Raw genomic sequence first — 144179 nt, 5'->3', positions numbered from 1 at the left:
TTAATTATACAGCAACAGTAGCCACCAGAAGCTACTGGCCACGCCAGAGCAAGAAATTTTGTATGTATGTAAAAGTAGCATAAGTTGAGAACAGTCAACGAGAGTCATCGAGTCACAAGTCATCAAATCACTCAGTAATGTCAGTTACACAGCACCATTTATGTATCTAAGTCTATACTAATGTTAGCTAACATTAGCCAACATAAGCTACTGGTCATACCAGATCAAGAAAAGTTGTTTTGGCAAAACCTTTGAGAATATTGAACCAGTTTGAATCAGTTATAGAGAAATCAGATAAAACTACAATTTCATGCTGCTTAATCTTCAGTTCTGGTTTTGAAGTAGACATGATGATGATGACTGATCAGACTTTCTGTATCTGACAGGAATGGTTTCATAAACTGGGTGGTTGTCCTCTTTTAAGTTTTGTAAGTGCCTGGTAGCTTCATAAGTCTGTGTTCTCTCAACTGGTGTTGCCTTGCATATGTTTTCCAATTTTTTATTACAGATGTTGATATATTTAAGGTGGAGTATTTTTCTTACATTATGACTGAAATTTCAAAGTAACAAACATCTCTCAGAACCAGGGACAGGAAAGGTCAGTGTGAAGAATGTTGTATTAATAGGTGAGTGGAAGTGAACTGAGTTTGAGGATAATTTGTCATTTGATATTGTTACAATACTCTGGAATATACACTGTTAAATGCTGTTCATTCTTGATGCCTTTCTCATAACTATTCAGCTTAAAACTATCACAAAACTGAGAGAAGAGCACATATGTTTGTGCCCAGAAATTATGATTCGTATGGTGTTATTTTGCCAAAATTGTAACCCCCTTCTCTCCACCTCAAGTCACTGTTACTGTTCCCCATCTTATGTAAATGCTAATGTCACTCAGCTCAACAGCTAAGTGGTTGTGTAGCTTGTTTTTTGGTTGCTTTTGTAGGTGTTGGCAGAGCTTGAACTCTTACTAATCTATCCCTCTTACCAAGCAGCTGCAAGATTCAACCTAATTTGATTGCAGTGAAAGAGAGAGAAATACAAGGGGAAAAACAATGAGACAAGGCTGAGAGAAATGTTAGAGGAAGGAAGAGATAAAGAAAAATGATGCCAGCAAAACAGGAGGTAAGCCCTCATTTGAATTTGAGAAGGTTTCAGTAGCAGGGATGATGGGAAGTTTTCTGGTGAAGGGAGATGTCATATGAATGGAAGGTGGCTGTGGCACTGCAAGAAATGTTCATGTTAAGTCCATGCTGATGTAATGAGTCTTACTAGCTTAGTTTAGTTACAGCGCATAGAAAATTGGTCTGTTGTGACAAATGCAGATTTGGTTGTTTCAGAGGAAAGTGATTCTTTCTTGAAAAGGGAAGATTTACCACAACTGTCAAGACAATGTCACTTATCATTTTTAATCAAGTTAACTTGCATCAGAAGAAAAAGAAATCACCTCAGAATTATCTCATATTTTATGACTTCTTTAAATGAACATTTTATAGGGGTACTCAGGCACGTTAGTATTGCACATCCATAAAGTTGGGGGACTTGGGAGAAACAGCTTTTAAAAAAGAATGGTCAAAATTGATGCAGCAGAAGCCAAGGTATGCCAATTTTTAGTTCCTACTACTTAACCCATTAGGGGGCCCCAGGGCAAAAAAAACGAATCTGTTTAAGAAAATGCACCACTTCAGCATAATTTCAACTGAAATATTAGTGACCTGAATGAACGCAGTATTTCTGTAAATATTAGAACAGCTTTGGTAATTTCACGAGAGATTTCTGTTTTTGTGTTTCTGTTCTTGCTTTTATCTATTTTAAGTGGCCAGGGCTCAGATGGATGAAGATGATGTCACATATTTCCATGCTCCAAGTGGAGTTTAGCAACATTTGAATCTAAATGTGATCATAGATTAGGAGTTGTTAACTTCTATTGTTGCTTATTTAGTCATGGATATCAAACTTCATAAACAAAAAAATTAAGAATTGAAAGCCAGTTTCAGAGGCTGTAAAGGTACAGGCACCCTCTATACGATACAACCTCAAGTGGTTAAAAATGGAGCAGCCATTTAAGTGGATTTTTTTTTCTGTGAAAACAAACCCTGAGAGGCAACTTTTTTTTTTTTTTTTTTACCAGGAAAGTGTTCGTTTTTGTAATACTCATTTCAGTCACACCCCAGTCCAAATAGGACTAAAAGCATTGTTGTGTTGTTCATGTTCTCTTCCAGGTGATTTTAATCTCTCTATGTATTCTAAACACAAGGTACATACAGTATATTGTGTGTTATCAAGTTAAGTAACATTACTTTCATGTCTTTCTTATGGCTAGAAATGTAGGATAGGCTTTAGGAAGTCAGGTGAAATGGGTCAATTACAGGACTTTCACCGAGTAGACTGGGGTTTGAATCATGTTACATTCATTGACTTAGTTAACTTATTATTAATTTATTATTAACAGTTATTTTTATTTTAAACCTTTTGGCCAGAAAGCCTTGAAGGCAAACTTTTCCAATGTGTAGGAGCTGAACATTGTCATGTACACCCAAAATGACACACAAAGGCACACAGAGAGGGCCAGCAAAGAGACAGGGAAGTTAAAAATTTTATGGATTTTTTTTGACAGGCCATGGGCTCAGCAATGTGGGGCCCACCGGGATTTCACCCAGTGCTCTCAATGGCCAGTCTGACTATGTTTCACAATAATCACTCAAAATCTGCAGGAGATGCATAAAAAAAGCTTTTTATGAATTGCAGCTCTCTGTCTCTCTCTCTCGCTCTCTCTGCACACACCCACACACACACAATTTATTGATGTTTTATCAATAAATTAAAAAAAACAACCCTTATGAGTGGTACATTTGGATATTTGCTAGGGAAATAGGATAATTTTACACATTTAATGACAGCTATACACAACAGAATAAGCACTTTGGATACATTTTGATTTTGGCAATTTAAATTAAAATGGTTTATTATCCATATTTATAATAAAGAATTGGATGCTGTTTATTGAATATTGCAACTATAGTGTAATGCTTATTCTTATTTAGTCCTTCAGTTGACAGTTGAACCACTGGTACTTAGATATCTGTTTGTCAAAACTTTTCAGGAGCCCCAAATTGATATGTAAAAAGCCGTGTAAAAAGATTTTTGTCCCAGGGACCCCTATCTGGGAAGATAGTTGTTAGATATGATTTTGTATAGAATTCCATAACTTTCTATACTGTAGGTGGGGAAATAATTGTGGAGAGAGTGAAACCTCCTATCAGAATAGTCATTCTTATACATTGTGCTAACTTCTACTGAAGAGAATATTAGTAAAATTGAACTACGTAAGGTCAATAAGCTTTGTTTATTTATTTAATTAATAAAATACTTAAGTAACAGCAGCTATGACTCTGAATGACACAATCCCTCTCTGTGTGCCTGTCATTTGGGGTGTACGTGACAGTGTGCGGCTCCTGCACATATGGGAGAAGTTTGCCTTTAAGGCTTTCTGGCCAAAAAGTTTAAAATAAAAATGAAGAAAAAAATGAAAATAAGTTAACTATGTCAATTAATATAACAGGATTCAAACCCCAGTCTCCTGGGTAAAAGTCCTGTTCGACCCATTCATCCACCACAACCTGCTCATTCTTTACACTATCTCACTTGGCTTCCCTAAAGCCTATTTGACAGTAAGCCTTTGCCAATTAAAATAAATTTCTAGTCAAAAGGAAGACATGACAATAATGTTACATAACTTGCTAACACAGACAGGTGACAAATAAAGGAAAAACCAACATAAAGCATCTTAGTAAGATGTGTCAAGAGATATTCCCTTATTTCATGTTTCGTGGATGGTGGTGGAGTGTGCTGCGTAACACGGTCCAAAATCTCTCATAGTTGTTCAATTGGACTGAGATCTAGTGACTATGAAGGTCTTTGCATTTGATTCGCATAATTTTCATACTCATCAAACCATTCAGTGACCCCTTGTGCCCTATGGTCAGTGGCTTTGCCATCCTGGTAGAGACCACTCCCATCAGAATGGAAATATTCATCATAGGATAAAGTTGATCACTTAGAACAACTTTGTATTGATTTGCAGTGACCCTTCCCTCTAAGGGGACAAGTGGACCCAAACCATGCCAGCAAAATGCCCACCCAGAGTATAACAGAGCCATGGGATCCCCTCACTGTAGGGGTCAAACATTCAGGCGTGTACTGTTATCTTGGTGTACACCACATATGTACTTGCCCACTTGTCGAGTATATGGTGAAGGTTGACTCATCTTGACCACATCACTTTTTTCCACATATCTGTAGACCACTGCCTATGGTTTTTGATCACTAAATTCTTAAATGTCTAATGTCTTTGTAATGAGGAGTTTATGCACTACACTACTATAATATCCCTCTCTATGTAATTGTCGATGGACTGTTCTTGCTGACACAGTTTGATTACGTCCTGCATAGACATTCTCAGTTACCTGAGGAAGAGTTGCTCTTCTGTTTTCCTTACATATCGTACCAATGCTCAAGCATCACGGTTATTAAATGTACGCTGTCGACCAGTTTCCGACCCCATTTCCTGATGTCTTTCCAATAGATCTAAATGCATATGTCACTTTAGTCACCGTTCCTATTGAAACACTAGCCAGTTGAGCAGTATTTGTGACTGTAGCTCATGCCATCTGTGCTCCAACAATGCACCCTCTTTCTAAGTTACTTAGATCTTTTCCTCTTTCCATCCTGATACAAAATCAGAATCAACCAGGCCAGCTTATACGTGCCACAGAGCATGACTGGATGTTAATAGCATAATTGTACCATGCAGTGCTCCTGTCCGCATTCGTTATGTTTCTCCATTAATTGGTTCGGGTTTTTCTTTTAATTTGTCACCCATCTGTATGTACCATGTGTTTACAGTGCATGGAGAAATTAAAATTACCTAGAAGAAAACATGAATGCTCTTAGTCATATTTAGACTGGGGTAGTGGTGCACTTCAGCCTCTTGTGGCCAAATAAGTATTACAAAAACAAACATTTAGAAAAATCCTGACAAAAAAAGAATTTCACCTACCTCTCAGGGCTTGTTTTCACAAATGAAAAATGAAAAAAAGCTTACAAAAATTATCCTGGCAAATAATGTTTTTTACTTGCCTCTCAGGGCTTGTTTTCACAGATGAAAAAAAAAAAACTTTGAAAATTTATCGTAGTAGAAAAAAAATTGCTTCCGTTTAATCCTGATCAAATTATCGGGGTTATTTTTCGACACTTTGAAATGCTCCCGCCACAACTACATCACACAACTGTGTTACACGGTTTAGTAGTGCTCCCTAGGACAAGTTCACTGAACTTGATCTTGCTAGAGTGCCCTTTTAAAGCTCAGTAAATGAGAATTCAGCAGGGGGAACTAGCTTCTAATCTCAGTCCAGCTTTTTTCACAATTTGATATTTATCAGAGCTAATATGTATTATACAGGCTGTAGAGAAAGTAGAAGGACTAGTGTGAGTCTGGACTTTATACTGCATGACAGTGGGAGTTTTACTGTACATGACAACAGACCTGGCAGCAGACATAGCTGCTGTAGTGTTGTGCTCTGTTGCAGCATTATTGCGCCAAGCTGCCTTGGCCAGAGATATTTTTGGCTCCTACATTGTCTTAATCCTCTCATGATTCTCCAATGGATTATTCATGCTTCCTCTCTCCTCTCCTCTCCTCCCCTCCACAGTGCTCCTTTTCCCGCTCTCACCCTACCTTCTCTTTTTCTCACCCTTTCTCCTTCCAAATTTTACACTTCACCATCCTCCCCTCCGGAGCACCTTCCTGTAACACCACCACCAGTCATACAGTATTTCAATATCATCATTATCGTGCCTGCATGGTCCCAGCCTTAAAGTGTGTGCTCCAATGATCACTTCAATATTTCCTTATTAGGTTAGATACTGTATCTGCTGTTCTCCCCTTACCCTCCAAATATATAAATAAATAAATCCTAAATCAATAATCCTGTTAACACCACAACTGACCTATTACTGTGTCCCTCTTCTCTCTCTTCTTGATTTAGATCGCTTTTGCTCATAACCTGTTGAAGTAGTCTGAATTCCCTGCTTTGCTCTTTTTTCTCTCTCTACCTAAAGAAAGACCCCGAAGACTGTTGACAATTAATAGAGTTGAAAAGCATATGAATATAGATTTCACGAGAGACTGGAAGTCTATTAGCCTTGACTTCCAGTCTGAGTGTTTGAGTGTTTCACTGTAAAGACAGTGTAAACATATCTTTTTGATAACAGTTATGTAAACCTGGTTCGTAGCTAGGACTTTTTGATGCCTCTCATATCACTCATCTTTAATCACTGATCATTAATTTTTAATGTCAGTATAACAGATTCTCAGTATAGTTGTTGTGATTAAGTTGTATTCATGCTGATTTTGTCAGAGAACTTTGTAAATTTTAATTTATACATTTAATCCTGTAATCCAGCTAAAGGGGATTTACTCTGTGGCTGATTTATAGGAAGCTTTCCTGGGTGTCCCTAGAAAAAAAAAATATATATTGATGGGGAAAAAAAAGAACAAAAACCATCTGATTAACACTGTGCACAGATTCATAGGAGGAAAAATATTTGGAGGATTTGGCCAGCTGACTTCATTGGAACAATAGCACTTCTGATATGGACCTTTTGTCATGTGTTTATTATAACACTCAATGAAAGTAAGGATTAACAATCTATGTCAGAAAAAAAGAATACTAAAAAAGATGTCCTCCCCTGTATGCTGTACAATATGGAGTTATAATCAGCCACTCAGAGCTGAGTATAATTCAGAAACTGTGCACACTGTGCAAGTCATATTGATGCATTTATATTTTATAAAGTACAGGCCAGAGAATGTGTTTTGAGATATAACTTGTGCTTTAACAATTAAAGAGGAATTGTACAATCCATACTGAACACATTTTCATGCAAATATTTTTTTCTACCATACAACCCCTAAGCTTTATACTTTAATGGCCAAATGGTCTTATTGCTATTTTCTGATCATTCTGTTGTATGACAACAGATACAGAAAAGCCATATACCATTTTCACATTGTTCTGGCATGTTAGTGTGTAAAGAGATCTTTAAAAAAATGGCTTGAAAATGCTAGTGTGGATTGTTAAGTCAAGTCAGTTGTATTTATATAGACTAGTATCACAAATCACAAATTTGCCTCAAGGGGCTTTACAATCTGTACAACACCCTCTGTTGTTAGATCTTCAGTTCGTTGGATTAAAAAAGAAAAACTCCCATCAAAAACCAACTGATCTGGATAAAAATGCAAGAAACCTCAGGAAGAGCAGCTGTAGTGTGAATGCGTCTTGCTTTCACATTTAAATTGTGTTTTTAAAATGTTGGTTGGCTACTAAGCTGCTTCACTGTCCTATAGTCTGTAGAAGTCAAGAGTTTAGAGCTGCAATGATTAGTCAATTAATCATTCTGTTTTTGACAGAAAAAGAATTTTCAACTCTTGATAATTGTTTTATGTTATAAATCAAGCAAAAATGCCAAACTTTTTTCCACTGCCAACTTGTTATTTGTGAAGATTTGCTGCTTTTCTTTGTCTTATGCAATAGTAAATTTAATATCTTTTTTTTGACATAAGTAATTTGATGATATCACCTCGGGCTTTAAGAAATTGTGATGGGTATTTTTTACCAATTTCTGATGCTTATAGACCAAATGATTAATCAAGGAAATAAACAACTGTTTAATTGATCATGAAAATAATAGTTGCAGCCCTAAAAAAGCCTTCTACACTGCCAAATCTCTAAAATAAAGTAACTGAACAGAAACAAGTTAAAATACAAAAAAAGAAGTTATCATACACATCAAATGTCCTTTTAGGCAGTGTAAAATTAAATATAGTGATATTTATCATTACACAGACCAATATTTGAATTGAACCAAAGGCTTCAAATGCTGTCAAAAACTTAAAATTTTGATGAATCATCCACATAAACAAGAGCATACGGTATGCATGAAATAGTTACAACACCAATACTTCAACATGTACTGGCCCTTTGGTAGAACTTAAACAAAGTACTCAATAATGTTCTGAAATAAGCACACATTATCCAATAAGGATTATATGAAAGCAAAGACATCTTGTCAACTTGTGTATATTTTTGTGATGTGTGTGATTTCCGTTGCAGTTGTACAGTCATGAACTCTGCTTTCCTCTCAGATGTCGACATCAGCTATGTGAAATAAAACAAACCTTCACGGCATCAGCAAATGAACAAGCACTGTTACTTAAAAGACATCTTGGACAACCTAGCTTAGTCATCAAAGATAAATGATAGAAAATAGAAACAGCAGAGGAATAAATTTCAGAAGGGTGAGACCTAAATCACCCGGGCTGAAATATTATCCTGGATCCCTTTTCTAAAGCTTTTCACAGTGACTGACTAAGCAGCCAACAGCATCATCTGCCCAATATTTCAATTCTGGCACTTACTGCCAAGTACACGTGGAAGGATTTTGGATAGAATTTGAACCCAGGCTTGTGTACTGTATACATTTCTCTTGTAGTGAGGAGCAGACCAGCCAGAACTAGAATCATAGTGAGTCGATGATATTTGAGAAGGTCTCAGTTTTATTAGAAGACATATGCTTTTGAATGCTCTTAATATTTTAAATGTAAACTCTTTTTCTACTGCCTGCTAAGTTGAAGCTATAGATAGTATGCATATGATCAATCTTTTATACTTGACAGAAAAAAAACATGACTTTCATTAAAAAGAGCTTTTGTCTATGAACTACTTGTGAGTGACTTCTGTTGTTTTTGTTGTCTATTTAATTTTAATTTCAGTAGTAAATATCCATCAGAAAAAAATAAGACATGGCTGTGGTCAGATAGTGAGAGTATAGCTTTCTTTTGCCTGTTGTTATCTTGAGATCAAAACTTAATTATTTCATAATCTCAAGATATCAGACTGTTTTTCTTTTGATCACAATGTAATTATATCATTATTGTTAGTTAATATGTGAAGAGTTGTTTGTCATCATCCCACTTAAAACTGCCAGTGACAGCATTTTTATGGATTCATATTACTATACTTTACAAGCAATAAAAATATATCAACTTTTTTTTTTATGGCCAAAATGGGGGTTACAGTGTGTCAGTAATTGAGAGGCAATTAAACCCCCTTCCTCAGCTATTCTTTCTTTGAAATTCATTTAAATAACACAAGGGGGTTCATTGGTGGTGGTATGTTGCTACAGGTACCAGTGAAAATCCTTCATAGATAGTTTGGTCCCCAGTCCCTTTCTGCCGTAAAGATGCCGATAGACACTTTAGAATTGTTTTCACTCATCACAGAAATGTATTTTCTTCAAGACACATTACTCAAGCAATCAGATACATGTGCAGGTTAAACTAGGCTAGCTACAGTAACTAATTAGCTAACTTTTAGTGCTAAAAGACATACTATAAATGGACTTAAAAATACTCACTAGCCTAGATATTTTAAAGCTACAATCGAGACATAATGCTACACTATCTTAAAGTAATGTAATGCAGGGACAGGTACTCTGTATATTTAAAGAGAACACCTGCTATTGTGAATTACATTAATGTCCAATCCTTTACTCACTTTTTCAAACTTATTGCCTAGGAAAAAAATTACGTCTTATATTCAGGCCAATATGGAAATTACTCTTATGACCTTTGTTAGGTTATTCAGCACAGCTCAATTAGAAGTGCCTTTAAATAACTCCAAATAGGCGATACACCCACACATCACATCTCCTGAATTTAATAGGTGTAAAGCATGTAGACATCATGGTTTAACCTACATTTAGGGGGTGTATACAATCAGCAGCTATTGTTGTCTCATTGACTGCACCCAGCCCTCCAGAAGTCTATCTGACCAGCTGAATGTAGGAAAATCTATAACTAGTTAGCAGCTAAAAATGTAAAAAAAAAAAAAAAAGCTGTCTCCCTACACCTCCAGCTTCTACACCAAGCTGCCATGTCTCTTCATTGAACACACAGATATGAAAGTGAAATCAACCGTCTAATCTAACTCCAGGTTAGTTTTCATAACAATTTTAATTATACTGATACCGATACAGATATTGATCATTTTCAAATGGGTGTCTGATTTTTCAAAATAACGGCCATTTTTGGGGAAAAAAAAAGATCATTATACTTAAAGGCAAATAACATGACATTAAACAAAAGCAAATATGAGTACAATTACAAAAAATAGGTTTGTGCTAATAAGTGTAAAAAATAGCCCAGTACTTTACAGAAATACTATGATTAAATAAAAATTAAATAAATAAATATAACATAAATATGAATAAAATAAATTAAAATAACAACAACATAAAAATGTGCACATTTGCACTTTCTTAAAGATTTCTTAATCTTCCTAAACAGGCCATGATTTTCCTAGAGCAACTTCCACTTTCTACATATTCAACAATTTAGGCTTCGTGACAGCAATGTTCAGAACAAAAATAAACTACCTCATAAATTTTCTTGCATTCTGACATTTCTGCAGAAATCCAACAGAAATGTCTTGGCATTTTATTTACTTAATTTTAATTGCACATGAAGATTTCCTAATCTTCTTAAGTCTACATGAAAAAGAAAGTTATCTTTACACAATGGGTTACACTTTGTAAAGAACATTTAACACTTCATAATAGCAGTGTTTGAAGAAAACAGTAAAATTGTTCTACATTATCACATTCCTTTAGTGATCTCAAGATATGTCTTGGCATTTTACTCAAGTTTTAGATTGGTGTTCAAGAAAAGTAACATGTTAATATATTTAACTTTAAACCAATTTTGCCTCTGATTAATTGCTTCTCCTTCTTTAGAAAACAGACTCTGCAACAGTTCCACCTTGCTGAGCATTGGAAATATGCTCTCAATTTTTTCCACCAAAGCAAATGGTCCTCACTCCTTGGGATCACTTTTTCTTCCATGTATCTGCGTATTTCAATGTAATAATAATATTAATAATAAACTTTATTTATATAGCACTTTTCTTAACAGTGTTACAAAGTGCTTTACAAAAAAGAAATAAAATCAGACAAAGGCAAAAAAGGAAACACGAGCACGGGGGAAGAAAAAACAAGAAAATGGATAAGATCAAATAAAATAGGAATAAAACAGTATACATAAAAACCTATGTCAAACATTTCCAAAAGTTTTCACAAGGAGAAAAGTTTTAAGAGGAGATTTAAAAAAAACAAAAGACTTGGATCTGAGTTTAGTAGGCAGAGAGTTCCATAATGAGGGGGCTCTAATAGCGAAAGCCTGGTCACCCTTTGTCACAAACTGTGAGCTGGGAGTAACCAGCGGGGCTCCATCCATGAATATCGGTGATCAAGAGGGCACATATCAGGTCAATAAATCAGAGAGGTACTTAGGTGATAGGCCATTTAAGGCCTTAAAAGTGGACAATAAATTTTAAAACTAATCGGAAATCTAGCAGGGAACTAATATAGGGGGGCAACGTGATCATATCTCTTTAATGAGTCAATCAGCAGCATTTTGTACCAACTGCAGACAGTGGAGAAAGCCCTGGCTGATACCCAAGTAAAGTACATTGCAATAGTCAAGTCGAGAAGAGATCTGTATATCATAATTTGATAAAAATGCCCAAATTTTAGAAATTATCTTGAGCTGGGAAAAAACAAGACTGAATCATCGAAATTAGCAGCCTGCTTAATATTATTTGAGAGACCATCAAGATTAGCACCAACAAAGCTGATAGACCTCAGACTTATCATCATTAAATTTAAGGAAACTTTGGGAAATCCAGGATTTAATATCAGAGAGGCAAATTGTGAGATTAGCTAGGCTATTAGGATTAGTTGGTTTTAGCGAAATGTATAACAGATTGTAATCTGCATAAAATGAATAAGCTTGTCAAAAGATAGCATGTATATGGAAAACAGAAAAGGGCCAAGAAGAGAGCCCTGAGGGACACCACATCTCAGCTGACCAGTGGGGTAGATAGAGTTACCCAGGGTGCCAGAAAAGGTTCTATTGGAAAGGTATGAACGTAGTAAGTCAAGAGCCATCCCTTGATTCCTACCCAAGTTTCTAAGCGATGAAAGAAGATGCAATGATCAACTGTATCAAAGGCGGCTTAAACCTAAAAGAACTAAAATCGAGCAGTCAACTCTGTCTGCACTTATATAGGTCATTAAGTAACCTTAACAGGTGCTGTCTCAGTACTATGAAGTGCTCTGGAACCAGACTGAAAACTGTTAAAAACGTTATTATTGTCCGCAAAAATATTGATTGAGATGCAATTATTTTCTCCAGAACCTTAGATAAAAAAAAGGCTGTTCAGAGACTGGTCTGTTAGTTAGTTAAGGAAAAGGGGTCCAAATCAGGTTTCTTTAACAAAGGGTGAATGATGACATGTTTATAACTCTCTGGAAAGGAACCAGGGCTAATAGTGGAACGTACCTCCTTGAGCAGCTCAGTGGGGATGATGTCTAGGATGCAGCAGGAGTTCATGTGAGAGACTGTACTCTCTTACAATGAAATTGTAATAGGTTGAAACTGGGTAAAAGCGGCAGAAAAATCCGGAATGGAAAGAACGCAGGGATAAGGCTGAATTTGGGGCTTGATATTCTCCACCTTATCAACAAAATGAGCAAGAAATGAGCTTAACATCAGGCTCAGTTAAAAAGGTGGAGGGACCACTAATAATAGAGTTTTTTTAAGAGCTCGAGTTCAGCCAGGGGAGGTTATTTGATTTAGCACCCCTGTAGTGGAACATTTAAAAAGAATGGCTTTATGGTCAGTTACAAGCAAATCCACCAAGTTAAGGAACTCAGGAGAGAAACCAGATGAAAGCACCAGGTCTAAGGTGTGACCTTTAGAATGTGTGGCCCCTTTAACAGATTGACTGAGGTTAAAAGTATGTATAAGATCTAAAAAAAAAAGAATTTCTGGGATAAGAAGGACAACATACATAAACAGTAAAATCCCTGAGAATAATACTGATTTAGGGGGCCTATAAATTCAGATGCAGAGCAGGACAGGAGGGCCGTGATTAAGAAACTTAAAACTTCAAAGGAAATAAAACTACCAGAAGTAATACAAAGGCACAGCTAGACCACTCCCTCTTCCAGAGGGCCTAAGAATATGAAATTAAGCAAAATCAGGGGGGCCTAGCCTCAATTAGGGGAACAACGTACCCTGCAGACACCCATGTCTATGTAATCATAAAGAGGTCATGATCATTAGAAACATTAAAATCATTAATGATAAAGGACTTATTACCAAGAGATCTTACATTCAAGAGTCCAAAATTGTGGAAATTGTGTCAGAGCAGAGGGAAGAGGCACAGACAAAACAGTGAATACAGCATAAGTTGTTATTGTTTATAACTGTAGATATGCATTTTGGATGGGAAGCTCTGTGCCTGTATGGGGAAAATTCCTGGTAAGAGGTTTAATGACAGGTGAGGCCAGTGGGGGGAGCTAGTGGGGTCCACAGTATTTTGAGGTTCCACTATAGGCAAAGATGAAGGTTCCAGGCAGGATGTGTGGGGAGTAAACTGTCAGTCACAGGAAGCGGACTGCACAGCATCCTATAAGTTAGCTGCTGGCATTCGGCTACCCAGCACGTTGGGATGGAGTCCATCATTCCTGAAAAGGGAGAAATGCCCCCAAAACAGATCCAAATTGTTAACAAAACATATATTGTGACCTCTGCAGCAAGACTGGAGCCAGCTGTGGACTCTGAGGATTCTGCTAAAATGCCCAGCTCCACGGGCCAGTGTGGGGATAAGACCAAAAATAAAAAGTTTCCATGGGTACTTAAAAAGCTAAAAAGGTTGTTAACGTCCTTTTTGGTCAGCTCACACTGCTGACGAGCTGCACAGTTTCTTGCCACATGAACTATCACTCAGTTGGTAGAGGAGTGGAGTGAGCGCAGCACAACCGGAAGCCTATCCAGTATATCGGGGACTATGGCTCCAGGGAGGCAGTGAGTGGCTGCGTTGAAGAACCAGAAGTTCCTGATTATGGAATGCCCTACTATTAATGTGGTGTTCAACTGTTGGTTCTCATAACAGTAGAGTGCATGATCTTTTTCCACAAAGTGTGTGGAGGTTGCTGATAAGGTGTCTGGGCAGGCGGTTGATGTGGCAAGGGAGCAACAGCAGACCTGATAGAAGGATTCCCTGCCAGGCAAGGAAGGCAGGGTCTGAGCACCGCCTCTTTCAGCATACTACGACAAGAGGTGGACGTTGCCTGGGCTGAAGGCTTTTGATTTGGTTTCACAGTGGAGCAGAGAGCCACCTGACCACTGTTAGCCACCAGTGGAGAGGAAACAGCTATGTCAGCAGGCGCTGTTTTCGGAGATGGACCACCAGAGATAGAGATAAACCAGAGTGTTGTCAGACAGGGCTGCGTAGTAGTTGGAGAGGTTTAGGTGAGGGGATGAGGCAGCCTCATCCAAGTCTCTGTTCCTACTGTGGACCCCCACTTCATACCAGGACAACTGATCGTTTGATGTTGAGCATGTACAAGTTGGAAGGGTCCAATAGAACATTGTCCTGGATGGCTGCACTGAGAGAGGCAATCTGTTTTGGACTGCCCAGATGCCACGTTCATGAATCTGGTCAAAAGGGTATCTTTCTTCATAAGTTAATCAGAAAGCTGTAGAATATCCTCCTTAAAGTCAACAATCTTTGTGTTTGCATTCTTGAGTAGCACATAGTCCTCACAGGTCATAGTAGGCATACTAGTTTAGTAGGAGCGACCCACTTGTGTAGTCACCAAGCTAACAACATAGCAGGCTAAGCTAGTTACTAGTGTACTTCCTTTGCAGCATGCACATACACTCTAGATCCAAAGGTCCGAAGACTAAAATCCCGTACCTGGTTCAAATGTGCAGGTAAAAACAACAATGAGGATCTAAAAAGTCTAAGAGCTTTTGGCAGACCAACTGGCAGACATGTAGACTTCATGAGCATGTACCCACGCATGTACCCACGCGTCTGTTTCAAAATCAGAATCAAAATAAACTTTTTTTTTTCTGTGTGATTCCCCTGAAAAGGCCTTACATGTGTGTAAAACTCCTGCCATAATCCTTCCTTGGTTGCTGAACAGTCTGCACCATTCCTTTCAGTATTTGCAGTGGCTGACCCTTGCAGCACTGACAAGGCTGTTCCCACAGAGGCAGTTAATAAAGTAAGAGAGGGTTCACTGGTTGTTGCCTGTCCATCACAACTGCCCATAGCTTGCATCTCACTTTAGGGCCGCAAATTAATGGTCTCCACATTTCCAGTAACACAAAAGAAAATATTTTTGAACCTAATGTCCAAAAAGGCGCTGGCTGCAAGAGTATAATTGTGCTCAGTGTTTTGAAAGTGCTGCTTGCATTGCATTGCAAGCTATGAAACCAGAGTGTTCCCATTCTGCCCAGCAGATTTGGTTGCTCTTTGGAGAAGAGAAACCAGAGGTATGACTTTAGAAATGGTTATATACTGCCCTGCTGAAATTTCCTTAGTGGCCTCTGCAAAGGGCCTGAGGGCTATAATGGCTTGGCTTATACAGGACCATTCTCCCTCATTCAAGCACAAGGTGTTTCTCCAAAGAAGGCAAAGTACTGTTATAACCGCTTGTTGTTGTTCATACAGTCTACTACAGCATTTATAATACCAAATTTCATTTTGTGGCTACTGCTTGGATTAATCTGTGCTCTGGCAATTGCTTTTAGCTCTCCATCTTGGATTACAAACTCGTGTCAGCCTTAATGGAATCCTCCACAACTAATTTGAGGGTGTCTGAAAAACACGGAATGTTTTCCAAGTGGGTTTTCCACACAGCTGAGACCATATTATCTCCATTGTCCGTAATAACAGCCTGGACCTTGCTGGTAATGCCCATCATCAGATATTTCTCACCTTGTGAGTCTGTTTGTGTGTATGTATGTGTGTGTTATCACGGCAAAATGTGGTCCTGGAGACACCTACAGTAGCAGGAACAACAACAGATAGGTTTTGAGTACTCTGGCAGGATGTGTCTGTCTGTCTGTCTGTCTTTGGATAGATGTCGTCACGATAGCGTCACATCCATGCAAGGTAGAGTCATGAACTTTACAGTTGTGTAGTCGGGATCAAAATGAAGGCCGAGTTCAAAGATGGGTGTGGTCCAACCCATGACTACCGAGTACTCATGTAATCACTTAGTAATGACTACTGAGTACTCATCTAATAATATAGTAATGACTACCGAGTACTCATGGGTCAGAACATCAACACATTGACGGGCGTCACGGCTGGTGAAATCCCATCACAAAAGTTTTGGTTTTTTTTTAACTTTATTTGACAGTAATAGTGGAGAGAGACAGGACAGGCAGGGGAGAGAGAAGGGATGACATGCAGCAAAAGGGCCAGGCTGGATTCAAATCTGGGCTGTTTTAGTAAGGGCTTAGCCTTGATACATGGTATGCATTATACTAAGTGAGCTACCTGGGCACCCTGTCAGCAGATATTTTTGAGGAGCTCAGATATATCTGCTGTGCCCTGTGTGCTGTACAGTTACACGAGAGTGTGCAAGAGTGCAAGCTTGCATCTGCCAATTCTGGTCAATAAAATGTCCTGACACAGTCAAATAAGCTTCAGTTGTTCTTGCTGTTCACTTATCACTTGTTAAAACCACACTACTTGCAGATTTGCGGGGTCTGTCAGTGTTGTTTTTGACTTGCTCATATAGCTTTGGAATTTCACTAGACATCAAGGATTTCCTACCAGGGAGTTGATATCAGGGATCAACCACTATCATAAAATGATGGAAACATGCATCCTCAACCATTGAACCAGGTTGTAAGTCAATAAAAATCATCTTGGGTAGACGCCTTGTGATGTCTCAGGATCTTTGGGAGTCATCTGAAAAGGATTAAGGTTTGCCATTACAGTAGGGAAGCTGAATTCTAATTATTATAATATAACCATGTTATAGTAACTATACTACTACTAATAATAATAATGATAATAATAATAATAATAACAATTACAATACAATAATTTCTTCTTCTTCTTCTTCTTCTATGGTAATCCTGCTCCACTCCTGAGCCACTGTCCCCCAATATAATAAAATAATATATATAACTATATTAAAATATAAATATAACTATATTTTACTCTAATTACCCTCATGTAACAACAAAATTAAAAACGAGATTGGGATGATCATGTTTAGTACAGACGCGGCAAAAACATAACCTCCACCCCTTCCTAACTAAACACGGCACTAACAGTACCCGGATATACTTTGCCTCAATGAAAACTCTCCTGCAACATTTTTTGTAAGACAGCGGGTGGTGTAGGAGACTTTGACGTATGGGCATCTTCTTGTTTTTGTTCAGCCTCCTCATAACTTTCATGGTGTGATTTTTTTAAATATTTGAAGAGCTTACTACTTGCTGCTGTCAGGCACTTTCTGGTCACAAATAATGCAACTTGTTGTATTTTTATCTACAGGTGAAAGGTAGTACCAAACCACGCTACTTTTCCTTTCTGCCATTCCCCATCGCTCACAAATATTATGCAGAAGTGTGTTCCTGTGCGTGGCTGTGCACTCAATTCTCACAGTCATGTGACACAGGCCAGCTTAATATATTAGGGCTGTTTTGGCACAAACATCATACAAAGATACTGAAAACATGTGGAAATGATGCAGCCGCCCACGTTTTGTAACAAAAATGTTACAATATTACAATGTAAATTTCAATATTATACGTATTAATTACATTATCAATAGTTTTTTAGGAATCGATACCAAATTAGTAACTTGTGGATATCGAAGTATTGACCCCGCTGTATCAATCTGCCCATTCTCATTTATAATACAATGAGACAGGAGTTTATATCTCTGGAAAGTTGTAATGGCTGTAATCATATCCTCTCTCTCCACAATTGCAAAGCAAAAAGTAGAATGACTTTCTGATTTCAACCTTGAACAGCTTTAGTTAACAGCTTGGCTAAATATATATTTTGTTAACTGGATCCTGCTGTTTTGATTATGTCAAGCTCAAGGTCAACTTCTATGCTCTGTGGCAACTGTATGGTTTCAGTTGAGACTCTGCTGGCTGCGTGTGCAGCTGTGATTCACTATTTTTCACCATTTATGGCAATCCCCAGATTGCCCATATGTGTCTGTGTTTTATGGCTTTTGCCCCACTGCTGACTTCTTGAGAGACAAACCCAGTAAACCTGACAGTGTAGTCAAAGTTGAGACTAACAGGACCTGGAGCAGCAGCAACTGACCCTCACATGTTTTACTAGGGTCACCAAGAGGTAGACACTGCAACCAGTACCATTTACCTAATTAATTTCAAGATCACAAGGCAATAAAGTTTTTTATCTCAAGATAACAGAAGCAAAACAAAAATTAGAATCAACAGCTTCTCATGACTCCCATATTCAACAAATTACATCCATCAAAGTGTTCTTTGGCAAATTAACTAATTACTCCAGTGGTGCTGCTTTTTGGCAAATGGAAGAAAATGGTGGTTTCTTATGGCAGCTTCCCGTGTGAAAGTGTGAAATGATTAAAGTGGAAAGTTGGACAGTGCTGAAACGGGTCGCGTTCACTCGGCAAAGCTTCCCGGCATTAACCAAAGTAAAAGGCAATCACAGTATCAGCCTGGGTAAAGATAAAAACATGCTAATATTCTAACATGGCACACAGCTGAGTAATAAAAGTGAAACCATGTCTGAAATCATGTTTTGATATGTAAATGTAAAATTTTCAATGTGTAAAGTAACAAGCAGCTATAGCTGTCCAATAAAATGAAGGCTAGTAAAAAAAAAGGTAGTATTTCCCTCTGAAAAATATAAAGTATTTTAAAATTGAAATACTTAAGTACCTCAGTATTGTATGAAAGTAAATGTTCAAGTGTTCTCGTAAACAAAGAGACCAATAGGGTCAATATGCTGTGTATGGTATAAAAAAAAAAATACTTTTTTTCACTATGACATTAAACCTGACAGAAATTCCTTTAGTAAATTGACAAATTAAAGGAAAAACCTGAGTAAATGAGTAAAGAAACATAATAAATTCAAATGCTTCAATGGTATACATGCCATATGAGCTCACCGAAAGATTAAACAACATTCTCCACCACCGTCATCAAAATACTTAAATGAGGGAATATCTGTTGGGAGAATGGTGATCATCTCTCTAACAGGTGTTCCACAAACGCAGAGAATCTATGACAAGAAGCTGTTCTGGATGTTAGTGGTAGTCCAACACCTTATTTCTTCCTTTATTTTCCACCTATCTCCATGTGTGTTGGTATTTTTGACCTGTAACAAGGCAGAGAAAGGAATTTTATTCCCATATCTGCTTCTAAAATTATTACAATACAGGAAAGCTCATTGGTAATAATTAAAAAAGCCAATCAAATAATGAAAATAGTCCATCTGGCACTGTGAGTGGAAGGTGAAAAGAGCATAACAGGCAGACGGGGGAAAGAGAGAAGACAGAGATAGCATCTGAATCTCTGAATTCTTCTAAATCTGCCACTTTTGTTCTCCAAACTCATTTTCATCCTCTCCTGCCTGCTTACCTAAATATCTCCAGATATGAAATATTCATTGATGCCCTGGATTTTACCAGACACATGCAGTATGACACATACTGCAGGTGTATTTAAAGACCTCCTCCATATATGCAATGACCATCCTCCAGTTACACTTCTAGCCACCCTCTCTTTCTTTCTTCTTCTCAGCCATACAGAAAGACAAGAAGAAGAACAAAATGGTGAATACATTACAGTATAATGACGGAGAGAGGATGTCTTTCAAGTGACAAGTGAAAAATAACTAGAAAATAAGGAATAGATTAATGGATCTGGGAAGATATAGTGCATTGTGGTGCACTGGGAAGATCACTATTTTTGTACAGTATAGGCCCGAAATCTCCACAGTGGCTCATGATTTTTCCTTGAGAGGAAATATGGAAAATATTCCATATCGCTGGAAGGGAAAAATGCACTAGCTCATTTTCAGAGCATGCAAAATAAATTCACAAATTGGCTATCATTCATGCTTGTGATGCTGAAGGTGCTTTGGGACTTCAAAAGAAAGAGCAATTCCACCACCTAGAGGATTCTCTGCGTTCAACTGTTTGATATTTCATTTTTATTTAGTTCTCAAACTGTTGTCTAGATTTGAGCTTGTAAGTGGCTAAATAAGGACACAAGGAAAAGTGATTATAGTCACAGATGACACTTTGGGGTATTATTTATTGAAAGGAAGTAACTCTGAAAAAGACCTGTGTAACCTATTTAAGTGAATGTTTGAGACAGCTCAAACATTTAAAAAAACGTATTTTTTAAACATGCTTTCACTTAACTTCACATGCACTGATACTTATTCAACACGCTTCTTTCTTTCTATTATTTTACTTTTTTCTGTTTTAACTTTACATTTTCCTTTTTTTTAATTTTTTATTAATTATAATATATGTTTTTCTTTCATTTTAATTTTAACTAAAATATTTTATAATTTCTACGTTTCTTTATTTTATTTATTATATATTTATAGTATGTAAATATGTATATATGTTGCATCACATTTTATTTAATTTACCAATGAAATAAAATAAAATTTTAAAAATGCCAAGCATGCCATACATTTCTTGTAATCTGCTCCTATGTATTCCATCTCTATGTTAGTGCTTGATTCGTTCTATTTAAGTGACACAGTATGTGACAGTCCCTGAGGCTGCACACTGTGGAATTCATCAGCTAAAACACTTCTGCTTGTTAGTCTTCTGCATTGCAGAAGAATAAAGATGCAGCAACTGTTAACTGTGAAGCAGTTAACCTTCATTTAATTTTTATTTTAATAGCACCTTAATTTAACTTCTTAAATTCTATGTAATTTTTAGTATATTATTGTGACCAATTTGATCCTGTTTTATGTTTTTTTGTTACTGGTTTACCTTAACTGCCCTGCAGATAACTTTGTATATGGTCTTTGAAAAGTGCTATAAAAATTAAATTTATTATTCTAATTGCAGCTCAGTATTTACTAGAGACAAACAAATGCATAAGTCAGGATTACCAAGGAGCAGCTCTAACATGAAAGTAAGCACAAAAAGATCACATTCATGGCTTATGCAGTTGTGAAAACTGGTTTATGTTGTTCATATATGTCACCAATAGAGGGCAATGTACACTGTGGAAAAAGGAATCTCAGTCACCAAAGACCATGCATGGTTAAGAATACCATTCAATAATTTAAGGTTTAGTTGTATTCTGCCCATGTCTTTGATGTTTTGTGTCTTTGTAGGCCTATACCTAACAGATGTCTTGTCCTATGATTTTCTGTATTGACACATTCTATATACTTTTTCTGTAATGTAATGCCTACCTTGTTATTTTTTAACATTGTACATTTAGTTTTGAACACATTGACTTACAAGATATGTGGAATAAATTCCATTAATTCTTTAGATGACCTTAACTATTAAACCTAATCATTGTATGTGTAACTCAGATGTATATTTGTATTTTGGTGTTTCTTCGCCTAATTTGAATATAAACACTCAAAAATCTGTAAATTTTTACCCTCCATTTTTCCAGTTTGTGCTAGTTGTGCATGGCGTCTCTAGGGACTCAATTTAGACTGTATGTCCTTGAAGTTGAGACCTCTGTGTTTGAACATAGATCTTGAAAATCTGCAATAAGGTAGATTGGTGTCCCGAATATGTAGCTTTCCCCTCCTTTCTTTGATAGCTGCACTCCAGTACCTGATGCTGATAACTTTTGTAGATTAAGCCCAAAGTTATTACTTCAGGATTTACTGTCTTGCTGAATATTTCCAAAATGATACAATACAGAACAACAGCAGAAAATCCTGTCTAGAGACAGTGACCCATCAAGAGTCTCATCCAGACCCGGCCTCCATACATCACACTGAGCTCCTTCCACCTGATTACAGCTCAGCTGTAAACTAGCCTTTCCATCTCACCCATATCCTCCTCAGACTCTCCTCTAAAAGGTGTATTTAATCAAACCAGGTGTCATCTTTAACTGTGATACAAGTCTGGATTACCAGCTTGGCAACTTCCCCAAGGCACCGGACCACCAGGGGGCCCTAAAGGCCCAGGTTCTCTGTGTTTCATTTATTTTGTGGAAATTTAATTGAATGGAAATTTGTTTGACCACATACATCGCTAAAGCACAACAATAAAATAAATGATGTGCCCTAAGGTCTTGCATTATTACAGTATATATGCTACAGACCCTTTGTTATAGAGTGTCCTTTCCCACAATCTAGTTTTAAGACCTTCAGTATTTTACTTAATATTGTCTTTACATGTTGCATCTCCCAAAATTACTTTGGGGTTAATTAAATTTCTACATGCTAACTGCCACACCACAAACCAGGTAGTATTCTTGTTTCTGGGGCTCTGGGAAAAATATAACAAAAGCCCATAGTCTGCTGTGTACGTTGTACTTAAAGGGTACATACTGCACAGACAGTAGGTAACAAGTTGTCAAAAGGGTCCACAGGTCTTGGGACTTCTAATCCAGCCATGGGAAGGAAAGAACATGCATTCAGAAGCTAAACTGCTGGAGATTTGATAAAGAATTTGGCATTTTGGTTTCAGGCTATCGTCATAAGAAATCATTACCTGGAGAAGAGGATGAAATTTTTAAAGCTGGAAAGAACATGTGGGTTTATAGCTGGTTTTGATCATTCAAAGGGTACGCTTGGATGATTTAGTAAAAAAAATTCCTTGAGAAGCTTAGCAGCAATTCAATATTTTATTCTTTTTGTGCTTTCAAAAAATGTTATTCAAGGCATTGAATCAATATAGCATCTTTAGTTGGTGTATGGGCAGACTGTTGTTTCACTTATGATAGCATCCAAGTTATTCAGCAGTCCAGAAATAAACCCTACCCTCATGAACAATATAATGTTCGATTTGTGTTAAAATTGTTTTTAGTGAGGTGTTTTATGATCAGCACTGTTTTTGAGTGAACAAATGAACAAAATAACAGAACAACAAAATAACAGATTCCCAATATGAATACGGTGCGTGTGTATGTGTGTCTGTGAGTCTCCACAGCACACAAGTGACATCTCATCACGTTGTGATAGTAAACACTATGCAATGTTTAGAGCCAGAAATACACATAAATTAATAGGTGGAAATGAACAAGGTGTATGTGTGTTCATCTTCACAGCACATGAGGGACATGTCATTACAGTGTGCTTTGTGCAAATGAATTTTGCACATTTCACACAGGTCATGCTTGTCTTGACATCATCAGATGGCTTGCAGACCTAGCACCTCTTCCTCTTTCTTTTTCCCCCACAACCTAGAAAAAAGAGGACGATGATTACTATATTTTTTTGCTGATCCCAAGACACAAACAACATGCTCTCACATAGACACACACACACAGACACACACGCACACACACTTACTTACCTCACGCACTGGTGTATAAGTCCTCCCCTGGATCTCCCTCACTGTAGCTGCAGCGGCTGGGGTCCTTGGCATGTGCTGCCTCCGTTGTGTATGCGGTGCCACAAGCGCCTTCCCCAGCTCCTCATGGAAGATGCACCTCTTGTACAGCTTTGACACGTTCCACTTATTATATTTTTTGCAGACAGTTTCCCCAGACGTATATTTTGGGATGAAGACCACTGTATTTCACCATTTTTTGATGTGAATGTCTTGCTTGGAGGAATATGAATAGCATTTTCCTCATTTGGTTCATAATCAGAATCATCAGACTCAGAATTGACCTCAAGATGGTCTTCATCTTCAGACACATCATCCTCTATTTCACTGTCATGATCAAAGATACTCATCTTTGACCCAGAGCCTCCAGGGCTGTCAGCTGTTTACTTCTGCTGCTCATTTGGTAAAGCTCTGACAGAGAGTATATCATATGTAGCTGCAGAGTGTGATGCTGGTAGGACTCCCTTGCAGAGAATCTGTATATGTTTTGGCCCTCCCCTGCTGACTGTCTACTCAATGTGGTTGGTGTTTGCCCACGGGAACAGAAACGGTTCCCATCAAAAGTCATAACAATGCCTGCATTCTCGCACTTTACAGATAAGGTCAAGAGAATAGGGAGAGGGTGTGTGTGTGTGCGTGTGTGCGTGTGTTTGTGTGTGTGTGTGTGTGTGTGTGTGTGTGTGTGTGTGTGTGTGTGTGTGTGTGTGATTGGGGTGAAATATGTCTCACAGTTGCAAAGAAACAAATAGTATTTGACACTTCTGACCCCTTTTAGCCTCCACTTGGACTGTATCTATGTAATATAAACATGCAGGGACGGTTGCAAATATGTGAAATGAATCATTTTCATTGTATATGTTGATTACACTTACTAAGCCAGGCAGAAGAAGATTCATACCAGAAAAATACTTTTAACTATTTTTTTTAATTTTTTTAACTTTTAAATGGGTCAATTTCACCCGCAACATAACAGGAGGGTTAATGCACACATACAAACACACAAAAGAGAGTAACAGAGAGAGAGAGAAGCAGCTCAACTTAGTACACAGCAGCTGCTGCTGTTTAAATGGCTTCTGATTCCATCTGTGGTGGAAGAAGTACTCAGATCCTTTACTTAGGTACATTATTGTGAAAATACTACATTACAATAGTATTTTCAGACATTAAGTTTTGAATGCAGTAAAAGTCCTGCATTTGAAATCCTACTTAGGTAAAAATACAGAAGTATTAATAGCAAAGATATTTAAAGTATCAAAGTACTCTTTTACATTGAAAAAATGGCCTTCACCTGTGATTTACTATTATATACAATACGACATGATCAGATTGTTAATAGTTGTTAACATTTCATAGCATTTTGCTGTTGTAGCTGCTTGAGGTGGAGCTACTTCATATACAATGCAGTGGTTCCAAACCTAGGGGTCAGGCCCAAAAGGTCACCAGATAAATCTGAGGGGTCGTGAGATGATTAATTGGAGAGGAAGTAAGCAAAGTTCTGCTACACAAAGTATTCATGGTTTGGACTTTCTTTTTACCTATTTTGTGAAGTGTTGGATAGTTTTATCTCTTTCTTCTTATTTACATGAAACCATGTGAGACTTTTAGATTGCAAATGTCTCTTGGTGGAAATGCCAACAACTCACAAACATCTGAAACATGACAAAGAACCTCAACCCAAGTCAAACCTGACCCAAGTCAAAAAGGTTTGAAACCCCTGGTTCAGCCTTTTTACAATTTGTAATCAAATAATAAAAGCTTATGTTTTTTAATGTAAAATATTAATCTGATAAGTAACTAGTGACTATATCTGTCAAATAAATGTAGTGCTATAAAAGTAAAATTTAAAATTGAAATGTAGTGAAGTAAAGTAGTGAAGTGAGGCAGAATCTGCTGTAACACCAAATTCACATGCAGCTTGATTAATTTTAGGCAATGTAGGGAAACCCCAAGATTCTTAGTACCAAGTGACAATAAACACTGGCTTATTCTGGTCTGTTTTCTTATTTCACAAAAGCTTACATTCTCTGTTCAGAGTTATAGCAAGATATTTTGAAGCCTGACCTGTGTCCTTTAACAGATTTTTCATTTTTTAAACTGCATGACTTATTGGTATCACATTATGATGGTAATGGGAGAATTACATTTAAATAGCCAACCATTCAGTTCGTTTCATGATGTTTAAAGATTCAGTCTCGAATAACTAGTCAAGGTCTATTGATCATGTATTGCCTGATCAATTAGTCAGCCTGGTTTTAGGAAAATGTATCATTAACTGAGAGGCTTAGTCTGCCGAAAACGTGCCACAATAACTAAAATTTACTAAAAACTAAAGTAAAATGTGGATATTTTTACTTTTAGAGTCAAAGTAACACTGAGTCAAAAGCTCACACATACACATTTAATTAACAACAAATACTGATGTAAGTTTAAACAGAGCTAGTTTAGAACAGTTCATACCCATAACATAATTTAGTTCATGGGTAAATAGCCCAAGTGTAATCTGTAAGTGCCATGCGAAGGCAACTGGACTTGCTAGAAGTTCTTGAAGACATTCAGCCTCTCATCCGAAAGACTTCTTCAGTTCTAACAGACTAGTGGGGAGTTCCAAGTATTTACCCTCTGGTGAGATCCGCAACACTTTTGAGTCGTCAAGGTCACATGAGTCGTTGACCCTCCCGGTCATCATGTGAGTCGTTAGGATCACATCGGTCAAGATTTGGATGGGTGCTAACACCTTGAGGGTCATTAGGGTGACAAATGTGTCATTGACCCACCCTGCCATCATGTGAGTCATTGAGGCCACGAGTTCTGATGTGGATGGGTGTTCAGCTGTCTGGGGAGTGAACTCAGAACTGACAAAGAAGCCATCTCTGTCAGTCTGGAACAATCATCACTAAACTGAGAAGGTGGTCTGAGTAACCACCTGTCAGCCACCTACAATGCAGTTCTAAGTTCACTCCCCAGACGGCTGAGCACCCATCCACCCTCATGTGACCTCAACGACCTCAGAGACTCACAAGTGTTGCTGATCTCACTAGAGGATAAATACCTGGAACTCCCCACTAGTTAGTTAGAACTGAAGAAGCCTTTTGGATGAGAGGAACTTCAAGAACTTCTAGCAAGTTCAGTTACTTTCGCATAGAACTTACAGCATACCGTGACCTGTATGACTGGGAATCCCCAGACATAGCCCAAGAGTAATAAAAAAAAAAATACAATAATACTAGGTAAAAATAACCCATTTTCTTGTGTGGTTTTCTTGGGCATTGGATAAAAATTAACCCTTTGTTCATTTACGGAAACCTAGTGTCTTCCTCCCCCCTTCCCTCCCTCTACCTCTCTTTCTTTTTTGTTAGAAGTGTGCTCCCCTGCAATCTTTTTTCTCTCTCTCCTTCTCTCTGCTTACTTACTTGCTGGCATAAATACTGTGATAACTACTGTCCCCATCACCCCCATCATAACTACCATCAAAACTGTATCACTTGTCAGTTAACTCTTAGGGGAATAGACTAGTATGGGACAGCATGGTGAAAGTCAACTTTTAGGTAAAAAGCTAGACCCAAATTAATATGCCCCCTCCTATAGTGGTGGTGCCTGTTCTAGAGGGGCTCTGACCTGCAATGGGCCAGCAACCTCCCTTGGGTCTGGGAGTGACTCATAGCAGGAGAAGCAAAGAAAGTAAAGACAAAAGAAGAAGGTTAAAAAAACAGGAAAAATAAGCAAACAAATCAAAATAAAATAAGACCAAAATAGATAACTAAATAAAGACAAAGTACAGGAGAATAGATTAAACATGGATAAGTAAATAAATAAATTTAAACTCTGATCTTACCCTGCTGTCTTGACCCATCTCAGTTCCATCCCACTCCCAACTTTGGTTTGATACCAATTAGGTTCAGTTTCAGTGTTCTCACTCCCCAATTGCTCATCCCACATATATCACTTTATCTCTGTTCTGACATTAGGCCTTAATGAGGCGAGATGGAGCTTAGGCTACACGTTGACGTAAACCTCCTGTGTGTCCTTGAACCAGGCAACACAGAATTTGACAGAGGCTTGAATTCGTCAAAGCACTCCCTGTGTCAATCCACACAGAGCTACAGTGTAGGAATTTGGGAAAAACCCTCTTAACTAATTATGAAATACACAATATATTCCCCCCTTGGAAGCTGCAAGGCTTCCACGAGAATAAAAAAGCAATTATAAGTGCATAACATAAGACAACATAAACACCTAACTTAGCCTTAGCTGCTAACAGGTGTTTAGGCTACCAAGAGTGAATATAAGTGATGAATAAATATTGTCGCAATACCCACTAGTTTAAACCTTGCAGTAAGCGACCAATTAATACTAAATATCATCAGTGAACCATTGGTGCAATGTAATAGCTGATTAATACTTAATTAATAAATTCATATAATGCTTAAAAACATGGCCCTCGGCACCAGTTGGAGCAGCATCACTTCCATCATCATTGTTGTCCCTCTGTTTTTCCTCTGGATCGTTACGGTTTTCCGTTTCTCCCTGTGGCTGCTCTCCTTCATCCTGGCTTGGTGGGGGCTCGACGCCTTCTTCCTCGTTGTCTTTCGGCGCCTTGATGCAGTGGTTGACGTGGAACCAGGTAGGTGATCCCCTTATCTGGACCGCGGTTCCGGTGCTGCGGACGACCTTGTACGGCCCCTCTCTTCGAGCGTTAAACCACTTCCGCCGGAACACCTTTACGAACACCTTATCCCCTAGTAGGATAGTGGCACCTGGTTTCACCTTTTGTTCCTCTTTCTTGGTCTGCTCCTGTTTTTGGATGACATAGGCAGAGATACTCCTCTGGAGGTTAGACATATATTTGACATATGCTTTCATATCGTCTTCTAGCAGGGATAGGTTTGGGCCCTTCCCACTGGTGCACAAGCTAGGCGTAGTCATGTCAACGACTTCTTTACCGTTATCTGATGAAATCCTATCTGGTAGTCCCCATCGAGGTATTACCTCTCTGCAGAGAAACTTAGCTACTGAGGAGGCATCTTTTCTTTTAGTGGGGCATGCTTCTACCCATCTGCTAAATCTATCAGCAACAACCAACATGTATCTCTTACCTTCTACTGGGCGAATCATTTCCACAAAATCCATAACTAACTCACGCATAGGACCTTTTGGAGTGGGAATATGACCAGAAGGAACTATTACGCCCCTCCAAACATTATTTTTTCAGACAGATAGTACATCTACCTATGACATTATCAATTTGTTCAAGCAAGTAAGGTGCCCAAAAACCATACTCGTTTGTAATTTTCCTCCTTACTTCCCCCCTCGTCCTGGATCAATAGACCCAATAAGTCTAGAGGTGCAACCACCAGGCCCTCCTGATTTCTCCACAGGCCCGTGGCATCTTCACTTGCACCTCTAGCTTCCCACAACTGTCTGTCCATTGCATTAGCTCCTTCTTGCATCAGCACTATGTCTATGATATTGTCTTCTAAGTCTACTGCATGTGTGACTAAAAGAACCTTCTCTGTGTTATGTGTACCAGCAGCTACCTTTGCGGCTTCATCCGCTGCATTGTTACCTCGTGTGACTCGAGATGAGTCTTATTTGTACGCTGCACATTTAGCTATGGCTATTTCTTTAGGTTTCATCACAACATTTAACAGCTTCATGATTTGTCCGCAATGCTGTATGGGGGAACCATCAGTCTTCTTAAAGCCACGACCCTTCCATACTGCAGCAAAGAGATGGCAAACTGAACGATTATATGCAGAGTCGGTGTATATTGTAACATGCTTACCCTCTGCCATTAGACAAGCTTGCGTTAGCGCAATCAGTTCAGCGAGCTGTGCTGAATATGGCTGTGGAACAGCTTCAGCTTTCTCAGTCACAAAGTCAGAGCCTTCCGCTTTAACAATTGCATATCCCGCACATAATTGGTCTCCTATCCTGTAACAAGACCCATCCGTCCAATATTCTAAATCTGGCTCCCGAAGTGGGAGTGCCTGTAGGTCTGATCGAAGTTTAGAATATTTTTCTGCTTCCACTAAGCAATCGTGTGGCTCTCCATCATCAGGTGTTGGCAGGGTGTCAGTCGGGTTAATCGTGCTGCACCTGGCTAATGTGACATCTTCTTGTTCCAAGATTCTGTGATAGTCTCTAATTCTAGGTATCGTTAGAGTGAATTTGCCATGATTTAGGAGGTAACTTAGACTGTGGTGGGTCACAATGGTCAGCGGGTAGCCCATTGTAAGGGCTGACGCTTTCTCATACATTCGATAAACTCCAGTCAGTGCTCTATAGCATGGGGCGAGGCCCATTTCTACTTCTGAATAAGCAGAAGAGTAATATGCTATAGGCTGGGGGCTAATCCCCGTACCAGTGGGCTGAGCAAGAACCGCACAGGCATATTTGCCCTCAGGAGATGAAGAAACATACATCACAAAATTTTTGGAATAATCAGGTAATGCCAATGCTGGTGCTTCAAACAATTTTTGACAATCTTGACAATACTGTAATTTTTTCTGGGAGACTTTGTGTCCTTTCTCTGATAGTATCTGTAGCAGCTTAATTGAGTCTTTGTGGCATGTTTCCTTATCCGTCGAGCAAATGAGTATGTTATCTACATACTGTATAATTGTGCTGCTCACTTGAGATCCAGTTCCTTCCAGATCCTCCTTTAACACCTTATTGAAGATGTGAGGAGAGTGCTTGAACCCCATTGGGAAACGTGTATACTCATAGGATTGTCCTTTGTACGTAAATCTAAACAGTCCCTGACTCTCTTCGGCCAGCGGAACACTGAAGAAAGCTCCACACAGATCAATGACTCTGAAGCAGGCCGCTTCTGGGGGAATTTGAGCTAGCAGGGTGTGTGGATCTGGCACAATCGCTGGATAGTCTCTGACCAATTCATTTATGGCTCTGAGGTCATGTACATGGTGATATGATTCGTCAGGCTTCTTCGTCGGCAGGAGAGGCATATTGCTTTGGGGGTTATTGGTTATCTTCAAGACTCCTGCTTGCAGCAGGCCCTTTATCTGAGGTTCTATTCCTTGGATGGCTTCTTCTTTCAGAGGATATTGGGGTCTCCAAGGCGGTTTAGTTCCTGGTCTGAGTTCCGCTCTCACTGGTTGAGCAGACTTCACCAGTCCTATGTCTGTGTTATGCTGACACCACAAGCATCCCTGAACCTGCTGTAGCATTTCCTCCATGAGGTTCCTTTCAGGTGTTATGGGCAGCATTGGCTCGTTCGTCATTTGTACAGTCTGTGGCTGACCAACCCCTTGTGCTGAGATCATAATTTTGATGAATTGCCGATCTTTACTTATCCAGACCGCTGGGTTTTCTTTTGTTGTTACAAAGATGGCATCTTCTGATTCTGCCATCATTGCCCCAATGTGCTTCTGTTCGTAATCTTCGGCAATCATTAGAGTCACGTATGGAATACTTCCCTCAATTCGGTGTTCTCGGTTCAAGTAGTAGTCATTATTTATTTTCATTGCTGCACCTTGTGGGCCCAGGTTTATAGATCCTGAGCTAAGTAGGACCTCTTTCGGTTGTGTTTTAAGCCACTCATCTGGGTCTGACTTGGCGGGATCTTTAAAATATTTGGAGTGTGCATCGAGGCATATACTCTGTTAGTCTTTCTCCAGGTAGATTTGCGGAGATGAACTTTTCCCACACTCTCGCTGGTTCAATCCTGACGGAGATTTCCAATCCAGTATACCACGGGTGCTTCAGCTTCTGCTCTTATAGTCATTTGGTGATCATAGTCATGCGGCACTTCCACTACACTGCCATCAGGTGTACATTTTATTGTGCACTTCAATCTGCATAATGCATTTCTTCCAAGAAGTCCAATGGGCGTTTGTTCTGAAACCAGGATAGGTATTGTAGTCTTTTGATGCTTGTAGCGGAGCTCCACGGGTTTTGTGGAAGGTATCAGCTGTTTTATTCCCTAAAATCGATTGTCCGAACATACTTGCCAGACATAGGGAGGTGTGTAGCATCATGAGGTCAAATACAGGTAAAAGTGGCTCCGCAATCCGCCATTAGTTTCAATGGACGATTGTTTACTTTTACCCAAATGGTTGGATCATCTTCCAGTTTAGAGCCAGATGACCCACTTGGCTGCAATTATATCATTGTAGTGGTGGTGGCTGAACGCCTCTATTATTACTTCCTCTTCCGCCTCGTCCGGCACCTCCCCTGTTTAGTGTTCTCCATCCCTGGGGTTTGCCCTGGGACAGGTTGAGGGTATTGAGGCTGAGCAATGACTGGTGTAGTTGATAGGAGGTGTGGTTGCGGTTGAGCTGGTGGCGGCTGATACTGCATAACTGGTGCTTGCTTCTTTTCTTTGTTTTTGTGTCCTGCCAGCTGAACTTGATTGAGCTTTCTGAGTGTCTCTTGATCTTGCTCTTTCTGGGCATGTTCTTTCTTACGATGCAGTTCCACATGATGGGCAATATGGTCTGTGAAGACACTCCTCGTCATGCTATTCAATCCAACAACTTCTGCCATTCTACTTCTCACTGGCAGGAGTAATTCTTGTTGAATCTTGTCTCTCATTATAGATTTCTCCAATTCTTTGAGATCTGGGTCAATTCCATTTCTCCACTGTTGGTGAGCTCTGGCCACGTAGGCTCTCGGGTTTTCTTTTTCTCCCAACGAATCCATGAGAATGTTATCTGGATGTACGTTAGTAGGGTACATATTCTTCAATGCCTTCCACAAGCAGCCTTTGTTGGCTTAAAAGAGTTCTGGAGCATGTATAGATGTAGCCACGTATCTGTGGAGTCTCACTGTCTCTAAAATTTTTTCCATTGCTGGCACTCCCAATAAATTGGCTAGGAGTCTTTTGATATCTCCCATGGTATTCCCATCGTTGCCTCCTCCAATTTTGAAATCCATGGGTGAGCGCCCTCTTGCAATGGAGGTAGCTTGTCTATTATCTCCATCATATCAGTGTTTGGCCATGGCTTGTACGCATTGGACATAGCTTATGGGTTCTCTTTGGTCCCTGAAGCAGCTGATATGACCTGAGCATGCTTCGCCTGCTACGAAGCCGGTCCCTCAGATTCTTTGCAGTCGTAATGTGTTTCTTCATTGCTTTTTCAACCTTTCCTTGGACTTGGGTCTCCGCCAGTTGAAGTTCTCCCATTGACTCTTCCAAATGCACTTGCTTGATTGGGGAGGATGCTGTTTCCATATCCTCCCTCAGCTGATTTTTTGCTCTTCTCATTTCCCTTAGCTCTCTTTCCAGGTTGTTTATTTGGTCATCCACCTGTTCCATCCTGCGAATCTCTTCCTCCAGTACTTCTTCGCTCTCCTGGTTGAATTCGCTATCTGCACTGGATGCAGAGGTGTCGCCATCATCATCACTGTCATTCCTGCTGGAGTCTACTGCTCTGTGCGCGTTACTGGCTCTCTTGCCTCGTCTTTCAGCTCTGGCCAGTATCTTCTTGATCGAAGGGTCATATCCTCCGATGCAGTCTTGTCTGATGCTTTTCAATGTTTTCCTCTTCCCATATTCAGTTTCCTTCTTTGGTGGTGTCTCCACCATGCTGGGGCCTCCACTAGCTGATGAGGAGACAACTCGTTGTTTACTCTTGGTTTTGGGCGTCATTACTATAGTTGTCTTTGCCTTTCCAGTCTCAAGTATCTGGTGGTCCTCATTCTCCATACTGTATCTTCCTTCTGTAGTGAGGAGGGGTAGCTGTGGGTAAAGTGATGTGTTTTCACTCTTCTTCTGGTAAGGTGGAGGCGTTGCCATTAGTGGAGCAGTATGCGAGAAAGGAGCCTTGTATTTTTCGGCTAGTTTTGCAGTTTCCAGAGATCTCTCTATATTTTTGTCCATTCTAACCTTTGCTACTTTCAATAGCTTTTGTCCCTCTTGATTGAACGGTTCCAAAATTGCTAATTTCATCTCCCGCTTTTCCTTTCTTCTCTGTCCTTTTCTGCCTTTCTTCTGTTCTGCTTTGTATGTGTTGACGAGCACTTGCAATGTCTGGATCAGTTCTGGGTCAAAGGACCCCTGCTCGGGCCAAGCGGGATCTATCTCAGACCATCTTTTGTTTAATTTTTTAGATATTTTACCAATACCCTTCACGAGAGGATTCTTTTTCTCGACTATCCCCACCGAGGTAGTTGCCTTTGCAGCACCTGCGCCCATTGCCACACTGGGATTCTTTTTTCTCGGTTTCTTTAGCATTTATATGGGAAATTGGAAAGCGAAAGGTTCAAATCTTTGTTTCACACCGTAAACCCTTGCACTTAGGCTTTTATGCAATCCCCCATTAAAACAGTAGACCACTTTTTCAAAACTTCTTTATTCAAAACACCTCTTGTGACCCAAGAAGGACGGTAAGCCAACAGCCTGCCAAAATTGCTTTATACAAACACACTCCTCTGATCAATCGACCCCCTTTTTTTAAAAATTATTTCTTCGAACCACGCTTTTTGATACTTAAATTGAATGTTGCTTAAATTGCCTACAAATCAGAAACCACCAGTGACGGCTTTTGATAATTAACAATCCTGACTTATTGATGTGTTTTAATACAGGCAGCACTTGTGTGATGCAATTCTGCTGTGTGTAAGGCGTGTATGTCATGTACCAGTGTATATGTGTTTTAACGTTCTTGCAGTTCAGCTGTGTTATAACAAGAACATGAAATTGAATATTGCAGAGGAAAGGCAATGGACACCAGTGTGGGTTTGCTTATTTATCTGATTAAATCAAATTAAGGTGTTAGGTTGGTCTTGAGTTATAATTTGGAGATAAGAGAAATATGGTAAAAATCCCCAATTAACTACTCTTGTCTGACCAATAATCAATTAATCACTGCTAGTTAACTATATCAATCATCTGCCAGCCGATAAACTGATAAGATAACTGTAAGCTAACAAATCAAGGTGCAGTTATGAGTTAATTCACCCTCAATTTGCCCAAAGGCTAATTGCTAGACAAATTTGCCAAATTGAACGAAACAACTACTCAAAAACAGAATCAATCAATCAATCAATCAATCAATCAATCAATCAATCAACCAACCAATCGACCAATCGACCAATAGATCAAACAATCAATAAAACAATTTCAGAAAATAATCAGATAACTGATCAGCCAAAACAATCAATCAATCATATCATTCAAACAGATTCATCAATCAAACACTCAATTGGACACTCGCAGCTGTCACTCCTGTTGAGCCACCACTTAATCACACATTCAACCAGTTATCAGCTACTCAATCAATCCAACAAACAACCACTTCACTCACTCGGATTGCAATCATTCAAAGCAATTAATCTATCCATCAAGTGCCCACTCATACCCATCAATCAATTACATGTCAATCCAGTAACCCAACAATCAGTCCTGTATACATTAATCAATCATAAAATCAGTTACCGCAGCCAAACAATTATCAATCTCTCATCAACTCAAAGGCAATCAATTGATCAATGAATGAAACTGGCATCAATCAATAAAAACAATGAACCCATCAGACAAACAGCTTCTCAGTTAATCAATAAACCATCACTCAGTTATACAGCTAAGCACATATCAATCATTCAAACAATTATATTGATCAAATAGCCAAAGCAATCAAACAACCCATAAAAACAATTTTAGCAGTTTGTAACTCCACTCATCAGCCATCCAATTGAGCAATTGAACAGTTCAACAATTAACAATTATCAGTCAGTCTCATCAATCACTTCAACTTATTTAACAATTCAAACAATCAACCAATCAGTCAGAATAACTATCATTATCTCAAAAAATTCAAAAAGTAAGTCTGTAGTCAAGTCAAAATTATCAGTCACATTAAATAGCACAAAAATCAATTTTAAACCATTTCCACATTACTTGCTTATCAACAAACATCAGCTAATAAGCCAACTATTCGACTTTTTAATTTGTTTAATTTGTTAGGGTAGTCGACTATTACCCCAACCAAGCAACACCAGATTCATGCTCCAACAATAACTCAGCAATTACACAAACAGCATGCCAAATAATCTATAGACAGCAGTTAAACACTATAGCGCTCAGACTAATAATCAAGACAAACCAGCAAGAAGGAAATAATCTGAGCTCTAAAAGCGATCTTCAAAAACCACCTTCATAAACAGGCCAAAAACACAGCAACATAGCAGCAAATTAAGAAGAGGGAAAAAAGGTAGGGAAAGGTAGGGCTCGTGTGTGTGTGTGTGTGCTTGTGCTTATTTGTGAACTATTTTTGTCCCCGGGGCCGGGCTCATAAAAAGTTTCCCTGACTAGTGGGTTTTATGCTAAATCCGTTCACTGGCAGTGAAAAAAAACACACAGCAGCCAGAGAAGGAGCAGAGAAAAGGGAGCAGAGAGGGGATGGGTGGCCGTCCGAAGGCACTTTACAGAAAGTTAGATGACAAAGAATTCCACAATAATTAAAGACACTCCAACCTGTGTCGTCTTCAAATCTCGGCTGCGTACACCTGGAGGGGTCACCTTTGTCTGCAGAATCCTCACGTCACGTCCACAGGAAAGACAAAAATTATAATCCATTAACTTCTCTGACACTCTTTCTCTTTAAACTTCTTTAACTAGGATGTTTTAGTGTTGATCAGACACAAATCCTTAACTTCTTACTTCTTAATTTGGGCGTGTGACTTTACAAAACACAACATATCTTTTTACAATTTGCCTATAGGACTTTTGCCAAACTGCAAACGCTTACAGGACCGAAACATATGTGCGACTTATTAATCACTTTGACATATATGTCACTCTTTTTGGTCCCAAATATGCATACGGCATTACGGCTTAGAGCCAACGACTCCCGGCACAGCTTAAAACGTCCAAATAATTTGGCGTCAGAACTGCGCACATATTTTGCTTATCATTTCACTTTAAACTTCATCATTCATCAGAAAACTGCGCCCACAGACCGGTGAATGAATTAAAACATGTGTCTCACATCATCATCAAAGGACATGGGTTAACCTCTCACATCCTCATCATTGTCTTATCTCTTAACGTCTTTTAATCACACAATTAATTTAGAGTTACCAAACTGGAGATCTCTCTTCACACAACAAAACATACATGACTTAACACACACAGATACTTCGAAGTAGTAGATAGGCCTATAACTTTTTTTTTTCTTTTTTTTCTGGACCTCATAAATGTGCTTTGCATTCTTCTCCACACAGCATGTGGGTTACCTTTTGGTTTAAGCTTCCGGCCTTCCTCACCCCAGAGATTAAGAGAAAGAGGGAACTCACCTCTGGTGCGTGCTGTCTCTCCCTCCTCCTCCCGGGTGCAGAAGTCGGATTCCTCTCAAAGACACAATCCCCTCCTCATCGCCATCAATTTTTCTGTCGTGCATCACGACCTTGCACCTCTTGAGTGGAGAAGAATGATTCACAGCATGTCGATGCTCCTTTTGAGTTTTCTTTATTTATAAAAATCAGGTATACATAGTTTGCAGGGAGAGAATCATTGAGGTCAAATTAAAAACCTTGGAGGGTCCAGTCGAGTCCGATTCTCCAATTCTGATTCTCTAATTCTGACTCTCCAATTCTGATTCTCCAACAATATCAGGGTGTTGTCCCAAATATATAGGCTTATGCAAATTAACCCTTTATAATATTCAGGAAATCCCACTCCCAACTTTGGTTCGTTACCAATTAGTGTCAGTTTCGGTGTTCTCACTCCCCAATTGCTCATCCCACATATATCACTTTATCTCTGTTCTTACATTAGGCCTTAATGAGGCGAGATGGAACTTAGGCTACACGTTGACGTAAACCTCCTGTGTGTCCTTGAACCAGGCAACACAGAATTTGACAGAGGCTGGAATTCGTCAAAGCCCTCCCTGTGTCAATTCACACAGAGCTACAGAATTTTGGAAAAACCCTCTTAACCGATTATGAAATACACAATATGGACATATGAGTATTGAACATATGACTGACACCATAAACATTGATCTGCAAGACCGGACAAAGAAAATACTCACAGAAAAAAAAGGTTAAATTGTATATTAATCAAATACAAAACAGCAAATCCAGCTTCACATTTGAATAAATTGAAACCGTTTATTGTGGTTTTTATGTCAGTGTGTTAATGAATTATGGTAAATTAATTACTTCCTGCTTACATCATAACTGTCAATCAAAACTAATAATCAGAAATGGAGACATTAGATAATACTATACAGACATAATACTGCTGTTGTCTGTGTAGCAGAACATACAGTTCATAGACAGAAACTTGATAGAATCAAACAAAGTATGTACAAAGGTCAAAACAATGTACAACAGTCATGAAAAACTAATTTCATTGTAGTAAATTCTGAAAATAGTATTTATGTGCAAGATATTTTTGGAAAACAAATGTAACCTTATAATGCACATTCCTCATTAACCAACAGACTAGAAACAGACCAAAACAACTAACAACCAATACCTGAGATTCAGTTTGATGCCAAACAAGGACATCATTTTAGTCTCCACCACATACTAACAGGCCAGGTCACCTCAGTTCAGGATTTCTAATATTTATTCTCTGAAACCCCTCAGCCTGTGTTATAATGCTTTTCTTTGTGCATGAACATTAGCTGTATCATTCCTGATTCACAGTACACAGTACACTGTGCTTTCTGGAAAATTTAACATAATCTACGTTGACATTGGACTACGTTGACCTGACTGAAGTCACTTGACATCATTTGACCCACCAAAATAGGAAGCAAGAAATAAAAGATATTTTCATGAATATTATTTTATCACGTTAATAGTTATAGGTAAATCATTGAGATGTAAGCAGCAGATTATGAGGGTCCAAGCGGTATAATGTAGAACGAGACTGTCCTCCCCCAAAACCTTATTATGATCCATAGTTACGTTTTATTGTTAGGCATTTTTTGTATTATATTGTTGTATAAAGAGCAACAAAGTGTGCATAGAGAGGAGGTCAGGGTGGATGGACGGGTCAACAAAGGACAGGACTTTTGCCTGTTGACATGGGAGAGAACTGTTCATTTCCTGTTTGAAACCAATAGTGTATTGTGTATAAGTATTGGGACAATATAGACAGGACAGGACAGAACTAAAGTAAGTGCTGGTGCAAAATGGTTGGTATAGCACTGTTTTACAGGGGGACAAAGGACTGAATTTACTAGGAGACATGCAAAATAGCTCTACTTGAAAGACTTTTCCAGTGTCCAAAACACAAAAACACCTGTACAGTATAATGTAATATAATTCAATACAATAACCCTGCAATAAAGACTTGTTTTTCAATGCCTTTGTGCACTATTGAGTTTAATAATGGATTATAAAATACATCAGATTTTACAACTGTTCGTAATATAGTGTAAAACAGTTTGAGCTGCTGAATTTTGATTTGTTCCTGACAGTTATACTTTTTTCCTCAATTATACTGAACTGACAAAATGGACTATAATTGATGAATCTGTAGTTTTATAGTTACTCTATAAGGATTTTTCTATTGTGGTATTACCTCAGGAAACATTTTTCAAAATCAATCAAGATTGTCCATTTCATGATGTATATGAGGTTTGTTGGAGGTACTGAACTTTACATTCATGAATTATGGCTTGTTTTATATGTGTAACACCCTAAAATTGCTTGTCCTTTGGACCAAATGTGCCAGATTTTGAAAAGATCCGGTTGACTGTTGACTAGCAGTAGTCAGCAAAGTTGATAAGTTCACATGGATATGATGTCTGGACAATACACAGTGAAATAGTTTGTTTTTTTAACTAACAAAACAGACGGAAGCATGTTGATGACCAATGATGACCACAGAAAGTACGCAGTTTCTCTTTTTCTTGGACAATTATTGACACCACGATTCAAGATTATTCAAAACCACTTTTCTCCCACAGAAGTACTGAAGTATCTGTTCTACTGAAGTATCATTGGGTTTGAAATAGAATAACTTGCTGTAACTGCACTGGATGTGACAATAAACCAAATAGATCGAATAAAAACTATAAATTTCACTCAGACATAATTTGGAACTGGTATAGTAAAATCTGAAATAAATTCAGGGTAGGATTTGCACTTTGCTGCTGTAACTATGAGTGATTACTTTAACATTGTCTGATACAGTATTTGAGGTATAGATCCAAATATACTGATGGAAATAGAATAAATTTTGTTTTCTGGTAATAGATTTCACTGCAACATCTACTACTTATATTTGACTGCGGTAGGGAATTTATGTTTGATAGCCCAGACCTTAGAAGTTCAGGAAAAATCAGTCTCTAAAATTAAGCAGATTCATATCTTGAAACCAGGGCACTGTGCACAATAATATATTACTTTGCTCTTCTTTGTCATATTTGTTTACGTTCCACAGTAGGGCTGTGTGATGTGAATAAACTCTTTTATTGTGGTATCTGTATCAAAATATCAATATATAGATATAAGATAAATATATGGTTAATACAATTAATTTACAACCTGGAAAATCAAGGAACTTCATCACATTGATGCAAAAATCTTAGTTCAAGACTGCCGTAGAGGTTTCTTACCCTGGGACTGGCAACATTGTCTGCAATCTGAGATGAACAAAACCAGAGATATTACAGGGAAATCTCTGATGGCTGACAAATCTCTATCATTATATCATCGGTACATATTGTCTAATAATACACAGTGAAATAGTTTGTTTTTTTAACTAACAAAACAGACGGAAGCATGTTGATGACCAATGATGACCACAGAAAGTACGCAGTTTCTCTTTTTCTTGGACAATTATTGACACCACGATTCAAGATTATTCAAAACCACTTTTCTCCCACAGAAGTACTGAAGTATCTGTTCTACTGAAGTATCATTGGGTTTGAAATAGAATAACTTGCTGTAACTGCACTGGATGTGACAATAAACCAAATAGATCGAATAAAAACTATAAATTTCACTCAGACATAATTTGGAACTGGTATAGTAAAATCTGAAATAAATTCAGGGTAGGATTTGCACTTTGCTGCTGTAACTATGAGTGATTACTTTAACATTGTCTGATACAGTATTTGAGGTATAGATCCAAATATACTGATGGAAATAGAATAAATTTTGTTTTCTGGTAATAGATTTCACTGCAACATCTACTACTTATATTTGACTGCGGTAGGGAATTTATGTTTGATAGCCCAGACCTTAGAAGTTCAGGAAAAATCAGTCTCTAAAATTAAGCAGATTCATATCTTGAAACCAGGGCACTGTGCACAATAATATATTACTTTGCTCTTCTTTGTCATATTTGTTTACGTTCCACAGTAGGGCTGTGTGATGTGAATAAACTCTTTTATTGTGGTATCTGTATCAAAATATCAATATATAGATATAAGATAAATATATGGTTAATACAATTAATTTACAACCTGGAAAATCAAGGAACTTCATCACATTGATGCAAAAATCTTAGTTCAAGACTGCCGTAGAGGTTTCTTACCCTGGGACTGGCAACATTGTCTGCAATCTGAGATGAACAAAACCAGAGATATTACAGGGAAATCTCTGATGGCTGACAAATCTCTATCATTATATCATCGGTACATATTGTCTAATCGCCCAACCCTATTTCAAAGTATTACATTTGCTTTACCTATAGTAAAGCGACAACATTCAAGCCCAGTGGCCATACAAATTATGTCCAATACAAGACAATTATGCACTTCAGGATTTACATCCAATGCCAACATTCAGTGCCAATGGAGAAAACAACATGCCCTTTATTTATCAATGGAGACTATAAGGGTGTGGAGGTCTGGGTGGTGGATGGCTGTATTGCACGTCTGACTTTCCAGAGTTTGCCTCCTGTCACAGACATGCATTTAACTTTCACATATTTATTAACCGTAACCATAATCACTTACTAATCTTAGCCAAGTGTTCTAGTTGCCCAAGGGTCAGGTTATGCTGGAATAGACCTAGTTCATACATGTTGTCCAACATACATGTTTGAAGGTAAAAGTGTTTATACCTGTTCCAAATGGCACACTTAAAGAAAGGTTTGAGGGGTGCATTACCCATTAAGCATTGTAATAACAACGTCCATATTCAGACAGTCTCTTTGGAAGATATTCAAAGTGTTGCACTCGGTTGTTCATATGAAAACATAGAGCTAGATTGAGAAGTTCAAAGCCTGGCTCCATTTAATACCTTTGCACAGCTTTCCAATCATGGCATGACATGGGTGGGAATATCAGATTGTCCATTCATGGTAAATCAGTATTGATGTTGGAAAGGGGTAAGAGTTGTCCAAAGCCATTCAACCATCTATCAAGCATTTCTGATGGAGTATGCTGGCACTTTAACCCTAACCACACCTTTACCATAGTTTATTTGCCATAATCATTATCTTTCCCTAACATTAATTATACCATAGATTTCATGTGCAGATATTCTAGAAAGCAGGAATTTTAAAAATCTTGGCATTGGATGCAAAAAACATCAATGCTCACAATCTGAAGTTTTGCAGAATATTCCAGTTGTGATGTTCTTGTGTAGTGATAAGAGTGAATTTCCAGAGCAGCTGATGTTAGTGGCTGATTGTTCATGAACTCGCAGAGTTCTTCATCATTCATTCTTCAGAGAGCTTCATCTAGAATTGAAGAATTCTGATCCTACTAGGTGTGACTGCAGACACTTGTATCACAGAACTTGATATGGAAATATTAATGGCCCCCAGGTCTTAACTTGACATACTGTATGAAGTTCACATGCTGAAAAAACTCAGACATGAATACTACAGACCAACAGTTCTGCAAACAACATAAACATGAACCTGAGCAACTTTGCTTTTGAGAACCTTCGTTAGGCACAACACTGAAGTTAACAAGTACTGCATCTTCATTTATGTTTGCCTCCGCTTCAGATATGTGCGCAGCAACCTTTGATTTAGCCTGATGCTGCAAGCTGGCTGTTTATTTTTGACTTCAAACAGGATTGTTCCCACTCCACCCACTTCATTCCAGACAACCCTGCTGTTTGTGAGCCCACGTGAGCCTCTCTTTTTGTCAACAGAGAATCATTCCCCTTGTTTAACCTCCTCTCTCCCACCCACTGGATGATATTGAAAAGACTGATCAAGTACCTTCAAATTGACAGACATGCATGATCTTCAATAAGCGAAGCCCATTTTTTTGAATATTGCTTATCTTCATTCATGTGTATACATGAACATTAAAAACAAAGTTAAAGAACATTTTCATGAATGAAACCCGAGGTTTGTGGGAAAGCGAAAATGTTAAACCAAGTAAACATTCATTTTAAAGGAGTACTTTGATGTAATGTGATACATCTAATCCGACGATTACTTGTACTGTAGAGGAAGGTGATGCTTATATAACCAGAAAAAGTCCTATATATATACATACATATATATATATGTATGTATATATATATAATTTGATCTGTTAATCTGATTTTGAAAAGCACATTGAAGGATCACTTCAGTACAAAGTACTTTTCACTTCCTGCTTCAGTGATGTATTATCACAAAATTTGCCCTCAAATTCTTTAATGTGTGGGTCCATCGCCCAGTAAAAGGCTTCCACCAGCAGTGTACAGACTTCCTTTTCAATAATCAGTTCCTGTTGAAATGTATCCATTTTGACACTTTTTAAAAAAATAACTCACAAAACAATATCATCAAACTCATAGTCACTGTTTGTTTTTGTTTTTTTTTTGGCTTGTTTGTTTTTGGTAACGTATTAGCTCACAATAGTGGCTAGCCAACTGTAGACATGCTAGCAGTTTAGCTTGCTAATGTTAGTTCTAGCATTCTTGTCTAACGGTCACATGAAACTTGTCTTGCACGTGATAACAGCCCATGTGGAGTCATTACTCTCATGTCTCTCCATAAGTCCTAAATATGGAGCTGGAGCTAGGAGGTGTTTAGCTTAGCACAAAGTCTGGTACCAGGGGGAAACAGTCTGGCTCTTTCCAAAGGTTAAAATTCAGTCCACCAGCACCTCTAAACCTCACTAATAAACACATTGTACATTGTTTGTTTGATCCATACACAAACAGGTAGGAACTGCACTCAGCAACTGGTCACGAAGCGTTAATAATAGTTACAGCACATAACAGCACTGGCTAAGGATAAGCGTAAATATAGTCATGTTATTCACATAAGTGGTAACGACATCTGATTATGCCAGTCGGAGGTCACTAAAATTAATGTTGAGTCGTTCTGTACATATGCAAAGACAATGTCGGACACTAATGTGTACAATGCCTGTAGTTTTTTCTGGGCCCCTGCCAAATCTGACCAGTGATGATATGTATAGCTGCATGCCATCATTCAACCACTGGCTGTTGAGGTGGTGTCCAAGAAATGACATGGGCTTTGTAGATAACTGGCAGACCACTGATTAGGAGAGACAGGATACATCCCAATTTGGATGAAGCAGCTCTCTTCTCTAGAAACCTGAGTTTATTAGTAAACTTAAACCATGACAACCCAAAGTTGAGACCAGGAGGCAGAGTTGCAGACCTACACGCTTCTCTGTGCTTCTATTAGAACAGTTACCCAAACAAAACCGAATAGAGACAGTGTCTGAACCCCGACCAATTAAATTAATTAAATCAAAAGTAAAAAGATTTTTTTAACACCAGCACTGCAAAAATACAACAAAACAGGAGGACTGAACGTGGACTCTTAAATATTATATCTCTGTCATTTAAAGCTGTATTAGTGAACAATCTAATATTAGATTTTCATATTGATTTACTTTGTCTTACTGAAAACTGGCTGTTACATGAAGAATATGTTAGCATAAATGAATCCACTCCCCCCAGACATTAATACTCACGTTCCCTGAAGCACTGGCCGCAGAGGTGGAGTTGCAGCCATTTTTTTATTCAAGCCTATTAATCAACCCTCGACACAAACTCAATGATTACTCATTTGAAAGCCTTGTTATTAGTCTTTCACACCCAATCGGGAAAACAGTGCAGCCTAAGGAACTGAAATTGAAAATTCTTTCCACAGAATGCAAAAATGTCTTCAATAGGTGTCTATCTAGTGAAGACGAGTTAATTGTCCAATTACTTTTGAACCTCTGAAAATGAGGAATTATGTATAAAAATGGCTTTAATTCCTTAATGTGATGTATTGTTGTATGACTTTATACATAACAATTGTGTATTTGAGGATTTTCAGTCAGGATTTAGAGAACATCAAAGCACAGAGACTGTATCAATTGCATCTCTGTACTTTTCTTGTTATATCTTAGTGCTGCATTTGATAGTACTGAAAATCACAGCCTGATACAGAGACTGGAACATTTAATTGGCATTAAAGGAACTGCACTAAGTTGGTTTAGCACAGTTCCTTCAGTTCCACAAGGTTCTGTGCTTCAACCAATTTTATTCGCCTTTATGCAATATTAGTAGGAAACACTCCACAAACTTTCATTGTTATGAATGAATCCCAATTACATTTATCGATGAAGCCAGATGAAACCAATCAGTAAACTTCAAGCATGCCTTAAGGACATAAAGACCTGGACAACCTGCAACTTTCTTTTATAAAATTCAAACAAAACTTAAGTTATTGTACTTGGCTGCAAACACCTCAGAAACATATTATCTAATGATATACTCACTCTAGATGGAATTGACCTGGCCTCCAGCACCACTGTAAGGAATCTGGGAGTTGTCTTTAATCAAGACATTTCCTTTAACTTCCACATAAATCAAAGGATTGCCTTGGAAAAATCAGGCAAATCCTGTCTCAAAAAGATGCAGAAAAACTAGTCCATGCTTTAGTTACTTCTAGGCTGGATTACCTTTTTTATTAGGCTGCCCTAACAAATCTCTAAAGATTCTTCAACTGATCCAGAATGCTGCTGCATGTGTATTGACAAGAACTAGGAAAAGAGATGATACATCTCCCATATTAGCTTCTCTGCAGTGGCTCCCTGTAAAATCCAGAATAGAATTTTAAATCCTTCTCCTCACCTACAAAGCCCTTAATGATCAGGCACCATCAAATCTTAAAGAGCTCATAGTGCCCTATTACCCCACTAGAACACTGCACTCCCAGAATGCAGGCTTATTTGTGGTTCCTTGAGTCTCCAAAAGTAGAATGGGAGGCGGAGCCTTCAGCTGTCAGGCCCTGCTCCCTGTGGAACCATCTTCCAGTTTACCAGCTACCATCCCCTAGTTATGCTGCTATAGGCCTAGACTGCCGGGGCACTTCCCATGATGCACCAAGCTCCTCTCTCTTTCTCTCCCTCTCCACCTGTACTCATTCATATCCCATTAATGCATGTTACTAAATCTGCATCCTCTCTTTCCCGTAGTTTTGTGCTTGTTCGTCTCTCTCCTCTCTCCTCCTGTCATGTTTTGCAGGTATTCCTGCCTCCGGAGCTGTAGAATCCGGATCTGTGATTGCAAGCCGCCTGCTGCCTCCAGGATCGTGCTCAACACCCACTGCTACAATGATTATTATTAGTCCTATTATTATTAGAACAATAATGATAATAATAATAATAATAATTGTTATTATTATTATTATTACATTTCTATGTGCAACTTGCATTGTGGTCTATCATCGTTCCTCATGCTCTCTCTCTTTCTCTCTCTTTCTCCCCTCTCCCCCTTTCCTTCTTTCTCAACAGTCGAGGCAGATGGCCACCCACCCAGAGCCCAGTTCTGCTTTAGGTTTCTTCTTGTTAAAAAGGAGTTTTTCTCTCCCCAATGTCGCCAAGTGCTTGTTCATGGGTGAATGTTGGTTCCCTGTAAATAATATTGTAAAGAGTATGGTCTAAACCTGCTCTATATAAGTGCCCTGAAATAACTTCTGTTAATGTTGTTTAAAACTGACTTGACTTGATGGTCAGCAACAGTATTCAGATGGGCTTTGGCATTCAAACGATGACTGATTGATTAAACGGCCAAAAGTGTGCCAAGAAAACATTCCCTATACCATTTCACCATAACCACCAGCCTGGACTGTTGACACGAGGCAAGTTGGGATCATGAATTCATGCTGTTGACACCAAATTCTGATCCTACCATCCGCGTGACTTAGCAGAAATTGAGATTCATCAGACCAGGTTGCAATTTTCAGTCTTCAACTGTCCAATTTTGGTGAGCTTGTTTCCACTGCAGCCTAAGATTTCTGTGTTTGGCTGACAGGAGTAGAACCTGATGTGGTATTCTACTATTGTAGCCCATCCACCTCAAGGTTCGATGTATTGTGCATTCTGAGACACTTTTCTGCTCCCCACAGTTGTAAAGTGTGTTACCGTAACCTTGCTGCCTGCTTGAACCAGTCTGGCTATTTTCCTATGACCTCTTTCATCAACAAGGCACTTCTGTCTGCAGAACTGCCACTCACTGGATATTTTTTGCAACATTCTGAGTAAACACCAGAGATGGTTGTGAAAATCCCAGGAGATTAGCAGTTTCAGAAAACCCAAACCAACCCATTTAGCACCAACATTCATGGCATGGCCAAATTCACTGAGATCACATTTTTTTCCCTGTTATGATGTTTGAAGTGAGCATTAACTGAAGCTCCTGACCTGTATCTGCATGATTTTATGCATTGCTCTGCTGCCACATGATTTGCTGTTTGAATAATTGTTTGAATAAGCAGGTGTACAGGGGTTCCTAATAAAGTGCTTAATGAGTGTATATCCACAGGTGCAAAAGTCTGTACAAACAGTAAAGATACAACTTTGAGCTTGACGGTTACACCCAAACCCAATTTGACCTGGCTCACATCAGGTTGATTTGTTTTGGTTTTTTTCGTTTTAATTTGCAGTTCAACTTTAGAAACATGTTGAAAATAAATTTAACAATTAAATTTTTCTAGCATATTCAGTCTTTTGCAAGAGTTGGTTGCAAAAGAGTTATAGGTCCAGATGTCTTGTGACTCTGGTTGGATACTCAAGTTTTCAAACCTGAGTTTAGCTGTATTTTGAGAAAAACACTGTAATAAATTGGCCAGTAATGTATGTTGGGTTTTTTTTTTTCAAAGTAGTACAGACACTGGGAACTGCGGGGAGCACACAGAAATCCAGTTTGAGTGGAAAACCAAAAAGTGAGAGTGATGGTGAGTAGTTGATGATGTCATAGCAGATGACAAGGGGCATGTGACTGGTTAAGTGCAGAGCACAGAAGTCAGGGCACAAGGCAAACTGTCCAAAGTATAAGAGGTAAGTGGGTCACACAGTCTAAAGCACTTGTCTCACATCTCGAAGTGAGCTTCTTTGGCTGGTGGTGTGTCCTTTAATGAGCCAGAGATGGTGTAGAACCTGCAGGGAACATGAAAACAGGAGAGAACAGAGGTATCACTAAGAATTTTGTTGTTGTTGTTTTTTAACGAATAAAACCATGAAAATTTTCTTCTTGCCAATTTTTGCAAAAATGGTTAACTAGTATAACAACTTTAAGTAAACCGCAGGAGAAAATACAAAAAAAAAAACATCCACATGTATAATGTCACTGATGTGACATTAGCTGTGTCTGAAATCACTTCCTCGTTCACTCTTTCTCATTCACTACATGATACACTTTCAAAAGGGTACTTGTGCTTTTTAGGGTACTACTTTGCAATTTATTTGCCTGTAATCTCACCTGTAAAAGTTAATTTCTGAGGGCTCTACATTCATGTATATATACATAAAGTGCAAAAACTGAACTCTTAGGATTCAAATACATGAAATGGCAGCAAGGGATCAAGCAATCGAGTGGGACTGGGCTGTAATTCAGTATTGTCATTTTTCAACCCTCAGTGGAAATGTATTGTGAAGATATGATCATATTGAGCTATTGTTTATCAACACTATTTGAGTTAAGAGAATGATTCTGAGCAAAAGTTAATTATAAACTAGGAAAATTTGTTCACTGAGTTACTTTTTACCTTCGCCAAGAAGGTATTGTTTTCCTCCCGTCAGTTTGTTTGTTTGTTTGTTTGTCAGCAGAATTACGCAAAAAGTACTGAAACGATTTGCATGAACTTTGGTTGAGGAATCAGGCATGGGTCAGGGAAGAACCCCTTTAAATTTTGGTGCGGATCCGGTTAAAGGGGCGGACCTAGGAATTATTTTTTGTATCACTTTCTTTAACATTGTTAGATTTTTTGAGAATTTTTGTCAATATTTGGCCAATGATAGAGGTATTGGCTCTACAGACTGCCATTCTAGTTTGAAATGTGAATAGTTTGATGTAATGTGTAACAACTAGGGTTCGATATTTTCCCGTAAATCATGACAAAAACCTGTTACCGTTTCCCGGGAAAAATACCTTCAGCATCCAGAAATTTTTAGCGTGTGTGCTTGTTTGTTTGGATACTGAAGGCATACTCTTACATACTGAAACAAACACACCCAAACCGCATTAATGCTCCCACGCAATTATCGTAGATCACTCCTATCTTGAGTTGAGGATATTACAGTAAAAACAGCTACAACAATGTCTTTCAAATAATTTTCATGCTAAAATGGCAGCTAACAGTTCATCTTTGTGGCAAAAATATTTTGTAGATTAAGTAAATGAAGCATCAAAAATCAGATAGTTCAACACTTGGCTTGATCAGAAATGCAGACCTCCACCACTAACCAGACTGCAAAATGTAAAAGAGTACTCTACAAGTGCTAAGCATCTATAACATTCTCGGAATCATGATGGACAGTTCTAAAAACAAGAGAACCAAATCGATGCAGCAGAACTAGAGATAGTGTCTTGTTTCTTCCAAGCATTCCCCTTCCTTGATAAAACCTTGTGCTGAAATACTCACAATGCAACTCAACCAACGGTTTGGTTGGTGATTGATGTGTGTTATGCTAATAGCAGGTAATATAGACTTGAGTCGCTAGCCTCGAGCAGATGTGAGGATTGAGCTACAGAGGTCTGGTAAGCTCATTTCTTTTTATCACCCACAGATTGTAGAATTCAGACCCAACCAATGCTCCCTCAAGTAACATCATTTGAGGACATTTATCAGACTGTACACAGTTACCTAAAACCAGCAATACAATATGTTTGAATGTTTTTTGAATTGTTTTTTTTTTAATCGAACTTCCATTATTGGTGATATTGGAAACATAATATGTCAATCAAATTCAGTTCAAGTGACTGAAATTGATGAGATCAGAGGATGTGCTTGTAGTAATGACTTAAATCCATATAGTTTTATGGCAAGTTCAAAGTTTAATGAATTTTAATGACCATGCAAATTTAAGATAATAGACAATAGCAAAGCTGTTTGACTCTGTTGACCTCTGAAGGGAGGAGGGTGCACAGTGGAGATACCAATGGTAAAAACTACTGTGACATACCTCACTGTCAGATGCCCTTTGAGAATGAGATTGAAGTGCGGCTTTCGATTAAAAGCTCTGAATGATGTTTCAGTTCACTGCAACAACAGCACAATAGATGGGTAAAGGCCAGCACTGCCCACCTTCATACTGCACATATTGTTGTATTTGTTGTTTGTTTACATCAGGCCAACACTATGTTTAACTTAATCTTTCAAGTGAACTAAAAGCTTTGGTTAAGGAACATAGGCTATGCATGTAATTTAAATTAGGATATTCATACTTTCAGTTACTGAAAGTTGAATTTAAGGTCATTAGGCCTTTTTGCTTTACACCTCAATGCTTTTGGTTTTAACAAAATCCTCGAACCACTGTTAAAATATGTACTGTAGGTGCAGACAAACTCACTGTAAAATTAACAATTGCTACAATAAATACAATAATATACTTTTTAAAGAGCTACAAATGGATACTGAGGGTTGGAAATTTCATTTCAGCAGCAACAGTACATTTGTCATAAGTACCTCTGAAAGCTGCAGTTCATCCTAAATGGGAAAATTAGGAAATTCTTTTCAGTTGTTACTTAATCATTTTATTTCTCTAAAACAACCCTGTTTATGCCATTTTTTTCTTTCCAGTGTCATTTTCACATCTACACAGCAATGCCATAATTTGGCCTGTGAGTGGCACTATATATATACGTGTGTGTTTGTGTGTGTGTGTGTGTGTGTGTGTGTGTGTGTGTGTGTGTGTGTGTGTACAAGTTATGTAAAAACAAAAAAGTTTTACATAATCTGAAACTGTAATGGGACATTATGAGCCTTATTACTGTCAAAAAATGTAATAACAGTGTAAAATGACAACAAGAGAAAAAGGACATTTTTATGGATTTGTCACTGTAATTTCCATTTGAGTACAATGTGTTGTAAGTTTTGTCCCTACAGCTCCCATCATGCTATGGGTGATGGAAAAAGGAAACATGTAAGCCAACAGGAACAACACTGGGGTATAAGACGATTTTGGCCATGGTCAAAATTTCAAGACATGTGACATTTACTGGCACAAAAAAAACTTATTACCATACACAATAATTACAAAAGGATTATTACAATAAACTAGTTGCCATACAAGGAACCTAGGGCCTTTAGGGCTAAGCATGAACTAAACAGCTGGTACCAATCAGCACCTTCAGTGCTTTGTTTGAACTAAAGCTATGCTCCGTCAACAATTAATCAGCAATAAAGTCTAGAAAAATATTATTATTTTACCTTGACTTTCTAAAATGCTTGCGTTTCTTCAGAACCTTCAAACAGGAGGATTTCGCGCAGGAGTTTTTCAGGTCCACGACCTGGTAGATGATGGGGTTGTACATGGCTGAGGACTTGGCCAACAAGGTGGGAATGACAGACACAGGGATGGGCACTGAGTCTGGCTCACCAAACGCAGACACCACTGACACCACTGCATAAGGGATCCAGGCTATCAAGAAGCCTGCACAGATCAGCATTGCCACCTGGGAGAGGATACAAAGCAATGTATCACAGATTTGGCCTTAACATTATTCCTGTACAAGCAGTACTGAAATGTCTTCTTTCCTCTTCTTCCTCTCTCTAGCAGTCTTGCTTTGTTCTGCTCCTTTTCTTTCCCGCACCTTCCCTCCAACATCTCACCCACCTTTGTGAGTTTCATCTCAAGGTTGTGGCTGTTTTTGATGCGGGCGTCAAAGTGCGAGATTTCCTTTGCAGAAGACTTGACCTTGAAGATGATCATGACATAGGAGAAGACGATAATGCCAGTGGGGAGGACGAGACAGAAGAATAGGATGGCCATGACGAAGCTCTGGCCAGACACAGAGGCCTGTGCCAGCCACCAGTCCAGTGTGCAGGAAGTCCCAAAGGGCTCTGGGGCATAGTTTCCCCAGCCAACTAGGGGCATGGTGGCCCAGAAGGCTGCATACACCCACACAAAGGCCAGGCACAGGAAGGCGTGGTGGCGTTTTAGCCATGTGCCTGAGTGAAAGAAAAGAGAGGAATGATGATGGACTAGTGATGAGATTCGTAATAAAAACCCAATTTTTAAACTTTTAAACTCAATACAAACTCCCCATTCCAGCCTTATTTTGTAATTCTAACCTCTGATGCAGTGTGTGGATCATATAATTCATGGTTGTCAAACTGGGTTTTTAAAAACTGCCTTCACACTGTACTGATAATTTCCTATTTGTTAAATCTTGACAACAGAAGCCACACATCACATCACTGTATCAAGCAGTAGTAAATCCTGTCGTTTCCAGTTAAAACAACACATCTGTTCATATACAGTGAATTATATCTGACAAACAGAGCTTCAGTCAGGCTGGTTGACAATGTAGGAGTATTTCTGAAATTTCTGAAAGACATTTTAAAGAGGGAAATTGATCTGAGAGGGCATTCAGATGTGTGCCTGCTTTTTGCTTTACATTTTGTTCCAAGCGTCCCCTGGAGTACGACTGCGTGAGATGTGTGTGATTGAACTACAAATTATTTCAGTGAACCAGTTAGGGGTTGGGGATTACTCCCCTTTAGGCAAGAGATAATTGATTTTGTTAAAGTCAAATTGAAACTAAAATTAATAATCGTTTACTTACTTGGTTAAAACTGTAATTAGCAAAATAAGAAATTGTTATTTTATTTAACAGAGCTCCCTATATTAGTGTCCTCCGGGGGGCATACATTTTTAGTACTGACTGACAGTGTGCTTACAGGTATTTTAACTGGTCCAGCATCTGTTTGGGCAAGTTCTAAAAAAAACATTGATGATATCACTTCAATGCCAGCAGCCAGACAGGCAGTTTCCTCATTAAGGGAGCAAAGTGGTCAGCTGTTGTTAAGTCACATCTATGATTTCAGCACTTCTACGTTACTGTGTTGAATTCTGAATCACACAGTGATGAATGTTGAGGCTACAGTACTATTGTACTACTATTGCTGCTTTGAGTTCTAACATCCTGGTTATTTGCCAGCGCCACAATTGGACCCATGAAAGAGAGATAGCTGACAGTAGCTAGAATCTGTTCTTTTCTTTAATGTAGGAAGACTTACATTTTATTTTTAGGTAATTATGATGGGAGCGAAGGAGGAAGATAGGTAAAGTAGTATACGGAGTGACAAAGCATGCGTTAGGAGGTTGGGATTACCGTGTGAAACCTTTAGCTTCTTTTATACATGCCTGTTCCAAAGCTTTAACGGCATTGTTATTATTTACACCATGACAATGAAGGTCCTCTAACCTTAAGCAAGTACTTATTTTAATCCCAACCATGATCCTTTTCTAAACCTAACCAACTACTTCTTGTGCCTAAATCTAACCAAACAGTTACTGTTCCACAACCTTAACTGCATGTTTATTATTGTTACCATGACAGTCTAGTACGCCTGCAGTCGCTATGCTCCTATGGCTCGTATGTGAGGGTAGGGATAAGCGATCTATATGGTAATTTAAGTTAGTAAGGACTTGTTGAATGTGAAATGAACAAAGCAATGTATAGGACCTTGAATATGGCACTCAGCAGGTGTTGAAGTAGGTCACACAACAAGTAAGTTCTAGTGGGAATCAATGCCAATGTTAGCGAGCTAAACTAACTAGCCTCCACCTTCTGAGTGGAGGCTAGTTAGCCTAGCCTACTAGCTTTCACTTCCAAGTACATACTTCACTTACAAGTACATACAAATTCATTTTTCCCTATTCAACAAAGCATTGTTAACAGTACTACAGTTCAACAGCAGCAACAGAGAAAAGAAAAATACAAAAAATCTGTACCATTAGAAAATATCAGACTCCCCGTGTGTGGGGTAACATAACATTCACACATTTTTTTTAAAGAACAAGCTTGTCATACTGCAGTACGATATAGGAGAGTATCGCAAAGATTTAAAGATCAAGGCAAAAATTAATATAACTAAAATAATATCCACAACTTTGATGGCCATATCCACAGTCACACAATTGAAGGCTTAAGGTTTCAAACACTCACCCACATTATCACATGTTCAGTTATTTTCATTTGCAGAGACTTAGACTAAATAAAACAGTCATAGTTAGTTTGGTTTACAATTTGTTTAATAGCACCTTTTAACACTACACTGTTTTTTAAACTATGCATGCACATTTAGCTTACGTTGTTTTCTCATATCACCAGTTTTTTTAATTGAGGTATATTAATTCATGTCTATTTGTCTTTGAGTTACCTGACTGAACCTCTTGCCTGGTTTGGCAAAACATGTGGATGAGAGAGCTCTGACAGCCTAGGGGTGTGTGGAAGTTCTAATTTAAAGAATTTGTTTATTTCTTTAGACTCTTAGTTTTTGATACTTTTTTTTTGATTAGTTGCCATATTATTTAAACTGATAGATTAATTGTCCTGTTCTTTTGTATTCATAGTGTAGCTTGTAGTGTTTGTCTTGGTGTCACCCTTTTGTTTCAAAGTGTTCTGAACAGCCAGTATATATATTCCCATTTGTATTCTTTTTGTTAAGTCAGTTTGGCTTTCTTCAGCCAATTTGATCTGTTCACTTCACATAGAATATTCATTTTTTGCTAAACTAATATTGCCTGAGTCTACTTCTGTTTAGATGACCTTTTATATGGGCATTCATTGAATATGTAATAAATTGCTATTTTATTCATTTTTGCTAAATAAAAACCTTCTTTTTTTGAAAATCCACCTGTGACTCCTGCCTGTCAGCTTACAGCAAGCCAAAATAAATAAAATGACGACCAACAACATAATTCGTGAATATTCAAAATTTGAAAAAGATCAGAATGTTTACTAATGAATTACTTTATAAATCAAGATGCTAATTCATACTGGTGAGTGTTGACATCTATGGTTAGAATACAAACTTAACTGAATATTTGGTCCTCTTAAATGCTGAATTTAAAGTGACATTCAGCTTCAAATTGCAAATGGTTTGTAGTTAACACTATGTGGATTTGTTCAAAAAGTAGAAAAAACAGCCTGTTTTAACATTCTTAGGATGTACTGTATGCCATTTTCTGGTGAGTAGTGCACCATGAAAGTTGAAAGTGAATCTTCAAGCATTAATGGCACTCAGATGTCAGTGAGCTGCCACAAACACTGATATGTTTGAAACTTACATGATGTTTCTAAAACTACATTTTTGTTTCTTTTGGAAAAATACGCAATATCTTCAGAATAATTATAGTTTATTATATTGCACATCCTTGTGGGTGAGTGAGGAAAATTCAAATTTCAGTTTGACTTTAAATTATCAGCTGTTGGTTCTAAAGTGATGTACAGTATGAGGGGACACTTTGAACAAAAAAGGAAAGTAAGGTGAGTACCTGCAGTGGACAATGCAGATACTCACTGAATACTTTACTCTGAACACCTATACACCAGCCTATTCATGAAAATCCAATCAGCTAATTCTGTGGTAGCAGTGCAATGCATAAAATCAAGCAGTTAATGTTCACATCGAACATCAGAATAGGGAAAAAAAAAAGTTGATGAGAGAACTCAGAGGAAAATGAGCCAGAGCTGTTCGAGCTGACAGAAAGGCTATACTCAGAAAACCACTCTTTACAACTGTGGTAAGCAGAAAAGCATCTCAGAATAAACAACACATCAAACTTTGAGGCGGTTGGGCTACAAAAGCCGAAGACCTCATCGGGTTGCACTATTGTCAGCTAAGAACAGAAATCTGAGGGTGCATTGGGCACAGGCTTACCAAAACTGGACAGTTGAAGACTTGAACAACGCAGCCTGAATATCCATTTATGCTGAAGCACAAACACTGGTGTCAACAGCATGAATCCATGGACTCAGCCTGCGTTATCCACTCCAGGCTGGTGATGTAATGGTTTGGGAAATGTCTTCTTGACGCATTTGGGCTCCCGAATACCAATCAATCAATTTTTGAATGCCACAGCCCATCTGAGTATTTTTGCTGACTATGTGCATCCCTTCATGGCTACAATTTACCCATCTTCTAATGGTTACCTCCAGCATGATAATGCACCATGTCACAAGTAAAAGTTGTCTCAAACTGGTTTCATGAACATGACAATGACTTCAGTGTACTTCAATGGCCTCCCCAGTAACCAGATCTGAATCCAATTGAACACCTTTGGGATGTGGTAGAACAAGAGATTCACAGCATGAATAAGCATCTGACCAATCTGCAGAAGCAATGTCATGCAAACATGTCAACATGGACCAGAATTTATAAGGAATGTTTTTACCATATTGTGGAATCCATGCTATGAAAAACTGAGGCGGTTTTAGAGCAAAAGGAGGCCCTACCCAGTATTTGTATGGTGTTCCTAATAAAGTGCTCTGAGTGTATGTACGGTTAATGTGTGCATGGCAGGCCAAAACACACCCTCTTTAAAATAGGCATAAGATCTCCAACCACTTTAAATCGTGATTACAATTGATTTCATTATGGAATATAAAAATTACACAATAAGTAGAATGAATGTTCCAGTCATGGGTTTGGGCCTACACCTGACAGTTATTTGTTTTTATTCAAATCGAAAAGCCAACCCATCCACATTTTGGGGGGCTGGCAAAAATCTTCTCCAAGATACATATCTATATACAATAGGCGTACATGGGATTTAAATGTTGAGACCCTGTTAAAGGTGATACTGACGTACCATATCTGAGATGGCAGATTTTGAGGTACCGGTCTAGGCTGACCATGGTCATCGTGATGAGGCTCCCACAACCAAAGAAGAAGCCTGCCCAGCCATAGAAACGACAGCCTTTCCAGCCGAACAACCAGCGGTGGGAGAAACTAGATACAATGAAAAAGGGCTTTCCTGTCACTGCAAGGACAGACAAGGGGAAGGACATAGAAAGGAAGTTAAAAGAACAAGAGGCGTGAAACAGAAATACGAAGGAAGAAGAGGATGGGTGGAAAGAGAAGGAGAATGGAGAGTAAGAGAGTGAATAGAAAGGTAAAAAGTGGAAGAAAGAGAAGAAGGGGTAAACAGATAAAGGAGAATGGTGTGAAAATATTATATTAGTATCAATTCTTTAGGTTAAAGTTTCTCAGAAAAGTTCGATTTTAATCATGAAAAACTGTGACAGAAAATACTTGAAATCAGCCACATGCAAGTGACTGTTTATTAACACCAATGAATTATTAAACAGCAACTACAGTAAACAAACTTTTACTTTTCAATGAACAATAATTATTACTTTAAATTAACTAGTAGACTAATGGCTATGTCCAAAGACAAGATAGGTTAAATGCTTTTTCTCCACCTCTCACCATCTCCAGGAACTCCATTTCTCCACCACAAATCACACACAGAATCAGCATATACTTATGAAAGAAATATGCATAGGCCTTTGGTAGCCAGTAAACTGTTACTTATGAATAAATGAATGGAGTTTATATTATTGTGTCATGCAACTACTGTATGCCTAGCCTGCATGGTCTTATAAAACAACACAAATTCATATAATCCACATGCAGAGTGGTGAAATATAAAGAAAACCAATTTGGACAATTTTCATACTCAGATTTTCAGTCCTTCATTTGTACAATAAAGTTCATAAACCGCTGACAAAACATGTACTGTATAATGCTGGGGAAATCAGAGTGAATCTAATTGAATAGTCCATCTTGCCCTGCTTTTTCAGGCTTTTGAGAAAAAGTTAATAAACAAACATATCAAAATTGAACAGCAGCCATTGCAATTTTTGTTCATCTGTATACTAGAACATTTTAGAGGCTGTTCGAGCCACTTCATGAAAAAATTACACTCATAATGATCATAGTGCATTAATAATTGCTGCGACTCCTTTCCATTGTCCCCCAACCACACATCTGTTTTCCTCCTGAATGTTTTCAGATCTGTCAGCTTCAGTAGTCAGGGGTAGAAAACCACTTCTCAAAAGTGCAACTAAAGATCGTTGGCTTATACATTCTGTAAGTGAGATGTACTGTATGATTCAGGCCGTATTTCAGGTCCTATTTATTTAATAGGAAAATCTGTCCTTATTTTGGTTTTGAGAAGATATTATTTTCAAATCCCTTTTTTTTTAAATGTAAGCATTAGAGCCTGACCGGTAAATGGCCTTTATTGGCTCATTGAAGATATACTGGTATTGGCATATACTGTATGTAAGCTGATAAATACAAGAAACTGAAGTACAGAAACGGCAAATATATGTTTTTAAACAGCGTCACCACTCTATAATTTGTCCACCACAGAGTAGTGACAAGTTTATTTTTGATTAAAATGTCCTGCCCAGTATATTTCTTGGTTGTAACTGTTGCAAAAATAAATAAACATCAATAAATGAATAAGGAAACCTTATCAAAAATGTTTTGTTTATTTGTTAGATATTTTATATATAAATAAATATAACACTGTATATACTGTATACACTGTATATACACTGTACCAAAATCTAAAACTACATCTACATTAATACAAACATGAGTGCTGCAAGCTTTGGCCAAAGCCTGTTGAGATTACAAAAGTTAAACTTGCTGGTTTTGCCTTGAGACTCAATAAAATGCAGAAGGCGGAAAACTCCCAGTCAATATCTTGTAGTGTTGATCACAAAAGCCCCTTTATCCTTTCCCAGTATTTCAGATTCAAAGGATAAAAAGCACAAATACATGTGACAGCTCTTGTGACAACTTGTGAAAAGAGTGCCTCATTCCTGAACAGCATAAAGGGGACTAATAATGGAGAGGGTAGGGACTGCTGATTGTTAATATGAATGCAAAGCTGTAGTAGAAATTCTTGCAGTAAAGCCTCCTTGAAAGCTAATGGCCCCAAAAATGTGAATACTATGGTAGCTATGGCCAGCCTTATCCTTTAAGGTGGGAATGCCCTCCACACACAACAAGGGTTAATGAGCTCAGCACAAGGCTCCAGTGTACTCTTCAGTGCAACAAACCACAGTGACTCCCTGACTGTTGCGGTGTTTGTCAGATGTGGGCCTTCTTCCTGGAGAGCTGGACAGGCCAAGAGCCATGTGGCATGCCAAACCCAAGCAGCATAAAAGGGATAAACATCAAAACCTCTCGAGGCAAGATTGCATGAGACATGATGAGCCAAATGTTTTCTTGGAACCACTGAAAACCCGGCGGGGGCATGTACACACATTGCACACGGTTGCTCACATGTTTAGAGGCTTAAAAGCATTTACAAATTCTGAGTCATGACAATAACTGCAAAGAAAGTTTCAGCTCTACAAATCAGGCAACTGTTTTGTTTGCCCTTTGGCTTGTCTAGCCTGGTAACAGCGGCCATTTCTGTTATTTGTCTTCCAGCTCATGTGGAAGGGATTATTACATAAATGGAGAATATGTACAGAGCTAGATTCTGACCCCTTCATTCCAAGCAAACATACCTACATCAAGTTCATTTGGGTGTGGCGAACGTGCTGGTAACGTCTTGGTGCCTGGCGTCTTGGTCTTGTGGAGTCCATGCCTCAATGGGTCAGAGCAGTTTTGGATGCAAAAGGGGGACCTATACAATATTAGGCAGGTGGTTTTAATGTTGCGGCTGATTGGTATAGTCCAGATAGTGTAGTGATTGGAACTGTTGGCAGCATTTTGTGCTATTTTTGACTGCATAGTCTGTTTACATATGCTGCTAGGCAACAACTACCAACTACCCCCCTTTAAAATAAATTTAAAAAAAATATTTCCATTATTTAAGCAATTTTAAGTAATAAAAACACGCTAAAACATTTTTGTCCTGTTTAAGTAATAATTAATGGAATAGAGGCTTAAAAACAGGTCATACATTTTTTTTAAAAAGCTAAATAATTTCCTGGGCACTGTAGATTTTAGTAAATGTTACCCAAACAGTAATAAATAGTGAATTTGTCAGGGACTATTTTCAACCATGGCTAAGGAGTATTCACAGCAGTAAGATGGTTTATGTGGGATTGGCTCAAACAGTTCATGGTAATGAAGAAAGATGTCACTCATTGCAATGGTGTGGCTTACTGATTTGATCTGATAATTTATGGACAACAATGAAGCTCTATGGTACAGAGGACTAAGCTGTATCAGGCTTTGGATACACAGTCAATACTTTTTAGTAGGAACGATTCATTGTTGGCTTTGGTCTTTTCATGATTTGTTGATAATTATAAAAATAAAAAAATAAAGACTTAAACTTTAAAGATAATTAACTAGTTCAAATATTTCTTAAGATAACTAGAAAGTTCAGAAACATTGCTTAAAGCTAACAGCACTGCACAGATTAAAGGCGTTGGGAATGTACACTGCACCTCCATATGGCCTTATATTCACTGCAGTCAAGGTAGAAACATGCTGAGAACAAGGAATGTCACAGAACCCTTTCCTTGTCTTGATACCCATCGGGGTGATTTTTCCTGTCGGAAGCTATCAAATTATGTACACCAGAACATGTGTGAAGAGGTGTATCTTGATTCACTACAAATTTACTGGCACAGGGATCAGAATTGTGTTTTGAGTCTGTAGTGGAAAATCCTTTTATGTTTTAATGGCAGATACCAAGAGCATAAGAAATGTTTGTGGCTCGACTTGCTAGACATGTGCATGATGGGACTGGCTTTCTGTTAACTAGAGTTCAATATTTTGCCTGGCGGTGGCACTAGGGGAAACATCACTTGCCTCCAAGCCAGTATTATGATTATGATTAATCCTCTGAGGGGCATCAATAGCCATAGTGAATTTCATTTAAACAATCCCATCGGTTTTTAAGTTGTATCCTGTAATTGACAAAAGTGTTGCTCAAGTGGAAATACTGACCTGGCGGCAGTGCTTGAGGAAAGACTAGCAGTCACCACAACCCTTAGGAAACATCCTTGGAACCACGGATATTCAAATTTTATGGTAATCTGCCTAGTATAGTCAAGATGACTTGCTCTGGACCAAAGTGGTAGATAGAAAAACAGGCCAACTCAATCAACCAGCTGAATGACTGCATCATTCTTACGTCCTGCTGGGAAAAAAAACTAATATCAGTACTGGGAATATTCATCATGTTCATGTATTTGGCCTCTCTTGATCTCGAGAGTGTTTGTTCTGGGTTGTACTGTGCATGTACGGTCATGACAAGGTTATTCTCAGTTACAACTATCATTATTACATTCATTAATTCTCATCAATGTTTTTGTCTTGAAATGGCAAAAAAGTGCAACATGATTTGAACTATATTAGATACTTTTACACACCTTAAGAAACTAGTTTAGTTTAGTACATTATCATTTTAGTGATGATCAGGGAGAACACACCATGTCCTAGTAAACCCCACTATAAGGCTTAATGAGAGAGATCAACCAGAGAAGGATTAGTGAGGATAACAGCACTGAGGATGATATCAAGTATTATGCAAGGTAAAACATAAAAACAAACTTAACTCGTAGTTTAAATTACATGGTTTCAGTTAATATAACATCTACAAATACATTATTAGATTGATTTTTTTTAAACTTTCCAATTTGAATTGTTTAAATAATTTAATTATTGTATTTTAATGTATAGTATGTGTATGTTTGTTGGATGTTTTAAAAATAAATTCTGACTTCATCATTCTGTCCCAAGAGGTTTTCAGAAGGAGCTGCGGTTGCTTTAGTTTAAGACTAAAAGAAGTCACACATTCATTCAGAGTCCATCAACACAGTGATTGCATTACCTACCAGATCGGCCCATTTATTTATTCTTCTGTCTTCATTTAAGTCTATCCCATGGTCCCCCAATACCATACAAGAGCCATCATAGGAAGGTCATAGGCCATCTCTGACAGCAGGTACCGATATGGGAATTTCATTTTTGATGAACTTTTATTTACTTTTAACATAACCTCTGTCAGATTTGACAATTCACAATCAATAATGTATATTTCTTTAAGTCATAGTGCATATCTGTTGATATCCTGGCTCAGTTGTTTTCGTAGGGGCTTGTCAGTAACGTCCATTTATTTGTGTTTTTAAAACCCATAGCATTTTAATTAAATCTATCCATCTGGCATGACATAGGCTCAGAGGAAAAACATTAACTGCTTTAAGGCAATTGTTGTTGTCAGTTATCAGTAGATTACTAAACTGATAATTATCAGTATATAATTTTAATATGCTGTAATAAAATCGTAGTATTTCATGCATGACCAAACCTGAATCACATTGAGATTTTTAATACAAGACTGCAGTGGAATCATGAATTGAGCAACATCTGAATAATTATCCGAGTATGTATGCTTTTCTAATGCAGTCTGTGAAGTTAACATGTCAACATAAGGTTAGAAAGTGATACTGATGATGTTAGTGTATATTACTTGCAGAAATATGGGCAATATCTCAGACATGATAGCTAACATTAGCTACCTAGCGAGCTAGCCAATTAACATAATGCTAGCAAGTGAAAACACATTAGAGCAGCAACTAAACTGTTGAATTAGTAGCCTCCCCTGTGAGTTTTGTGGCAGTTTAGCGTTATAAGTCAATCTGTAATAACACTTACCCCTGGCTTTGAAGAGATTTAGAGGGGCGCACTTAAGGGGACACGCGGAGGGAGCCTGTCGGTACCTTGGGGTGTGTTTGACTAGCAGCCTTAACAAACTTGTGATGGAAACTGTAGCTTGCAAGGACAGAACATTTTGTTAGCAGTTGTGTTGAAGAGCAGTCTTGACAATTTTAGGCACCACTATTGTTTGAGCTGCAGTGTGCAGGCTAATGGCTAATGGTAAACTAGAGGGGTGAGCACAGCAGTGCTTTGAGCAAAGTGCTAACATCAGCATGTCCACAGTTCCAATGCTATCATGCTGATGTTTTAATTGTTATGTTTACGATGTTCACCATCTTAGTTAGCATTTTAGTATGCTAACTTTCACTAATTAGCACTAAACACAAAGTATAGTCGGGGCTGATGTAAATACCATTTAGTTTTGAAAAGATTAAAAGTCATTAGTCATTAGTCAGGAAAATCATTAGGCTTCATTGTTTATAGACATGGATATACTCTATGTACCCAATGGCATCCAATAGTTGTTGAGATATTTCAGTCTGGACTGAAGTGGTGGACCAACTGACTTACATTGCCATCCCTAAAGTCACACCGCTAGCATGGATAAAAAAGGACGCTGAACAGCTTGATCTTCTAAGAGACGCCTTGTGGTCTCCCAAAAGTTATGAGGACCTCATGATTGGTTCTAAAAGGTTAGAGTGAATCTCAATTGAAAGACCAGTAGCAGAGCTTGCAGGAGAGTGCCTGGTGACTTTGTGAGTTCAGCTAGTTAGGCAGGACTATTACCTAAGGCCAACCGTCTGTATACACTACAGTGGTAGGTAGGTGTCATGTTAAATTCCCTGGAGACAGAGTGAGAGGTGGTTACTTACAATTTTCCTTCTCACATCGTAAAATTAGGAGCCAGTCAGATGAAATAGCCTCACTGGAAGAATCCCGCTTAGGCTGGCAAGATAGTCTTAAAACATACAGGAAGGCCCTCTGTAATGCCAGAGCAGCCTATTACTCATCATTAATAGAGGAAAATAAAAACAACCCTAGGTTTCTTTTCAGCACTGAAAAAAAGTCAAACCCTATCCTATAGCTTTCACTAGTAATGACTTCATAAACTTCTTTAATGATAAAATTCTAACTATTAGAGACAAAATTCATCACCTCCCCACCTCAACCAGCACCAATTTATATTAAAACACTTGAACCTTAGAAACAGCTTTAAAACATGATATATACTTAGACAGTTTTTCTCCCATTGACCTTCGCCAACTAACTTCAACAATGTCCTTATCTAAATCATCAACCAGGAACTTGGACCCCATCTCAACTAGGCAGCTCAAGGAAGATTTAGCCTTAATTAGCACTTGTTTGCTGGATATAATAAATCTGTCTTTATTAACAGGCAATGTACCACAGTCCTTTAAAGTAGCTGTAATTAAACCTCTTCTTAAAAAGCCTGCTCTTGATCCAGATGTTTTAGCCAACTATAGACCCATATCTAACTTTCCCTTTCTCTCTAAGATCATTGAGGAAGCTGGCACTGGTGAAAGTTACAAATGATCTTCTAACTGCAACGGACAAATGACTTCTCCCTTAACATGTCTCTTCACACTATTGACCATCACATCCTATTACAGAGACTGGAACACATAATTGGCATTAAAGGAACAACTCTAAGCTGGTTTAAGTACTATTATCAGATCTTTCAGTTTGTGCACGTTAACGATAAATCCTCCATATTCTCAAAAGTTAGTAACAGACTTCCACAAGGTTGTGTGCTTAGACCAATTCTATTCACCTTACATATGCTTGGTAATATTATTAGGAAACACTCCATAAACTTCCATTGTTATGTAGATGATACCCAATTGTATTTGTCAATGAAGCCTGATGAAACCAATCAGTTAGCAAAACCTTAAGCATGCCTTAAGGACATAAAGACCTGGATGACCAGCAACTTTCTGCTGTTAGACTCAGAAAGAACTGAGGTTATTGTATTTGGCCTCCAACACCTCAGAAAGACATTATCTAATGATATAATTACTCTAGATGGCATTACCCTGGCCTCCACCACCACCGTTAGGAATCTCGGAGTTCTCTTGATCAGGATATGTCCTTCAAGTCCCACATAAAACAAACTTCAAGGACTGCCATTTTCCACCTAACACTGTAAAACTCAGGCACATCCTGTCTCAAACAGATGCAGAAAAACTAGTCCATGCTTTTGTTACTTCTAGGCTGGATTATTGTAATTCCTTATTATCAGGCTGTCCCAACAAATCTCTAAATATTCTCCAGCGGATCCAGAATGCTCTAGCGTGAATGCTGAAAGGGGAACTAAGAAAAGGGATCATATTTCTCCTGTGGGAGCTTCTCTGCATTGGCTCCCTGTAAAATTCATAATAGAATTTAAAATCCTCCTCTCACCTACAAAACACTTAATGGTCAGGCACCATCATAACTTAAAATGCTCATAGTACCCTATTACCCCAGTAGAACACCACGCTCCCAGAATATAGGGTTACTTGTGGTTCCCAGGAGCTCCAAAAGTAGAATGGGAGCCTGAGCCTTCAGTTATCAGGCCCATTTACTGTGGACCCATCTTGCAGTTTGGGTCAGGGAGGCAGATATCCTCTCCACATCTAAGAGTAGGCTTAAAACCTTCCTTTTTGATAAAGCTTATAGTTAGGACTGGCTCAGGCTTGTCTTGAACCATCCCCTTGTCATGCTGCTATAGGCCTAGAGTGTCGGGGGACTTCCCATAATTCACTGAGCTCCTCTCTCCTCCTCTCCCGCTCCATCCATACGCGTTTATATACCATCAATACTGGCTACTAACTTGGCTTCATTTCTCTCTCATAGTTTTTTTGCATTCTTGTCTCTCTCCTCTCTCCTCCTGTCACTTTCGGTGGGTATTTCTGCCTCTGGAGATGCAGAGTCTGGATCTATAACTGCAAACCACCTACTGCCCCCATGGTCCTACTCATCATGCACTGCGTCAGTTATTATTATTATTATATTTAGCCTGATTATTATTATTATAAGTATAATTATTAGTCCCATTATTATAATTATTAGTTTTATTGTTAGTTTCATTGGTCTTGTACTCAACCCAGCTGGTCGAGGCAGACGGCTGCCCACCATGAATCGGGTTCTGTTCAAGGTTTCTACTTGTTAAAAAGGAGTTATTCCTTGCCACTGTTGCCAAGTGCTTGCTCATAGGGGAATGTTGGGTCTCCGTAAATATAACTATTAAGAGTACAGTCTAAACCTGCTCTGTATCAAAAGTGCTGTGAGATAACCTCTGTTATGATTTGGCGCTATATAAATAAAATTGAATTGAATTGAATTGGATGGCTCTATTTAAAGGGAACATCACAAATAAGTAAACCCTAGAATTATGTTATGCCCCTCCCTTTCAGTCAAGGGAGGGGCATTTTTAAAAAATGCAACAGAGGGGTTTGAGGCATGACCTCGTGGCTACGTAGTATGTGACGACGCCAGGGGTTGTGAGGACCCGGAGGACACTGACAGACTATAAATTCACAGTGTACATGGACAGAAATGTGTGTGCCCATGGTGCTCATGGTCAAAGTAAACCACTGATAAGCAGCTACTGTCGGGTTTCTGTCAAAGGACAACCAGCCTTCGTGAGAATATTAACACCCCATTAAGAGAGTCACTGTGCGGGTATCTGTGGACTATAAGCTCTCCTATGAAAGGCTCTAACAGCAAGTCAGTACATAGTCGTAGCCATGCGGTTTATAGTTGTAAGGTAACATTACTGTTTGTCAGCCCTAAATATCTACTGAAAATATATAGCACATTAATCAGTGGGTGATTATGTTGTGCTTACTGCAACAGAATAGAAATTAATCAGTTGTTCATGTCCGATGGCGTCTCTACGCCATAGCCAAAGGCATGTTAACATTACATATCTGTTACTGTTACTAGTCAGACTAAATTAGCTTATAAACAGAGGTCTCCCAACCAGGTTTTGGAGCTGTAGTTCTGTGAAAGTAGCAGTATTTAATCCACTCAATATGGATAATTAATGAAAAGAAAACACAATTATTTAAGTTGTAGGCTATAACTCTCCAGCTTAGAATCTGATCTCATGCACTGTGAAACTTAAAATTAAGAGTGGATCATGATCTTCCAAAGTGATTAGCCACACCTCTACCAATCTCCTTTTATACTGAGCATATTATTTTTACCCTGATGACACGCCACAGTCATCCTTATGCATAGATGTTTCAAAATAAACAACCTCTGCTTATCTATTACATAAGATGATTGTATATTTTGCATGTATTTACTCTTTAAAATTATCCCAAAAAAAAACAAGAACATTTAAGATCCTTGCATTCGGGAACCGCCAGGAAGGTACAGAAACAGCTATAGTTGATTTAGTTTGAAGTAAACAAGCCTGCTATAATGGTGAAGCAGTCAGTGCAAGTCAGGATGGTTTCACATTGTACACTGTGCAAAGGAGCAATATGTTAATAATTACAAGACTTGGAAATAAATTAATGGTATACCATGTTTAAGGTATTGGATGCTATGCAGGGAAACTGGACCCAGAGATTCCTAGCAGTGTTCAAAAATTCAAATATTATCCAGTGGGCTAAATTTTGTTTTTGATCTTCTGTGTCACTGACAAAGCACCTCATACTGGTCTGTACGATGTGAGTTGCAACACAAGACAGACATTTTTTTCAATTACTCCAAAGCTCTGCTGCAGAACTCCAACACCTGCTGGTCCAAAGAGACTGTGTGAGCAAAAGAAAAGGGCTGGCTCCATCACTCATCATCTCATCACAAAGATCCATCTTTGGAAAAACAAGCACTACACACACTTTATTTGCAGACATCAAGGGTTACTTATGCAAGTAAATTGCCTTGATATTGGAGTGGTCTATGAAAAGAAATACATACATCTTCTTTTATATGAATTACTTTCTTGTGACAGGCATGTATGATATTTTCTGAAAGACATTACACTGCTGTTTATTTATTCTCATTTCAGTGTTGTTACAGCAAGACAACACTACAAGGATGTACTGTATATTGCCAAAAATAATCGAGACAGTGCGGAATGGATGGTACTTTTATGAAAAGCACTTCATGGACGCAGGTCTGACTGCGTCAAGTGGACAGTAAAGAAAGAAGAAAGATGCAAAAGAAATATGAAATAGAAGATGTGAAGGGATTAATGGAGGGAAAGAAAGAAGAAAAACATTCTGAATGTATGTTGGAAAACACATCCAGCACATATGGAGCAATATCAGTAACATCACCATGCTTTTGAAGTCGTGTTTAGACCTGACAAATGTAACTGTAATATTCACTCTCTTTTAGCTCTGTTATGCTTCCAGCCAACTGATGGAAAGATCTGACTATTTTGCTTGAAAATGCTGACTGCTGCTACTGGGAATGAGATGGATGAGACCGGGGACATTGAACCAACACAGTAAAGTTACAGACCATAAAATTAAAACAATGAGCTGAAAGAGGCTGAAATGCTGAGGGAAACAGAGTTGGTGATAATTCTGTTTTTGTGATTACTAGCAACTTCTTTCACATTACACTTCCATTGTTGTTGAAAATATTGATTAGTGCAGCTTTAAAATTGCATTCATATTTATTATAAAATGCTGACCCTTTATCATTATTTATTATTTTAAGTAAAAGGTGAAATGAATAAATAAAGAAACAAACAAACAAACAAACAAACAAACAAACAAAAACAAACCAACAAAAGGCTAATGCTAACATTAGTGGAGTGGAGCACTGAACTCCAGCACTAGTAAACGAGACCAGCTGACAACACACACTGCAGCACTTCACAAAAGTATAGCAAACTCTGGTCTGGTAAGGAAAATAACTCGGTCCACAGTCTTTTTCTTTGCGAAAGCCCTGCGCTTGTAAGTCGTTATGGACAGTTTCACTGGTAGTAGTGTTGCAGCAGAGAGGCTTATCTCCACTGCTGGAGACATAGCATTAATACCAACATAGCTGAGTGCTCTTTTTATTCTTTTTGCCCCTTACTGCAAAATAAACAGACCGACTTCTGTTTTACAAAAAAACATTTACCTAGTTTTATTTAATTATTCGAGTAAAAGTGGAAGACTTTAATCTGTTTCCAAATTAATACAAAAAACCTGCATAGTCTCACACACTTCTCTTTTGCTGTTTAGTCAAGACCAGTAAGCTTAATTTACCATCAGTATAAGGGTGTCATATTATTGGTCCATTACTATTTACATCATATTACATCAACATTATTCTTCCTAATCAATATTTCAATGTCCATTTTTATGCAGATAATACAATTTTATATGCCCCAGGCTCCTCCCCAACCCAAACTCTACTCAGTTTTAGTCTGCCTTTAATGCCTTCCAATTATCACTTTTTATTCATAGACTTGTTTTAAATACCGATAAGACCAACTACATGGTACATCACTGTTTCTGAGTCATACAAATACTTAGGATCTGGCTTGACAACAAACTATCATTACTTCAGCAGCTTAACCCTGTTTATCACAGGGAATTATGCTTTATCACTCATGACAAATTTCACACACACCATTGCTGTTTCTATCACAAAGTTGGATGGATTTCCTTACTGACAACAAAGAACAGTCATCTTGTGATATTTATCTACAAGGCTCTACTGTTAAAACTAAAAGCCAAACTACCTCACATCTCTCCTCTCATATAAATCTTGTAACTATAGCACATATTACAACAATTACATTATCATAGATAATCCATACGTACGCGCTAATCTTGGCAAAACTAGTCTCAGGTACTCTGCACTTTTTAAATGGAATGAACTGCAAAGTGCCCTCAAGCTAGATTTGTTCATTCCCCCTGGTGATTTTAAAGCTTTATTATCTGTATATTGACTCTTGTAATTGTTTTTACTAGCTCTTTGTCGACTGTGGCTGCCTGGCTTTTTTTGTATCGTTGGTCTATGCTGGTTGTGTGCTTGTCTGATTAAGACTGTTTCTTGTTCTCAGATCTCTCTTGAAAAGGAGATCTCAAGAGGCTGCCTGATTAATTAACATTTATAAACTGTCAGTTATGTTTCATATTGCACTTCAGTGGAGTGAGAGCCTGAAAATAGCCCCCCCCCCCACCCCCCCGTTCTATTTTTCAATTGAGAATCAGTTTTGAAACAAGAACTGATTTTGAATTTAATCATTACACCGAGAATCAGAACCAAATCATGAGTTTCTCAAAGATTCCCATCCCTAAATTTGTGGTTTATCGCAATGTTATACAAAATATTTGGTTTTGTATACATGAGTACTGACATCAATTTTCCCCTATTTGATCATGCCTCAGTGTGTGCCACTTTTAAAGAAGGTGGAGTTTTGTACACATATGAAGGACCAATACAACCTACTAGTGTCTGTATTATTACTGGCAGTAGTATAAACCTCTGCTAAGCACAAACTGTATAGTATCAGTACCTTATGCAGATACTGTAGCAGCTGCAGAAAAACGCTTGTCAGTGTGCAGACTGAATATGAGGCTGATGGCCTCAAAATAGAGCTCCACATCAGTGAGTTGTGATCAGTGTATGAAGTACTGTGGGCAAATTGTTAAGCTGAAACAGAAAAAAAAAACCAACAACAAAAAACTGCATCTTCAAGGTCCGATAGCAAACTGAATAAATTTGATTGATGGAGAATAAAAGGAAGACAATTTGAGTAAGTTCAGTAGGTAGAGCGGGTTGTCCACTAATTGGTGAGTCGGTGGTTCGATCCCCGACTCCTCCAATGGGCATGTCAAAGTGTCCTTGGGCAAGATACTGAACCTCAAATATCCCCTGATGGCACAGCCATCCAATTATATGTGTGTGTGTGTGTGTGTGTGTGTGTGTGTGTGTGTGTGTGTGTGTGTGTGTGTGTGTGTGTGTGTGTGTGTGTGTGTGTGTGTGTGTGAATCAGTGAATGTGGCATGTCATTACACCCCTATGAAATAGCACAGCATGGCTCGGAGTGTCCTGACTGATTTAGGACATCAGCGTGCCAAGATGTTGTGACCTTTGCCAGTACTCAACTGTTGGATGACCCATTTTGAAATAAAACTCTTCACTTATTCTCAATACACCAATGTCATTATTCATGTCACAAGGCATGAGAGGACAGCAGACTTGTTTAATAACCTTGATTGTGAGCCAGGACAACTGCGTAAGTAGCTAGGGGGCAAACACATGGGCTGATACCCCAGCTTTGTTCACTTTCAGGACACACATGGTCTCTGTTGATTTAACTTTAACTTTGTCTGCACAGAGCGGGGCATGCACAGGTCAGCATACCACACTGATGTGCGCTAACACCAGAATCCATACAGACCAGACATATAAGTTCAGAGTTCATTAAATACCACTGATGGTTTGTAGCAATTTATCAATGAAATGCTCTCAAGTTCAAAACATGGATTTACAGGTAGCATGCATTTTTTGCGGGTATTGCTGTGTATGAACTCTAAAATCTGAAAGCTTGTCTTGGTTACACTTTTACGTATTTTCTAAACTGTGTCTTGACGGGCAACAATTTAATGTGGAAAAATATTGACCTTGAAAGATCTCTTCTCCTCAGTGTCTTGTGGTTTCTGCAGCTGCATTCACATCATATTAGAAAAAGCCAAAATAACAGAATAACCTATTGTCTCATCACTTCAACTACCAATGATTATGTTTAACTCAGTGGAATGCTAACATTAAAATTCATTTTATTAAGAAAGGCTAACTGGGCTCTAAACAGGCTGAAGCACACACTGATCATAAGTACACAGAAAATAACTGATGTTAGTGTCAAGGACAGCTGTGATAGTATCTCTAGTAACTGTTGATTTACTGCAGTACATGCTGCCTGAGTTGTTAGACTTCTATGTAAAAGCCAACTCATCTGCTAAGAGTATCAGAAGTAACAGAGTACTAGAAACCACATAGCAAAACCACATCCTATGTTAGCAATCTTTTATTTCCATTCTCTCAACTGGTTGATTTGTAAATGATGTGATGTTATGATTCTATGTGATAGCCTTTGAGCTACAACTTATCAATGAGAGGTTCTAAACAAGTGTCATGCTTACTTACACACTAAAACATGATAAATAAGTATACAATAGGAGTGCTGACGTGAAGGTATCCTTATTTCTGTCTGTATCTGATAAATTTGAAAACAAACCATTTATATGAAGAAAAAATAGCTCAAATAACCCAATAACCCTAAAATGGTCAGTTAAAGTTTAAGATAATTCAACTTGTTATCAAACCAGCAATTTGGTTCCATTTTTATTAGCCACACTGGCCACTGGCTCAGTGGATGTCGTCTTTTGTTGCAAACTGAAATATCTTGACAACTACTTGATATCAGATAGCTGTGTAATTTTGTACAGATATCATGGTCCCCAGAGGATGAATCCTTCAGAAGTTAGTGATCCAATTATTTTGTTAAAAACCAAACAAACTAATTAAATTAACTGCTAAACTAATTACATTCCCATTAATGGCAATTCTTAAACTGGGGGCTGCAGATTTATCAATGTATTTGTCCTACTGCCTTCAGATAGCTGTTACCAAAATACCAACAACTAATTTTTCTCTTCCTCATGTGAATGAATCTCCCACCTGTTTGTGTCTCTCCTCCCACCAGGCAGATAAACAAAGCAAATTTTAAGATCAGAAAAATACAAAACTCTTTAATAACTCGTTAATCTATGTTCCAGAATGGGGTAGTGTCCTGTGATGAGAGAAGACAGAATCAAAATCTAAATGTGAAAGCATTCCAGTGTCCAGAAGTTTGAACTAAGAAAGTAGTCAAAAAAAACCCAAAAAACCTCAGTTTCCAAAAGTTATTAAGGGAGAAAGTCAATAAACGCTGAATTTAAATTGGTGAATTACAGGGATTAGGGTTTGAAAAATTAAATTGGGACAACAACGTTCTGAGATGTAATGCTAGTTAATGAATAGGATTATTGAAATAGAAAAACAAAATGAGAGTTAATGAAAAGGCACAACAGATACACAGCCTCATCTTATCAAAACAACTATGGGAATGGAAATAATTTCATTCCTCTGACATTCCCTCTTGTGGCACACTGCAAATGAAATTGCAAAGAGTAACCTAATGCAACATGTATGAAGAAGGCCGGAATGATATAAAAATGAACTGACTGACACCTTAGGATGCTAATTTGTAATCAAGCTTGTTGCATTTGTTTCGGAAGAAAATTTGTACAACCTGATGAAGATTGAATCATAGTTATTACTTTTAGGGCTTTTGCACATCTTAAGGTAGAGGTGGGTACATACTTTGCAGAATAAAGGCCTACATGATCTTGATTTTGTTACAAATATTCAATATCTTTCCCTTGACAACTGTTTATGTTTTCAGGTTCGATTGTTTGTTTGTAAGCAGAATAATTCAATTATGACAGGAAGATTTTTAAAATTTTCACTTTTTCGTTGAGTTGAATCAGATAGTGGGGGAGCCTGCAGAACAGACCTGGTAAATCCAAACGTGTAGTGAGGGTGGCTTGGGAACACCTGGCTGAAGCCCCTGTGAGCAGGGTCTACAACTCCCACCTCTGGAAGAACTTGTCATGCATCATAACTTCCATTGTGGAGGCGGCTGTTCAGAGTTGCAGTCAGAAGGTTTTTTGATGCCTGTCATGATGGCAACCTGAGAACCCACTGGTCGACACCAGCCGTTAAGCTGACAAAGGAGGCCTTTTGGGACAGGGCCCAGGGGTCTCCTGCAGAAGTGGTTGGGCTGCTTAGCCACAAGGGTGGCTGGAAAGGAAGCTCCAGCCCACTGTCGAACCTTAGATCCAGGAGGAGCCATGCAGATTCCAACTTCGGCGTGGAACAATAAACCAACTCTCATCTGGTCTGGGATTGCCTCGGGTACCCAGGAAGAACTGGAAAATGTTGCTGAGGAGATGGACGTCTGGACTTCCTTGCTTAACCTGCTGCCACCACAAACCGACTCCAGGTAAGTGGCAGAAAATGGATGGATGGAGGGTCTGTTCTTGCTGACAACTAATCACATTGATATCATACAAAATTAGCCATTCTAGGCCTTCCTAATTGAAATATCAGAAAGAAATCACCTCCAACAAATTCAATGGATATAATCATACAGAAGGTGGACCAAGCTATTATACCATTTACCCAATATCTTATCAGTTCCACCTTTGAATGATTTGTGTGGTTGAAAAAGTACTGATCCATATGGTTGACCAAGAGATGTGAATGAGAGACAATTAAAAGACAATTAAACTTTTGTTGTAGTCGTAGTCCATAAATGTGATCAATCCACGTTTTTGTTGTTAATTTCTGTTGTTTTTTTTTAGCTAGCTAGCTAAAGTGTTAAATTGGTAACTAAAAGTTAAGTTATTTTTCTTTTGGTGTTTTTGGCAGTTAGCAAACAGCTTCAGTTGCATTACTAGTTGGCCCAGGAAAACAAGATTGAAACAGTTATGTTTAGGACAAGGCCAAAACAGACGCATATATTGTTCGTGGTTTAGTACAAATAGTTATGTATGTGAGCAACAATTCAACACAGTTCTCCAAATATAAATCATGTCTCAGCTAAAAGGATGACAGTCCATTTCTTAAAAAAAGCACTCTCATACTGATTTTCATCATGCAATCTATACTTTAGTACCGTTTATACTTTACAGTGAAATAATGCTGTTCTTGTGCTTATACATGTGTTACAATACCTGAAATGCCAAAGTCGAAGATGGCTAGATTAACAGTCATGAGCTCTGGAGGCTTCAACTTGGTCTTGCGTTTGAAGGTCATATAAATGACGTAGCCGTTCCCTGTTGCAGACATTATTCCTATAAGTGAGAAAGAGCGAGGAGGTTTGAGAAAATACCATTTACACTTCTAAGATACCAGTCACAATTGCCACTAATGCCATTAATAAATCTGAATGCACTTGATTTGTTTCCTTGACCTTCTCTTTTTGCTTTTGTTGGAGTGATTTCCTCATTCAACCCATATGTATATATAATGTATAAATCTATCTTTCTTGATGACGTGTTGTCTCACAGTCCAGATTCTTAGTATGAATGGCGGTCTTGTGTTTGGTTCACTTTTTGAGCATGTTTTGTTTGGCAGGCAAACACCAGACTGCTGGGACATTTCAAATGTAAATGACATGAGTGCTACTGCAGTTAATAGACAACTGAATTTTAAATTCCTCCCCAGTGCGTAGGTGGACAAACTGTTTTGCCTCCAACTGGCCAGCAGAGGTTTGGAAAGATATGAATGGACAAGACAATCTTTTGAGTTACATGCTCGTCTGAATGAAATTAGTGGTGGTTCAAAAAAGAGGTCCCCAGAAAAGGGTCACTTTGGAGGACATGCCAAATTTGCTTTATCTGTGCAGACGCTGGATTGTAAACAGCTGAAAAGGAAAGTCTTGAGGGAGAGTGACGTTTGGGCTTTCTGTCCAATATAGAATGTCTGTGCTGTCTGTTCTCTGATCGGCTGAATCAATGTACATCATAGGATACCCCCTTGGCCTTGAAGCATTCCTTTAGTTCAGCGGCTTTTGACTGGAAATCATAGTCCTCACTACAGTTTCAGTGTAACCTAAGAATCTGTCCTAGAAGAATGATTTTGGGTTTCTTTTAAGGTTTAAGGTTTAAGGTTTCTTGAGTGAATACTGTCTGCTGGGCATGTTTTTGGTGATTGGTTTTCGGAAGGTTGCCGTCTTTAGTTACTGTTATCACATATGGAAATTGTGAGATATAGGAAATGAATATATTCAGTGTTGTAAACCATCATCAGTTGTGTCATTCAATAATGTAAAAAAACATGCAATTCTTGAGAGCTGCTGTATCATCAGTATATCTCTTAAACAAAGCAATTAGAGCATTACACTGTTCCAAGTCACTATTTAAAGACTTCACACAGTCATTAGAAGAATGTACCCTCTCTCTCTCTCCAAAGAAGTTCTAAGCTTGAAGAAGAAACAAATCAGATAGAAAAACACAGATACTATGACACTGAGTTGCCTCATAGGAATGTTGAAGCAAGAAAACACATTCCAAACATGGAATGTGCCTGTGCCTTTTGAATGCAAGATATATTTATCTGAATATTTAAAAAAGTCCATGGAGAGAATCATCTCAGTAAAGGTCAGCAGACAATAACTGGGAGGTAATAGTTGGGCATTTGTTAAGATAATGTGATTATTCAAGACCAATGCTGTGGGACATGCAAGTGTACAAACTCTTTACATCAAAAGTCATGAGTAGTTCATTGTCACTGCATTCAAAATCTTTTGAATCTCATCTAATCAGATCCTGCTTCAGTTGTCTTGTCTGTTGAGGCACCAGTCTAAGCTGTAGTTGGCTGATTTACAGAGATTCTTTCACCTGGATAATTAAACTAAAATAATTGCCTGCTTGTGTAGATAAACTGTGGACTGTAAAGCTTAAAATCTCCTTGAAGAAGAAAAACATGAATGGAATGAACGCACGGACATTGTACAAATACCACTTTTCAATCACAAATATTTAAATAACTAGAATTACCGCTTTACAGTTGTATGCCTCCGCCAACCAGTCAAGTTGCAGTTTACATATATGTAGTGAAGACTTTGTAGGAATTTAATAAAAGGTATTAAGTGTGTTTTATCATAAATAGGGTATGAATTCTGGATTTATCGCCAAAATGTGTTTTGTGAGGTCATAGTGAACTTGACCTTTGACCACCAAATTCTAATGACTTCATCCTTGAGTCCAAATTAACTTTTTAGGCCAGTTGTAATGAAATTCCCTTGAGGCATTCCTGACTTATCGCGTTCACAAGAATGAGACGAATGTGGGGATTACAGTGACCTTGACGTTTGTCCCCAAAATTCTAATCAGTTCATTCTTGTGAACGGGAATGTTTGTGCCAAATTTGAAGAAATTCCCTCATGGCGTTCCTTAGTTACCGCATTCCCTAGAATGGGACATATGGATGGAAGGACAACCTGAGAACATAATGTCTCTAGCCATGTCTATCGCTGGCACAGAGGCATAAAAACTGAACACAAGAAATTCTAATAGAATAGCTACGCTGCAGAACCTAGTGGGTGGGAGGTGGCTTTAAAGTGTTGTTTACAACTGAATACTTTATTAAAGATAAAGGGGATATACAAGAAAAACTTGACAAAACTGGAAAGCAAGGCTATCAAAGACTTATCTGAAATCAAAAATGTATGAATTAAGTGAAGATAAAGTAGAGGCCAGTTGAGGAGAGAAAAACATGTATAGGATGCATACCGTCAATGCATTAATCCTAATATTATGAAAATCTCCCATCCCACACAATGCTACATATGAGAGGAGAATAAAATCAGGAGGAGAGCTAAAGATAATAATATTACCAAACATCTATATAATTTCTACACAAAAATAGAGTCTGTCCTCTATAAAGCCGATAGTGCAAATTACTATCTGGACATTGACATTATTTTGGAGATAGAACAAATACAATTAAGATAGAACAAATAGAATTAAACAAAATCAAGATATTAAAAGTAGGAGTCTGATAATGGGGAATATATACTCTCTACCACTGGAACAGCACTTTACATTTTACCAGTAAGATGATTTTTCTTGTTAGTGTGTGTTCACCATGAGTGTACTGTCGCTGGAGCTGGACAAACAAGCTAGATAAAAACATTAGTTAGCTACCAAGCATTCACTGGCTCACTATTTTCAGAATAAATTTGCTGAGACTAGCCAGATGCCAGAATTCTACACAGGTCTAAAACTGAAACCAAAACCTGGCCCATACCAGGTATTCAATATCTCATCCAACTGAACCAAAATGGAAGTGCCAAATTTAAGAGCCAAACCCAACCAGAGACCAAAAGCTACATTTTTGTTAAATTATATTCATTACTGAATGTTAGCTTGCTATGCTAATGCAATGGATTGGTCCTGAGTTGGACAGAGTTCACCGCTATGGCCTTGGGTCAGACGCATCCGGTCTGACACGCTTTCTTTTCACAATGATTGATTTCTGTGATCGCCACCGAAGTGTAAATGTAAGCATCAATGTGTCAAATTTCATATGCATTCATGAACATTTGTATGTCCAATTACTGCACAAAGGTGACTTTGATGAGACAGAGCAGTAAGAATTCTTGGGCGACGCTCCCTTCCCCTTAACAGTGTGTATGCCCTTTCACTGTGCTGCTGGAAATCTGCACTTGTATTTGTGCATTTTGTAGGTAGACTTACACTACTTTGTCTAGCCAATGAAAATCTAGGATAATCTATGATATAATCGGTAGTTCAGTCTGAGGGAGGCAGAAAAGTAGGCACCTGAAGAAAAAAAAATGCCGCCGCAGGAACAACTTTAACAAAGAAATGGTGCAAAATGCTGTTGGGTTTTTTTTTCTGATCTCTGAAACATGATCAGAACAGGAACAAATAAGGAAAAATAATTTCGGTGTGTGTGAGAGAGAGAGTGAGTGTGTTGGAAGCAATCCCCTATGATCAGAAAGACTGGTTATACAGATTAGCCTCGAACATGCAACATGGCTAGGTTGTATGAAAAGATAGAGAATGGAGACAGAAAGAAAGCAAGAGAAAAGACAAGAGAAAGGAAACAAAAGGAGAAGCAGAAGGAAGAACAGGGACAGAAAGCAGAAAAGGTGTTGGTTCAGCAGGTTAAGGTGTGTGTGTGAGAGAGAGACACAGTGAGTGCTTATTTCTTTTACAGGAGCATCAAAATGTTGAAAGGAAAGGTGGATATAGAAATTGTAATGCTGCTTTTATGTATTTAAGGTAAATACTCTCAGCACATTATTAGGAACACCTGTATCACCTTTCCCTCATTTGCTATGGTCATTTGTCTTAAATGATGAGAACTTATGTTTAAAGTCATACTTTAAATAATGTATTATGGGTAATTGCATTATATGCAGTTCATATATATCTGTGTGTGCAGAATTCCTAAATTTAATGTATCAGCTGGTATTTTGTAAGTGATAGAAATGAGAAAAGAGCAGGTGGTGGTTTACAGGTGGAAGAGCCTTTACTGCATAGTTTGGAGTTGTTGAAGCAAGATATTTTATTTTGGAGGATGGAAGTATCAGGGAGAAAAAAGATGAATATTTTAATTAATTAAATTGGAAAATAACCAAATTCAAACCTTACTCATAAAGTTTACACAAAATATGGCCCGTATTAATGCTGTGCACGTCAGCTGTGTGTTAGATAGTTAGCTATTTGGTAACTCTAAGCAATAGTATGAGTGGTTCGGCTATCCAGATATTTATCTCATCCTACTATGTATTGTTATAAAAAGTCTGGGTTTTACTTAAGTTGTAAAAATATATTAAAGTATTGCTCTCGACATCTACACTGAGATGAGCTTCACAGTGCTTAGCAACAGCACCCTGTTTGTTGAGAAGGCAGGGAGATTTAATAAAGCTAATGTTGTTACATAGCTGATGTGTAAGCAAACCTTTACCTGTTTACCTGGTGTATATAAGTCCAATATTAAGTCTCCTTGTAGCTCTGTCGCCTCCATCGACTCCTCTGGCCATCAAAATATCTGGCTCTTTTGCTGCTATATGTTTGATGTTTGTCACCAGTTTGGCTGCCTTCCCTTTTGTGCTGGGCACATTCCATATGATTGGATAGCAGAAATTTTCTGCCTGCTGTAGCAGGAAACCACTGGCAAGTTAGTGAGAACAGTGAGACAGCATACTGTACATTCGAGGGCCATAAAAGCCCTTTATTAGGATACACCTGTAAACCTGCGTATTCATTCAGTTATACAACCAGCCAATCATGTGGCAGCAGTGCAATGCATAAAATCATGCAGATACAGGTCAGGACCGTCGGTTAATGTTCACATCAAAAATCAGACAGTAACAGTAAAAGACCACGTTAGATTCCACTCTTTTCAGCCAAGAACAGAAATTGAAGGCTGCAGTGAGCACAGGCTTGCCAAAACTGCCTTCAACCGACAGTTGAAGGCTAGAAAAATGTCCTCTGGTCTAATGTTTTGCAACTTCTGCTGAGGTGCACAAATGAGTCAGCATTTGCTCATCAGACACAGTCGTAAATAATACTTAAATGTCTGAAAAAAGCAAAAAAAACAGGGATGCTTCACATCTGTCAAAGTTAATAAATAAATAATCCCAAATTTAATGCTATTCCAATCGTTCATACTGTTTCTACAGCCACACCACCAACTTTGCCTATCAGACAATTGTAGCTCAGTATTACACAAGTATTCAGTTAGTGAGTAAATTGTTGCTTAGATCTGCTCCCAAGATCCCAATAGCAATAGCTAATTATTCAAAGGCCTGAAAGCTTACAATTTGTAACCATGGAAATCTTCCCCATCACTGTACCTCAAAATGTAGAATTTGTCCCACATGACATGAAAAATTAATACATAAAAGATCTGTAACAAGGGTCTGGTCTGGCTTTGAGTCTATTAGTGTGCCTAAGTGGTTTGTATCTGAAAATTGCGTTGAAGCAAGCAGTATTTAATAAGTTAAATTTACTTACTTAGAAGTAAGTGTGTGTGTGTGCGCGTGTGTGTATGTGTGTGTCCATGGCTTTCTATGTTCGTGTGGACGAATTTATTTTACAAACCAATACAGACATTTCTGTATTGTGACAACAGTCTGTCCAGTCCTCACAACTTCAATGGGCTGTCTAAGGACTGATAGGTAATTGTAACCTTGACCTTGACCTTAAGGTTACGATAAGGTTTACGTTGGAGCTAGAGTAAGCGTTGGGGCTAGGCATTTAGTTGTGATGGTTAAGGTTAGGGTAAGAAAGAAAGAAAGACCAGCAGGTCTGTGTGTGTATGTGTGTGTGTGTGTGTGTGTGTGCGTGCTTGTTTAAATATATTGACATGTCTATAAAATACATCCCCTCCCTGTTCCACTCTATTTGATATATATTCCGGGTTGAAATTTAGGTATTGTTTGTTTAATTAGCCACTGGATTAAATGCACGTGTGTCTCTAGTTTACTTCCATTGTTTAGTTTTGTTTGTGCAGTGTTGTTTGTGTCATTAAATAACCAAACAGTGTGTTTTATGCTATTAAAAAACCAAGTCTTCTCCAAGTACTCAGATTTTTCTATACAAAATGTGACTTTAACTGAAATTTATTCTCAACCCACATCTGACAAATTAATTCAGTTTTAGAGGCCCTGTAAATATCATTTTGGCTGATTAGACCTTTTCTCAGGACTGACTGAGCTTGACTGACATCTCCCATGAAAGGTCATACTGGAAAGAGTGCCAGTCAAACCTGAAACATGAATCATGTATTAATTTGAGGAATGTCTCAGACTTCTCATCACTCCACACAGATGTGATGCCACAATTTTTTGTCTCTTCAGTTGGGCGGGAGCTTCATCTGACATTTAAGTCACATGCTTCAGGTACATCATGATTTATTCGCTAAGTCTGTCCATTGCACTTGTTTCACCTCAGCCAAGTATAAAAGCAGTTTTTCGATACTTCTACTGTTTATTAAATTTCACTCTTTTCCACTCCAGTTTTTAATGCGAAAATTTACTTAAAAAGAGATGGCTGGATACATCTTATAGACACTCTGTAGTTTTCTCTATAGTAAGCAGTAAATTAAAGTTTCGGACACTTACGAATCATTATTTTGCATCATCAATGACAATAATTTGCACGTCTCATATAGTGAATAGGGAGTAATTTTGGACACAGCATCTGTCTCAAGCAAAGCCACAGGAAGAGAGAAGCTCCAATAATTTCAACACATGATCATACGGACTGTCGTATTGTTTATCTCTTCCCTAATCAGTTTAACCTCTAGCTGAAGAGTAGGTGTGCAGGGCCTTTAACATTATTATAAACGTTATACTAGAAAAGAAGTGCTTTGTATGACATGTTGTCTGACCACGTTTGAAATCAAAAGTGTTTTTACCTTATCCGAACACTCAAAGGTGAAGTGAAAAGGGGCAAGAGGTGATATTGTTTAAATATGGAGATTCTCAGTCTCTCCAAGAACACATTAATACGGTTGCGCTCTGTTGTTCACAAAGAAAATGCCACAGATAGTTGTGTAACAAATGAAAAACGAGAGCTAGAGACAGAAGTTCAAACCCAGCATACTTTCTCACATCCACACAGTTGGCCAATCACAGCGTGAAGTGGGTGTGAATGTTGGATTTTAATTTTCGCAAAGTCAGAGTTCTTAGAAGTTACAAAAAAAAAAAAAGAGCTCTCTCGTACGGTTACATATTATATAGTGTCACATATTTTATACAAAGTAGTGTAAAGTTGGTCAACATATTTACAAAGTACAGTTTTACACTTCAGTTGTTCAGTGATGAGGCATAATGTGTCAGGGTTCACTGTGTCTGAACACATTAGACATTGTGTGTTCATTGTACTGAAAGACACACTGGATCAAAGTAAACTGAAAATGTCATATTTTAGTTTTTTCACGCTGCTGTATTGTTGTCTCACTGTTGTGCACAGTAAACTGAGCAGTTTTTTATTGCTGAAGCTAAGACAATACACAACAGGCCATGAAAATCAGTTGTTATTATGGAGTGTGTTGGGCCATTGGATGGTGGCTCCTGGGCTTCATTGATAACAGTGTGGATACAGAATGGGATTGAGGTAAGGTTTATAAGATATGGTTCATGAATAGGCTGTCATATTTTTCTTCTTCAGCACTCTCCTTTTTTCTCCCTTATAATAGCCTATAGTCTATTGTTCACTGGAAATGTCAGGACCTTTTTTATATTTCAGTTCCCTGTTTAGTGATGATTTGATGGCATGAATATTTTGCTGCCAATGGTTGTTGACTTACTGATTTGAATGGTCTAGCCTGAAGCTTTTACTTCGTGTTTCTTCATGTTTTATTCACAGCAGGTATGCAGCTAGAACATGAAAAGCGGCTGTACAGCTAGGTTAATTTGTATTTTAAAAAGGAATTCATCTGGAAGAATGAAATATTTTTTCAGAAGATTAGACAGACATCACTGACCCTCTTCACCAAGGCACTCGGGCTACAGTGAAAATTCTTTCAATTGTAACATTAGGGAACTATTTCAGTCGTCAAAATTGCATCCACCAGTTTGATAGAAAAGAGATGCAGTTAGGTGGCCAGTATACACACCTCTGTGTCTATGTCTATGTGTAATGAGAAAGGGTTATTTGCATTTACAAAAGCACAGAGATGTCAACTTTATAGCTTTGTCTCTTTTTTTTTAGGTCTTTAGGTCTTTACTGCCAGTCTGACTAACCTTCAAAAAAGCTAGAATTACCGCCTTGTGGCTGTATGCCTCCACCAACCAGTTAAGTTGCAGTTTACATCCTTGTCGGTCCAGACTCATATATGTAGTGAAGACTTTGAAGAAATTTAATAAAAAGTAATAAGTGTATTTTTTGGTGAAATGGTAGGTTTATTGACATGTATGATTCCAGTTGTATGTTTTCATATGCTTGGCCAATAAAGCTGACTCTAATAGAATAGAAAGTTGTAGCCATTACAGTAGACAATGTTGCTGCAAAGAAGGTAAAAATTCTAAAATGTACATGCTTCAACGTCTTCAACCCAGCAGCACAGAAGATCTAGATAATCACCGCAGTTTCCAGGTGGGCACTCAAAATTTGTGTCACCAATTCAGTATCCGACAAAATGTGAAATGTGGTCACAATCTCCCCTTCTGTTATGGCGTTGAACGATGGCCAGAAAAGTTTTTAGCAGAACATTATGTTGTCACATTAAAGTTGACCTTCAACCTTTTGGATTTATAATGTCATCACTTCATCATTTTATTCTATTAGACATGTGTGTGAAAATTTGTCATAATTAGCATATGAATTATTGGGCTATGGTCAAAAACATGTTTTGTGAGGTCACTGACCTTGACCTTTGAACTTTGACCGCCAAATTCTAATGAGTTCATCCTTCTGTCTAAGTGGATATTTGTGCAAAATGTAATGAAAGGTGTTTAGGTGTTTCTTAAGATATTGCATTCACAAGAATGGGACGATGGACTGATGGACAGACAGACAACCAGAAAACATAATTCCTCCAGCTACAGCTGTCGCCAGCATGGAGGCATAAAAACAACACAGCACCAAATGGCAGACAAAGTTAGCAATTAGCTGGTCAAGAGCTAAAAGGGGAGTGAATATTGGACTTGGAAGTGTAAATAGGAAATTATTTGTGATCATGCTTTATAAAGCGCTGCTATAAAGCTAACACATAAGCCATATCCATTTAATAAGGGAATGTTATAGAGCTAACACATTAGCCGTATCAACTTTATAGCGCAATGTTGTACAGCTACTGTTAAATGTTAGTCATAAGAATGCTATAAGGCAATGTTGTGAAGTTGTTATAGTAGTTATAAAAAAATATCAATAATTGCCCCAAAGTTTTAATCAGTGTTCAAATTGTGTGGGTATTTTACAGGAATTTGGGGTTGAAGTGGGTTTAAGAGATCCGCCTAGTGCAGGTCAGATTTGTTTCAGTAAAAAAAGGAGGGGGATCAAATTTCCTCCCAGCATTATTCAAATGCAGAATAATTTAAATGGATAACTTCCTCATGATCTGATGTACACTTACAACATTTCATATTATGTTATTTCCCCAAATTAGCTGGATCTGCCAACTCTGACAGACCTATTATTAAAAATAACATCAATTTCAAGTCTATGAATATTTAAGTTATAGTTAGTTAGGTTTTTTTCTCAATGCATTTATTGTTTACTGTAACCGTAAATGAGATGATAAAACAATATCACAACTTTTGTGATGTTCCATCCCAAGGACCTCAATCACGTTCAACTTGAGGGGCACATGCTCTTTTTCATTTTCTTGCCCTCAGTATATAACCCCTCCTAAAAAGAAGGGGATGGACATAAAGAGACAAGAGTTTCACTGTATTAGTACGAACTGTAGCTACATGTTGAGAATGTGAGGTGTCTATACTAAAGAATCAAAACTACTGGCTGGTAGAGCAACTAACCTTGAGTGACTGCTTTTTGAATTTACATTAATTTATGATTTTATGTAAGTACTAGTATGGCGGAAGATAGCGATTATAGCCAACAGTGCAAGGTCAATTCTTAACAGGCCTTAATTTTGTTGGGGCCAAAAGGTAGGCATACAGTACATGGTAGTAATGCTACAGTTTATAGTCTGTGTAGTGTGATAATGTACTAAAAATAATGTCGAAATACACTGGACTTACTTTTCCATTCCCAAACAAAGTGCAGCGTTGTTTCTTTTGGCTGAATAAGCACATCTGCCCAGTCAATTCTGAACAAAGTTTAACTGTAACCTGCAAATCGTCTGAAGGCAGCTGGAGATCGCAGCAAAAAGCAAATGCATGCCTGAATTTGTCTGTTGTGCAGGTTTCAATAGAAGTGAATGGGAAATGAAGCAAATATTCGGAGGACGGAAATGTAATGCAACTAGGCATAATTTTATTAACTGCGAGAAGCAGGCAAGAGAGCAGTCAAACAGAAATCTGCCACTATAATATACCTCTCCAATGAATTTACACAACTACTAGGCCAATAGAATTTGTGGGACCCCTGAGTGATGTAAATATAGTATATATGGTAAATAAAGAGGCAAGTTCTTATTTAGATATGAGATGGGATATGAGATAGACAGTTCTTCCTCTTGACCTTCTTACATGCCCCATATTGCCCACCAATTGTCCTAGTTGTTCACAGTATATGCAGAGATGACAGGTCATTTGGGGCAAGTGGGGCAAAGTAGAATAAAAAAGTGCAATTTTAGTGGTACTAAGTAACCTAAACAGATAATTCTGTATTAATTTATGATTAAAAAAAACTTGATTGCTGCTGTAATTTATCATAACTGTACAATTTAAGGTCAGTAATAGGAAGGTTTAAAAATGGTATTTTTAATTGCACTTAGCTCAAGAGGCTACTATGTGGGGATAGTCCCATGCTCGCAAACTCAAGTGCCCATTGTCTGTGGGAGAACAACAATGCGTGTGCCCAAAAGCCTTTAGCAATTAATAAACATGTAAGCACCATAACAGCAAATTGAGATTAGGTAGGTGCTCAGTCAGATTATCACCTATATTAAACAGTGTGAAAAATGTGAAATACAGCATTATGTAAAATTGTAAAATTGTGTAATTTTCTGGTTTTGCATCTGTCCAAAGTAGTTGTTGACCCACCATTTTTACATTTTAAAATGCCACTGAGTGTTAGGTACTGTTGATTTTGGAGCATTTCTCTATGTAAATAAGACTGATAATGCATGAGCACAGTCTTAAAGAACTAAATGGGATTCATTACTGTTGATCGTGCACAGCTGTGACTACATTGTGTGTACGTCAACTTGATGAATTCCAATTTTCTTACATCTACTACTAGACCTGGGGTGTTTGGAGTAGAGAATGTAAAACCATGCATGAACATATACACAATATTATTCAGGAACAGAAAGCAGCACAACCTACAGCGATTATTGTAAAATATACAGAGCAAGCTTAAATATACACTCAGTCGTCTTCATCTTTTCTATTGTATCTTACACATGTATGCAATAATTACAAACAAGTTTATTATTACAAACAACAATTAACTTTTCAGTCATAATGCTGCTGCCCTGTCAACTGTTTTCTACTCAGCCTGTTTAACCTGCACAAATTATGCAAACACTTCTGAATAAACCTGATTCATTCCAATTATTTATGAGGGCAGTTGAAATAAATTGACAAACTAAATTAATAAATTGCACAATGAGCGTACTGTACATCTCCTCATTTCCATTAACTCATATGATGTACTGTATCAGGAAAAGAAATAATAGCAAATATAGGCTATCAGCCAAAATTGGGCTGTTGGAGCACTCCTACATGGAACCATGTGGTAAAGTGGTTAAAAAAAATGGAAAACCATGCATCATGCTGCCTCTCCCTCGGTCCAGATGTTTCTCTCCTCATATTTAATGGAGCTACTCTCTTATTTCAGGAAGGTTCCCCGCCACACATATTTGAAGTTCTGCCTCTTAACTGGAATGGACTTACAATATAAGTCAAACATCTTATATACGTCATGATTTATTTATTAATTTTAGTATTTAATGGGAGATTGACAGCATCAGTAGTAAAGCAGGCGTTTTTATGGCCCAATTTGTTAAAGAGGGAGCTGAGCGAAAAGACAAAGCTTTTGATTTACCAGTTGACCCCCCTTCTGACCCTCGTTTATTGTCGTGAGCTTTGGGTAGTGACCAAAAGAATGAGATTGTCAATAAAAGCGGCTGAAATAGGTTTCGTCTGCAGGGTGCCTGTGCTCCTTTTCGTCGAAAGGAGCCAGTTTAGGTGCTTTGGGAATCTGACTAGGATGCCTCCTGGGCAACATCCATCAGAGGTCTTCTGGGCCATCCAGCTGGTAGGAGACCCCAGGGTAGACCCAGAACACGCTGGAGAGATTATATATCTCATGTGGACTAGGAACACCTCGGGATCCCCCAGGAGGAGTTTGAAAACATTGTTTGCTTAACCTGCTGCCACCGCAACCATTTTTCGGATAAGCAGCAGAAAATAGATGGATGGGTGGATGATTTATTTGCTAAGTTTGTTACCATTGCACTTTGTCACATTTTACCTTAGTTACTACACCAACATTTCCCCCTCAACAACGTTTTTGCAGTTTTTTCAAATTTACAGCCAATTTCCAGAACTATTATGCACAAACTGAGAACACACATAAAAACAGATGGATTGAATTGCACTTAGTGAGAGCAGATTAAAACTTTTTTTGAGCACAATCATGTCCCCCTACATGGATGTTGCCTGCATAATTGGAATGAATGATATCTCAGCTAAGGTACAACAGGTAAAATCTAATATGGTTTTTATCGTATATTTTTTTTATAATTTCATATAACAGCAAAGCTGTATTATTTGAAAAATGTATTCATATTGTTTTAGTGTATTTCCTAACATGGGGTGACATTATAGAATCTACTGTATAAAGCAGAAGATTCCAAGTTCTTCATGGAGAAGTGTGCTGCAGCCCACTGATATTTCAACATCATTGCTGTGTTTGCAATACTGTACAGTATGTGCAAGATACAGCACTGTAAAACAATTTAGTTTGATGGGGCTGATAGGATAATTTCATGCAGTTTAGTCAAAATACATATAAAAAGTGGTGCTCTTTTCTGAATCTCTCTTATCCAATATGTCATCATAACTTCTACTTTGTGTCTTTGAGTGTTGTAAAACAGTTACGTTTCTTCTCTCACTCTCTCCTACAGAAGGAGTAGTCTTTCTTCTTTAAAAAGTATTTGCAAGCTGTGATATCTGCCATAGGGACGTTACTAAGTGCTAACATAGTAGGGTGCCCAAACATTTTAACATGTCAAAAATTAACAGAATATCTAATTTGCCCAGGATTTTTGCATTATAATGTATGTTATCTGAAGCAATGTGTATAATTCAGAATATAGCAGTTGATGACTTTTAGTAAGATTCCAAGTGCAACAAGTTACACTACTTGTTCATGTTAATTGCTACAAAAGATATTAAAGATTTGACACAAAATCAAATTTATTAAATGCTATATGCTTTTGCAGACCTGTATATAAATGAGGAAATGTGATCGCCTAGAGTTGCTCTTAATAGTTACTCCTAAGTTTCGGCACATCATTGGTGAATGTACATTGGAACATAAATAAACTAAATGTCAGTCAATAGAGTACATACTTCGCCAAGGCCTGGAAATGTTAAGTAGAGTGATAAAAAAATTCATGGATCCGCTCCTTTTACTTGATCCACACCAAAATTGAAGGGGTTCTTCCTACTCCACCATGTGTGGTGCAAATCAGTAAAGTAATCATGATGACAAACAAACAAACCAACAAACAGGCAGGTGAAAACATGACCTCTTTGGTGGAGGTAACTAAGACCAACAAACAAATATGTCAATGTACATGGGAGATTTTCACAACAAAACCCATCAGTAACGCCACCTACCTCTGACCGCACCTACCTGATTACTAAACAAAATGTAAAATATAAATAATGACATAAAGATATAACAACAATAACAATAACAATAATAATAAGATGTTTAAAAATCTGAGGGAAAAACTCAGTGCCCAAACAAAAGCATACAATTAACCTGAGTATTGTATAAGGTATAAAGTAAAACTGCATCATCAAACACTATGAAGACATCATTAAAAATATTTGGTTATGGCGACAGTCAGAGTAGACACTGATCCAGAAGGAGTGTGGACAGGCTCTGAAAGGCTCTGACAGTGTGTTAGCTGAAGAGTGCTAACAGGACAGGTATGGATTTTACCATCTAATCCATCAAAATTGTTTTGAAAATGGCTGACCAAAACTCTTTGAGCTTTGAGCAGGACCAAAACATATATAGAAGAGATGTGGGGTCAGTAGAGCAACAGACACAGATTGGGTTGATATGTTGGAAAATGTCTGACAAATGAGCATTGCACAAGTATGCAATGTTGGTTAATTTTCTAATAAAACTGAGGCATGTGTAGGAGTAAGAGTAATTAACCCTTTTCCAGGCACCAGACCACCATTCTTTGTTCAGCTCTAATCCAATCTCTGACTCCAATTTAGTCTTTTTTTATCTTAGTCTTTAATTTTAATAAAATGTCCAAGGTTACTGAACAAAAGAAATACAAAAAACAAAACTTGCATAAAAGTGAAATAATACAAACACAAATTATACATCAGCCACAATTATTGGTACCCTTCACTAATATTTGGTTGCAGAGTCTTAGCAACAATGACAGCCTCTAAACATTTCTTGTAGCCATCAGGAAGCTTCTTTCACCTATCTGCTGGTAGTTTTTACCACCTTTCCATTGGCGTGCGTTCAAGTCTTAAGTTCGAAGGAATCCTTTTTGCAATGGCAGATTTCAACTCGCATCAAAGGTTTTCAGTCAGGACTCATTGCTGGTCAGTTTAAAACAGGCCATCTTTTCCTTTTCAACCATTATTTTGTGCTGCTGGATGTGTGCTTTGGGTCTTTACCCTGCTAAGAAACCCAAGACCTTCGCCTCAAACCTAGTTTTCTGACACTGGGTAACAAATTTCTTAAGCACTGCATTCCCAAAGAGCTCTACTTTGGTTTAATCTGTCCATACAACATTATTCCAGAAAGACTGTACCTTATCTATGAGTTTTTGCAAACATTGGTCATGCCTTTTTGTGCCTTTCTTTCAATACTGGTTATGAAACAACTTGTCCTTCGCTCGTGAAGCACTACTTGGTTTAGTGTGCGGCTTATGTTACAGGCTGAAACCTCCACTCTAGATTGCTCCAGATCAGCCTGAATCTCTTTGGTCTTGTGTGGTGTTTTTTCAACAATCCACATCAACCTTCGCAGACTTCTCTCATTGAGTTTCTTTTTAGCGTCACGTCCTTGAAGTGTCTTTACACTTTTATGACTGTGTAACGTCTTGATAACATTACAAACTGTTGAAACAAGGATTTCAAGATCTTTGCTGATTGTCTTGTAGCCTTTGGAATTGCTATGTTTTTTGATAATAACATTTCTGATACTCTCAGACAGTTCTCTTGTCTTCATCATTGTGAAAAAGAAACATTTTTTTTCTTTACTTGCTGTTCAGTAATTTTGGACTTCTTATTAAATATTCTGATATTTGAAAAATTGTTAATTTGTATTTATTGTCTGAAGATATTCTAAATTCTTAACTTAAAATTCATGCGTTTCAATAATGTCAACCAGGACTAGGATTCCAAAATACCAATAAGTTTTGGGAGAGTAAAGCCGGGTTAAGATTTTATGAATGGCAGAACTGGCAGACCATAGCAGCACATAAAACCCAGCTAAGCCAGCCCACTGGCAGATCTATCTATATTCTGTAAAAGTGATTCCATATTAAAAAAGAAAAGGTACACACTGAAACGTACAAAAATTTCCAGAAAGCATTCATTTCCAAACACAGAGCCCTGCCAGTCAGAGATAGTGGGAGACTACTCCAGCGTTGAAAATCTGCTTTCATGCCTGGAATTAGTGGAAACAGACTGGCTTCATATGTTTAGGTCACTGAACAGGTGGAATCAATACCAAGGTATTCAATGCCTGTGCGATTTAGCCAAAATGGAACATCCGATTATTTATCTGTGAGACTTGCTTGTTAATAGGGAAAAAGTCATTTTTTTCTGAAAATTCAGTTTGTGGCCAGAGAATGAGCCAAAGTCTTCCAGAATGGATACTGCATTATGAACTACTACAGGGTGACAGACTACAGGTTAGCCACATATAATGAGACCCCGTGTTCTACCCCAAATCAGACAATATCATTGAGCCTGGGGAGATGAATATAGCAGTTTAATCAAAAAAACAGCAAATTCCTAAATCTGAATTTAATGAGCATTGTGAACAAGCAGTCCCACTCAGTGTGGTCAAAAGCTTTTCCTGCGTCTATAGACACTATGACCTCTGAATCGCAAGACGTCCTAGATTTGTGTATGACATTTAAAAGATGAAAAAATGTAAGAACATGAGCAGTGGCCTTTATCTTCAGATATAATCACAGGAAGAATGGTTTCTAATCATCTAGCGAGAACTTTTGCTAGGATTTTATGCTCATTACAAATTAAATTTAGGGTATGTAAGATTCACAATGATTGGGACCGTTTCTATTTTCAAAAGAAGGGAGACAGCCTTGTCTCATGGATTCATTAAACATACTGAGAAGAGGAACAAGTTTGTTGCAAATTTCCTATATAAAATTCTAGGCCTTGATCAACCTCTTAATTGATTTACAAGCAGGCAGCTACATTTATCACTGTACTCATAAAACAAGTTGTGGTTTTTAAGAAGCAGATCCTCAGTGTTTTTTGTGAGCATTTTTGGTGGATGGTAGATTGAATTTGGATTGCAAGTGGAGTCTAAAGAGGGATTTGAAACTAGCTAGTGGAGAAAGAAATAACTTCACCCCAAAAGAAATGACTTAAAAGTCTCCCACCACAATGAATTGGAAATTAACTCTGTTTTGTTAGTATCAAAAAAGAAGTTAACAGAATAAGAAATCTTTTCACAAAAGTTTTCATGAGCAAACAATAAAGATATAAACTGCCACTAAGGGCAATCTATTGAATACAAGGTAAAAACAATACTCATTTGAACAGGGGTGCGGTCTGAAATTACTATAGGTAGGTAGGTAGTCAGTAGTCTAGCAAATTCCTATTGATTAAATAATCAATTCGCAAATAAGTACAGTGGACATTGGAAAAGAAAAAGAAAGATTTCAGGAAAGTATTTAAAAACATCGAGAGGTCTATGTAACAATTATCTTAAGATTATCCATAAAAAAAAAAAAAAAAGAACCAAGCCACTTTAGAAGAACCAAAACTGGAACCAAACCAAAAGAACCAAAACTTTAGCTGTTTTGGGGCTGGATCTATTCGGAGCAGGATTTATAACTATGTTCAAATCGTCGCCAAGTATAAGTTTATGTGTATTTATTACGAATGGAAGACAAGACAAACACAATCAGAAATCAAATGGACCATGAATAATGAATGTCCTGATGAAAACCATACCACAGAAAAAAGATAATGTATGACAAAAATGGGTATGACAAAAAAAGCAAGTAAAAAAAGGAAAGGACAGGCAAGATAAAAGCAACGGGCAATGCATACACTCTTAAAACAACTCGGATTGTAGCTCAAACCACAAGAAAAAAAGGAAAATCATGTTGCTCTATGAGCTCTTATATATTGCAATACAAAAACTTAACTAATAAGTGAGGTGCAGAAACTTGAGAAAATAATTTAGTAAATAAAAACAAATGATAAAATATAGCCACAAGAAGCAATGATCGGGATACAAGTGGATTGGAATTGGGAGCAATTTACACACAGTAAACCCAGGAACTTCAGATTTAGCATTAAGACCAGGTGGAATAAGGCAGAGGCAGGGTTTGAATCCTCAACCAAAGGACTGAGAGACAAAAAGCATTCCACTGAGCTATTTGGGAAGGCATGTTCCACAGCAAATTTGGACACCAAATTCACCCATTCAAATTGCTGAATTGTCAAGGCTTTAAGCAATGTAAACATATCTTAAAGATAATAAGCCATTCACTTTAAGAAAATGTCTGTGACATTTTGCAGCGTTGTTCATATGCAAAGCTCAGACCTAGCATCCAAACACGTTCCTTTCTGTTTTTAATCACTTAAGTCAATTTTGATTTATGATCATTTATGTAAAATTGAACATAAAGACATGTTTAAAAATGTATAATTTCCGAACGGATTAACATATCAGAATTTCTTTAACAACTTAAGATCAGGTAAGTCTGAAGATGATCCTGCCAAGCCATTTTCGAGATAATTGTGCAGGCATAAACTTGATTATTACAGCAAAAAACTTGGGAACAATTAGTGTCATTTTTTGTGTCTGAGTAATGGGTGGAATTTGCTGCAAAAACACTAAAATAATAATGATAACTTGATTAAGCTTGATCAAACATTTGGCAAAATAGAAAATGCTGTAGATACAGTACCAATTACAGTCAGACACTGAATGTCAGTGCAGAGTCATAGTTTGACATATCTGAACACCATCTGAGCATGTGATATCTAGTATCCATAGAATGTCTATGTCTATTTTGGTAGCATTTGAATGAAGACGTATAGATATACAGTGGCATGAAAAATTTTCGGTATCCTGGCCAAAATGTTTTACTGTGAATAGTTAACCGAGTAAAAGATTAATTGATTTCTAAAAGGAATAAAGTTAAAGATGACACATTTCTTTAATATTTTCAGCAAGATTACTTTTTTATTTCCTTGTTTTACAGTTTCAAAATACCAAAAAAGAAAAATGGCCCAAAACAAAGTTTTGGGCACCCTGCATCGTCAGTACTTAGTAACACCCCCTTTGGCAAATATCAGCTTGTAAAAGCTTTTTGTAGACAGCTTAGAGTCTTGCAATTCTTGTTTGAGGGATTTTCGGCCATTTTTCCTCGCAAAAGGCTTCTAGTTCTGTGAGATTCTTGGGCCATCTTGCATGTACTGCTCTTTTTCAAAGATTTTCAATGATGTATAGGTCATGGGACTGTGAGGGCCATGGGAAAACCTTCAGCTTGCACCTCTTGAGGGAGTCCATTGTGGATTTAGAGATGTGTTTAGGATCATTATCCTGTAGTAGAAGCCATCCACTTTTCATCTTCAGCTTTTTTAGACAGTGTGATGTTGCTTCCAGAATTTGCTGGTATTTAAATGAATCCATTCTTTCCTCTACAAGTGAAATGTTCCTCGTGCCACTGGCTGCAACACAAGATCAAAGCATGATCGGTCCACCCCGGGCTTAACATTTGGAGAGGTGTTCTTTTCATAAAATTCTACACCATTTTTTCTCCAATTATACTGTAAAAAACTCTACTGTAACTTCATCAGTCCATAGGACTGGTTTCCAAAATGCCTCAGGCTTGTTTAGATTTTTCTCTGCAAACTTCTGACGCAAAATTTTGTGTTGAGGGTGCAGGAAAGGTTTTTTGCTGATGACTCTTCCATGAAGGTCACATTTGTCTGTATTTGTGCATCTTCCTGAAGGTCTTTTGCAGTCAAACAGCAATTCTCTTGGAAAGTTTCTCTTCCAGACCTCAAGTTGACCTCCACTTTTCCTGTTAACTGTCATTGTTTAATTACATTACAAACTGAGGAAATGGCTACCTGAAAAAGCTTTGCTATCTTCTTATAGACTTCTCCTGCTTTGTGGGCATCAATTATTTTAAATTTCAGAGTGCTAGTCAGCTGTTTAGAGAAACAATCAGCCCATGGCTGATTGTTTGGACAAGGTTTGAGGAATCCGAATATTTATAAAGCTTTGAACTTTACATAACTTGGCCTTTCCTAACAATGATTTTGAACAAGCCATAGTCTTAACAAGATAATTAAGTACTGAGACCTTGCTAAAAGTTATCTGAGAGCCCAAATCTCTTGGGGTGCATGTGTGGCCCCCAGCCCCATCGTATGGGACTTGTTTTCTACTTTTCACTCTAAAATTGTACGAAACAAAAATAATACGATAATCTTGTGTAAAATGTTGAAAAGAATGTTTCATCTTTAACTTTGTGCCTGGAGATCAGTTCATCTTCTACTCACCTAACTATTCAAAGTAAAAGAAAATTTGACCAGCGTTGCCCAACGTTTTATATGCCACTGTAGATGTTAACTGATCTTGCATATTTGAAAAATATAGCGACAGACATCTGAATTGACCATAGGTTGCAATGAGGCAAACTTTTGTAAGGATTTAGTGGATGCGCTGAAAAAATTTCAGCTCAGGTGATTTTTTCACTTTTTTTAAGTTTAGAATGTGAAATGTGTATAAATTTAGATTTTTTGTAATAAACCACACTCACTTAAATCAATTATTACCAAATTTTATGCATTGACTGAGTAATGAGCCTGGCCCATGCAAAACAAAATTGATAGAAGTCCATGTAGCCAATTACAAGATATAAACTTTTCACATTTGTGAAGCCCCCTAGTTGTAAAATATCTGAAGATTTCATGGCAAAGCTCAGACCTAGCATCCAAACATGTGTACCAAGTTTGGTTGCAATCACTATAGCCAATTCAGATTTATGAGCATTTCTATAAAATTGAACATAAAGACACGTTTAAAAATGTATAATTTCAAACTGGATTGATGTATCAAAATTTCCTTAACAACTTAATATCAGGTAAGTCTGAAGATGATCCTGACCAACCATTGTGATGTTCAGCGTTTTCAGAGGTTTTTGAAATAATGGAGAAATGTTGTTTTTTAGAGCAGAAGACCAATGGAGAAAAGATTTATATGAAGCAAAAGATTAAAATGGGGAAATAATTTTGACTCTAGGCCAAGCCATTTGAGGTAATTGTGAACATGTAAACTTGATTAATAAGTCGTTACCTTGGGAACTATTAGTGCCATCTTTTGTGCCTGAGTAGCCCGTTGAATTCGCAAACCTTCCAGCCAATTTTGGTGTTTCTAGGTCTTGCACTTTTTGTTGCACAAACATTTTTAGTGGAGAGAAAGAAGAATGTAAAAAAAATGATAGGGTTCCTGCAGCTTTGCTGCTTGGATCCTTAATAATAATAAGGAGAATAATGAGAACAAAAACAATAGGGTTCCCACAGCTTTGCTGCTTGGAGACCCTAATATTAGTGGTAAATTAGTAATTCTGCAAATCAAAAGGTCAGTCTTAATCTCTACATATAGGTGGCAAGCATGTGCCCTTAAAATAATTTCAAACATTCTGGGTTAAAACCCACCCTCACCCAAGTCCTCAAAATGACGGCCGAAAAATGCCTGGGTATTCTTGGGGCTGGGGTGGTGAAGACCAAAGCGAATGCTCTTACAGAAAGCTGCTTTTATGCTGTTGAACTCCACACGCAAAAACTAGTACTGAGTTGGCAGCACAAGTTTGGCGCCAACTCAGGGCAGTCATGGCGGCCAACTCAGTGGCTGCCAAAAGTCATTTCCTCTGGTCGTCTCCCAAAGGCCCATTCTTTATTTTAATAACAGTGAAAACAAATGATGGCTCTAGCCTTGGATTTTCCAGTAGTGTCAGTCGATACTCCCCAGTCTGGGCACTCGGTCCAAGTGGAAGGCAGGGGAAACGTTTTCTGACAAAAGACCTCCAAGAAGTGTGTAGTCATAATCTGCACTACCCTCAAGTTAGACCTCCATGCAAGATTCTCCAGGTTGTCTAATTTCCGTGAGCTTCTTTTAAAGAAAGGCAAGTAAATGATGAACTGTTCTGTGGTTTTGTGCATGGGGTCATTTCTGAAGAACTCATACTGTCTATCCCATTTTACTTTTTTCCAGTTGCTAATTACATTCCTTTTCCTAGAATTAACTTATATTGTACAATCTCTTACCCACCCAAGACACTGAGTTTAGTGCTACTTCCAATTGTGTGAAAATATGATTGTGTTTACTTTAATCACTTAATGACTTTAGTTGTCTGAGTGCATGTAATTACCCACCCATAGGGTGCCTGCCTACTCAGATAATGTACATCATGAAAGTTAAATTACACCCATTACATCATTCAAGGTGAACACTAACCAACAGCATGGACTAACAGATAAAGAACTATTTCATGCAATGTATCCCTATTCATAAGATATCTGCACTTCTGTTACTGTTTTTTGCATGATGCATAGGCTGAGTTGCTGCAGATCATCCACCAACTAGGGTGGCCCTGAGAACTCAACGCTCTGGAACTGAAGAAAACTCATGCAAATACAAACATAAAAGCAAATGAAGAAAACACCTTCACCAATTTGACAACACATGGGGGCATGTAGAAAAAAAAAACACAGTGAGAAAACACAACCAAATACAGACATGCTGCAAAGTAACAGAACAATAAAAAAAAACAAAAAAAAACTCTGCAAAACTAGAAAACACAACCAAATACCGAAATGTTCTACAACAACAGAAATCACAACCAAATATAGAAATGTCTGCAATAATATCCGAGTCATGCATTCAGAATTTTAAAAACAAAAACAATGTGCATTTTCCAATACCACTAGAAGATAGACAACTTCATCAGCAACAAATAGTGTGTCCCAGGTGTGTCCAGAGGGGTTAATCACTTTTTAATGTCCCCTGAAAACGTCAGCAGTGTGTTTCTGTATTTGATTGCGCTGTGTGTACTGTATTTGGTTGTGTTTTCCCTTATTGGAGTGAATTTCTGCATTTGGTTGTGTTTTCACTTTGTAGCATTCTATTTTTTTTTTTTTTTTGGTGCTAAATGCTGCGCATGGGTTTGAAGATGTTTTTCTTCATTTGTTTGTGTATTGTCTATCTCACCTCAACTGAGTACAGTGAAAGCAACAGAAACTGCCAGTATTTTAAATACTGTATGTTAGGTATGAAGCAGAGGTATGAGGCAGAGATGTGCAAGCCGGCCTGCAGGTCCCACGAGACTCACAGCAGATGTTATTGGAACAGTTTTTTTTCTTTTTTTTTCTTTTAAACCACCAAGTAAAGGCACGGACATAATAATGTGCAGTCATTGTGCAGGTAGGACAGGCTTTGTCTATTAACCAAACAGCTATTTTTCAACAGTTTGCAACGGAAACAGCATATATTGGACTTTTTACAGAGCCTTTGTCTTTTAACCATTGCTTCATTTATCGTATTTTATACCACATCAGCACCACATGTGTATTGTTTACTGTGCTATTGCCCTCATCAGCCACACAAACAAAAACAATAACTGTACATGGAGCCTTTTCTTAGACTAATAATTGGAAGTTTAATTCAGTTTTTGTGAGTTACAGTTTTTAAGTAATTTTGCCCTATATTATAAAGCAGACATTAGAGAGCTGAGAGGAAATGAGGGGAGAGAGATAAAGGATAATTTCAACAATGAGACACTGCAATGCCAGGCCACAAGTATGCCCACACAGAATTTTTGTCACGTAAATGCTAATCTTCTTTAGCATGTACTAATTTTCCTAATATGGTAACTGCCTTATTTGGTTTTATATGTTTTAAGTTTCTGGGTATAACTTTAAATTTGTTGCAACGTTAAAAAGTCAGACTGTGTGAAATGTGATTATAATTTTTTTGTTTTTGTTTACCTACACAATAATGTCTGTGTGATTTGTCACTTGTCATTGCATTGATAAGTGATGAAGCATATTGACTACAGTGATCTTGGAAGGCAATTCAAGACATGCATATAATCTCTCTCTCTCTCTGCATGTTTAACCTTGCTGCTGTGGTCTTTATATCAATCTGACAACATTCAGCTCAGACTTGTACTGTGTTGAAAGTGTTACCAGGTCTGAACTAGCATGACTACAGATTAACGTAAAGAGGTGCATGTCTTGAAGGGGCAAAAGATGTTGTCATGGGAAGATGCACCACTCTCTCTTCCACTCCTTGCAATTTAGGAATGCTCTTTATCACTTTTCCACACAGATCATCTGTCTCAGAGATTTGTAATAGACTGTTAGTTTAATTCATCTTTACAAAGTTGTGTTAAATCCGTTTTTCTATACTTTAGTTTAGCAAATTACAGACAGTGGCTGCAACTAAATGAACACCTCAGAACCATGCAACCCCCCTGTTCCTATTAATATGGTGTTAGCTAAGAGTTGCTTATTTACACATCCAACAGACAAGGAGCTACATGAGCATTCATTTGGAATCATGCTTCACCTGACAAATCCAATTTCAATATTCATTCTACTTTTGGCTCTGTTTTGCTTTCCACCAACCCCTGAGAAAAATATCTGTCTTTTGCTGCTAAATGCTCTGCTATGTTAATTGTTTCTGTCTGCTGTTTGGCGGGGGGGCAGGTAGTTTACAGCTTTTCAGAGCTTTTTCACTGAAAACAGTTTTGTGCTGTTGGAAGTTATTTTAATAAGTATGCTGATTGGAGAGGTGCGATTGAACCGAAACAGCAAAACAATTAGCTTAAAGAAGCTAAAACTCCATTGACCTAATGCAACTGCAGAGTTGGTGATTATCCTCCATGGGTTTGTCACTACAAGTGACCCCTTTCACATTACATATAGTCATTTAACAATGACTATATAATAATATAATAATAATGATTATAGCAGCTTTAAGTAATTGTTGTTTTCAATGGGCTTTATATCCTTGGCTTCTTTGATTTAGCCCTTCGTTTGTTTAATTCACAACTCCAAAACAACAACAGTTTTTAACAGTTCATCACTTTTCTTATCACTGTCGATTATATTATGACTGAGTTGTCCTACATTATACCCATACAACAGTCCTTCGCAACTTCTTTATTCTTCTATCCCTGTTTTTGTGTGAAGCCGTTATGTTCCCAAGAAATTATTGCCTGTGTTTCCATTAAGGCACCAACCAGGGTTGCTGGGAGACTTATGAGTGATTTATGCATTTGAAGCCGCTAAGGCTGTATACTGCAGCAATTTAACCATTTACCATGCCTCATGTTTATACACACAATACTGTTGCCTATCACTGTTTTTAACGATGGTAGCTATATTGTATCAGACTAAACAAACAGACATCCAGTATGCTACATTACATATAATACTGTTTATACTACAGAACCTCCTTAGTTGATTTAATTGAGCATCTCATCCTGTCTTATCTAAAACGCTGTCAAACCACCGGTATGACAGCAGACTGTATCGCTATGCCATTATATTTTAAAGAGGCATACAGTGTATTTCCTTCCTCTCTCGCCCTTCAAATTAAAAACAGACAGAGGAGCCTTACAGTATAATGTAGATTGATCTGGGTGTAGGCGGAAGGAAAGAAACCTTTACTACAGTGACATCTCACTTGTAAACACCACGCACTAACACTGTAATATATTTAAGGATTTTACGTTTTAATTTGAAGAAACTATATGCAAGAGATATATTAGAACCTGGTACATGTTGGAAATATATCCAACGAAATTTGAAAAAAGCTATTATCTTAAAAAGATCTCTTGCTAGCTGGGCACCTTAACCAAACACTCCTGGCCGAAATCCACCTTTACAGTTTGAAGAATTCCCATTGAATGATGTATGTCATTTGACTACAGAGGAAGAGCTCATCGATTGCAAGTTTGTAGATTTATGGTCATAAATTAGCAAGTAATCCCAACTGGGGTTTAATTCACATTCAGACTTTGGTTTGCGAACAACTGCCAAGTTAAGGTTTTTTGTCCCAAAACCCTTATCCAGTTTCGAGTTTCACACTAGTGTTTTGAGATTTAATAACTTAACCCAAACATTCATACTCACTGAGAGTAATAAACATTTTCTGGAAAAACCATTAAACTGTGAATAGATAAAATGAAAAGGCAGAATTGTCTGTTCTGGATAATCCATTAAATTAAACACCTATAATCAAGTTAATAAATAGATGTCCATTTTTATGATGCAAATATTCCAACGCATATTAGAATATATACATTAATATCAATTAACAGATGCAACCTGTCTCTCCAAATAGCATAGAGTAATGGACAGATTATGGATTCAAACATGTAAAAGGCCCCCCATCCACATAAGACGCTCTGACTACTTTTGTAGTTGTTTTGCCTCACTTTGTGGTTGTTTTGCTTCACTTTGAGTTCATTTTGTATCATGCCCCTGGGGCTGTACCTGGTACGCCGGTTTAGTAATCCAACCATGTTACAAACAAGCCAACTACTTGTCACTGTCTGCGTCGGGTAGAATGGACCACGGGGTGGCCAATCAGATTCCAAGGGGAGTGTCAGTGGCAAGTGGCAAGCAGAAATATTAAAGGAAGAGCTACGGCATAAGAAGTATGAAAAAACATCTTACATTATAAATTTCTATCATTGCATCACCTAATCCTTCAATCCCGCTACAGTATTAAATCCCACACAAACTAAAAAATTCATATTATTGGTAAATAGAATCATTACAAAGGGGTCAGCCTTTTTTTCCTCACAGATCATACTAATGAACGAGAATCACAGTCATCAAATTTGCAATGTCAACCGCATGATGTATTTAGCATAGATCCAAATGCAGATGTGAGTCACTGTTCCTATTAAAACACTAGGGAGTTGAGCAGTCTTTTTGTGACTGAAGCTCCTGTCATCCATGCCCCAACAATAAATCTTTTTTCAAATTACTTAGATCTTTTCCCCTTGCCATCTTGATACAAAATCAGAATCAATTGGGCCTGGTCAGCAGTTTTATACATGGAACACAGCATGATTGGATGTTAATTTTTTAATTGTACCATGCAGTGCACCTGTGTGGAAACATCTGCATTTTTTATTATTCTCCACTCATTTATTTAGATTTTTCCTTAGTGTCACCCATCTGTATCTTGACTAACTATCAAATCTATTGGTGGCATTCTTTATCCAGTTTTCATTATAGCCTCTCTCTCAGAATCTGTGTATCAAATCAGAACTTTGTTGTGTATAGAAGACATCCAAACTCCAGATGCGGAGTGTTCTGTTAAACTGACTAATCAGAAGACTTCTCTGTAGAGGAGTAGGATGGTAGCCACATCCATGTAACAGTCTGTTTCTGTCCTTAGGTCTCCTATACACATCTGTCGTTATCTTGCCTTTGTGTTTAATTATCAAGATATAAGGAAACTTTATTTGGGAAAAGCCATAATAGGAATAGCTCTCAGGTGTTCACTACTTGCATTACTGAACTGTTAGAACTCCAAAAGTTTATTTTCTGTCTCTAAGCAAAGCACAAATATATCATCAATATACCTGCACCAATTACCAGTGTATGAGAAAAGAAGATTATGTGAGGCATTCATGTGTGCCGTTCTCCAAGAAACCTACAAATAACTTGCCATAATTACGAGCCATAGTCCTGCTTATTGTGGTCTCTTTTTTTTTAGATATAGGCTTTCTTTGTACATGAAATTATTTTTTGTTGAGACCAATTTCATTAGTTCTTTAATACAAGTTTAACTTTTAAGATGCTAATCAATCAGTCAATCAATTGTGTCTTTTGTATGCGAAGGAAGACACAAGACATTAGGTTGTATAAAGGAATTGACAAGGTGGACATTTTTTTCAGTGAGTGAGCCTATGCCTGCAATAATTGGTCTGCCTGGTGGACAAACCTTTGACACTGGCTTGGTACATCTGTCATCTCTGTCTTGGAACGGTTCGTCTTCTAAAAAAGATGAAGACGATGTGGTTCTCGGGTGCGTGTCTGAGTCAGTATCAAAAGACATAAGGCCTTGTTGATTTTTGGAGTTTATTCCCTCTTTTTTCTGTGAAGACAAAGGACTTCTCCTGGAATTGACCCACTGGAAGCGGAAGTCTTATGTGTCTCTTTCAATATCTTTTCTTTATTAATGGCTTTAATCTCTGACTCAAGTTTCTCTTTGTATTTTTTACATTCCAAATATACACATGTTCATGACTCTTTTTTTTGTAGTCGGTCCATCTTCCCTCGCATTTCCTAAATGTGCTTACAAAAACTGTTGAGGGCTGATCGGTCATGTCTTGAATCAGCAAAACCATCAGATCAAATTAACAAATGAACATTTATTCATGATTTTACACCATTTGTCACAGATTGCAGGGTTATTGAGCCCGATTATAGGTGATTTCTTAACCCTGAGGCCTCGATGGATTCTCTTGTTCTACATATAATAACTATTTATTTATTTATTTATTGAATTTATTGAGGGGTGGTCGATGATGACAATTTTTAATTGTTGACACCTTTAGTTGATGAGTGCCAGATTGTTTGTTTTAAGACACACTTGCCTTCCTCGGGCTTCAGGCAGTTGCTTTCTGGCTTGACCAGAAATCTATTGCAGATTGTCCCTGTTTTGAGAGACACATACTCTATATACAATTAAACATTTGTGAATACTGTTTTTGCCTGAGGAAGATCCGATTTATCAAAACATTTGCACATCTATAGACAATAACATACTGTGCACAACAGAGTACAGACTCTACCTCTTCTATTTTGCCTAGGAACTATTGTATGCTTCCTTTGCAGTTAGCCAAAGTAAAACAAAGCCTTAAACACAGCTGCCTGTGTGTCATGTAAAACAACATCTGTAAAGTTCAACCAACTAACGTGAAAAAAGTGAACTGAACTGCTTCTTCATAAAATGTTGTGTTTTCTAATATCAATGCACAAGAGTAAGTTCAGGCATTTATTGCATGCGAGACTCCTATTATCTTTTTCTTTATCCTCCTTAAAACATTGGCATCCACTCTGATTGCAGCAACACTTGACATCAGTTTCAGTGAAAACATCAAATAAACATTTATTAAGAGATGAGGAGGGAGTATTTTTCACAATGAGAGACTGACCTATGATACAGATGTAAAAGGCTGCAACGATATCCGCCTCTCTGGAGAGTCTCGAGGTGAAAGGATCACCATGGAGCAGATAATGTGGGACATATGAGGGGTGCGGCAACGTCTCATTCTCCATCACTGCCATCAGTGGGGAATGTCCTGTAAAGTGGAGGAAAAGGCTGAAAATATTAAGCTGTTTCCTCAAAATGAAAACAGTTCACACACACACACACACACACACACACACACACACACGCACACACACACACACACACATATAGAGTTATCAAGTAAACAGGACACAGAGCTGCATAAATATACCTATACATGCAGTGTATGAAATGCAAACACATACATGCAGGCTTACAAAAATGCATGAGTCAATATCCACAAACACATTTCACAAACCTGCATGCTCTATATCATGATGTCCCCAAAGCCAGCAATCAGAAACAGATGTCACAGGTGTCAACAAGAGATAGCCTTGCGTCACTCTAAGAGAGAGGGGAAACCAGAAAAACATTTTGTAGCTTTCCTGACTTATGAGATGATGAGTTTGAGAACATGTTCATAGATTTAGGTTTGACTCAGTTCATGTTGGCTCACTGTCATAGTTTACTGGGACACTTGAACAGTACCGAACCATTGCTGATGCTAGTAGTAACACCTGTGTTTTTCCTGCTATTACAATCAAAATTGCTGCTATGAAGGCCCATAATCCACTTGCTGAACATAACATGGGACATATAAAATCTTAAACCTATAATACAGAACAAATTGAAGAGCCAGTGTTAGCACTGGTAGCTAGTTCTCTATATTAAAAATGTGGCAGAACTAACTAACCAGCTAACATTAGCTGCTGCCATTCTCTTCACTATGATGCTTAAAGTGGCAATCTCACAGATTTCAGTCCTAGGGTAGTAAGAGCAAATGCTGGTTAATACTACAGGTCACAGAATTCTGGGGTCAGCAACACCAATTATTGTCATTGTGATAAAGAAGTCAGGTAGTAATTGACCTTTTTCTATGTGTCTGTGAGAAATCGTGATCTGATTTTATGCTGCACATAGCATGAGGAGTTGGTAACCTCGCTGAGAAGTTGAAGGTGTGCATCTGTTCGCCTGCAGCTCTTAATCTGCTCCTTCTTGTTCCAAAATGCTGAAAATGATCATTGTTTTGTTTTTTAGATGAATTTTTGATGAACGACAGTCGTAAGTGACACCACTGACACCACACTGAATTTCCTGTGAGTACTTCATCAAAAGTCAAATCGTGTTTCACAAGTTAAATACTTTTAATCTGAAACTACAGCAGTAGTCTATGTAATACAGCATTTTTTCTTGAAATGTTGCCACAGACACCCAGTTCTTAATACTGCAAATATATAAATATTGCAATACTTTCATCACTGGCTCAGTCACTATTGTGTTATCTCAACAATAAACCAAGCTCACAACAAATGTCTACCTCATTAGCCAGTTAGGTAGATTGCATAACAAGGCTGCACATGCTAAGTAAATAAAAGAAGATGTTAACTATGTTCTGTGTCTGTTTATTTACAGCAGCAGCTAGATAGTGGATTCTGAATTACTTCGACATTGTTGTTGCTCTAACTAACAGGTACTACTGGCGTAATCTGGTAGCAGTTGAGCATACTTGCTTAAGAGGCAGGGGACAAGGTTGCCTCAAAGGTGAGTGGGCGATGACAACAACACTGTCAAAACTTCCATTATGAAATAAAAACAGACTTTTGAAAAAAAGCATTTTGAAATACAAATGTCTACAATCAAATAAAAAGTCCTATAAAACTCTGTTATTATGAAAATAAGAATGATGAAATAACATTCCATAATTGAGTTTTTATTAACTTCTTAAAAATTTCCCAAATTATTGTTTAATTTATATATTTCAAACATTTATTAATGTGGTTATTTATTTTAAAATGTTTAATTGTTGTTTATTAAATAAATTCTATTTATTTAATAAACCAATTAACAGTAAGTTGAAAGGCATTATCTGGGATCTGCAGAGTTGGCTGGCATTTCTCTGTCGGTTTGTCGCTATGAGTGACACTTTTCAAAATAGTCATTTGATCTTCATAAAAAAAATACTGACTTTAGCCACTTTAAATTGATGCAAAAAAGACTGGCATTTCGATAAGATGTAGTAAGTGTTAACTGAAACATCAGTTTTTCTAGGTCTTTAGCCAGTGTTTGAAATAAAGGGGTCTTAGACACCCTGATAAATCTATTAGCTCAGATTCTATTACAGGGCAAGTCAGGTCAGGATTCTAACATTGATGGTTCGGGTCAGTTCCAGAATTTATTAAAAATTGTTTTGGATAATAAGTCAGTTGCAGTACTGAGTTTTGCTTTTGCAGAATTTAAATAATTGTGTCTCCACACAATTATTTAAATTTAAATTAATGTGTTGCTGTTGTAAACCAATTTGGTTTGGAAATGAAGCGCATGGCATGGAACACCCTAACCATCAGAGTACTTTGCACATCATCAACTGATTTACAGTAATTAAAAGTATGTGTTTTATAACAGTTAACTTCTTGGTTTAAATAAAAGGTGACCTATAAAGTAACTAGTAACATTATCTGGTAATTTTCTTCAAATATAAGTTTGCATCAATAGTTTTAGGTGATTTCTTCCCAATGATGTACAAAACATTTTATGCACATTGAAGAAAGGGGGTACAGGAAGTTCTTGAGGAGCATAATGAAAGGAACAGACACAATAACATGGGATGAGACTGTTCTCCTGTGAAAGAGGACTCCATGGGTTGTCTATGCAAGCAGCTTATTATGAACCATAGTTGCATTGGGGGGAGGGATGGGTCCAAAAAATACAGGTCTCAAACAGATTTTCAATGTTATTTCTTTTATCCATGATCATTCCACTAACTTTAACCATGTGTTTAATATTGTAATCATGATGACGAAAGTCCTGTAACTTAAGTTCTTATTTAACCCAAACCACGATCTTTTCCTAAAGAACTGTGACCATTCCACAACCTTGATCACATGTTTATTATTGTTACCATGACAACAAAGGTCCAGTACGCCTGCTGCTGGTACGGTCCTCTGGATCGTATCCGAACTATACGGTCATTTAAACTGGAGTACTTCTTGGCCAGGATCTCCTATCAGGGCATCCTGGCTGCTTACTCATGGGTACATTATTCATGAAAGTTCTGTTATGAAATTGATGTAAATAGTGGCAATCCAGCAGTGCAAAACACCCAACCTTCAGTGTCAGCATTGTGATTGTTGTAACCTTAATCAAACTGATATTAGAGAAAAGCTTTATTCAAGTAAAATGGAGGACCCTGATTCATTTATTGATCAACATGGTCCTTAAGATACTAAGAACAGGTGTTTTATTGGCTTATTTCAATATAGACTGAAGGTCAGCATTCGGCTTTATGAGTATGTTTGGTATAGAGAAAAACTAGGGGTAACACAATGAAAGACCGGAAAACATCCACCAAGCAAGGTTGTAAAAAGAAAAGTGAAAAAGGAAAAGGATAAAAGAGTAGCATTAGACCACAGGATTCTTAGGACGTGTTAACCAAGTTTGCCAGGACTAAAACCAACAACTACTGAAACTCATATGTTTTGTTGGTTACGCCTAAACATTTTTTATAAAGCCTGGTGGAAGCAAGTGAGGGATCATGCTTTGTTCCTTACGTCTTAGTGGAGGCCTGTGTTATGCCTTACACCTGGCTGGTGATTCTGTGTGAATCAGAGGCAGCACATGGCTGTTTACACCCTCCATGAGTCAACAGTGAGATTTAGCAGCAAAAACAACTGTACAACAGATGATAAACTGGACAAGAAACAGATGAAAGTAGCTAATTGAATTATTAATGGTACCTGTTTTATTTAAAGGTACATTTCAGTCTGTTATTGTACATAATTGTACTTTTGAAGATATAAATGGTATGGATAAAAACCTACTGTTGAGTGTAATTACCCTATGATAAGCCTACTTCCTCCCACTACTTCCTGCAGGAGAATGCACACATACTACAGTACACACATACCCATATTTTAACATTACTTGTGGAACAAACAAGGAAATACCACAAAATACAACCGCAAGCAGAAATTTGTGGGTTCTAACCTTTTTGCACTCAACAAAGGGAAACAGCTCATATGCCCAACATTAAAGTCATAAGCATTAACAAGCAGGTTTCAGGTTTGACGAAGCCGAGCAAAGGCACTTCAGCTAGTTTAATTCTGTTTAAAGAAGGAGTCAGACCAATGACAAACTCTTTATGTCATTACAATGTATGCAGCATTTCAATAATTGCGCCGAAAAGTTCCAGCATTTTTTCCCCCTTCATCGGATGTGAATGAATATCAGTCTGTTTGTTCGGGAGATAGCACATGATGTCCCCAGTGAGTATAATCAGGATTGCTCCAAGGCATCTTGAGTTATAAGCAAATATGTAATAGGCCACGCCCACTTCCACCGATCAATATGGCACTTCAGATTTGGGTTAATACTTGCCCGCAGAGCATGCACACCAATTTTGGTGACAGTGAAATGCTTTGGTAAACCTATTCCCAATTCCAGACTGACGACCAAGATTTATGATGATTAAAGAAATGGTCAATCAGTCATGGCCAATATTCACCAAGGCAGCCATGTTTTTCGACTGATCTGGTTCAGAAATGTGTATGTCAGTCCCCCAAGGCAGTATACCAAATTTGGTTGTGATAAAGTAAAAATCCAGAATTATTAATAATTAATATTAAATTATTAATACTTAGATTATCATTAAATATTATTATAATTATATTCATTATACTGGTTTTCAGTTTATAAAAAGTAGTAAAAAATCCATCATGGTGGAATTTTATGATCCAAGAGGCTTTTTCGTAGAGCCCTTTGAGCTGAACCTGTTTATTAAATTAGAAGTCAATCGGATTTAAGGAGTGAGAGGCGTGGCCTTTTCAAAAGTTGCATTTTTGGGCCTTAATTACATCACCACCATCTGGTCGGTTGGGCTCATATTTCTTGGGAAACACTTGCACATCATTTCCAGTTATTGGGTCAAGTTTCATTGTTTTCGCTCATTCCAGCTCACTGCAATTTGAGCTGTGACAGAAGAAAAATAATAAGAAAAAGAAGAAGGGGAAGAAGAAGAAGAATAGTAATAATAATAATAATAATAATAATAATAGTAATAATAGGCTGGCACAAACACAATCAGGTTCTAACCCTTCGGTGTTAGAGATCTAGTAAATAAAGCAGCATGCGGCAGTTTGCGGGTTCTAGCCTTTTTTTGCACTCAATAGAAGGAAGTAGCTCTGTTGTACAAAATTAACGCTGCAAGCAACTGCCATATAGTTATTGCACTGAGGAGCTCATTGATGAAAAAAATCTACTTCAGTGCTGTTTATTAATATTTTCTCCTAAAAAAATTCGCAAAAGTTAATACTTTTACCAAAGACAAGCTTATGAAAAGAGAAAATGGGTAATGCAATTAACTGTGCTATTATGATGATAAGCTGTTTTTTCTCCATTCCCTATTCCCCAATAATATTAAATTCTCATGTTAGTGAATTTACAATCAGATATGGGCAGCATTTCTCTTACATGTATTCTAAATAAGTACTGCAATTACCTTTTATTATCATTTATTTGTCAATGCTTAATTTGTATGACGATACTTCAAAGAACAGCAATTGTTTGTTTTTAATATAATCAAAATATGTTCATTCTGATTATCCCTAATGTACAAGAAACTGTTATAAATAAATTTAATGAAAAAGTAAGAATAAAGGCTTTTTTTTTTGCTACACTAGATGGAAGAACCCATCTAATCACCAAGCTCCTCTTTGCTAGATTTAATACAGTCAGAATATCAAAGTGAAGTCGGTCCACTCCGCCGAAATTTCTGAAGTACAACCAGAGTTATGAACCAATATGTAATATGCCATGCACACAAATGCATTAATAATTGCACATTGAAATTGCTGCTATTGTCATAACCCTTTATCGGTTGTTAACTATGTATGTACAGGAGATAGACAGGAGATAAACCGAGTTTAATCAGGATTGTTATATGGGCTATTTCCTACTAAGCCCCTAAGATTTATGAACGATGGATCATGGTGGCCTTTGTTGTCCAAGAGGCTTTTTTGTAGAGTACACTGAGTTGTAGATAATTTGTAGATTATTTACATTATAGCACCACCATTGGCCCAATTTATGTGATGAATTTGCATATCATTTCTAGTTATGGAGCCAAGTTTCATGTCTCTAGGTAGTATCATCTCACAGCAAATTGAGCAAAGGCACAATATGGCAGATAATAATGAGGGTTGTGTTTGTCTGCCAGAGGCTGTGTCACAAATCGGCTTTTAAGCCATCATTTTATGATACACTTTTGAGATCCTTGTTGTTCTTCTTACCTACATGTTTTAACTGGGTAAAGGATTTTAGTCATTGCGCATTCATATCTGGAGTGAATCTGGAGTGTGTGTACGCTGCATACGAATTACAGTAGTAACTAGCTTAGCCTGTTTGTTTTTTTTTTAGCCTGGTGGCTAGGCTAGTCCTTCGCTATTACTAAGGTTTTTCAAGTTATCTTACTCTCAGATTTTACAGTTATGGCAACTCTAGAAAGCAAACAAAAAGATTGCTGACCTTAAGGAGGATATTCAACAGCTCTCTGATGAATTGCAGAAGGAAGACTCTCTTCTGACCAGGTTCATGGACATGGGTTCTGGGCAGTCCAAACAGATTGCTGATCTCAGAGCAGCCATCCAGGACCGTTTTGTGGGACACTTTCACTTGTCCACAGCTCTCCTCCAGCTCTACACCGAACCATCAGTCGACCTGGGGACGAAGTGGTGATCTGCGGTCACAAGAGACACTCATACGGTGCTGCCTCAACACCTCACCTAAGCCTCTCCAACCACTAGGTGACCCTGTCGGATGACACTCCGGTCCACCCAGCTAATGCTCCTGCAGTTCCGACTCATCCTGATCTGGACCCCTCTCCGAATTTGTCACCTGATGACACTGCAGCTTCTTCACCAGTGATGGCTAGCAGTGTTCGGATGGCAGGCCATTCCAGTGTGAAACCAAATCAAAGGCCCACATGCTGGGTAAGGACCTCCTCTGCTTGTCCTAAGATGTTAAAAGAGGCCATAATCAGACGCTTTGGAGGTCTTCCTTGCCCTTGGCCGGCAGGGAAATCCTCTTTCAAAGATGATGTCGATGGATTACCACAACACTCGCCTGCTCAGACACCCCGTCCTCTGCGACTTCAACTCACAGTGTAGAAACATATCCTGCAGTCTCCTGCCACCAACACCCAGAGCTGCATCCATCTCCTCATCCCCTCTTCTCCCCTACCACATTAATAGTTGGAGATTCCATCAACTGGTACATCAGCTTCTTCGACGCAGCCACACACTGCTTCCCCGAAGCTATAGTCCCGACATCCTGGACAAGTTCCCACACTATTCCCACACTGGCCCGTGGTGCAGGGCGCTTCAGCAGAATCCTCAGCCTCCACATCTGGCTCCACTCCGCCTGCAGAGCTCACAACATAGGTTTTTATTGACAATTTTAATCTGTTTTGGAATCGTTTCTCCATCTTCAGAACTGACAGAGTCCACCCCAACAGGCTAGGTAGCCAAATGCTAGCGCCTAACTTGCAACACACTATACAGTCATCTCCATGTACCTGAGTGTTTACAATCCACACTCCCTACATGTCTATGTGTCTCATGATCTTGACTTCTTGTTAATAACTGATACCTTATTGAAGTGAGGAAACAACACAGCTTTGACTGAATTGTGTCTCACGGACTGTGACTCTATCAGTGTGCCCAGAATGTCCAGTCGAGATGGAGGCCTAGCTGCCGTCTTTACCAAACAAGTCATTAATAATCCATGGACATTGGTCATTTCAACACCTCTGAGGCGCATATCCTCAGGATGGGATTGAATAATCGTCTTTTTCTCTGTGCTGAATTACTACTCACCTGGCCCAAATTATGGCTTTCTAACTGAGTTGCTGAGTTTTTATCTTCTGTGGTTTTTAAACTTGACAAAGTTATTGTTCATTAGAACTAATGAACTAGAAGTTCGTTTTACTTACATGAAGGAACAACTTTCATCTTAAATCAGAAAGTGAAAGAGGCAAGTCCTTCCTATTTTCCCAACTTGATTTACTGTAATAATAAAAATGCTAGAGTTTTGTTTAGCACAATCAGTAGATTGGTGAACCCTGCCCCTCCACATTCTGGTTATTGGAAATGATGACTGTGAAATGTTTCTATCTTTCTTTGCAGGTAGGGTCACCGAAATAAGGTCTAAGATAAAGCCTTGCTGTACCCCTGTGGTTGACTGTGCTGCCCATTTTTCTTTATTGAGGCAGTTTAGCCCAATTTCTTTGGAAGAACTCACAGCCCCGTCTCCCTCTTCTAGTCCCCTTGACATTGTTCCAACCTCTTGTTTAAAAGAATATTTTTGGCTCCTTAGTCCTAAACATACTCTCCGTTGTGAATAGCTCTAGGAGCTCTGGCTTTGTACCTGATCATTTTAAACATTCTTGACCTTGTAATTCCCTGTAACTATAGACCTGTATCCAAACTTTCTTTCATTTCCAAAGTCTTAAAGAAAGTAGTTTGTAAACAACTCCTTCAGGTCCTGGACAAAAATGATATATTTGATAATATCCAGTCTGGTTTTCATTTTAGGCACAGTACTGAAACTGCTCTGCTCAGGGTGTCAAACCATATCCTAATGTGTGTTGATGCTGGGGAGTGTTCAGTTCTGTTGCTGTTTGAGCCAAGTGCAGCTTTTTTAACCACTGACCACTCTGTTCTCCTTAGTGTGCTTTGACAATGGATGGGTTTAACTGGGGCTGCTCTTGGCTGGTTTGACTCCTATTTGTCAGATAAAAGTGTTTCTGTGGGTATTGATGATTATGTCTCCTCATCTGTTCCACTGACTTATGGTATGCCCTGGGGTTCCATCCTTGGACCTATTCTTTTCTCCCTGTACATGCTTCTCCTTGGTTTTTTTAATTGGTCGATTTAAGTGTATTCTATGACGATACACAATTGTACTTCTCATTCAAACCGGATGATCTTAGTAAGCTCTCCACCTTGCAAGACTGCTAAAACAGCTATCAAGGACTGGATGTCAGATATCTTCCTCCAGCATAACCCTGACAAAACATCTAACAGGAACACTGTCCTCCAAGTTTACTGTTGTAGCAAATACAACGGACTTGGTATAAGAGCACAGTTTAAAGCCACTCCTAATCAGAAAATAATCTCAAAGCAACTGCCCCTTTTTCCAGTGGTAATAAAAAGAAGGGACATGACAACATGTTCAGTGTTATCTCTACATATATGACAACATATTATATGATGAAATTTTGCTGAAATTGCTGGTGCATAATAGAAATATTGATAAGTTATCTAATATTACAAGAATCTGCTAAGAATGCATGCAGTGAAGCTGATGACAGCAGCAACACGACCAAATAACAGCCATTAGATATTTGGGGCGATATGTTTAAACAGATTGTTCTATGATGTGGAAAGTGTGTATGGGTGGGTATTTGGCCCTCAAGCTAATTGCCCAGATCAATTGACAGAGCTAATGACTTAATGTCCCATGAACCTATGCGAAGACATTTGCACACTATACAATTGGGCTGTCATTTTTTATTCATAATATTTAACCACTAACTAACTGAATTTGGTTAAATATTAATTTTTTTATCTGTAATGATCTGTGCAATAGGCACTGCTTTGTATTCCAGCAGGGAGCAGTCCTAAAATGTCCACCTGACCTATTCCATGTCCAGTTTCCCAGTCAGTAAACTAAGCTGTTGTTGCATTCTTTGCTAATGAAAAAAACAAGAAAACGTGAGCTCTGCTTAAGGGATAGTAATGACTCTTAAACATCTGAGAGGTAATGGAGAGATACATCTTAGTTACAACATCATCCATGGAAAAATCATGGATAAAGGTAAGGCTGTTGGCTGCCTTTACAGTAACGTTTGCTTGTTTTACAATGTTAGCTTATCTTACCATGCGTTTGAAATGAGGGGACTTCGTTTGAACTAATTATATGTTAGTTTGAATTCATTCATACTTGATTTTTTTACACATACACTACAATGTGAACTACATTTACTTTTTATAAAGATTTCTGTTCAGTTAAAAAAAAAAATCAAAGAAACCTTCTTTCATTCAGTTCAGGCTAAAGATTCGCAATTACTGACTACAGTATGCAGCTAGGAATTTCAGGGCTAATTTTGACAGCCTTTAGTTTGTTGCTGATTCATACTGTTCAATTCAATACAAAGCTATACCCACAGAAGCACTGTTTATAAATATAGCTGGACCAATATTGGATTTTTGAGGCCAATACTGATATTAATATTTGGGAGTTCAAAAAAATCTGATAATGACATAGCGACCGATATCACACATAATATAAGCTAACAATCTTGATACAGACCCCTTCAAGTTGTTTAAGAATTGCGATCAGGATACATACTCAGTGGGACATTTTACAGTTGAAAAATCCACTTCTCACTGCTCTCCTGTAAACAAACTACAGTACGTAATGGTGACGCTGTTTCAAAAATTACTTCAAACCTAGTTTGGTATTTCTGTACCTAAATTACTTACTTATCAGCAACATGTACACTGATACCATCAACAATGAGATAATATCGGCAGAGATATCGACCTGGAAAATGTATCCATCTAGCCTTATTTGTAAGGTTATTACCTCAGCAGCCATCTATCTACTTGCAAGAGAGTATCGCAGCATGATTGTTAATGTGGCTTTTGCTGTCTCTCCTTAAGCTTTTAACCCGGAAGTAACATACTTTAATAGGCACTGAGAGCAGTGTCACTGCTAAAAGCTACTGACTGATCAGTGACAGCAATGATTTAGTTAAAGATTTGTTTGTATATGAACTGAACAGTTCTACACAACTGAGTAGAATTTGTACCAACTGAATTGTCTTGACTAGATTGGTGTTGTTGTATATGAACATTATAAACATGTGAATATTGTCATTAACTGTGTGCACACTGAAGTGATAATTGCCAATACTGCTATTAAGGCAACAGTATCGTAAAGCTGTTTGCAAGATTCATACTGGTAAAGTATGTACGCACTACACACTCTTTCACCAGCCTGACCTCCACATCCTTTGTTTTCGCTTCACTCCATAAAGTACACACTTCTTCCTGCCTTGACACCACAGATTACACTTAAATCATGTGCTGCAGGATTGTCCAGTATAAACAGAATTCCTATGAACTGGGCTGATACAAGACCATAAGTATTGGCATTCTACTGATTAATGCAAGTTGTACAAGGCTTGACCAATTATACATTGTTTGAAAGCTCTAAGTCTCCTGATACTATTTGTGTAAAGCACTTTTTAGGATCCCCATATCACTGCAACAGCTGTTGACACCATTGGTTCAGACTTGTGGCTTATGGCTCCAAAGTTTTTTCCACACATAAAAAGTACTACAATAGGCCTTATATTCCTTTTTTTATGCCAAAAAAATGGGCGAGGCAAAAAACTTACATTTCAACCATGTTTGTGTGTCTGTAACTTTGGTTCAGTAATCCCTCATTCTCATTCTGACTTTTTGGTTGTAAAAGTTAAAGATTTATCCTTCAAAGGAACAGTAACAGTATTTTGGGAACATTATTTTCGAGCTTGTGCACAAAAATGGAGGTGTCTGGTAACAGGTTAAGATATCCTACATACATGTATGTTACATATGTACTTTAACTTTCTTACTTAGGTTACAAGCTCAACTGCTTTACCACAAAACTATGGTGTGGACTTTATTGTCACTCAAATTATTGTCTCAATTATATTGAAAAGCTGCAACTTAAAGCCTCTAGTTTTTTCATAAACTTTAGCATTAAATTATGCTCTTACACTTCGTACAAAGTACTTTTAAGACCTTCCGGTTATAACATCACAAAGGAGACATTGACAATAGTTAAACTGACACCTAAAATAAAAGTAACAATATTTATTATTGCAGCTTAAATTATGAACAAAAATCATGGCTCCAAATAAATACCAGATAGATCACAATCATACTTATTCCTAGCCCTACTAAGAATTTCAAACTGTACTGGCAGTATTTATGGAGAATGGAGAGGAATTACCTAACAAAGTCCAACTTGATAAAAGGAGTTATTGACCAAGTCTAATGTATGAGCCTTTAAATCCTGTGCATCCAGGACTTAAGGACTCAGAGATCACAAGACCTTCTCACTTGATACTTTCAGTTAATTTAATTGTGTACAGTTGATGTCATTTTAGTTCACTGGTCCAGTTTCAAGTCTGATTACAGTCAATCCACAGGTAATTAATGATTGTGCTACCCCCTGGAGTCATGTTTTAAATTATATTTTATATTATATTAATCTTTCTATCTCAGATGGCCTCTTCTTTATCCAGAAGACACTCAATGCAAAACATTATCACATTAAGAAGCTGTACGTGTTCCCATCCTCTTTCTATCATGTGGGTTAAGAGTTATTTTATCCTCTAATTTGGCAAACTGTATACGTTGTCCTCTCTTTCCTATAAAACACTGGCTTTTGGCTTAAATTTCTTTTCTCCTCAGACGAGCAAAAAGCTCCACATGCTTTGTATTTGCTTTCAGGACAGTCATGTAGCAGGTACCTAAAGCAATTAATCTTGTCAATCAAGACCCCTAAAAGAGGAACACTATAAATGTGGAGAATTAGAATTAACGGCATGTGCCTAAATCACCAGTACAGTACATATAGGTGCATACAGTCAAGATTCAAAACTAATTTACTTATTAATAAACTTATTGTCTGTAGTTACCAGAAGTCACCATATGTCCTCATGTAATATTACTCTTATGCAAACAGGGCTGAAGACAAATCCTCATTATGTTGATAAGGTTGTCTGTTTCATCACAATAATTAAAGTACAGACCTTGAGGTATTATTTGTGTTGATTTTTAACACAAAGTTTCATAAGTCATGTCTTAAAAAAAAAAAAACTAAATATGGTTGCATTTCAAGCATCTTAAAGCTGCATCATTTTTTTCTGAATTAATACAGCAGAGCAAGCTATAAAAAAACAACACTGGAATGTACCCTCAATTTACAGTATCAGAGCTTTTTTGCCAGAAAACAGCTGGATGCTGAAAAATTTTTTGACTGGAGAGGTAAGAGTGAACCAAAATAGTAAAGTTGTGAGCCACGTAACCATAACATTGATCCAAAATAGACTAAAATGCTTAGTATAGCCGGTTGGAACTGCAGAGATGGGTGATAATTCTTGGTTTGCCACTACAAGCAACCCCTTTCACATTACACATTTTCTTCACCGGTTATTGATATAAAAATATTAATTAGCACAGTTAAATCTTTGCTAATTAATATTATACCGTTCATATTAATTTTCTTTTTCTTTCAAAGCTTTCACTCTGTGTCCTACAGCACCACATACTGCTCAGCATATATTTTTATGAATACTACTCTCAGATAGTGGCACCTCCTGGCATCTGATCTGTCATTCATCAAGCAACAGTGGCAAGAAATAGATTATGAATCCTTTGGAATTACCTGATTTTCTGCTTAATTGGTCATAAGATGGGTATAAGAGTATAGACGAACAAATGCTAATAACACAAAACTAATTATCATTTTTCTTGTCTTTATGGATCACACCCATTACACATTCACAGTACCTGTGGAAAAAGTAAGTGTACCCTTGGATTTAACTGGTTGAACCTGCTTGGCAGCAATAACCTCAAACAAGCGCTTCCAGTACCTGCGGTTCTGATCTGCACACTGTTCAGGAGGAATTTTGGATCATTCTTCCTTATAAAACTGCTTCAGTTCAGCCATATTTTAGGATGTCTGGTGTGAATGGCTCTCTTAATGTTATGTTGTAGCATTACCTATGCTCAATTTTCATTAGTTATGTATCTTCAGTTTGGGTGTTGCCAGCCTTTACAAATATCATTAATTAATTGTACTAAAGTTTTAAGTTAAATTGGATCATCTCTTCAGCTATATATATAATCAGTGGTGGGAGAAGTATTCAGATCCTTTATTTAAGTAAAAGTTTTGTTTTTTTTTAAGTACCTGCAATGTTAAATACTCCATTACAAGTAAAAGCCTTGCATGAAAAATCACACTAACCTAAAAGTACATAAGTGTTGGCAGCAAAATATAGTTAAAGTATTAAAGTAAAAACACTGGTCCCTCTGACTGTCTTTCGAGAAAAAGGGATATGAGACATTTTTAGCCAGATGATTTTTAATTCAACATGTTGGAACTTAAGAATGATGATATGTACAGTAGTATATGATTGGAAAGGAGGGTGAGCGTAAGCAACGATTCTTAATGTGACTTTCATTTCACTTTTGTGAGTGTTATCGGGGTATTCTACGTTCATATAGTCTGCATTTAAACAACAAGGTATGAATGCACAGGGCAAAGTATTTAGGATGCACATTTTGTGGTGCATCTTTCGGAACATTGTAGTTTCACCATGGCAGACCCATGTCAATAACATCCACCATTGCATAATTAAGTAGATTAGTGTGAACGCAGTCGGATTCTCTTAGCACCACAGCTGTCTTTTCCTAAGTCCTTATGAATTCTCCTTCACATCTTTCCTTGACCTCACAATGTTTTCCATTGAGGTCAAGGAAAAGGGGTTAGGAAAGGAAATTTTTTTGAACTTTTTGACTTTTTGCCCTGCTATTGACACCATGCTACATGCAACCATGAACCATTAGCATATGATATACTCATGAACAGAGATGTTAACCAGCTCCAGTGTTTCCTTTAAATCGTTAGCTGTTACCCTGGGGTTCTTTTTTACCTAACTTAGCATTCTGTGTTGTGCTTTTGGAGTCATGTTAGCTGTGCACCCACTTCCGGGGAGAGTAGGCAAAGTATTGAATTGTTTCCTTTTATGGGCAATTTATCTATTCAATATGGATAAAAAAAAATACAATGCACTGTGTGTTATTAATCAAAATAGATTGTGTTTGTTCATACTTGCAAGATTCATAATCTTAGGTGAACATCTGACCATATTTTAAGAAAAATTTATACATATAGTCAATGCAGGTAATTCCAAAGGGTTCCATTACTTTTTCTTGCCACTGTATTTAAGACCTTTCACAATATCGAGAGGGTACTGGCTGCAGCTCGCAGGAAGGTGGGGGTGGATGTCTAGTCCTGCCCTGAAAGTTCAGCCCCACATAACATACCATTTTAAGATTCCACATCATGTTCTCCAGCTAGGAAGAATGAAGTGGTTCCCGCTCTCAGAAGGTAACATCTTGTTAAGTGCTGACTTGTCTTTACAGCAGTCTAAAATCCTCATTTAAATCTCCTAATGAGTCAGACAGTTTTTTGTGTAGTGAAATGTTGTGTTAATACATTAATAAACTAAGCTGTATGTTAGTCGCTATGATTTAGCAACTGCTTTGACTGCCATAAAAGTGTATTTTGACCTCCACATGAATTATCAACTGGTGAGGATGATGAATTTTTGTGTGGGACCTGTTAGCTTTAGTAACCATTAACTGCAAATTTAGGACCCTTTTAATAGGATCGTTTTAAAACAAGTCAGCTAAAAATTTCATCAATTCAATCAACTCATGAAACTAACATTAACTTAATTAGCTAGCTAACTAGAACTGATGAAATCTGCCAGCAACAGTTCTTATTCAGTTGGCAAAATTGACAGTCACTGGCTAGAAATGAAAAGCCTGCTTTTGTCCTCATCTATTTGAAATCAAGTACACATTGCTTAGAAAAATGCTAAGAATTCTGAGTGGCAAATGGAAATCTCGCGCATCAACAAGATTGGAGAAAACAAAACTCTTTTCCCATGTTACACTTTTGCAGCTCTAAAATGAAAGCAGAAGCCATTAATAATTAAAATTCATTTGATCTTTCTTCATACTGTCAGTTTGATCAGTGTTGTAAAAATGCAATTTTTGTTGAGAATGTTAATTATTGGGAAATAACTTGAATATCCAAACAAACTGATTAAAAAACAGTGATAAGATATGACAATGAAAAAGGTGAAAAAGGTTTTTGCAGGTGAGATTAAAAACAAAAGAAAACACTGGAACGCTGGAAGCTCACATGTGAGAAAAAAGAAGTAAAATGAAATTAGTAGCCCTTCAGGATCTACAGTTCCCAGCTGTTTTCAGAGATCACCGAGCATTTTTTTAAAAATGAAACTATAAAATAGTGAACATGGTTTACAGAAATACATATTTAGTAGGAACCAATGGTCTTGGAGCAGATTACAATAGACAGGGAACTCGGAAAGTATTGAGAGATGGACTAACACATTGTTGGCTTTGGTCAATTCATGGGATTTGCTGACAATTACAAAAACATAGAAAACCACCACCTTCATTACCTTCTAAATCTTTAACACAGCCCTGACCCACTTTTATCTGTGTCTTTAAAGTCATACTTTTACACAACTGTATGTAACTCCTGCCACAGCCTTTTGGAGGTCCTAAGCAAGGTTGTACCAAATCCATAACTTTTAAAAATTAATTTGTCATTAGCTTCTTATATCTGTCTGTAAGGTGGAATGTGATGAAACATGTAAAACAGCACATTAAACATGGTAGGAGAAAATCTGCTACAGTGCTGATTTTTCCTGTCACATCTGTTCTGGTTAACAATACTAATGCTGTCCCAGGGCTGTAGCTAATTTTGAGGACACTGAGGTCATGCTGTTGATATTTTTACTGAGAACTGGGGAATTTTAGCACCTAGGGCAGGTTTGCTTTCTGCAATTAGATCTAACACTTTTGTAATAGGTTGAGTGTAGTACCTTTTTAGAGCCTGAATAATTAAATTTGACCACTTTTAGCCGAATTAAGAAAGGATTCAGTATTCCTCTACCAGATTTTTTTTTACATAGTGCAGAAGGCTTTAAAATTAATCCAAATAGTATAGATCTTTTTATCTTGGGGATTGAAATTCACAGACAATATTATTCAAGTTAAATCATTTAATGAGAGAACCATCGGAATACTGTAATTAAGAACATTTTACAGACTTTATTTTTTAGTGTCTGGTCAAAATTTTGAGGACAGTTTGGTGGATCTTGGGCTATGACCCCGTGTTGTCTAACCTTATCACTTGAGTTAATTATAAATTTACATCACCCAATCAGTTTCAGTTATATACTACTGATGCATTCCACACAAATTCTCCTCCAACTTCGCTGTACTTGACAGACTGCAGCTTTAAGATAAATAACCATTAAGATGTGGTTTTTTTTACCGCGAAACATTTAGATAACTATTTCAAATTTACATATGCATCATGGAAATGAGTCAACAGGCAATCATATATTACTGCAATCACATTCTACGACAAAGTTAATTATTTTATTCTATGGACAACAACCTAACTCATGTCACTTTGATATCATCATCACATTGATTATCAAAGGAAAGAGAACATGAAAAAAGATATTAAAACATGTTCAAGCACAACCTGCACTATGTCTGGTTGCTGGTTATTCATGTACTTTTTTGGGCTTGGTGTCATGTTTTGGGAAATTAAAGCCTAAAAAAGATCCTTCTGGATTTTGGATATACACCTGAGACTGTACTGTTTCTGTTCGGATACATGTATTCTTCATATGTTTATTTTTGTTGTACCCAAACCTCGATGATATTTGACATTTCATGCTTGAACCTGACCTGAGAAGCCCTAATAATGACTAATGTTTTAGTCATTTTCAAGGAAAGCCACCTATTCAAACACATAGTAAATGAACCAGTAATATTGCGATTTTATTGTAGTAAAAAAAATCTCTTTGATGATGATCTCTAAGGCCTTCCCAAATCAAAACAACTTACCTCACATGACTGCAGACAGTCATAAATACCTCTAGCCTGCTTGCTTTGTTTAAGTTCAACAGCACAAGCAGCCAGTTACATCCAACAATGACTTTTCAGCTACTTTCAAGTTTTTCTAATACAAAATTCAAGGATACCGACTTGATCTCCCTTTAAATAAGATATGACATAGTTCAGAATTACACACAGTGTGACTCTACATCTTGTCAGGAAATCATCCTCAAGAGCTTAAATGATGGGGCTAGGGCAAGAGGAGCTCCAGAGGCATGATGATGATTTTCGGTGCCATCTCATAGTAGTATTAAGTAACTAAGGACTGTACTTAAGTATAAAAATTTGAGGTACTTGTACTCTACTTGAGTATTTCTGTGTTAGGCTACTGTATACTTCTATTCCACTACATTTCAGAAGCAAATATTGTACTTTTTAATCCACTACATTTATCTGACAGCTGTAGACAGCTGCGATTTTTCAAACAAAACGTATAATGTACCTCTAAAATATAATGCACTGTTCAGTGCACAAATGCCATTTTACTTTGTAACTGAGCCTTTGTAGTTTTATCTTCTTTTTAAAAAATGAAAACAATCTCATAGTGCAGTAAGAGTATCCCAACCTACAGTATTTTGACTGCAAGTCCCCTTATTTCAAGTATTTTTAAAACAAAGTTAAAAATGAAAACTACTTGTATTACACTGTTCTTAATGCACTGATAGATTTATTTCAAGAACATAAGGTTAAAATATTTTAAGAACATAAGGTTGAAATTTTCTCAGATTTATTTTAAGAACATATGGTTGAAATTTTTTTAAATAAAAAAAATCATATTTTTCTATTAAGTGCGTTAGTACATTTTGAAGACCTTAATACATTGTAAAGTATGTATTTCAGATGCAAACTTTAGCCTGCAGACTAAACAGAACTTTCGAAGCCTGGCTATTTTAAACAAAAGAATGCAACTACTGTAATCACCTGTAGGACTGAGGAGGATTTTTTTTCTAGCCTTACTTTAAAGGTGTAGGTTTATTTTCAGTTTAATGACGCCTGAGGTTCTTAAACCAAAAAAAAAAAAAAAAAGCTGTGAGCAAACTGAGCAAATTATAATGAACTTGGCCCTAATGCTATCCATAACTTTCATCAAGAATGTCAAATGTGGCCTGTATTTACATCTCTAACCACAAAATACTAATTTTAAAAAAAATAAAGCAAGTACAGAGTTAAAAACTGAAATATCCTTCTAGTAACCAAAATCTATATTTTTCTCAGGAACACTGCCTTTGTTGCCTTAGCTTTCAGGGATGTTCAGTTGTAGCATATTTTTTATTAGATTGAAGTTGGGTTTAGAAGTTCAGAAGTTTGCTACAGAAGGGAACAAATTACACCTGTTTGGGCTTTCAGACACCATAACTGTTAAACATATTTAAATACAATGCATTTACTTATACCTGTGATTGGTGTTGATGGTACCTTTTTGTGCAATTATTATCAGTATTTTTACACGTACAGCAGAGAGATCTGTGTGACCCCAAACAATTAGGAAAGAAACTTAACATCACAAAACCACAAGTGCTGATAAAATTACACCTTTGTCAAAATATGACTGAATTATTTTTCCAGTTAAGACCGGTAGTATTTGGACTGTTAGACATTTTTACTACATACTTACTACATTAAAGTGCCAAGTCACAGCTTTAATTTGAGTAGGTTTACATTAAAATAGAAAGAACTTTATGGGACATGTAGCCCTTTAAACACGTAGTGCCCAAATTTTAGGGGTTCAAAAATAATTGGACAGATGCACATGAAGTAAATCAAAATCATCATAATTAATTTTTTGTGGAAAATCCTTTGCAGTCAATGACTGCCTTAAGTTATTGACCCACAGACACAGGGCTTCAGCTGCCACCTTCAGCAGCCACCTTCAGCTCATGCTTATTGTGGGTTCTCTCTGCCTTTAGTGTGGTTTTCAAATGGAATGCTGCTATTTCGGACTGAGATCAGGTGGTTGACCTAGCCAGTCGGGGATATTCCACCTCTTCACCCTAAAAAGCTCTGAGGTTGCTTTGGCTGTATGTCATCAAATCAAACTGATGCATTTGACTGAATCTGAGCACACAGAATGCTCCTTTATACCTCTGCATTCATCCTGTTACTTCCATCAGCAATTAAATCATCATATACGGTTTCGAGTGCAAGCTCCACTCGAAACCATACATGCCCAAGCCATAACAGAACCACAACCATCTTTGACAGATGAGGTGGTGGCTTTAGGTCATGAGCTCTTCCTTTTTTCTCACACAATTTCCTGTTTCCATAATTTTGATAGAGGTTGATTTTTGTTTCATCAGTCCATAGAACTTTTTTCCAGAACTCTACCAGTTTCTTTTTGTGTGTTTTTGTGAACTGCAGCCTGGCCTTTCTGTTTTCAAGGTTTACCAGGGGTTTGCATCTTGTGGGGAATCCTCTGGTCATGAAGTATTCTCTTGATTATTGACAAGGAAACCTGTCTGCCTATATCCTGAGAGCATGCTTGACTTGCTGTGCAGTCATAAAGGGGTTCTTCTTCACCATGCAAATGATATTCTGCTCATCCACAAGAATTGTGCCCCTCAGTCTACCAGGTCGTTTGCCATTTTCCAGGCAAACCAACTACTTTTGATATCTCTCTTATATATTTTTGTTTTATTTTGAGCCTCAGTATTATCTTCTTCACTTGCAAGGTCACCTCTTCACTCCTAATATTGACAGACAACTCTACCTCAACCTAAATGGCAACTCTCGAATCTTAGTCAACTGTGAGGCCACGAGCTTTTTTGAGCATGAACTAACATTGAAAACACACACAGCTGCCCAAGAAACATTAAATTACTTTTGAACCCCTAAACTTTGGGCACTGTGTGTTTAGAGGGCAATATCTTCCACACAGTTCTTTCAATATACATTTTTTTATACTCAAATTAAAGCTGAGATTTGGCACTTTAATCTATTATCCATTAATTTGTTTCAAATTGAATGCGCTGAAGCTCAGAGACTGAGGAAGAAAAAAACTGTCCAAATACTTCAGTAGTGGCAGTATTTATTCAAACCTAAATATATATGAATGTTTTCTTTATCACGTGGGAGCTTTAGTCATCTGGATTTTAGCGACTGGACAATGAAAAAAATGCGTTAAAAATGTTTAATGACTATATGTAACTAAACGAAACATCAAAAGTAAGGGGAACACTTTAAAATCTGTGAGAAATTAGGCCCAATTGTCTGACTTTAAGGCAATTCCAGTGCACATATTTGCATAAAATTAACATGATTTTCAGTGAGAAATAGCCATACTTTTAAGGAAGCCACAACAATATCGTTCAGCTAGGAGATCATTCAAATGAAACATTAAGACAATATTACAGTATGAATTACACCGCACTGTGTAGAACAAGTTTTCATTGTACATAAAAGGAAGACATGTAGGAATAAACTGGGGGTAAAAAAGTAAAGGTTGAGTTTTTCACTTACCTTTTGTATCATCGGTCATCAGTTATCACGAGTGGAGTTTAATTCCCACAAATAAACTGTTTCACTGATAGCAAAAGAACTCGATAAACTGGGGGGGAAAAATCAATTCCGGTCCGGATTATGAATACAAAAGTGTTTACAGTATTCTTGTGGTTCAACTCCACCTCTGAGCCGCAGAAACTCTCTGGGTCTTCCTCCACCTGTGAGTAGCAACATCAAGTCTGTCAGCCTTACTTTAGTGATCATTTTGCTATATAGTCAAGAGGCTCCGTCAAGTAAAAAGAACCACAACTTCCGGTTAAACCTTTCAAAATTAAACCCCCCCAATCTTGCTAAGTTTCACCTTAGCTCTCACCTTAGAACTCAGCTGTTCCTCAAAGAACTGTTGCCTTAATTCTGTGTAAAAAAAAAAAAAAAAAAAAAAAAAAGCCTTAAAGTGAATGCACTGGGTGACCTCAAGGCAGCTGTGGATAAGTGCCTTTGCAACAGTGTGTAGGTCTGTGGCAACTGATTGGTTTATTGATCAGCACCGGTAATGACTCAGAGTTTTTTTGGGAATTCAAACTATGTTTCAGACCCATTCTAAAACAGAGAGCTCCAAATAAAGGATATGTAATAAAACACCCATTAGGCTGATAGTCATCTACATTCTTACCAGCTCAGCAAAATCAGGGGGTGCATGTCAGGATATCGACCTTGCTTTGTTTTCACACACAAAACTACATAAAGAATTTCATTATTTCCTTTTTTCATTTATTTTATTTAAAACATCATTAATAACTTTATAAGTTTGTTTTGCTGTGACTTTGGGGGGGAATTACTTCTATCAGTATTATTTCTATGGACCACCACTGGTTAATAGCAGGGGCTATGTTAGGATGCTGGGCCCCTGTGCCCCTTCTAGCCCCTGAGCTAGAATGTTACCTGGCCCTAGATTTAGTGTGTGGTAATCAAAAAATGTATAAAACACAAATTAATGAAGAAATTTGCAACTTACAACCCTCAAAACTGAAAAAAATCAAAGTTTTAAAACAAGATTCTAACATAGGGACCCTCTTTAAAATGGCCTCAAAATTGCGTAATAAAGCTCACCCACCATGAGGCACTTTTTAATTAATTTTCAAATGAATTAGCACAAACCAGCTGACACACTGCAAGCATAGGACTTTCAGGGCCCCTGGAATTCTGGGGCCCTTGGGCAGATACCCACATTGCCGGGTTGTAATCCTATCTTTGCCAACATAAAGTAATACAGGCCACAGATTACCAATGGTGGAAGAAACACTCGTATCTTTTTTTTAGGAAAAAATAGCAATATCACAGGTTAGAAATACTATACTAATGCTATAAATAAGTCCAGCATTCAAACTTCACTTAAGTAAAAGTATTAACATAAGAATCTACTGAAAGTACCAGAAGTAAACATAGTCATCGTACAGACTGGCCCATTTCAGATTGACATATATTATATTATTGGATTTGAACTGAGAATGCATTGATTTGTTGTACTTTAATGTTATAAAGGTGGGGCGACTTGTAACTACTTTATATACTGCTGGGTAGTTTAATCTATAATATTACATCACAATTGACTCGTTGATTATATTATGTATTAATTATCTGAACCTGCATAGTAACTAGTAGCTGCCGCTGTCAGATAAATGTAGTGGAATGAAAAGTACATTGCCAATGTATAAAGTCGCATAAAATGGAATTACTCAAGTAGAAGTACCCTGAAATTTAGTACAGTTTTTTTTAGTACAAATTTTAAGTACAGTACTTTCCACCTAATGCTTACATTTATAAGCATTAGGTATAAATATCAAAATTACTTTAAAGTTGTTTTTTTTCTGAATAGTCTCATTGTGTTTTATAATAGACTGAAATAATCAAACACAAAATTGCCCTGAGACCATTTAGGGGGATGCTTATTCTCAGGAGAAACGAGTAAGTTTGTGATGACCATATTTTTTGTACAAATTTGTTTTTTCGTGTAATTAATGTGAATGTTTAAAATTAATTACGATAAAATACTATTTATTCTATCTCTGGGCTAATAATACACAAAAAAGTACAAAGGTCCAATGCAGATATTTATGAACTTATTTATTTTTAATAGAAAATGCAAAACGTTACTTTGGAGGGAAATTGTTCTATTTCCTGTTTCCTCTGTGTGTGTGTGTGTGTGTGTGTGTGTGTGTGTGTGTGTGTGTGTGTGTGTGTGTGTGTGTGTGTGTGTGTGTGTGTGTGTGTGTGTGTGTGTAACTTAACCACAGGCTTTCTGTGCAGGAACTGCTGCTCTCTGCTTAAGCTTTGCTGCAGAGACTGATTTAATCCCAATGTAATGCAAATATAATGCTGTGGGTTACCAAATGACTTCATCAGGAAAATAAAAACTTTCAGGGAGCCATTTAAAGATACGAAGGATAATTTCACACCCACCTGTGTGATCGATAAAATCTAACTGGGTTAAACCTGATGGATATAATTTTTTTGATGTTCATAGACTTTGATTATATTGGAAAGGCAAATTCACATTATGATAGCATTATATCATCAATGAGTTTTTCATGTCTTTATACAGTGGTTGAATCGAATGTTTCCTCAGAGAGACTAAATGAAGCAATAAGTTATGTACGTAAGTACACATATTGTTATTTAAAGAATTATTTTAAAGCCCTTTAAACCCACTCTTCCCATTCAATTCTCCCTAATGTTGATTTTAAGGCCCAGAAAACATATTTCCCTCAATCGTACTGTACTATTAACTATTAAGATGTAAAAAAAAAAAAAAAGGCTTGTTAGTAGACGAGGTATATCAGAGAAAACAGATTTAGAACAATATTTACAAGCACAAAAAGTGAAAACTAACGGAAAATGAATGCAGACAAAATCATTGCAGCTTTAGTCTTGTTTTTTTCACCCTTGAGAAATGGAATGAGCATTCTTGGAACGCTTTCAAGAAAGCAGCTTCTGCAAATTATATTCTAAAATTATCTATTACATTAGCAGCCTTATATTATCTATTACATCTATGGTCTTATCTATTTGAATCTTTAGGTTATATCTATTATATTACCATTTTATAATATTAACTATTATACTGTTCATATTGCTCCAGATAACACATTATTCATCATAACCAATCTTAGTGGTCCAGTTGTGCAGTCATTCTAAAAGATGTCTCAAAACGTGTGGATCCCAGCAGGCTCCTCTTCTGGCTCTGCCATGGCCTGTAGCGTTGTGTGTTGTCCTTGGCTTCTACTTGTGTGTTGTGTCTCCTTTCAGTTCCTGGTAGGTGGGCTTTACATCAGTGCAACTAAGTGCACATGGCCAGTTAATCCAGAATGCATTTAGGATCAGCCATACCCTTATTCTTCTATCACTCCATTGCTGGATCTGCTCTTTGCACCACATGGTTTCTTTTGTTTGGTTTAGTTTTACTTTTATTTTACACCATACAACACTATTCAATTTTTCAATTCAATTCAATTTTATTTATATTGCGCCAAATTATAACAGACATTATTTCAGGGCATTTTTCATTAAAAGCAGGACTAGACTACTCTTTATAATAATATTTAGAGACCCACAATTCCCCCATGAGCAAGTCCTTGGCAACAGTGGCAAGGAAAAACTCCAGACTCTTTCAACAGATAGAAACCTTGAACAGAACCATGGTGGGCAGCCGACTGATTGGGTTGAGAGAGAGAGAGAGAGTGGGAGAATGAGAGAAATAGAAAAAGAGAGAAATAGGGAGGGGGGAAGAGAGAGAGCAGGAGGAAAGAGGACATAGCACAATGTAGGTTCCACATAAAGATGTAAAATAATAATAAGACTAATAATAATAATAATAATAATGGGACTAAATATAATAATAATAATAATAATAATAATAGTTGAAGCAGTGCATGTTGAGTAGGATCATGGGGGAAGTAGGTGGTTTGCAGTTACAGATCCTGATTCCACGGCCTCAGAGGCAGAAATACCTGCAGAAAGTGGTGGGAGGAGAGAACAGAGAGAAAGGAAAGCCCAAGACTACCGGAGAGAGAAGAAGTGAAGTTAGTAACAAACATTAGTGGGATATGAATCTGATGGATGGAGAGGGAGAGGAGGACAGAGGAGCTTGGTGAATCATGGGAAGTTCTCCGGCAGTCTACGCCTATAGCAGCATAACTAGGGGATGGTTCAAGGGCTTTGTAGGTGAGGAGGAGGATTTTTAATTCTATTCTGGATTTTACAGGGAGCCAATGTAGGGATGCTAACAAAGGAAAAATATGATCTCTTTTCCTAGTTCCCTGTCAGTACTCATGCCACAGCAGTCTGGATCAGATGGAGAGTATTTAGAGACTTGTTGGAGCAGGCGGATAAAAATCAATTACAATAATTCAGCCTAGAAGTAACAAAAGCATGGACTAGTTTTTCAGAGGTGTTTGCGGCCAAGTACAATTACTTCAGCACAGAACCTTGTGGAACTCCGTAACTTTTGAGTATATGGAGGATTTATAATTAACAATTAACATGTAGAACCTGAAATTGACAACCTTCCTATTTAAGCCAGTTCCTGGTTTAAATAGGAACTTAAACCAGTTTAGAGCAGTTCAATTAATGCCAATTACATGTTCCAGTCTCTTTAATAGGTGATGCTCAATAGTGTCAAATGTAGCATTAAGATCTAATAAGACAAGTACAGAGACAAGTCCTTTGTCCGATGCAATTAGAAGGTCATTTGTAACTTTCACCAGTGCTGTGCTATGATGTACTCTAAATCCTGACTGAAAATCCTCAAATAAACTATTGTGATGTAGAATGTCATGCAACTGGTTAGCGACAGCTTTCTTAAGGATCTTAAAGAGAAAAGGAAGGTTAAATAGAGGTCTATAGTTGGCTAAAAAACCTGAATCAAGAGTAGGCTTTATAAGAGGGGTTTAATTACAGCTACTTTAAAGGACTGTGGTAAATAGCCTTTTAATAAAGACATATTGATTACATCTAGTAAAAAAGTGCTAACTAAGGGTAAAACTTCCTTAAGTAGCCTAATTGGGATGGGGTCTATGAGACAGCTTGATGGTTTAGATGAAGAAATTGTTGAAGTTAGTTGGTGAATGTTGATGGGAGAAAAAGAGTCTAAATATGTATCGGGTTTTAGAGCTGTTTCTAAGGTTTCTGTGTTTGAAGATAAATCAGTGGCAGCAGGTGATGAATTCTGTCTCTAATAGTTAGAATTTTATAATTAAAGAAGCTCATGAAGTCATCACCACTGAGAGCTGTAGGAATACATGGATTAAAAGAGCTATGATTCTCTGTAAGCCTGGCTACAGTGCTGAAAAAAAACCTAGGGTTGTTTTTTTTTTTCATATATATATATATATATATATATATATATATATATATATATATATATATACATACATACAGATGCATATATATACATATATATATATATATATATATATATATATATATATGGCCTCTTCCATTTGGATTTAAAGGGGTTTGGCGTTCATTTGCAGCTCCCCAGCGAGGCAGTGCTCCCTGGGACACTGCAGTTGCCAAGCAACAATGGACTGGTAGCAGGGCTGCTCAGCTGCCAGCTTCACTCCAGTGGATAGAGCAGATTTCTTGAGGTAGATGAGGATCTTGTGTAAGCAGGCTGAAGTTGTTGGATGATGCAGTCTCTACTGGTTTATTGGTCTGTTGCAGTTGTAGTTGGATAGGCTCTGCTACACTCACTTTTCTTAACTAAACTTGTTGAACTAATTTCATTGGCTGTACAAAAAAATTTCCAAAATCCTATCGAAGCAAGACTTACTGAAGTACAAAAATATAAAAACTTAGGCTCATTCAGTTTGGTATTCAGTGACAAACCGAGGCTGGTTTCAGAGAAAGTCACCATAATTACAGAGACATACATTGAAGATGTATGAGCTGCAGAGGCATACCTATCTGTGGTCACTACATGGCAGTGTGGTCATATGTTAAACAATGCTTTAGATTTGGCAATCCATAACTTGTCCATTTAACAACACATAAATATGGGAGTTGAACTAATTTTCATAAAAACATTTGTTGAGTAATATTAACTATTCCTGGATAGTTGGGCAGCTATATTCATGTAAATTCAGACATATTCTCAACCAAGGAGAGAATACCAGCATATTTAACAGGCAGAGGCCTGTTAAATTGCTTATCTCAGAGACTGCTCTTGGGTGTTACAGAGAGAGGGAGAGAATTGGTGTTGTGTGTGTCTTTGTTTGTGTAATACAAAGAGAGACAGGGAGAGATTTGATCAATATGTGTTCTGTTTTGATCATTTACTTTGTGAACTATATTTCAGTTTGTTGAATAAGGTCTTTGTTTGGGTTCCATGAACGCTTTATCTTGTCTTGCCCTCCTCATGAAATTCACAGCCAGGCTAACCCCAAAAGGTCGTAAAAAAGAGTTCACATCCTGCCGTTAGATGAATGGCCTCTCCAGGTTAGAGAAGGGTAGTCCTTCTTCTGGTCAATGTTAATCCTGGCACTTTTATTGTGGGACGTGAGAAAGTCATTTGGAAAGTCCGAGGAGTCTTCTGAAAAAGTTTATTCAACCCACCTTGTCCTTTCATGAAGTCCACAAAGTGAGTTGAGAGGGCCATTTTGGAGCCCCCTTTATCTGTCTGTGGAATGTTAAAAAAAAAAGGTAAGTCCTACTATTTGTGCCTTTGTTTGCTGGTGTAACACTGTCAAAATAAAGCACAAGGTTTTGTCTTTATACTAACACAAATTTTCAAGGAATACAGTTTGAATCTCCAATTCCAATGAACTAACTTCCAATTTCAAGGACAAGTTGGGATGTGTGTAGGGGCCGGCTGCTTGTGGACACTGGCTCTAGCTTCTCCTCTGAGGATGACTGTGCTTTTACTCCTAACCTGTGGTTGCAATCTGTTTGAGGTGTGAAAGCAAAACAGTCCAACCAAGATTTTGGTAATAATAATTATAATAATAATAATAATAATAGTACATCATATTTATACAGTGCTTTTAAAGGCACTCAAAGATGCTTTACATAGATAAACAAATGTATCTAGAAATAATGAGTCAGTGTTAAAATGAAAGGCAACAATGTATTATTTTTTTTCTCGGTCCCTACCAAATGAACCACGTGTGAACGAGATCTCTGTGCAGTCATGTCTTAGCTGTTTGTTGTGATTTAATTTAATTGTTTTGTACTGTCTTGTTTGGTGTAGTTATTTTACCTTAGTGCGAACACTGTTATTTGAGCTCTTGTTTGAACCAGATAACCACTTAAATGGGAGAGTCTTGGTCCACTTCCAATCCGACTCAGATGTTTTTTGTTTGTACTGTGTAAGCAAACTGAACCAACCAAGGGATTGCGAGATACATAGATATGTGACATATTTATGAATTGCAACGTTAAACTTAAAGCTGTTGAAATCAGTATTTGTAGCATTTGTAATGGATTAAGTGAAGATTATGAAAGGAATCAATTGTAGTGATAAACCCACAGAAAATGATCAACGACTCTGCAATTTCCCTCAGCTTAGACTTATTAAGTGTATTTTAGCCCATTGTTTTGTTTTTATGGCTCACGACGTTACTCTTTTGGTTCACTCTTATGGCTCTCATCAACCTTGTTTCCAGGAACAGGTAGCTGTTTTCAATAAAAAAGCTGATAAACCCACTATACACTATCTGCTCTGTACCAAAAAGCAGACAGCCCAAATTTGTGACTAGCTGGTGAACATAGTGGGGCATTTACTCCATATAGTTGGGCAGTTTCTCATTTAAATATTGGAAAACCTCACTCTATTTCAACACCTTATTCCCTCCTGCTTCTACAGTAGCTGGCTGTCATTGTTTCTGACACGCAAGATCTTGACTTATAATGCTCATAACCACATATGTCTCTATGGACTCTATTTGAGCACCGTTGCAGTTGTCTCTCAGTATGTTATGGACTGGCAAACTGTCTCTTGCCTAATGCATGCTGGGATAGAATTCTAACCCTGTCAACCTGAACAGGGTTAACGGTTTACAGAACAGATTGATGGAACGCACGCCAAGGTGATGTAGTTTCAATTTTAGGGAGTGTGCCTTTGTATAAGGCTGCAAACAATAAAGTAATGATTATGTGATAATGTACTGTAGAGTACAGTATACTATACAGTACTATACAGTAGTATTATATCATATTTCTGTAAACGTGATGAGACTGATGGTGTTTTATGATTTATATACATAATTTAGGTCGAGGCTAAAAAAGCTGATGAGTTGGCCGACGCTTAACCTGACAAAGACAGTTGAAGAAGCAGCTAAGAAGCTGTTTGTGGATGTGGAGCTGCCTCAAGTGTTCATGTTCTTCATTCATTACACTGAGTGATCAAACAAGTGGGACACTGTTCTTTGTTCTAAAACTGGATCAACTGCTAGATCAAGGGAGGAAAAACAACTCTTATCCTGTGATCTCAGCTTTGGTCATGGTCTCTAGCATAAACTAAAGTTAATCTTGTTTAGCTATTCTGTACAATTAGGTTCACAAATTTAATATGCTATACTGTATATGCTGGCTGTTAAAAATTCCCACAATGGGAGCCTGGAATATTTACAACTTGTGTATCACTAAGATGCTCTGTTTATATTTTAATGTATTGTCAGATGTTATTCCCAGTTAATTTTTTTTTTCTTCCATTTGTGCTGTCGTAGAATTAGTGACTCATCTTTTGTGAACTTTTTACAAGCTTCTATCTTAAAAAAAAAACCACCTATCAACAACTCTAAATGGACTTATTTATCTACCAATTAGCAATGACCAACTAATTTCTCCCATGGCAGGCCAATATTAATTTGTTACTCGTCAAAAGAAATAACTTAAAACATAGAAAAGCAGTCATAGCAGGCCAACCAGCTTAAACTAAGCAATTATTTATATGCAAAAAATAGTTCAATTAGAAGAGTTACTAATACTTAAAAGATGAGTGACTTATGACTCAATCAAAACATTGTGGAGTTCAACATTCTGGGAAAAACATTTATTCACTTTCATGCCAAGTGTTAAATGAGAAGATTAATACCAATCTAGAATCTCTTTGAGAGAAGCACATTGAGAAGCACAGCTAGTAGCTGGTTAGCTTAGCTTTGTTTAATATAAAGACTGAAAACAGAGAAAGCTAGCCTGGTTCTGTTCAAAGGTAACAAAATCCACCTACAAGCAACTCTAAAGCTCACTAATTAATATATTATATCTCATTTGTTTAAACCCCTGTTTTCGTTGTTTATGCTAAGATAACCAGTTGCTCGCTCCAGCTACATACCTATAGTTGTATCAATTTTCTCATCTAACTCGCAGCAAAAAAATGAATAAATGTATTATCCCAAAATGCTTAGTTTTGGTCTGAACATGAGCTACCAAACTGGCTGAAACATCGATCTGGGGAATGGATGCAGAACTGGGGTGGATATACTGCTGGACTGATGAGTAGGGAAAAGACCAAAAACACAAGGAAAAGACTGGCGTTACGGCCTAGACCGTGACAGGTACAGGAGTACAAATACCTGGTTGACCACTTGGATAGCAAAATGTACTGGACCAGGAACTCAGCGGCTTTCAACAGGAAGGGCCGGAGTCGGTTCTTTTTCCTGCAGAGGATCTGGTCCCTCAACGTCTCAGACGCTGCGGATGTTTTATGAGTCGATGGGGACCTGTAACATTTTCTATGCTGTGGTCCGCTGGGGCAGAAGCCTGACAGATGGCAAAACCCACAGACTCAACAAACTGCATCAGCTTGCTCAGTCCAGGGGTGCAGCAAGACCCACAACATGTGGAGAAGAGAATGTTGTCGAAACTCCTCTCCATCATGGACAACGTCTCCCACCCTCTACAGTGTTCTGGCTGGCCAGAGCTTCAGAATGATTAAGTGCTCCACTGAACGCCACAGGAGGTCCTTTCTTCCTGTGGCCATCCAGATATACAATTCCTCCCCTTACTGCTGAAGTTACACAAATTCTACAGCTTCCACAATCTACTGCCACTACTACCTACTTACATTTAAATGACTATAAACGCCTTGCTTCTGCACATCTCTGTTTTTATTATTATTATTATTTTATTTTTATAGTAGTTTTTACGTTTTTACTTATTTATTTCCTCTTTCCTAATTGCGTGTTGAGCAATTGTAACAAAGCAATTTCCCTGTGGGGATCAATAAAGTTTTTCTGATTCTGATTCTGTTTTTGCCAAGAGTTTGACAAGATTGATACCACTCTCTTGTCCGTTCTATATTTATGTTTTTAGAGCTGGAAGGAGACTAGCCTAGCTCAGCATAAAGACCAGAAGCAGGGATAAACTGTTAGCCTGGCTCTATCCAAAGTTCACATACAGTATATGCCTACCAGTGGTGGCCATGAGAGTTCAATACACTGCAACTTACAAAACACATGGTTGTGTTTTCTGTATTTTGTTGTTTTCTGTTTGCAGTGCATTTCTGTATTTGGTTGTTTTTGCTGTATTTGCTGAGCATGTATTGTCAGATTGATGAAGAGTTTTCTTTTATTTACTTAAATTATATCTCTTAAGCTCAGTAAGTAACTCTTTGTATTTTTTTTATTTAACTGAACCCAAACAAAAATGTGAAAACAACATTTTGTGTCTCATGCTGCAAATATAGCTGTGTCCATTCCACCCCATGTAGGAGTATTAGCAGAAAGAAATGTTCATGCCCTAAATACCTGGTATTTGTCACCTGGTCACACAGGTAGAATGGTAATTCATGATTTTGTGAGCAAAACAATACTGTATGTTGACACACAATGTGTGCAAGCTCACTTCCAGAAGCAGCTGATTTTTTTTTTTTTTTTTTGTGCTGATTGTTACATTTTCTTTATGTGTCCATACTATAGGCCTTTTAGCATAGCAGGAAAAGCATAGATGTAATTAATAACATTAACAATGGCTTGGTTGAGCTACTAAGAAATTCCAGTGAGCCAACATCCACATTACCATGACATTAGAACTGAAGTGAATACGAATGCTATTAATGTTATTAATAACACTTGTTTAGCTTATTTCTTAAAGGAAAATCTAATGACATCGTACTCACCAAAGTAATTACTGAGATCTCTGAACTCAGCAACATTGCTAAAAATAGATTCAAGGTTCAACACAAGTGTTCAGAGGATTAGACAGGTTGTAAACAAGCCAACTGGTTAGCCAAATTTATGTGGAAAAGAAAAAGAAGGCAAATGATAAAATTACAACCCTTAACTGTATGTTTGAAAAAAAAAAAATCATTACAGTTTACAGACTTCCTGGTTACATTTTGATCTATCTAAACTCAGTCTTTCTGGGCAATGAAGAATACCAGCGACATTACTTAATCACCCATTTTCTGTTTTACCTAAAAATAAAGTGATAGTGAAAGTTAAACTCCGTAAATTGATACTGCATGTTTATCTGACTGCTCGAGAATCTTGCCCCATTGACACATATTTAATGATGTTGCCACGGTATAAAATGTCAAAAGCTCTTTGGTGAATACAACGTTATTATAACTTATAGAACCCAGAAAACCCCAGTTGTAATAAGACATGACTTTTCTTTAGCTTATAACATGCTCCATGCACATTACTATGTCCTGCTTACTTCTGTCCTGCTGTACACTGTGTCTGCACAGAAGGCTTAGTGTGAGCAGCACGTTAGCAGAGTAGCAGCAGCAGGTCTGGAGCTCTGTTTGTGTCTAAATGGGATGCATTCAGTTACTGTATTGAGTTTGTAGGTCACCTGTGTTTTGGAAGCACTCAGAGCTCAATACACAATCAATGTGGTTGCACATATAAAATGCAGGAAAATAGACTGGTAACGTTGAACTTGTTACTCAGCCTGTGTAGACAGCTGGTTTGATCAAAACAGATCAAAAAATCAATAATAATAATAATAAACTTTATTTACATAGCACCTTTCATACAGGGGGTGTAGCTCAAAATTCTTTACAACAAAGTAAAGAAACGAGATTAAAAACAGGCAAATTAAAACAAGTGCAAATACTAGCAAGCAACCAAAAGAATAACAAACCAAAGAAGCAGGAACAGGTATGCTAAGAACAATAGAATATGTGAAACGTAGAAATAAAAAAAAGTAAGGCATAAAAACAATGACATATGTAAAAGATATGAATAAAACAAGGAAGAATGAGTTAGTTAAAAGCAATGTTGAATTGAAGTTTTCAATTGTTGTTTAAAACTGTTCACAGAGCTTGAATCTTATATCCTTGGGTATGGAATTCCATAGTTTTGGTGCATAGTTAAAAAAGACTGAGCAGCTGATTTTCTTAAAACCGCCAAGTTTGGGTGTTTTAATAAAATCGGCAAACTTAACAAAAATAGCTCTCTTTTTGTTTGTGGACCAACTAATAAAATTTATATTTTTTTAAGACGGACAACCAAAAAACATGGCTCAAACGCTTTCTCTTAAGACACACCTTAAGATAAATCAGCACAGGGGCTATTAAAGGGAAATACTGGTATTTTTCAAGATTGTTCTAGTAATTTTGGCAATTCGGACGGTATGTATTCATGTATGTAAAGAGGGAGGACAAAAAACTATAAAACCCTCTCAATATAGTACATTGTAGTCCCATACAATAACACCTTTAACTATAACGTCAATAATAAACATACGGTTTAACTGAATTTACACATTTACGACAATGTCAACAAAAACTGAGCATTATAACCTTTGTACTGTAAAGACAGAATTTATGGCAGATTGTACAGGTATACTCAATAAAGTGGTCACTGAGTGTATAATGGGAATAGCAGCACAAGCCTCCAAAAGATTTGCATATAAAGTTTAATTTTATATAATACTTTCAGATTTAAAATATTTCAATCTTTTGTCTCTAACACTGTGCCTACACAGGCGTAGCAAAAGTAGCATGTTAGCAGAGCAGGAACAGCAGCTTCAGTCCTCTTTTCAGGATGCATTCAGGTGCCATATTGAGTTTTAGGTCAGTATTCAGAGGTCTGGCAGCACTAAGAGCCCAATACACAATTACTGTAGTTACATCCGTAAAATACAAGAAACGCTTGAAGCTTAAAAATACAAGTAAAATGCAAGAGGTTACACAAGTAAACACAGAAATTAACCTCCTGGATTAATTATTGTAGCTAATCGCACAAGGATCTACCTCTGGGGCAACTTGCCAGCTAACTAAATTAGCTGCCCCTTCTTATGCAGCAATATTGAACATTTCTTGGTCATTGTTTCATATATACCATGGTTCTCTGTCAATGGAAGTAAAAAGATATTACAAAAATGTCCTGACAAGCTTTGATAGCTTAGTAAGGGTAAATGGTAAATGGACTGCACTTTATAGCTTTTCTAGACTTGTCAATCACTCAAAGTGCTTTACACTACATACAACATTCACCCATGCACTCACACACACACAGACACACATACTGATGGCACAGCCATCGGGGGCAATTTGGGGTTCAGTATCTTGCCCAAGGACACTTTGACATGTGGACTAGAGGAGCCAGGGATATAACCACCAACCGTCTGATTAGCAGACAACCTGCTCTACCTTCTGAGCCCCGGGGAAAGAAAGAGTAATAACACCAGAGAGACAGAGTGATTACTCCAGTTTCATATTTAATTCCAAAATTTGCATGCAACCCGTCCCCCCTCCAGTCTGTAATGTTCAATAACGGACACACCTGAAGTTGCTGTATGTTAAATGTGTAAGCTGCTTTATGTTTGATGGCAGCTTGCTTTTTAAAAAGACTAATTTCAATCCTAGCATACCTCTCGGTCACATCATATTACCTGTGCATTGATGAGTCCCATTTTCTTCTAGATATGCTGTTCACTGGGAGCATCTGACAGAAGTCTTATTTTACCCCGTGAATTCACAGGAGACGTGGCGCATCATGGATGAAAGCATTTGGCTACATCCATCATCATTGTCCCTTTTGCAATGCTTTAGTCACTGCAGCCTGCTTTAACACCTTAAATGGGTGCTTTTGGAGGTTCAGTCAGATATACTCTTTTCGGTTTAGCTGGATGTGGTCTAGCAACAAAAGCAGAAGGATTTCTGATCAATTTTAAATTTGTTACAAGTTTAATTTTAATACCCTCGAAATTGTATATTATACATTTGTAATGGATGACAAAAAGGATAAAAAATTACCTCACATGGAGGGTTGGATGGTTCTTAGGGCAGGTTTATGGTCTGTCAGAACTAATTTCAAGACATGCTTGTCCGACCAAGTCGCAAATCAAAAGTGTTTACACATGATCCAAACAGTCACACTTGAAGGTGGACTGCAAAGACAGCCTTCATTGAGAGGGGAAATGTAATATTTGTTTTTTTGATTTGTTAACAACAAGTAAAACCAGCCTGATTATTAATCTTGTCTAGTTCTTAAATATTCAAAATCTGAAGGAAATCGAGTTTCTGTACAGATAGTGAACAAAGACCAGCCCTGTTTACTGCACATTCAAGTTTACCAGAGCCCAGTAAACTGTCTGCTGACCCATTTATATCTCATTGACGAGAGCAGAGCAGCTGTATGTAGCCTCCCCACTGGTTACAGATGATTGATTTAGAGTTTTTCAGTCAATGCCAATCTTGGTGAGGACTAAAGGGTCAAACACATTACTGTATCACAAACACACACACACACGCTCCCCATATGCACAGGGGTACTTCTCCTCTCTCCCTGTTTTTCCATATATCTCCCTCTACATTGTCTGTACAGTGTGTTCCTACAGTTTTTTTTTCTCTCTTTACAACTTCCAGTTACATCAGTTAGTTATGTCAGCCAGCTTCACATTTCTAATCAATATGGTGGCTCCAACAGCAGCCCAAAATGGAACCACAGGTCTACCTTCATTTTGAACTTCACCACTTAGTCAAAAAATGTGGTGTTTGACTGAGAAGATTAGCATAAATCCATATGGCCTGCCTCCAATGGTAACTATTGTTAAAGCAAAGTATGCATACACATTTCACACATGTTGTATGTATGTGATGCTACTTATGTTTTAACAATATGTTGGGGGGCTGCTTAAATGTACCGTGGTAGTACAATAATCTAAGCTTTATTTACCATAAGCTACCATATGGACAATTGAGAACAGTGCCATTAAAGCTCAGGTGGCACCAAATATTGAACTGGTTCAAAGACATTGGGGCAGTCAAGAGGACTGCGTATATTACCGTATGATTTAAATCACAACACAGAGTAAAGTACAAACTCAAAGAGTAAAATAGGGACTGCTTAAATCAAAGATGGGGCTAAGCAGCTACAAACAAATTTGGTGCCCCAACTGGTTAACTTATTACAAACTATTTTTAGTACACTAATCAAATTACAGTACCAACATTGTCAATCTGAACCCCTGAAGAACACTAACAGAGGAGGCAATATAACTCCAGAAAAATAAATAAAATTACAATTTTTACTAAGTAAGTCAACAAATTCTAACAAACACCAACCATATACTGTTATCTTAGCAAAAATGAATGCATTTAATTTTAGTTTGACTTTGATAACTTACTTGTTGTCTTGTTCTGTGTGTTGATGAATTTCAATCTATTTTGTTAAGATAATAAGTTGAATCTCGTGTTTGGTATTATGGTGGTGGAGCTACCATTCTACTTCTATTTGGAATACAGATTGTGATTTCTTTGGACCAAGAAAGCAGCACAGTGACTTTTATGTCAACAAAGCACCACAAAAGCCAACATCATGAGAAGCAGTGGAGACTGGTAAAAACACATTTGTTGCATGGCTGAAATGGTTGAATCCAAATTAGAAACTTACTGCTATTGTTTCGGTTGAATGTGAACTGAAGCTAAGCTCGTTTTTTGCATTTCCTGTGTTTACCATGACATGATCCAACTTTTTGTTTACCTGCATAATGGCAAATGGTACGTCGTGTTTCATAACATGACAACACGAGAGGCATCATTCAGCTTTACATTAGCTTTCAGCTCCAGGCCAATGCATCCACTCTGAGATATTACCTGACTGAAATCAGAGGACAGCTTAGAAGATCAATCTTTTTTTTTCTTCCCCCTGATACACAGTAGCAGCTGCACAGTAAGTGTAAGGCTCCCAGCAGAGATGTCCCATTATCTTTTCCACTAATTTCCCATCTTCCTGGGGAGCTACTCTTTACATGGTGAAGTTCTTTTCATTTAACTGCAACTTCTGAGTTCAGATTCTTCCTCTCATGTTTCCCCTGTCTGGCTCACTTCACATGTAGTATATGTAGAGTATATAGGCAGAGCATGTTAGCTATGCCAGATTTTTATATATTTTAATGTTGGCAGCAACAGATTAGTAATAACACAATATGGATACTGTTTAAACAGGGGGTTCAGTCTTATCATCTTGAAATTATACAACATCTAAATAGCACTTAAGCATACTTAATGCTAAGGTGCTATTTAATTTTTGTTGATGAAGTGTATCCAGTAAACCTACCAGCTTGATTATAGGTCCGATGATTTTCTTTGCACCGAAGACAGGATAGTGCACAAATTATACGGTATGTGCATCGTGTTAGAAAATAAGACCAAACAACATAACATTGCCAGAGCACATACTAAGTACCAATATATTAATTTGTGTGTGTTTGTGTGTAAATTTTTACTGAGGCCATTACCCCCAAGCCCCCAGAAACAGAGCTTGGATTTGTGAAGTGCTTATGGCATAAATGGCTGCATGGGGTATTGCAATTTCTGTGTTCATCATGTGACGCCAACTGGCGCATAAAGTTTTTTTCCCCTACACAATCAAAAGGAGCAGCTGTAAAATAGTGAATAAATCTTTCTTAGCGTCACTAATCCCCTAAAATGCTGGGGCAGCCGTGGCTCAGGTGGTAGAGCAGGTGGTCCACTAATCGCAGAGTTGGTGGTTCGATCCCTGGATCCTCCTGTGTCCTTGGCCAAGACACTGAACACTAAGTTGCCTCACTTGTAAGTCTGCTCTCAGCCAGTTTGACTACATAAGGACTATGGTCCACATGCTCTGCTAACCTTTGTAATCATACTAATAGGCTATGCTTAATACTCAACTAAACAATTTTGTAATTACCAAAGGATCAAATGTCTACATGTAGTGTGGAAAGAGTTACTCACAGTGTCAACCTCACAGTGGATTATCACCTAACTCTGCAGGAGCTTTTAAGCTTCTTTTAGCTCATTGCTTTGGTTTTCTGACACATTTACTGTATGTTTCAGTCCCTCTCCTTGTTACCCCTCAATCCGAAAAGTGGCATACAGCTGTTTTCAGCACAGTGCACTACCTGCCCTGCACCAAAAAGTAGACAGACAATGTTAGCCACTAGCTTTTGAACACAGTGGAGTATTTAGCAACTAAAAAGCCAGACATTTCCCTCAGCAGTTAGTGGAGAGCAAAACAGAGCTACAAAAACTGTAACTATTAGACTTTGATCAGGTGGACACAAACACAACTTCAAATAATAATGGTGGTCTCTATGTAGAAAGTAGGCGTTCAGGGGTTTTAACATTAGCTAAGGTTATTAGTACAGCTGCAGGAAGAGTACTGTACAACAAATCGCTAATGATTGCATCAGAATAGCTAGATTGAAAAGACAAAGATGCAAAAAGACAAAGTTAGCAAGTGGGAATATAAAGTAACACTGGCTTAAAGCAATGCTATAATGGTTCAACCACTGTAGTTCCACTTATTAGCTATAGGCTCTACTTTTTTCATTGACCTGTTCTATATTTACTCCTCTGTGACATAAGCCTTTTCACATAACTATGTAAGACACCAAAATCAGCTTAACTCGATCAAAGATCAGCCACCAAGATTTGTGACTTTGGGCTGCATAAATAAAACTGACTTGACTTGACAGTATAACAATTTAATTATCTACATGCTACCGACTTAACATTAAAAGATTATTGTAAATATTTACATTATTAATAAAGAAAATGTCAATAAAGCCCCACCACTGACTAGTGACAGTTATGCCTCCCTTGTAGATGACCTTAATAACTTCTACACAGACAGTGAAGACCGTCCCTCCTTCAGATGACCAGGTTCTGCATGTCACTGCAGACAGCATGAGGAAGACCCTCTCCAGGGTCAACCCCCACAAAGCAGCAGAACCAGAATGAATCCCAGGCTGTGCCATCAGAGACTGCACTGAACAACTGGCCAATGTCCTCACAGACATCATCCCAGTGCCTACGAAGTCTCCTGTGTTCTGTCTGAATGACTACAATTGCATAGCACTCACACCAGTCAGCATGAAGTGCTTCGAGAGGATGGCTCTGCAGCACCAGCCTTCCTACCACACTCAACCTCTTCCGTTTGCGTACCGCTCCAATCATTCCACTGAAGACGCAGTAACATCTGCCCTCAGCCCAGCCCTGTCCCACCTGGAGAACAAGAACACTTATGTCTAATCATTGACTTGAGGTTCACCTTTAACATATTTACCCAGGCCATAGTCAGTCCAGATTGGCAGCTACCTCAAACACCACCCCACTGAGCACTGGCACGCCCCACGGCTGTGTGCGCAGCCCACTCCTTATTCACGCTGGTGAAATGGTGTACAACTGCACTCCATCATCCAGCTCCAACTGCATCATTAAGTTTGCTACTGAGACAACAGCGTTGGCCCTCATCAGCAACGAGGATCAAATAGCTTATAGTCAGGACTTATAATCAGTGTGGTGTAAGACCAACAACCTTTCCCTAAAAATACAATAGGAAAAATTCAGGAGGTTGTCATCGACTTCAGAAAAACACATGCTGACTACACACCACTGACCAGTGATGGCACCGTTGTGCACAGGGACAGCCTAACAAAGTTCCTGGGAGTGCAGAAGCACAGAAGACCTCTCCTGGACCTTACACTTGACAGCAGTCTCCAGGAAAGCACAGCAGCATCTCCACTTCCTGTGTTAGTGAGCTACCCTCCACCCATCCTCACCATGTTCTACAGAGGAACCACTGAGGACATCCTGATCACTTGCATCACTGTTTGGTATGGGAACTGCAAGGTATTTGACCATAAGACCTTACAACGGACAGTCAACACAGCAAAAAAGATCATTGGTACTTCTCTCCCCTTCATACAACACACCTATGAAGCACAGTGCACCTGCAAGGCCCTCAACATTATTAAGGTCCCCACCCACTCATGCCACAGCTGCACCATCAGCAGGAGGTAACAGAGCCTCAGGACCTCTACTAGGCTCTGAAACATATTCTTCCCTCAGGCTGTGAGTTTCCCTAAACAGCTTGCACACCCAGGCCATAATCCCCAATCCTCCTCACAGACAATACCATAGGCGTGCATGCACTACATGGAGAGTAATGAATGTACATTTCAATTTATCACCCTGTGCCTTTTAGTCCGCTGCAATGAATGGAATAAGCTACCAGTCATTTGTTTACAGTAATATTTACAACAAACATCTTGTTGCACCATATTTACAACTGAGCCATCTGCTAACAAGTAAAGTTATTGCCTGTAATGTGCACTCTTACTGTGTGGTGTTTTGTATGTGTTGTGTTAATTTTCAGTTTCAGTCTAATATTTAGTTTTTTGCACTCA

The 144179-nt window shown here is 37.7% G+C and overlaps 1 protein-coding gene across 1 annotated transcript; it reads right to left on the bottom strand.

Moving 5' to 3' along the window:
• Window positions 1-47716: 47716 nt before the first annotated feature.
• Window positions 47717-110042, bottom strand: opn5 (opsin 5). The gene is made up of 8 exons (XM_040125761.1): window positions 109792-110042; window positions 103532-103617; window positions 103136-103282; window positions 74023-74142; window positions 56448-56618; window positions 51462-51796; window positions 51056-51300; window positions 47717-47783 (listed from the first exon to the last, which is right to left on the bottom strand). Exons 3-8 carry the CDS (start codon window positions 103266-103268, stop codon window positions 47717-47719), a joined length of 1071 nt encoding a protein of 356 aa, XP_039981695.1. The 5' UTR covers window positions 103269-103282; window positions 103532-103617; window positions 109792-110042.
• Between the last annotated feature and the right edge of the window lie 34137 nt (window positions 110043-144179).

The sequence above is a fragment of the Xiphias gladius genome, chromosome 4, assembly GCF_016859285.1.
Source record: "Xiphias gladius isolate SHS-SW01 ecotype Sanya breed wild chromosome 4, ASM1685928v1, whole genome shotgun sequence".
Lineage (NCBI taxonomy): Eukaryota > Metazoa > Chordata > Actinopteri > Istiophoriformes > Xiphiidae > Xiphias > Xiphias gladius.
This window is presented reverse-complemented; position numbering and strand designations above follow the sequence as displayed.

Coding starts and splice junctions, on each gene's coding strand:
- opn5 (XM_040125761.1), bottom strand. CDS start 103,268: ATGGCAGTGATGGAGAATGAGACGTTGCCGCACCCCTCATATGTCCCA. Junction 51,797..56,447: donor AATCTGCCATCTCAGATATG/GTACGTCAGTAT, acceptor TCTTTCACTCAG/GCACATGGCTAAAACGCCAC. Junction 51,301..51,461: donor TTGAGATGAAACTCACAAAG/GTGGGTGAGATG, acceptor ATCCTCTCCCAG/GTGGCAATGCTGATCTGTGC.